Source organism: Pelmatolapia mariae, linkage group LG18 (genome assembly GCF_036321145.2).
Source record: "Pelmatolapia mariae isolate MD_Pm_ZW linkage group LG18, Pm_UMD_F_2, whole genome shotgun sequence".
In the NCBI taxonomy this organism is placed as follows: Eukaryota; Metazoa; Chordata; class Actinopteri; order Cichliformes; family Cichlidae; genus Pelmatolapia; species Pelmatolapia mariae.
The window spans coordinates 14,400,544-14,536,575 of NC_086243.1; the positions used below are offsets into that span (position 1 = coordinate 14,400,544).

The window sequence follows — 136,032 nt, forward strand, 5'->3', positions numbered from 1 at the left end:
TAGTTTCTGTTTTATTTTGATGGTCTCTTGTCTCTTGCGCTTTGTATTTCCCTTTACTTACATTGTCTCTGTTATTAGTGTCAGCCTGTAATCCCACTTGTTTCCTCTGCCCGCATTACCTGGTGTGTATTTATTGCCTGAGTCTCCCCTTATCTTTTGTCATCTCCTCCTCGATTCGCTTCTCTGCATGCCACCAACCTGCTTCCTGACTATTGTCTGGTTATTGTCTTTTTTACCCACTTGTTTAACTTCAAATTACTGACTCGTATTTGAAAAGTATGTTTGACACAGATGTTGCCATCATTAAAACATTACATTTATAACTAAATATATATTTTCTGTGTTTTCTGATAAGGAATCAGATTAGCTGGGCATCAGTCCACTCAGTGCTCTGGAAGAGTTGAAATCTATCACAGTAAAATATGGGGAACAGTCTGTGACCATGGATGGAGCACAGAAGATGCTGAGGTGGTCTGCAGACAGTTAGGCTGTGGACCAGCGCTGAATGCCACTCAGTCAGCTCACTTTGGTGAAGGAACAGGACAAATCTGGCTTGATGAAGTGTCCTGTTCAGGAAGTGAAACATCTCTAACTGAATGTCAGCACAGAGGATTTGGGACACACTCCTGTGGACATGGTGAGGATGCTGGTGTCATCTGTTCAGGTGAGACTCTTTTTAAATCACTTACTGTATTCAATTCAAAATAATCCAATCCAGCTGTAAACCAGAGAGAAATATATCTGTTTGAATGAGCTTAACAGGTTTGAAACTTCTAAACAAAAGCATCCAAAAATGTTAAAATAGCTGCTGCTGTCTGTGATCCAGTAATTTGGCATTAGGATTTGTGTAATTTGTTGTAAGTTGTGTGTCAGAGACGTTTTAATTGACATTAATTGAAGTTTGCGTGAAGGCTGCTCCAGATGTTAGCAAATCTGGCCCCAAATGTTGTTTTTTTTGCAGACTGTTTCTTGTTTGAGTGACCTGTATGGAAGAAAAAAAACAGGGTTAGAACACATTGTAGTGAAGTAAGAAGAACATTTTGTAGTCCATTTTCTGTGCGTTGTAATTTCAACATGGCAGACAAGGAAAAAAGGTTAGGAAAAAGAGATAGGAGGTACTTTTGAATGCAACCTTTGCATTCTTCAGTACCAGCCTGCATCCCATCCCCTGTGTGTGTGTGTGTGTGTGTGTGTGTGTGTGTGTGTGTGTGTGTGTGTGTGTGTGTGTGTGTGTGTGTGTGTGTGTGTGTGTGTGTGTGTGTGTGTAGTCCTGTTGTCTTTTGGATTTTTGCACCAGTTAATAAAGGTTCACTTGTTGAAAGATTTTGAAACCATTTCCTTCATTAAATAGGAGAACGCATTACAATCATAATCAAATATGTTTTCTGTGTTTTGTGTTTAGGAATCAGATTATCTGGCCCTCAGTCACGTCGTTGCTCTGGAAGAGTTGAAATCTACCATCAAAAAAGATGGGGAACAGTCTGTGATGACGGCTGGGACTTGAATGATGCTGAGGTTGTCTGTAGGCACTTAGACTGTGGCACAGCACTAGCACCTCCTAAAGAGGCTCATTTTGGTGCAGGAAGTGGACCAATCTGGCTTGATGGTGTGACCTGTTCAGGAAGTGAAAGGTCTATAATCCAGTGTCAGCACAGAGGGTCTGAGAAAAATGGCTGCACACACCATAAAGATGCTGGTGTCATCTGTTCAGGTACATCTCTCATCATCAACAGATTTATCATTAACTCACAGTAGTTTTGCTTCTCTGTCTTATTTTGTCCTAAAATTCAGGGTGATCACTGCAAATCTCATAAAGTAACCATCGTGCACATCCTGCATTTTTCAGTAATAAAATGTTTAATAATACTAATACAAATAATACTAATACTTGAAATGAGTAAAGAATATGAACAGCCTATTTATGCGAGATAATTCATAATTTTATTGGGGGGGGGGGGTGGGGGGGAGTCATAACCTCCCCGAAATGACACCCCTGAAAATGTTCTGCTATGAATGTAGCTGTAATCTACAGAGAAATATGTTTTCCATCATCTTTTTAAACTGCTAATAATAAAAAGACATAAATGTGGGTCTGTGTGTAGTTATTGCCATGTATTTGTGCACTGTGAGTCTGAGTGAACGTGAGATGATTGAAACTTATTTAATGTACAGAAATGAGTCTCACAATAATGTTCAATTAAAATATTAAATGCATGTACTCTGAGTTCAGGTGCACGCATCAGATTAACTGGGTCCACTCGTTGCTCTGGACGAGTTGAAATCTTTTACAACAACACTTGGGGAACAGTCTGTGATGATGGCTGGGAGTTAAATGATGCTGAGGTGGTTTGCAGAGAGTTAAACTGTGGAACAGCACTGAAAGCCACTAAGTCCGCTCACTTTGGTGAAGGAAGAGGATCGATCTGGCTTGATGATGTGGACTGTTCAGGAAGTGAGAGATCTCTGATTGAGTGTCAGCACAGAGGATTTGGGAAACATGACTGTACATACCGCAAGGATGCTGGTGTCATCTGTTCAGGTAAGAAACTTTACTAATCAAAGGTCAATACAATTTTTTACTATTTATTTCATTACCTCTTGGTTTTGTCTTTAATATTATGTCATTAATATTATTTACGACTCCAGCATTTATGAAAAATTATTAGCTTGACTTGTTTGTTATCATTCAATATTAATTATTCACAGCCTGACAAACAAAGTGATGAGTGAGAACTGTCAAAAGAAACCGATTTCATATGATTGAAGCGTCCTATAATAACATTCAACACTGAAATGTGAACTTATCATGAAGTATATAAATAGGACTGTAGGACTGTTCTTTTGTTTGTTTTTTATGATCATTGAGCAGCTCAGTGATGTAAAGTGAGCAAATGATTGCACTCGTGAACTAATTACACACTGAATAACATTCAGTCCATCAAAATGTTTTGTCTTATTGTTTATTATGCTCACTGTGCCTAGGTGTGTCAGTCAGATTATCTGGAAGCACTTTGTGCTCTGGAAGAGTCGAAATCTTTTACAACAACACTTGGGGAACAGTCTGTGATGATAACTGGGACATAAATGATGCTGAGGTGGTTTGTAGAGAGCTCGGCTGTGGAACGGCACAGAGTGCTGCTGTATCAGCCCGCTTTGGTGAGGGAAGTGGATCCATCTGGCTTGATGATGTGTCCTGTTCAGGAAGTGAGAGATCTCTGACTGAGTGTCAGCACAGAGGATTTGGGACACATGACTGTACACACAGTAAAGACGCTGGTGTTGTCTGCTCAGGTGAGAAATCATTTTTTTTAAAACATTTATCATTAAATATTAATAATATTTAAATACTATTATGTGGTGGGAGATTTCTTTCTTTTTGTATTGATCACATAGTTTAACCATATCACTTTAGTAATGTAGAATCACATTTTCACCAGTTGTATGCATGTGCACCGTAAATGGGCCTTATGCTCTAACACACATGTGTAACATGTAAGAGTTATATAGAGTCTTTGTCTGTGTGGGTATATAAGATGTGAGGACGGCAGCCATTGTCAGAGACTGCTTAGGTGTTTGACCAGAGTCTCTCCATATTGCAATATGTTATTAAGCTCACTTGAAATCATGCTCACCGAGATGTTTGCAGGTTTATTTGAAATTTTCATGACAATTATTAATATATAAAGTAAACTTTTTGCCATTTTTAATTGAATCCTCTCTCCATGACTGCTGTTTCCTCAGAGATCCTCCCAAAGCCCAGAATCTTCATGATTCCTGCTGGTAAAGTTGAGCGGAGAAGCGATGTCAGCATCACTTGTTCAATATTACCTCAAAGCCAACAGCTTCTACAAGGAGATTTTACTCTGAGGCAGATTTCAGGCTCATTCACTCAGACAAAATCATCAACTACCAACTCTGCTACATTCAAGATCCTCAAAGTAGATTTTGACAAGGACGGATTGTACCAGTGTGAATATTCACACGACTCCAGCATCTCCACAAGTGACTCTGTCACCGTCTCTGTTACTGGTAATAAAATGTACTATTGCTTATATTACAGTGATATTAAGTGACAGGAAAATACTGTGTTTACTTGTTACGCCCACTACAGGTTATTAGCATGAAAATATAACATCCATTAAGATAAGAAGTCTTAATTTCAGCAGTTCATCAATCAACGGCAATACTTAATAGTCACTTACTTCCCAATTATGTCTAAGATTGCAGAAACCCAACTTAATTTCATGCCAGTGTTCACTGCAGTCAATAAATTAAAATACACGCCATGTGAATAAACATTTTCATATTCATCCTGCTCTAAAAACTCCCAGAAAAGCCTTCAGTTAATGCAAAGTGCAGCTGCGAGAGACTGAGAGAAAGAGAAAGCATATTTCTCTCATGTTGCCATTTCTTCATTGACTCCCTGTTAAATCTAGAATCGAAATCCTTGGTTTGGCCAAAGGTTTCTTCCTGTTAAAAAGGAGCCTTTCTTTCCCAATGTTGCCAAGTGCTAATTCATAGGGGGTTATGTGATTGGTGTGGTTTCTCTTTAACGCTGTACAGTCTTTATCTTATAATATAAAGGCCCTTGAGGTGTTTTGAATTCTCAATATATATAAAAACTGAATTAATCTGAAATGTCTGGGCACCAAAGAATTGCTGAACTTTTGGTAGAGAAATGTTGTCCTATTCTTGAGGGATAAAGAATTATAGCAGCTCGACAATCCTGAGCTGTCTTGTTTGTTTAATGATGGATTAAATGTTTTCAGTCAGTTAAAAAGATCTGGATCATATTCAAACATGACACACACATTAAAACAGTGACAGAGTTTTTTCAGCCACCAGGTGGTGCCTTCTTTATTTGTTGTTTCTTTTGTTTTCAGTGTCGCTGCAGCAGCCCAGCATCTCTGTGACATCTCCAGATGGAGGACTGGCTAAGGTTCCTGAAGGTAGAGAAATCATGATGGGTTACAGCTTCATCTTCACCTGCTCAAACAATGAACGCTATTCAGGAGGAGTTTTCAGTCTCATCTACTCTGGCTCCAACATGAAACACACCAAAGCATCTGTCAACAGCTCAGCCTCCTTTAGTTTCCCTGTAGCTGACTTTGGACATGCGGCCAAGTACAGCTGTGTGTATGAGATAACTCTGACAGAAGGAACATTCACTTCTCCTAAGGCGGAGTGGATTTATGTCTCCGTTATATGTAAGTTAAGCAGACAACAGAACTCAATATTTCTGTTTGCTGTGAGTGTAATGGGTCAGTTTATGTAATGTTTTGAGTTTTTAACCCTCTCGAGGCAGGCGTTGCAGACTTGCAACAGTTAAAAACTAACAACCTGATTACCCCACATACATATTTTATGAGTTTTCTTTTACTCAGAAGTACCACTGCAGGACTTGGTTGTGCATTAGCAACAAAAAGCTTAATTTGAGCCTGAGAGGGTTAAACTTTCAAGTCTTGTTTTGCATTTATATATATACTTTTTTTTACTTTATTTTTTCTTCTTAGTCTATTTAGTCTTGTTTTCAGTTCCTCGATGCTTTAAAGTTTAATTCCTCGCTCAGTGTTCTGTGCTCATTCATTCATGTGTCTGTTTTCCACATTTAGTTATCGCACTTCGTGTTTTATTTTGAGAGTGTTCCTTGTGCTTTGCTTTTAGTTTTGCTTCCATTGTTTAGTTTTCTGTGATTTAATTCAGCTGTGTCTTGTTCTCCCCGGCTGTCTGCGCTTCCCTGATTGCCCGTGTGTGTCTGTACTGTATAAAGTCGTCTTCTTTTTTCCATTTGACAGAGCAGGTCTTTATCTTGCTCTAGTGTGTTTTCCATGTTAAAGGGTTTCAGTTTCTCTTTTTGACCTTTGTTTTGCTAATGCTTGTTATTAGCCAAAATAAATGGCACACTTTCAGTTCAGTCCTGTCAGTCTTTATGCATCTGCTAATGGTTCCTCCATCTACACACAGTCAATAGCATCTACTGATCACGGCAGTGATAGTTTGACTGCATCATGTTGGAAGGTTTTCGATGACACAGAAAAAGGATTTAAAAAATACTTGGAATATTTAAACATTTTTTTCAATCAAGTTTAATGATACCATATGATATGAGAAAAAGTTGAACAAAGAAATAACCCACACCTGTTAAGTGCCTGAAAATTGTGGCTATAAAATGTTAATTTCTTCACAGCACATTAAATACTTTTGTTGAATCCTTCAAAATCACTTTGAGTCTCACAGTTACATCATGTAAGTGTGGCTACACACTTAAAACAACACAAATTGTTTATCTAAAGCTTTCTAAACATAACTGTAGGTAGTTCATTAGTGGCTGTTGTACAGTCTGCAATGTTGTATTGTGGTGACCATATTTGTCAGATGCAGCCACGTCTCCTAAACCCATAACTGGGTAATATTGTGTTGAGGACACACCTCCATCTCGTGGAGAGAGTTTTTCATTCACTGGGAGCCCATTGTTTCATAATCTATTGATGTTAACATGATTTATGAGGAGACTTTTCACAAGATTTGTTTTAATGTTTTTAAAACAAAATAAATTATATGACAGTTTGTTCTGTGGTAAGTGATGGTGACTGATCTGTTTCCACAGATTCAAGAACTCCAATCCTGAGATATGTTTTCCTTCCTCTGGTTCTGCTTTTGGAGAACATTGCCCTTCATTTCTACTATAAGGTACATCAGAGTAAATAAAAGCATGTATGAAACAGAGTAGTAGCTGAGAAGTGTAGGAACAGTAACATGGATTGTGTCCCGTCTCTCCAGGTCATCAGGCAGAAATCAGCCAAAAAGGAGAACGATGAGACGGATGTTCCCAGATCTGAAGAAGTGGAGGCTGAGGAGGAAACAGTCCAAGAAATAGAATAGAATTGAAACACACAGAAACACACACAAGTTTAAAACCCACTATCTGATTTTATCTCTCTATCTCTATCTCTCTCTATATATGTATATAGATATACATTAGTCCATATATACTCCAGTCCTCTCTCTTTTTTCATCTTTCTCTGTTTCTACAAGTGAAGTTTTTACAGATTAAGTATTTTTTCCCCTCAATAACCTCTATCTTTAGCTAGCTGACAGAATGTATGTCAATCTGTGATGTCTTTGTACTCTTGAATGTTTGAAATTATTTGCCATTTTAAAAAACAAGTTCTCTTATTTATAGCCTCCTATCCTGTGGCACTAGCAACAGGAATGTATGACAGTGATGAGAAGGAGAAGTATGCAGCCGGGGCCAGAGGGGGTTAAATAAATGACATCATCCAACAGCTTTTTAGCTTGTATATCTCAGTGTGGTTTGCAGTTTGCAGGGAAGACATGACAGGAGTCAGAAACTACAGCAGATGAACAGTGTCTGAAAGTCATGTCATTAAGAAATAGCGAATATAAGGAAAACAGGGGCGACTCAAGACTCACATCCATGCCGCTTATAACTTAAAATATGACGTTTATGACGTTTGACTTTGATTTGATGATTTCTTGAACTAAGTTAAACTGTCAGCCTTTTATTGCAACAGAAAAGTGGAGTCCACAAGTTTAAAAAGACCCCAAAATATCTCTAACAATAATGTCAGCTCAGAGGAAGCTGAAAAACTCCTTCACATGTTTGATATCTAAATGTATGAAAATTTCAAACCACCTCTCACCATCAGTAACATGTCCCAAACAAAAACACTCACTGACCCACATTTACTTTGTTGGGATCTGGTCACATTAGGCTGGATTATGTCAGTAGGACCGACTAGACCCCTGCAGATTTAATCAGGCCTGTCTTTGACTCCGTCCTTGTGGCTAACAAGTTTTTGTGGGACATATGTAGTGTTTTCATTCACCCATCTATGAAGATACGAAGTCAAAGAAAATATACTGATTTCTGAGAGCATGTCAGACACCACTGATCCAACATGTGGCTGTAATGTGCTGAGTCATTCTGACACAGCATAGGATCAGTGAAATTTTTCATATCATGTTACCACCCAACAACATCTTTTGCTGTACTTGCTGTACTCCACTATTGAGCTCTCTGACCACTATAAGTCTGTGAAGGTTCTTTAAGTTGCTTGAAGACGTTTCACCTCTCATCCAAGAAGCTTCTTCTGCTCTAGGGTCAAATGGTGGAGAGTCCCAGATTTATATAAGTTTGTAAAGCTACGCCCCCTGCTGTCCAAGATCAACACAGATAGTAGGACTGCTGTCACAGAGAATCTTAATTAGCGGCTTTATTTCCTGTTAGCACATTAAATATTTGTGCTTTTATTTCTGTGTTAAATAAATTTTGTTCAGCTGCAGCAATGCTCATGATCAGAAAGTTGCAGTATTTTTAAAAGTAAAAGGCTATAGCTTTGCTTCGACTTTAGTTTCTACTACTGTGAAGATTTTTGCATCACTATTTTTCTGTCACATTTTATAATTTGTTGAAATAAAAAATTTTAAAATGTGATTGTATTAAATGTGATACCAGGGTGTTCAGTGACATGGAGCATTGTGAAAATAAAGTTTACATTTATTGCTTCAACTTGTCACAATGTACTCTATGTCTACTGTTGTCATCACTATGGGATCACATCGTGCCTCACAGCATTTATTTTGAACACATTTTGGTGAGAATACAGTTAAGATGGGTGGATAAAATGTTCTTCAGAGGCCTTGAGATCAAATCAAAACATGAAGACAATTCATATTAAAAAAATGTTGCCCATTCATGAAAAATATCAGTAACTTTAAAAATGTACTATACACGTTACTACTATAGACGATACTGTTTAAAACAAAAGAAAACAAAAACAAACGTATCACAGATCACATCTGTGAATCAGATATACTGTAATTAAAATATATTTTATAAAGGTATCAGGCAGAAAGATGAGAGTATGAACTCATCCATAGCCAGTGTCCTGGTGTTTCCTTCCACCTTGTGACTGCATGTGGTGCAGTTTCCTGTGTAGCTGAGCCTTAGCCAGATCTGCAGACAGCCTCCTGGCCATGCGGTCAGTGGTCCTCTTCATGCTGCGAGCCATCTCAATCGCCCGGTCCAGAGTCCTGTTCACGTCTTCTTCCTAGAAAACCAAAGAAACTTGTCCCTTATGCCAAGTAAGACTTGTGTATGTCACAGTAAAGACCTGATCTTTGATGATATACAGCAGATGTTCCTGTATATAAAGAAAACTGGTTTATTTGATTTGCGTTAAAGTGTGAGACATTTGACCTTGCTCCTGCTACGTCTGCTTGTCCTGCTGCCAGTCTTGAAGGGCACCGATGATGGAGACGGTGTCCGCTGAAAGTACACATCGCTGGGCAGGAGTGCTGTGTCTGACTGAGTGGAACGTTTTCTCAGATGGGACATGGACTGCAGCGGCGGCTCCCTGAATTTATAGCTGGATTTGACAACACATAGCAAAAAAGAATGATTTATCCCAAGAAAAAACTATGAAGCGTACAGCTGATAAATATCTCTATCAATGCAGTTAACGCTTGTATTTTACCTGGCCGGCAGACTGCAGGAGGAGCCGTAGCTGACCTGCAGCAGCGGCTTCTGGAGAAACGAGCTGGAGAGAAGAGACCATCTGTCCTTGGAGTATAAACTATTTGTGACGACTGTAGATCACAGAAACATGACAAACAGTGTGTTCAGTAAAAATTAGTACATATTGACAGCAGTGATTTTCCTTTTCACCTTACAGTATTACAGCCTTTACACTATTCATCCAGATAACACTAATACATGATTGTTTACTGAGGTCAGTTTCATAACTCTTTAAATCAAAATCTTGATGGACAAAACCTGACATGAAACAGTTTCTCACTCTGTGGTCTGAAGTCAGACATCATGTCGTTCTCTCCTTTTAACCTGCAGCTTTTCAACCCAGAGGTTTCCAGTGAGTGGCCTCCCTCTGTCCACGCAGCAGGAGAAACTGAATGTTCAGTTCAAAGACAATCAGACAAAAAAATCATCCCAATAAAGTGAAACAAAATTCTGCTGTGACTCTGGCTCTGACCTTTGGGCTGGATCGCCTGCTGTCGTTTAAACTGAAACTCAGGTCCTGAGGATACGCCTCTGCCACCTTTTCTGCTCCCTGCTGGTGAACTGTGTAACTGCAACATTATCTCAGTGCTTGTTTCACTGCTGTCTGTGCCTGAAGAGCAAACGAAAAAATTACATTAAAAGGAAGATGTAACATCTGCATGCACTTATATCAATGCAGGGAAGGGAACTTAGAGCCAGACAATTGGAGTTTACACGATTTTATGGCTGGTGGGGCTCTACCTTTGCTCTGGCTAGGGTCCATGTCTGATGAGATCCAGTCCTCCAGCCTTGCCTGACTGAAACTGAAGTTACTCACATCTCTGCTGCTGATATTCCCCACTCTACATGTTATGATACAAATAATCAATATGAGAAGATATTTGGACTCTGAATGGTTGTTTCTGTTTAAATGTTTATCATGAAACTGAAATTCTTACTTGTTAGTTTACTAGATAAAAACATGTCACTATCAACATGATAACACCTTACAAAATGTCCATCTTTCATTCATTGACCATGTTGATCAGAGTCCCACCTGTTACAGGCTGGACTTTGGTAAGTCCTGGTTCTGGACCGGCGCTCCTGGCGCTCTTGTCTGTATTTTGAGGTGAGATAGTCCATCTTCTGAGCTAAGTGAGGTAATTGCACTAAGCCCACCTCCAGGTCCTTCTTTAGCCTAGACACCTCCGACTGCAAGGCCAGGATAGCCTCACTGGTCACACACGAGTGACACAGAAATGTTCACAAAACGGGAAAAAAAGGTCATGATAAAGTTCCAGTAGATACGGGCAAATATTTAGCTTAAATGCTGACTGCTAGAACAAAGCCACATACTTGTGAAACCCCCAAAACAAAAGAAAGAACAATTGTTGGTCGAGGTAACGAAGGCAAAGACACAGAGAGATTGAAACCAAAAGGGTGAATCTCAGATGAGCTGTTTTTCAAGGGAGAGCTCTAAGAATTTAAAGGTTTCAAAAGTGGCCTTCAACTGTAATTATTTGCAGTAGATTTATTCCTATAAGCCTTATAACCAGTTGTCTGCTGCCACTTTAAAGGTGCAAGACCAAATTTGCGTCCTACACTGCCCTCTGGCTTTAACTTTTATTTTTTCTTAAAGAGGTTGAGCACCAACACTTCCAAAGGGTGAAAGTCCCACTCCCATAAAGTGCCACTTTATTTTGCTGCTGTTTTAATGTTAATTATACACACTCTTCATAATTTTACCCACAGTGGTTTAACATTTGAATTCACAGCAGTGCAGTGATTATTCACTAACACTGGTGTTTGTTTTCAGCATACTGACCTATTACAAGAGCAGGAGCGCAGAGGGCTGCCTCTGCCATCAGTATCCATGGAGGTGCCAACTAGAGGTTGAGATACGAGCTGAGCAGACAGGCTTTGGTCAGATCCTGTTTTGTCAGTGGTGGACACGAGGAACTTTAGCACTGACCAGAAAACATGACATAAAAAGTGAACATGCAGTGATGGAGATTACTCACCTTGCAGCATTGCTGAAGGTTTCTTAGTGGTACTGTCCACCCACAGATCCACTGCAGCTGTTGCTCCACAGTGTTGTGTTAGGACAGATGGGTGGGGACTGGCCCACTGGTAGCCAGTGATGGCAGAATGGATGGCTGTTTGCAGGTGGGAGCACGAGTCTTCACTGTCTGAGCTACTTAAACCTTCTTTCTGGGACAGCACACTGCAGAAGCAAAAGCTCAGCTTTAGGTATTCTCATGTTAGGCTCATGTGATATGATGGTGAACCAGTCATTAAAATACTTTCACTCACACCTTTCTGGAAGCAGATTTGATTGAAATGATCCCGAGCCCGAATGATTCAAGTAAGAGCTCCCAAATCCGCTGTCTGTCTCTGAACTCACCATCTTCTGTGCATCAATAACAAGGTTTTAACCAAAAGACATGCATGAAAATTTGTATTGCATTTTAATTGTGTGGAAGAGACAGCAGCAGTCAAACAGGCTAGCTTTTATTTGCAACTGACCTGTGAGGCACATGAGGTGTTGAGATCCAGCTCTGAGAGGCTGTGGCTCTCCGAGCCTCTTGGTGCATCAGAGGAACAGGAGACCTCCACTGCCAGACTAACACAATCACCCAGATCACATTCATCCTTTTGTCTGGAGACTCTATCCTTGATGCTGTGGCTGCAGAAAGAGCAAGTGTTTACTGTATAAAGTCTAAGTGTAATAAACAGCAGTGGTTTTGTTTCAAAACTTAGATTTTAACAATAGGATATGAAAAGCATTATGAGAAAAAGACAATGCCTATGTTTTCTGTATTGAGCATGATAATATATATATTAAGACTTAAATGTAAAATTAAAAAACAGCAATAAGAAGCCATAAGACTGTGACTGTGAGTCAGTCACCTCACAGTCACAACACTGACCTGCTGACTGTCCACAGCTCGTGTGAGGTGATCTTGTTTCCACACAGGTAAGCTAAGATGTCACTGTGATCTGCCACCTCTGACAAACCAGAGCTCCTCTCCTCCTCCTCAGCTTCACAGACATCAAGTCCCACCAAAGAGCCCGTTGAGTCCCTAAAACAGGCCAGAGAAGAATACCTGCACACAGACCCAAGCACTCCCTTCCCTCCGTACTGTGCAACCCAACACCAGCTGTGTACACGAAACACTACCTGCCCACAGGAAGGCTGAGAACGTGCACAAACACACACGTATGCACCGCTCACAGCATAAACAGCTAGCCAGGATAAGGTGGTTTATTACAGTATACTTATATCCATCCAAGTCATCTTTAATTTTTCAGCACAGCTGCCGCTGAGCTGTATATTAGCTGCATATCAGAAACTATAAAGATGTTATATTCACAAAAGAAAGATTTAAAATTTAAGTTTTAAGTTTAAAACCTAAACATTAGACTGCAAAGAAGAAATTTATTGGTACCGTGACTGGCAGCTGCCATGTCCAGAGTTTTTCACTAGAGGGTCAGCAGTTACGAGCTCACTACTTTGGTCTGATCCACCATTTATCTGAAGGTCACTGCCCCCCTCTGCTTCTTCTTCTTCTGTGTCCATCTTATAACTTTGCCCCTGAAACATAAAAGTTAATGCAAACATATGCACATACTTAGCATCTGTACCAGGAAAGGATTTGTCACAAATGAAGATGCAGGGCATGGATGCAAATAAGCATCCCTATCATATGAACAGGGCTGAGCGGATATATTTAAGCCTTAAAGGCAGCATGAGCACGGGAGATTATTATAATTTCTTCTCAATTTATATTTCTGACTCTAAAAGACAGAAAGCAGCCACCATGAAAATGCAGATATAAAACTGCACTCCAAGAAATAAAAATGTAGATAAGGTGACCAGTGTGAAGGCAACTATTCAAAACATGAAAGGCAAGCATTTAGCTACTTAAGAGGCTTGTAGCTGAGCTTAATTTGGAGTAGAAGAAGAAGAAGAAGAAGAAGGAGAGGAAGAGAGGAAAAAGCCTCTTAAAAAATCATGGAGATGAAACAAATGCTCTGAAAAGAAAATGAATTGTAGGCCCAAGAAGAGCCTGAGAAACTCGAGGCAATCAAGGTGACAGAGCCTTTCTGTGAAGAGGCAAAAGATGTAAAGGAATGAAAGAAGATGCTCAAATGATGCTCCACAGAAGCTCAATCCTGTGGAGAAATTCAATAAGGAAAAGGCCAATAGCAGTTTTCAGCTGAAGAGTGCAGTTTACAAGCTTTAATGTGGAGCCTCAGGTAACGAGCACCTAGAAAACACTGGAGCTCCTCCAGCATCCAACAGAGAGCATAACAGAAGTTCCACTGACAGATATGAAAATAGCAGCTACGCTGAAAACGATCCAGACTAAATCTAAGTCAGAAAAAGCTTTCCAGAACTTTCTGATCACACCTCATGTTGCAAAGACTTTTTTATTCAAAACGAGCATTTAAAATATTCACAATGTCATTTTTAGCAGATAAATAATTAACCATAACAACACAATTTTTGGAAACCTACAATTGCATTGCTACTAGTATGAATTTGGACTGTTTATATGCAGCATTGCATTTTTACTAGTCACAGCGTATTCTGACTATAAAAGGCCCCAAATCAGAGAATATGAATAGTGTGGCAAATACATTAGAACGTGAATTTTCTGTGTGTCTTTTACCTCATGCAGGGAAGGTGGAGGTGAAGGTGTGAACATGCAGACAGGAGTGGGTACAGTCGTGGACGTGGGAGTGGATGTTGAGTGAGGAGGAGAAATCTGATCACACACGTTTTTGTCTATGATCTCCTTAATGTCCTCAAGATGCATGCCTATCCTGAATATGTCTCCTTCCACTAGTCTGCACACACACACACACACACACACACACACACACACACACACACACACACACACACACATAAATGGGTGCACAAACATGATACTGACACTTACAGCTGCCACCCCAGGGTCTCTCTGACCTGTTAGCATCAAAAGTGCCAGTGTTCCTGGATAAGCCTATGTAGTTTTGCATCTCCAGAGCTCTGTGCTCCTCCTTCTTACTGATGTATTTTCTTTCCAACTGGTCTTGAGCCTCCATCATGCTCCTCAACATCTGCAGAAGGATCAGGTCTATACTAATGCACATGCAGAAAAAAAGCAGGCCCCAAATTGTGCTTGAAACGTAGTTTACCTTACATGTAGGAGGTAAAGGATCCTTACCATTTGCTTTTCTTCTGCGCTTACAGCCATGTTGCTCACAGTAAATCTAAATTCATCCACCTGAAGAGCAGAAGGTTTGTAAATGTTTAAAATATGTGTGCGTTTAATTGTACAATAGCGGTAGTCATCTTCAAACACACCTTCTGCATGAACTGGCAGATGATGTCTCTCAGCTCAGTGGTCATCCTTTCCCCGTCACTGGGATTATCCTGAAGCTCACTGGAGGAAGCTGCAGCCGCCTCCTTAATGGTGCTGACGAGAGCTGACTCAGCTTTTTCATTTAAGCTTTCTGAAAACAAGCCAACATGGGAGTCATACACACTCACACAAATTATGAGTAAAATGTTCCTGACACATCCTCTGGGATTTGTACTGCCAATATATCTTTATTTGTAGCTTTATTTACTTATTTTTATAAATAATGCTGCCAAGCACAAAATGCATGCAGGCCAAATCATTAGCTCAGCCAGAGGCGTGGCAGTGTGAGGGACGCTCTGCTGTGATTAGTTGTTAGGGTTAGGTTGGGTTGGGTCAGAGCTGATGTAATGTAGCTCAAACCACTAGGCTGGGAATAACATCACAACAGAGGCCCTCAAGGACCATGGCAACACTAACTTTAGAGTCCCTCACAAAAACATGTGAGGGAGGATAGGGGGAGGTAACAACCTCTCCCCTATCTAGTATCACCTATGGAGAAAGGCTTTTCTGCATTACTACAAAGTATTATTTAAATTATTAAACTTCAGTTGGTCAGTATAGCCCTCTCTGCTGCTGCATGCTGAGGTTTAAATCTGCACCACTGTTTACAAAGGGTGCTCGATTAACTGGTTCTGCAGCTTTATTATAACCGCCGTAGAGACAGACCGTAGCTGTGATTACTGCAGCAGAATGACATGCCACCTTAACTCTGAATTTAACATGACTGTTTTTATTTGCTGTAACATCATACACCAATTTTTATGTGCACCCAGTGATGGATTCACTGCCCGAGTCCCCGTCAGCGATGCGCCGCAGGCTCAGATGCTACTGTAGCTGTCCACGGCAGTGCAGGTTAAACCACACTGGCAGCTGGAGGACAACAGCAGTATCCGTAAACAGCTTCAATCACCACAGCCAGGCTGAACAGCTGCAGCCGTGCTCACAGCCAGCAGCTGGTTACTCTAACAGAATGGCCTTTTAAAATGAATAAAAAGTGCAAACACATCATGGCACATTTCATTTCTGTAGTATTAACTCTTAACTGTCTGCGTCTTATAGCTGGACAGGAGCCACACACCGACTGTATGGAGGGACCAGAATGAATGTGAAGCATTTCGCTCTTCTATGTATGCAAAATATTTGTGAGGCACCACAAAACTAAGGCAAAATACTCAATCTATTTTCCAGCTAAAATGACAACAAACTGGAGAGCAGCTGCCCGCCTGAGCACAACATGCCTTTAACATAGTGTTTAACTCGACTTTCTGATCATTCGGTGTTTAAATAAAGACACACAGGCCTGGTTTGTCATAAATATTCAGTTATTTTTTCAATGTCATTAAAAGGTTTCATTAAAAAATGTGTCATCTAAACTGATCACTCTCTGAGGAATCCAGTCAGACTTTATTTTCATGTAGTAGAAGGAAGTTAACCTTTCATGATATCAGATGTCGCACACGGAGCCGTACCTGATGAGGGAAGATGAGGAGCTTTGTATCCAAGATGGCTCAGCTCAGCTAACTGCCCCTGATCTTCATCATCATCCTCTAAATAAAGCATGAGTTCTGAGGAGGGCTGATTCTGTGAAAAGCAATAAATACCTTTGTATCTTACATTTGAAATGTAACTAATTTAACACAGGCCTGTGTGAATTACACCAGGAAGAAACCTTAGAACTTACACTGGTTCCTAGTCTCATCTGATCAATGAGGTTCTCTGCCTCTGCGTATTTGGTGAGTAATTTATCATATTCAGCCTAAAGAAAATAGAGAGGATGGATGTTACAGCTCTATCTAAGAAAACAGTAATGCAATGATGACAGAAAATATCAGCTAAAGAAACTGAAAGTCTAAGGTTCATTTGCAATGCAAAGATATGATCTGAATGCTTTCTACCTGCAGATGGTGCACCAGTGCAGGAGGAGTGTGCTTTTCTTCATCTTTAAAGACATTAGCTTTCCCGGCTGGCAGGACTGAGTCCTCCAAGACTCTGCTGATCACCTCTAACATGCCTGGGGAAGACTGAGCTCTGTGAATAGTGCTAGGGCACTGAGGAAGTGATCTGGCTGGGGTTTTGGGGATTTTCACTTTAGGGGCAACCTTGGAGAAGTCGGGGAGCGGGTAATGGACTTGGCCTTGGCCATACCTCATCTCGCTGAAGGATCTTGTACGCACCAGAGGAACTCTCTGAACCTGCTCTTCCTCCTCATCTGCTTTGTCCTGCTTTACTTCATCTGCACTGAAATCCCCCCTGCTCTGCTTAGAATCTGTACTTTCAGAGTTGGACATACTGTTTGCATAAGCACCAGATGTGAAAGTAGGAGTCTTCTTTTCTATCTGCTCTTCTGAACTTGTTTTTTTTGATGCAGCATTACTCTTTTCATTTGAGCTCTCTGTGTGGTTATTATTCACTGCTTTGCTGTTGTGTGTTGGAGCCCGGCTAAAAACACTGTCGTCTGCACTCTCCAACAGGGACACCTCTGGTAGGGTCTCTGCCTCGATCAGCCTACCCAACCGCAGCAATTCCTCCTGGGAGAAGTGCCGCAGCAATAACTGGTTAATGTCTGCAGCACCAGGATGCGGTCCACCAAGCTCACTTTGCTTGGAAGCATCAAAAATGTTGTCCTGCTTTGTACTCATATCTTCTTGCACCAATTCAAGCTGACCAGAAAGATCAGGACTTGTATGAACAGTGTGTCCTCCATCAGAGCTAATGTTTCCCTCAGAGGAATCTTTCTTGTTGAAGTAAGGGCTTCCAATGTTGCCATCATATGGCAAGTCCTCCTGATCCTCATCACTGGTATTTTGTCCAGTGTCCTCACTTCCCTGCTTATCTTGCATGGTGTTTGATCTTTGGGAAGACACATGTAAGAGGTTTCTCTTGGAACTGCTCTCTAGAACCCTCCTGCTCTGACTGCCCACACTGCTCTCTGAGGAGGAGTCATCCAAGCCAGACAGCTCCGCGTCCCCTGCAAATTAAAAACCCAAATACCATGAAAACCTAATTACAGGGTCATGTTGATTCCATTAAATTAGCTTGTTGTGATTTTTAAGGCTAATGATGAGAGTGAAAACAAGCTCATGACTTTGCAAAAACAATATATATGTCATTGCATTTGTTTTGTCACACCTGAAGTGAGCAAATAAACATAGCAGATGTTTAACATTCTGCATGCCAACATATTTATAATGATGTATTATTAAAAAATTTGTTTTATGTAAACTTTTCATTATATACGCACTAATCCACCGTAGTATTCAAGAAACCTGACACAATAAACAACAGTGCCTGCATGTCTTACCACTAAGATGGATGCTTGCTTCAGAGGCAGCAGACTCTGCCTGGGACAGATGCAAGGCCAAAGAACTCTCCAGATCACTTAAGTGGAGACTTTCATCCTCACTGAGATCAACAAAGAAGCTCTGCTCGATGCATTTTTCCCACAGCACTACGGGTCTGTCCTCCCCCTGAACATCCTCATCCGACTCTCCCAGGTCTCCCTCCATGGACTCTACAACAGAAAAATGGATGCACTGTTCAATATCTCCTCACCTGTGTTAAGAAAAAAGCAGGGTGAGAAAACTGAACGAAGCACCATTCATCTCTTAGCAACGCAACCTGCAAAGTGACAACACTGGATCAAAAAGCACTAAGGTGTCAATTATTCAACAATCAATACAATGTGTGCACAGAAGATTGTGTGCCACGAGGGTGTAAAGTTTTTGAGTTAATTATATGCTTGGATGAAACGCATTGTATCTGTTTTGAGTGTCTGACAGCAGCAGAAGGTTTATAAATAAATATATAGATAAATATTTTTAAAAAAGTAATTCGTCTATTTCATTCAGAAATAAATAATTTGTTTTAAATGGGTTCTTCCTTCATAAAACAGAAATAATCCTTAGTTTTAGTATCTGTGACTTTGGTAAAAATTTAGACACAATGTGGCTGATGAGGCACTGATGGACGTGAATACTGACATTTTTAGATGTGCGCAAGACTGTCAGTCAACTGCTTTCTAAAAGCTGTGTTTTCAATATAAAACCTGTACCGATTTTCCTAAATCTTACATCTGACAAATGCCTTCCATAGTATAATAATAATTTAAAAGACTAAATCTAACACTGAAACTATTAAAAGCTAAACTATATAAATACACTCTGTGAACTAAACCGAATTAAAAACAAAAAATCAAATTAAATAAAACCCTAATTAGAAAATACAATATCATAACGACTCTGCTGTGTAGCCCCTGCCCCTTTGAACCAAGAGAAAACCACTATGCTAAAACAAAAGTGTCTGTGTCATAATATAAAACTATTATCTATACAAAACAAGTTGTAAAATACATTTTACAACACACAGGAATCTGTTAATACTGCACATCATTAATATAGAGTTAAATATACCTATATAATAGCCTGATATGATATTTCAATAGCTCATAAGTTTTTGCATGTATGTTAACAAAATCTGTCATGTAATGTAATGCAATCGTATTGCATTGTAATGCAATCGTAATAACTACATTTCATAAGAGTAGTGGAGCAAAAGTGTATAAAGTACATATATCTCCTACTACAAGTTACATGTGAGTGTTACCAAACACGTCTGCATTTCAGTGACATAGTACTACTGAAATGCTTTGCTGGCGGTGGTTACTTACCTTGGTTGTGTTTAGCCGGCTGGTTCTTCTTCAGCAGTGTGGCATTACCTTTAAGTTGACCCCGGTCTTGAAACTAGCAGCGATGGTTTAATATCTCCCCCGATCTTTCTTGACATATGCCTTCCTGAACAGGTTTCGTTTTTGTGGCATCATTAATAATGGATAAAAGGCAGCGCTGAACGTCTGGACCCGCGGTGACAGCAGCGTGCATGACAACTAGCGGGGTCTCGTTGCTAGGTAACGGTGCTGAAACCTCCTCCAAAAGGATGCTAGCAAGTGACAGTTTTGGGCTATTGGCCATTACATACTTATTCTCTCTTTAAAAATAAGTATGGGAATGTGCAGACTTTCACCCTCCTAAACAATAATACACAGTGCCGAAGCCCCACAAGTGTGCACGCTGAAAGCCAAGGCGTGTCAAACTTTCAAACATAATAAAGCTCGTACTTGTCTCAGCTACATTATCACAAAAACGTCACCCTTCTCCATTCAAATCTGTTCGTCCAATGAATTTTCTGCAGGGGCGTGACTAAATTTGAATGCCGCTCTCTGATTGGCTACTTGGCGAAAACACACAAAGCTAGTGCACCCGCAAGGGGTTTCTTCGTATTTATCGAAGTTAAATCGAAGTTTTTACCGAAGTTGGAGGATAATGTAGCCGTAGGCTGAATATAGTACAGCTTATTGTTATATTACAGGCGTCCACTTTTTTTCTCCCCCGTAAACGCACCCATGTTTTTAAACTCGTGAGACACTAAAGAAAAGAAGACAAGTCACCTTTGTTCGAGCTGGATCGCCTAACGTAAGTTTAGCAGCTAACAGGCTAACGGTGCTAGTCTTTGGCTGGATGTTGGTGGAGATGTGTGAATGAATTAACTGGTTATGAATAAAGCTAAAGAGACAGCCGTAAGATTAACTCATTTGGGACACCACAGCCCTGACAGTGGTGTCCATAATGCGAAGTCATTTCTTCACTTTAAAGTAGTTATCACTGGAGCTGATATTAAAATGCTATAGATGAATTGTCACCATCAGTGTAGTGTAGGGCATAGATTTACTGTTTGGTATATAGTTTGGTATAGGCTATAGTGTATTGCTAACAAGTGTTATACTTGTGCAGATGGTTTATATAGCATGATTATGACCACTTTTATCGTACATAATTCATTTCTTACCGTTGCACTCATGTTAGTGTAGTAATGGTCATGAGAGCTTGCACTCAAACGCACAGTCTTGTATACCTCAACATCTGATTGTATTGTTATTATATATTATTATATGGTGTATACAATATATACCCAGTTGCCAGCATATTAGGTGCACTTAACTGTAACTAGTGCAACCGGCTTTTTGTTTATTTAGTCTATCCTTTAGGTAGGTGTAGCTGTGTGCATGTCATCAAGAGCATGGAATTCAATATTTAATGTAGTCTGTATTAAGCCATGTTTTAATTTTAAAAAAATTGAATAGCCAGCATTGCAACACAGGTTATTTATGGTTGTAACATTGTTTCTTCCAGGCTTCCCAGATTTCCTGTTCCTGTGTGGAAGAATTACCGGTCAGTATCCCAGTACTTAACTTTTGTTTTGGTGTGGGGTTTTTTTGCTGCCTCATGGTGTGATGCCAAGTGGTGCTTCCATATTTAGGTTTTGTTGTCAGAGGCAGTAGTCATTTTAGAGCATCAAAACACAGAAAATAGCTCACATGTGTTTTGTGTTAAGGATGAAATCATGTTCTTGTTTGTGACTCAAAAAGGAGTCGGCGATTAGCTCCCGTGAAGCTGTCATTAAAAACGGCATCTTTATTTTTCTTTCTTTGGACCTTTATGCATCAGTAACTTTTCTCTGTTTCACTTTTGTTCATGCACACTATAGTTTTATGAGCCAGACAGAGTTCTCAAAAACACACCCAGATGGCATACAGTGTTGGAAAAAGCTGCAAGGATGTTGGCACACAACAGTCGATCATTATATTAATATGCAGGAACATGTACGGCAAAGCTCCCAAAGCTCTGGGCATTAGTCACAACCATTTACAGAGCAGCAGGAATAACAGGATTGTCAAAAATTGCCTCCACCAACTATATATATATATATATATATATATGTGTGTGTGTGTGTGTGTGTGTTGTGTGTGTATATACACATACAACATACAGGTTACAGGGCAGAGTTTGAGAGAGATTTGCTGTTATTCAACTGTCATTAAAAGATGCAAAATATTGAAATCTCTCAAAAACTTCTAAAACTAAAAATTATAATGTTATTATGTTGTTATTTAGTAGACAAATAACAAACAAACAAAATTTGCAATTGTACACTCAGATTAGAGTCGGTACACTGGACTTGTCTGAGAAGTCAGAAAGTAATCCAACGTAACATTCAACCACAATAACTAATTTCCTATTCAGGATTTTAAGTAAATAACTGTAACCTGTCATCTTAATAAAGAATTATGTATAATTATTGTCCTTCACTATTTTTTTCAGGTTTTTTGCAAAATGGTAAATTTGAACATTCTTGAATAATAACAAAAATTACATTTTAGCTAGAAAAGCTAAAAAAAAAAAAGACTTTGCACATAGTAGTGGTTCCCTTTCAGTCGATTCACTCGGTACAACACATAAGTATGGGATATCACGCCCTCGCGTGTCCTGGCTGAAGAAACCTTTATTCACGCCTTTAAGGCAGATGACGTGTGATGACACGCGCATGGCCCCGCCCGCACATATAGCCGCTGTCATCACAGTCATCCCTCAGTTCTTACGCTCTTCACCTCGCTGAGAACACCTCTGCTGAGTTGGGCTAGCTAGCTGCTGCTAGTTAGCTCCGTTGTCTGCCAACTTGAACTTAGCTTAACTGCCCCTGTTGGTGTTAGCCTCCACCGCCCAGTTGGTGCGTAGGCTGCCCGCGGAGCGCTATTTTCAAGTTTTTCTTGTGCAGCGTTTCGCTTTGCGTTTTGGAATGGACTCCAAACCGAAGCGAGCAAAGCAGAAATCTTCTGTTCGCCCCTGTCCTCAGGGATGCGGTTTCTCTTTGCACGACAGCGACCAGCACGATGCCTGCCCTGTCTGCCTGGGGATCGTCCACGCTAGGAGAGCGTTGACGGAGCCCGAAGCCTGTGCGTTTTGTCGCCAGCTCCGGCGCTCGACCCTGGAAAGACGGGTGACGTTTGTGGAAAGAGTGCTGGGACGCTCGGCTGTCGCACGGCATGACCCTCTCCTTTCCGAGTCTGGAGCCCCGGCTTCGTCCGAGTCCGAAGACGAGGATTTTCCGGTCGATGTCCCCGCGATTAGCTGGGCTGACCACATGGAATATGTTGACGGGTTAGCCGATGACGAGCCGGAACCATGCAGGAGCGCTGACGGGCTTCAGCCTGGGTTGAAGCCCGCCAGCGCTCCCCAGGAAGACGATGACGTGCTGGACATCGGCCTGGACATCCATGGTTTGTCGGAGGATGAGCAGGAGAGCTCATTGTCGGCCCAATGTGCCGCCGCTGCTGCGCCGGTCGGCCACGATGACACTTCTCTTTTCTCCCTGTTTCGCCGTGCTGCTGAGAAGCTGCAGGTGGACTGGCCCTCTCCTCCACCAGCTCGGAAGCCGTCGCGGTTCGCGGGTTTTTTCCTCCCACCGGAGCCCGCAACGGCCAAAAACTGCCTTCCCATGTTCCCAGACTTTCTCTGCGAGCTAACAGCGTCATGGGACAAACCTCTGTCTACCCGCGTCACTGTGCCCGGCTATGGACAGTACATGGAATTGGACGGCGCCGAGGGGGCTGGCTTAGCTAACCCACCCCCTATGGAGCCGTCTCTGGCTGCTTATCTGGCCCCGTCCCATAACCATGGTGTCGGTGGCCCCGCAACTCTGCCGTCCAAGCACTGCAGATTCTCTGCCTCGCAGCTGGAGAAGATTTATCGGGCTCAGGCCGGCACTGCTCGCGCCATGAGCTCCGTCACCATGCTCCAGACGTACCAGGCAATGTGCCTGGCGGAGCTTGGATCGCTGGTTCCTGATGACAGCCCGCTGGCACCTCTTCTTAACGAGGTCAGAGTCACCACGGATTACATCCTCCGTGCGTCTCGCTGTGCAGCGCTCTCCCTGGGCAGAGGGATGGCTTCGACAGTAGTGGCGCAGAGACACCTGTGGCTGACCCTCTCCGACGTCCCGGATAGGGACAGAGCTGTGTATCTGGACGCACCAGTGTCTGCGGCTGGGTTATTCGGACATTCACTTGAAGCCATTCAGGCTAGATTCGATCTGAGGAAGAAGCAGACGGAAGCTCTGCGCGACATCATCCCCAGACGTCAGCCCCAGCCCAAGCCCGCAGCTAGCTCTCACAGGCCCGCCGCTCCTCTGACGACTGGCAAGAGACCGGCGCCCACTGCTGGAGTGGGTGTGCCGCCGGCGAGAGCACGTCCTCCGGCCCGAGCTCCACGCCGGTCGGCCTGGAGCAAAGGCCCACCCTCGGGCCCCCGACGGGACCCGACGCCAAGGAGGAAGAAGCCTCAGCCCTCCTAGCTGTGGTTTCGAGTCGAGAAGGGGTCCAGCAGCAGGGAGACGCTGTTTTTACCCCTCTGTTGCCGCACAAGAGGTGCCGCTTAAGTTCTGTTCAGGTTGTCAGCCCCAGAAGGCGCTGCACTTTCCTATCACCGTCTCCCAAGCACAAAACCCCTGCACACAAATTGCCTCAGGTAACTCCCTGTTCAGGTGTGTTAAATGTTCAAGTGACCACATCGAGTGTTCCCGCTGTTTTTCATTGTTGTGCCCCAGAAAAGGTGCATCCAACAAAATGTATGAATGTACATGTTTCCATGTTACAATCAATAAAGAGTGTTGTTTATTCTCAAACAATCACAAATGCTCAGCCTGCGGGCAGAATGAGGCAGGTCAGGCAGGTGATGCAGTTCCCTGCAGACGCACTGGGGGGCGACGACGCCCCGCCGACGGTGCTGCAGGTCAGCCGGCTGGCTGCTCACTTCCCTCAGTGGCGCGCTTGCGCCCCCTCTCCGTGGGTGCTGCAAACCGTTGCCATGGGTTACCGGTTGCAGTTCCGGGTCAAGCCGCCTCGTTTCCAAAGAGTCGTAAACACGACTGTCAACACCGAGGCAGCCATGATACTCAGAGAGGAAATACAGGCGCTATTGCAGAAAAGAGCAATACGAGTGGTCCCCGCTTCGGAGGCAGACAAAGGTTGGTACAGCCGTTATTTTGTCGTTCCGAAAAAAGGGGGAGGGCTTCGTCCCATCCTCGACCTGCGAGTCTTGAACACGTATCTACGAACGTACAGGTTCAAGATGCTAACACTCAGACAGCTCTTGAATGCAGTCGGCCCGAGAGATTGGTTTGCGACAATCGATCTAACAGATGCTTATTTTCATGTCGCTATACACCCGAAACACAGGCAGTTTCTGAGGTTTGCATTCGAGGGCGTAGCCTACGAATACCTAGTGCTGCCGTTCGGGCTGTCGCTCGCTCCCCGCACCTTTACGAAATGTGCCGAGGCAGCGCTAGCGCCCCTCAGAGAGAGAGGCATCCGCATCTTAGCCTACCTAGACGACTGGGCTCTCGTAGCTTGCTCCAGAGAGCAGGCGGAGACACAGCTGTCGCTGGTTCTGTCACACATTCAGACACTGGGGTTCTCTGTGAACTTTCAAAAGAGCTCGCTAATCCCGAGTCAACAGATTACTTTTCTCGGTCTGGAAATATGCTCTCTTTCCAGCCGCGCACGTTTGTCGGAGCACAGAGTGGCCGCGTTTCATCGCTGCCTCGCTCAGTTTCAGCTGGGACGCAGACTGCGTTTCCAGACGATATTGCGCTTGTTGGGCATGATGGCATCTATGATCGCCGTAGTGCCACTTGGACTGTTAAAAATGAGGGCGTTTCAACGCTGGACTCTCTCTCACCGTTTGTGTGCTTCGCGTCACCTCCGGAGGAGGCTGCCGGTAACCGCGTCTTGCATGCTAGCTCTCCGTCCTTGGAGGGAGCCCAGGCTGCTGCATCAGGGCTCTCGGATTGGGAGGGTGTTGTTTCGCAAGGTGGTGTCCACAGATGCTTCCCTAAGAGGGTGGGGAGCGCTGTGCGAGGGTGCGTCAGTGAGAGGGATCTGGTCCGCAGCTCAGCGCCAGCTGCACATCAACCACTTAGAGCTGTTAGCAGTGTTCTTAGCTCTAAAGCATTTCCGTCCAGTCCTGCAGGGCCAGCATGTCTTAGTCAGGACGGACAATTCAACAGTGGTGTCTTACATAAACAGGCAGGGAGGAACACGCTCTCTTCCCCTGTTGCAGCTGTCTCGCTCTCTGCTGTTATGGTGCAGTGTTCATTTTCTGACTCTAAGAGCCACCCATGTCCCGGGCCACCTGAACCTGGGGCCGGACCTTCTCTCCAGGGGGGGTCCTCTGGTGAGAGAATGGAGGTTACACCCTTCAATAGTGGCTCAGATTTGGGATCTATTTGGCGAGGCGCAAATAGATCTTTTTGCTTCCAGGGTAAATACTCACTGCCCCCTGTACTTCTCCATAATCGACCACGATGCACCCTTGGGCTTGGACGCGCTAGCGCACCAATGGCCAGACGTGCTCCTGTATGCATTTCCCCCAGTGGAAATGATATCTCCAGTTCTAGAGAGGGTGCGTCGGCATTCCCTCTCTCTGATCCTGGTGGCCCCTTGGTGGCCCGCGAGGTCGTGGTATGCAGAGATAATCAGCCTGCTAGCAGCGAGTCCTTGGCAGCTTCCTCTCCGCAGGGATCTCCTCTCTCAGGCGGGAGGAGAAGTGTTTCATCCGCGCCCGGATCTGTGGCGCCTTCATGCTTACCTGCTGAGAGGTTAAACTTGGTTGCTAAGGGTTTGCCACCTAGTGTGATAGCGACAATTCAGAGCGCTAGAGCCTCATCTACTAGAGGCTTGTACGCTTACAAATGGCGAGCCTTCGAGCAATGGTGCCAGGACCGCCATACTCTCCCATTTCAGTGCTCTATTGTGGATGTTTTGACATTCCTGCAGGAGCTGCTGGATAAAGGCCTTTCGTTTTCGACAATCAAGGTTTATTTAGCAGCTATATCTGCTTGTCATATTGGCTTTGACGGGGTGACACCAGGTGCTCATCCCCTCGCCATACGTTTTCTGAAAGGGGTTCGCCGGCTGAGGCCCGTGCTTAAGTCCAGTGTCCCTGCTTGGGACTTGTCTTTGGTGCTGGAGGCCCTTTGTAGCCCCCCGTTTGAACCCATTGAGTCTGTGGATATGAAATTTCTTTCATATAAGACCGCATTACTTCTCGCTTTGGCTTCAGCGAAGCGAGTGGGTGACCTTCATGCGCTGTCTGTGCATCCCGCCTGCACACAGTTTTCTCCTGATGGCCACAAGGTCGTATTGCGTCCAAATGCTGCCTATTTTCCCAAGATCATGCCTGCATCTTATAGCTCAATGGAGTTTGAGTTGCTGAGCTTTTGCTCCCCTCCTTTTGAATCTGAGGAGCAGAGGAGGATGCATTCTCTTTGTCCAGTGCGTGTGCTACGCACCTACATTGAGCGCACTCAGGATGTGCGTTTATGTGACCAGCTGTTTGTCTGCTTCGCTAATCCAAATAGAGGTAGAGCTCTGTCCAAACAGAGGCTGTCCCACTGGATTATAGAAGCTATCTCACTGGCATACGGCACCAGAGGTCTTGCGTTGCCCCACGGGGTGGGAGCTCATTCCACCAGGGGGATGGCGACCTCATGGGCTCTTTTTAGAGGGGTGCCTGTAGCTGATATTTGTGCAGCAGCTAGTTGGGCATCGCCGCACACTTTTGTGCGGTTTTATCGGTTGGACGTTACAGCCCCTTCGGTGGCTCATGCTGTCCTTTCTGCTGGGTCTACCACTCACTAAGGATGTGGTGGTCCCATTCCGGTTCGGTGGCTGCTCTGCGGGGCGTGTATATATGTCCCATACTTATGTGTTGTACCGAGTGAATCGACTGAAAGGGAACGAATAGTTATGTCTATAACTTCTGTTCCCTGAAGGAGAGGAACGAGGTACAACACAGGGTGGCCCCACTGAGCAGTTGGCTCGGTGAAGAGCGGCTATCGAACTGAGGGATGACTGTGATGACAGCGGCTATATGTGCGGGCGGGGCCATGCGCGTGTCATCACACGTCATCTGCCTTAAAGGCGTGAATAAAGGTTTCTTCAGCCAGGACACGCGAGGGCGTGATATCCCATACTTATGTGTTGTACCTCGTTCCTCTCCTTCAGGGAACAGAAGTTATAGACATAACTATTCGATTTACCATAACAGAAATATAAAAATGTTTTGGTAACTAACAATTTAATTAAGGGCAGTGTGGCATGAACCTTCCATTGGGTGGTGGTTGGATACGTTTGTTAAGCACTGTATGTGCAGCATAGATTTTTTTCAGTTTCTACTGCATTGTGCCTTAGAGATTTTTGTCTTTAATCTCAATTGAAAATTGAATTGAAGTGATGGGAAATGTTTCTTGTTATCAAAGCACCTGTTTGCGGTGCTGTGGGTCTAATGATTAACTCTAATGCTTAACAAGAGGAACAGTTTATTAATCAAAGTTCCTGATATTAGGTTTTTGTGAATATTGGCTTTCTTGTTATGTATGGATTTGTAAACTTAGTAAGCAATATTACCTAATATAATATAATGTTTCATTGACTGTAAAATAGCACTCATTAATCACGTAATCTAATTATAATCATGACCATTCTCAGTTGTTACTACCATCCTGATCACTTCTTCATTTTGGGGTTTTTAATTTGAGCCAGCTTATCTTTGATGTAGCTGAACAAATGCTCTGTTGGAAACAAATAATCACTCATTATGGCTTCAGCTGCCAATATAATAGAGATAGGCCACCTACTGCATGTCTGTCTTGTAATTTAGTTGCTATTTAACATAAAGATGTAACCCAGTTTGCAGATAACTGGCCTGCCCCATTTCCCATATTGTGGTTGTGTGTGTCTGTGTGTGTGTGTGTGTGTGTGCGTTCAGGGGCGGGGCTGACGGTTTAAACTTGGGGAGCTAATGGGTGTGGCAAGAATGACCTCATGCTGAAATTAGGTAATGGCTGGTTTAGATTTTTACTTGAAGCAGTCTCTACTTTCCATGTAGCACGCTTATTGCTGTCCTTTCCTTTGGTGGAAGTAGTGTACATGCAACAAGTCTCTCTGCTTTTTCCCAGATTTTCAGTTTAACTTGTTTTTTGGGGGAGGTTTTTTGTTTGTTTGTTTGTTTTAAACCAATCATGCAGCAGGTTTCTGGTTGCTTTTTCTTTCTTTTCAGCTACTTCCTAGGCCATGATTTCCATTCACACACACTGTAGATATTTTTTCCTCTTGCTTTGCTATACCTGTGGAGCACACAACCTCTCCAAGCCTGGGTGAAGTCCCCGTCCATCCTAGAAGATTGACAGTTTGGCTGGCCCCGTGCATTCATTTCCGCCCCACTCTCCCGCTTCTTGCTTACCCTGCTTGTTCACGCTGCTGTTTGGTTGGTGTTGCCATGGCACCGTGCAGCCAGAAAGAGGCTTCACATGCAGCATCTTGTGTTCTCTTCACAGAGGGCCGCTAACAAGCGATTGAGGGCCAGTGACGCAAAACACACATTACACGAAAGCAGCTGTGTGGACTGACGCTCAGGATTCTGCAGCTTTAACAGTCGTGGGTTTACCTTCCCCTGTCATCAGAGGGACTGCTGCAGACTCGAACACATTGGGTGACCGTTCGGTTCACCGAAGAGTTTTTTAGGGTTTTTTTTTCCTCTCAGAGTCTTGGTGCTAAACGCAACCATTTTTTCGGGAACGAAACTGGGATTGTCCCTCATATTATGCACTTCAATGGATACAGGTGGCTCAGTGGTTAGCACGCGAGCTGAGGAGCAGTCCTTTCACGTCCGCTACAGGTAGGACTTTTGTCTTTTCACTAAAGTGTAGTTAGAGTGTAGAAAGTGTGATTGCTTTCCCAGTCTCTAGTTTCAGATGGAGCGTTGGTGAAGTGTTTTGTTGATGCCTAAGAGGAGCAATGCTATTTATAGTCATTGAAATATTTGTAATGTAAGATGTTTCACGTACCCAGTAGAAGAATGACGCTATGTTTAGTATTGAAGCTTAAGTTAAATGAAAGACTGGAGGAATCATTTCACACTGTGGTCTGGGACTTTGTTGACTAAGGCAGGTAAGTTTTCTTAAAAAAAAAAAAAGGGGGAGCATCTGTCAGCTGTCCTTACATTCCCAGGTAAAGCACTCGGGCAGCAGGTGTGACCTGCCAACCACATAAAGACCTGCGCCCGCCAGCTTCAATATTTAAACAAGCCCTGAAATATTCATCATTGCTCCCTGTGTTTATGTCCACATGCGTGTCCATTTTATTTAAATAGCTTAGGCGTGTGTTTGGTAAGAGGGTGGATTATTTTTACAATACTGGCTAGATTGTTGACATCAGTAAATTTATTCCGTTTAGAGGTGCACAAATATATATCGAACAAACAGCTTTGTTGACTGCCATTGGCTAATCAGCAAATAAGACATTGTGCAGATACAGATTTTATTTGTCATAATGAATTATTTGTGTGCTTGGAACAAAAAGGGGAATAGATATCAAAAACAAAATAAACATTTTTACTTGGTAGTGGTGAAATTGTTATTTTAAACCCTGGTATCAGCGCAGAATTTCACCCGTTCATCAGTGCATCCCTAATTCCATTACACATCACTACAGACTCTGTTTGTCTGACAGATCTAATCAATCTGTACAGCACTCACCGGCTTTGTAATCTGTCAGGTGCATACTCTACAGCCGTAATCTCAGGTGACCAGGTCACCAGGAGAGCGGGGCTTGGACGAAAGACAAGCAGATTAGCTGAGAAAACGCTGATAGAGCAGTTTCCTTGCTGGCAGGCATTGGAAGTTAATGCTGTGACAACATCACACACGTCTCCTTGAAGGTTTTCCAGTGCGTGATGCTAAATTATCTCTGTGACGTCAGATGAATTATGGTTTTGATATTACCTAGGACGAATGCAGTTTAGTTTTTAGGGCATTTTTGTATTTAAAAGAGAAAAAAAAATCTTTTCAACACGAAGTTGGTCTAAGGTAATCTCTCCATGCTTTGGAGAAAGAGAAGGAGCTGCAGCCTGGAGGTTTTTCCAGTGGATACCTCAGTAGATGCCTCTCAGATGTTCCATGTGCTGCTGCTGTTGTTGTAAGACACAAAAAGCCAGCAGGTAGGCTAGCATTTGCCTCAGCTAGAGTGTTAAATGATATAGTGTTAACGTGGCAGTAAACACAAAGTAAGCTCTTTAATATAAGGCCTAAGGCCGCTGAGCTGAGCTCGATTGAACTTTATTGTTCTTACACCATGTTTGCCTTTGTTCTCAAATTATAGTCTAGCTGAATGGTGAGACAAGCTGTTTGGTGTTTTTGCGTCATTTCTGGGTCTGTTTTTGCGAGCTTTCAGATAACCATAGGGTGGTTACAGGAGGAAATCTTGTTATACAAACTGAATAGATTTTTTTGTTGAGCCAGTATGTCACTAACAGTACAGTTTCCTGAAAAATAAAGTTGGTTTATCGGACAGTTTTTACTAAGCACAAATATGCCACTAAATTTGCCTTCACAGCCACTGACTGACACTCTTTTCATCTGGCTTAAAACATTTAAACCCCATGAGTGTTTGTTACAGACATTCATGTATTTGCTGTACTTTAAAAACTAATTTATTGGGTGTTTTGATTTTATTTCTTTTGAAGAAGTATACAGATGTCCAGTGTTGTTTGCTGGGAATCAAACATTTTGCTTTCACAAGCAATATTTTAGGAAATTTAAGAAAAAATTTTTTTAAATCTTTGCCAGAACAGATCTTTTAAACGATCTGTTATAAGGTGTTTAAAGTTCTAAAGCAACAGCAGTAAACATTACAAATAATGAATATCAAAGGTTCAGTTTTGGTTCAGCTGATTGGAAAAGGAACCTGTTTTGCTTTCTGGGGTAGGTCAAAAGGATGTGAGATCTACTATAATAAACAAGCTCTATTGTTTTCTGTAGATGGAAGGAAGTGGCTAAACATTCCCACTTGCTGAAAGCCTTTGCTTCGAAGGACATTTTGTTTTTCAGTCGTGAACAGAGCCATATGGCTGTCGATTAGAGGACGAGGAGATTTTAGAGTTTAATGTTTTTGAAGAAGAGAAGTCCAGACTGTGCTCCTCTCTGCTTTAGGATGGAGGTGTCCTGCCTGGAGCTGGCGCTGGAGGGTGAGCGCCTCTGTAAGGTGGGTGACTACAAAGCAGGCGTCTCCTTTTTTGAAGCTGCCATCCAAGTGGGCACAGAGGACCTCCAGGTGCTCAGTGCCATCTACAGCCAGCTTGGAAATGCCTACTTCCACCTGCACGACTATGCCAAGGCCTTGGAGTTCCACCGGCACGATCTCACCTTGACGAGGTTGGACACATGAGAAACAGCTCTGTAAAAGGCCCTGCTGAGTGCAGCACAATGTTTATTTATTAACAGCGTGACGTATCTTGTTCAGGACAATTGGCGACCTGGTCGGAGAGGCCAAAGCCAGCGGTAACCTCGGCAACACATTGAAGGTGCTGGGTCGGTTCGATGAGGCTGTGGTTTGCTGTCAGAGGCACTTGGACATAGCCAGAGACATGAATGACAAGGTGAGGCAACGTATTCGAGAAAATAAGCAATAAAGAATAAAAGTCAGATATTTGTATTCATGTATTTGAGAGTTTCAGAAGAAAGTGATCTTCACCACTCATGTTTCCGGTTAGGTGGGGCAAGCGAGGGCACTCTATAATTTTGGGAATGTGTACCATGCCAAAGGCAAAAGTATCTGCTGGAGCGGAGCTGAGCCCGGAGATTTCCCCGAAGATGTTATGATGGCACTGAGGAAAGCAGCAGAGTACTATGAGTAAGAAGGAGAGCGTGTGATTTAATCAGAGTAATTTAACATTAGAAATAACAAGTTCTGTTACTTTGACTGTTGTGTCAAGTATCCAGTATATTACAAAGTGAGCTGCTGGGTGACCATTTGATTGCATATGCATTGTCAGGGCAAACTTGGCGATAGTGAAGGAGCTTGGAGATCGAGCTGCTCAGGGTCGAACTTATGGCAACCTTGGCAACACACACTACCTGCTGGGAAACTTTCGCAAAGCCGTAGCTTCTCATGAACAGGTGAGGGTGAACTCTGAAAAGTGTCTTTTGATAAAGAGTTCACAAGCATCCATGATGTTGTTTTCTTTTAGTAAGTTACTTATTACGGCATTTAAATACAATGTTAAAATTCAGTGTTTCTGTTTCAGCGTTTGCTCATTGCTAAGGAGTTTGGGGATCGATCAGCAGAGAGGCGGGCTTACTGCAACTTGGGGAATGCGTATATCTTTTTGGGGGAATTTGAAGTGGCAGCTGAACATTACAAGTAAGCCACACCTACATATGTGTATTAATGTTTGTTGTTGTTGGCCGCATTTTGTCTCTAGGCCTGTGTGACTGGATCCTTAATCGTTTGATCCTACATTGTCACCATGATTGTCTCATGTCCCCCCCAAAAAAAGAGGAAATTGAATTATCAAATAACTGTAACATTTTTAGACACTTTTCCTTACACAATAGTGGCAATATCTAAAATTCTGTCATTGTATTTATGCATCATATTATGTTCCTATGAGCTCCTTCTGGGAAAGCAGGCCTGTATTGTATGAAGAACGCATAAAGCCAGTGTGCATTGTTTGAAGCATCTTGTCTGATTGCTTGTTAGGAAGACACTGCAGTTGGCGAGGCAGTTAAAGGACCGAGCTGTGGAAGCTCAGGCCTGCTACAGTCTCGGCAACACCTACACACTTCTGCAGGACTATGAGAGAGCCATAGACTATCACCTCAAACATCTCATCATAGCTCAAGACCTCAATGACAGGTACAGATGCAAACACAAGGTTTTATGATGCTTCTTTTGACGTAACTATGCCACAGTTAAATAGTATTTGCTTATGTGTGGTTTCATTCTGTAGGATTGGTGAGGGCCGTGCGTGCTGGAGTCTTGGAAATGCCTACACTGCACTGGGAAACCATGACCAAGCCATGCACTTTGCTGAGAAACACCTGGAGATCTGCAGAGAGGTATGCACTGCTCATACTATCTTCACAGCAAAGCATTTCAGAAGTACTCAAAGCAAACTTGTTAAGAAAAGATACAGAAATCTTTCAGCAGTAAAATTAACAGTTGGTTTGTTCCTTCTGTTTTTTTTTTTTTGTTGTTGTTGTTGTTGTTGTTGTTGGTTTTTTTCCAGACTGGAGACAGGAGCGGGGAGCTGACAGCTCGTATGAATGTATCTGATCTCCAGACACTTTTGGGTTTGAGCTACAGCACAAATACCTCCACTGTTTCCGAAAATAAGGATATCGACTACAGCCTGCACGGTAAAAACTGTGTGACCTTCCCTATGCCCCTTGCTATAATATTTCAGATGCTTTGATTGTGTAGATTACGTAACATTGTTATTGTTTTACAGGAGCCAGGCCCAGGATGAGCAAACGACACAGCATGGAGAACCTGGAGCTGGTGAAGCTCACTCCAGACAAAGTAAATGTAAGAACTGCTCCACTGTACCGCTCTGCTCACACCTCATCTACAAGAAGTGCTTCTTGTTACAGCACCCATTGCTATTGAACTTGTGGTGATTGTGATCCGTTTCTGTGCTGAAGGGTCAAAAGTGGAACAGCGACATCTTGACCAAACAGTCCAAACCCTCGCTGGCTAAGAGCTCCTCCAAGCTCTTCTTTGTTGGCCGTCTGCGAGGGAAGAAGTACAAGTCTGGCGGCTCCAGTAAGGTCCTCCAGGACACCAGCAATACCCTGGATACCAGTCAGCCACCGGCACAGGGACCACAAAAAGTACGCAGACCTGGGGAATTGATTTGAAGATCACTCAGAGAGCACTCATGTATTCAAGATCAAACAACTTTTGCTGTTTTATTTTTTTATTTTTTTCAAGTTGTTTGTTTTTGTTTTCCAGCGACTCAGCCCCGACATGCTCGGAGATGACGGTTTCTTTGACTTGCTGAGCCGATTCCAGAGCAACCGCATGGATGACCAGCGATGTTCGATACAAGACCGAGGCAGCAGGTTATCGCTAAACAGCGGCCCAGAGTCGCCTCCCAGGACCATCAGGAAATGTAGGTCCATGCTGTCCACCCACACACAAAATATAACCCCTGTTAAAATAATTTATGATTTGCGTACTTATTTATTTTAATTTGTAGCCATGTCAGAGTCTGCCAATGTGTCAGGCGCTCAGGGCAGGCACTTAGAGGAGTCATCAGCAGCAGGGGGGAGCCTGCCAGGACTCAGGCTCAACCAAAACAGCAACCAGGCCGTGCTCAGCCACCTGATGGCCAACGCTGACAGCGCTGAGCCTGATGATGACTTCTTTGATATGCTTGTCAAGTGCCAGGTAACAGAAAGAGCATAGTTTACTGAATAGTTTCCTAATACACATTTATATAGTGCTGGGTGGGCACACTTGATATTCAAACACCGGTATAAACAGAAATATTTTAGCTCCTATTTAAAATAATTGTGTAGTTAAAGAGTCCCAGCAGTGGCATCCATTCTATACAAGAATGATTTTTTTGAAGTGAATGCTGAAGGTAACAGGAAGCCGGTGTAACATAAGTAGAGGAGTGATGTCTGTTTGTTGTAGCCAGAGGTCAGGAGGCAGGATTCTTATTACCTTGCAAGAGATCAGCTGCACAAAGGACCAAAGTATATTACAAAAAAAAAAGTTAGAAACAAGATTATAAACATCCTGTTACTCAGACATCAAAGTCATACTCTTTGCTTTCACCGTATTCCTTCCAGGGCTCCCGTTTGGATGACCAGCGGTGTGCTCCTCCCCCTCCTCCAGTCCGAGGGCCCACCGTACCAGATGAGGACTTCTTCAGCCTCATCATGCGGTCGCAGGCCAAACGAATGGACGAACAACGCGTCACCCTGCCTTCTGCTGCAAACGCTGCATCTAGGCCAAGCTCCAACTAAACAAAGCACTAAAGGGACTGTGAGGTCTTTTGTTTAATGAAGGTGTGGACAGTATCATGATGGACCAGTGATCACTTCCTTGTCCTTTAGGACAACACATAGCATTATCAGCACTGTATGCAGTTGACAGTATGGGGGGCGGGGGAACTCAGATTAACAAGGACTTTTCGCACAGCTTGTACAAAGATGAACTCAGAGTAGCATCGGGGACAAAAGTGGTTTTTTAATAATTGTTTTTAATAATTCTATACTGCTGTATACTCTCACTTCACCCTGTGTATTTTTAAATACACCACTGCAGGTATGTTTGTATTTATTGTTCTTGTCCCATGAACTGCCGTCCCACTGCTATGAAGTAGTAGAGGTATACGCATAGTGGTGTTTTAAATCACTCTTTTCATGTATTACAGCCCTTTACAGATATGGCATACATGGCATCAGTGGCTTCATCAGTTCTCAGACAGGTCACTTGGCCTCAGCTCGCAGCAGTTATGGAGAGAGCGCACAGTGTTTGCCGCAGGTGTTACACTTGTGGCAATTAGCCTTTTGTCAAGAACTGCCCCTTAAACACAGGCACTTAGAAAGAAAGTCCTTTTCAGAATTGTGAGTGTGCGTGTCTTGTGCGTGCCTGTTTGATGTGATTTCATGGAGTTTCTGAGTTGTGCCATGTTGAAAGTAAAATGTAAATGTTTGAAGGTGTGATCTGTTCTGATTTCTGTGGGAACTTTTCATGAAAAAGTGACCATGGTGCTTTATGAATCTCATTGAAAAGAGTGTGTCTGAAAAGGGTTTTTGTTTGTATGAGGTTTTTGTTTGAGTTAATTTCCTGAAGTCACACAGGAGGCACTTACAAAAGCTACTATGAGCAAACTGATAAAGTATGGATTTAACCCATGTACAGTCCGTGTCTCTTACCCTTTTGTACTAAATATTCTGAGTGAGATCAGAGGAATAAAACATGTCTGTTCATGTAGCCATCGTGACTTGTTTTAAATTGTTCAGCATCAAGTATTTAATCCAAAGAAGAAAAGCAAAACACAAAAACTTTGTGTAAAAGACACTTTATTGAACGTACCAGCAGTCAGACTTCAGTTAGCTTGAACTCATCTGTCACTTTTAAAAACAAGGCTTAATACAAGAGCCACTAGCATTTCAAAAACAAACTAACTGTACATACATAAACACAACTGAAATAAATACATCTATGTACGTATTAGTTTGGCCTTCGTTGTTAAAATAATATATACTATACATTAACATATAAACTTAAATAAGCATCTCTGCAAGTAAGTCAATATTAGAAGACGATGTTAAAAGGACAAAGTGCGCAGGTTAAAATAAAAAATAAAATAATATGCATATGCCCCAAACACTGGTTCTAAATAAATATCAAAACACCCGTGCTTCCATCCAGATTCCATTGTGCATACGGTCAGACCCTTGTTTGGGGAAAAGACTGCCATCTACTGATATTACACACACAGAGCAGTAGACAAGCCAAAGCTTTTGAGCACAGCCAAATCCAAACTGAATGCAAGGGCGCCCAACCAGTAATCACATGCTGTACTTCCCTTTGATACTAACATAGTAACGAGCAAGCCACTGCAAAGACACCGGAACAGCTTCAGCGCAAAAAAAAAATAAGAAAACAAAAGAACAAACACTGATTTTAAATTTAAACACACTAGCTCGTTTACACAATTGGAGCTGCAGTAATACAGTGCATACAGTAATGTTAGACACCCCACGGGGAAGCACAAGATAGCCTGACTTCCACAGATTCGGCCTCCCGAGAGGAAAAGCTCACTACTGAAAGACTGGAAAAACTACATTTTACATCAAATTTTTGTCTTTCTTAAACAATAGCAGCATCACACCAGCTGTAAAAATAATGATATGCAAAAAGAGGAATGTATGATTCTCAAAATGACTTAACAAAATTTGATCTTAAAAAAAGTTTTTTTGTTTTGTTTTTTGTTATGGAAACTGAGAACTCAAGGAAGGCACCATCATGAACAAAGCACTCCTGTCCTGTCTCTCCTACGCAACCCTTTAGGAAAAAGGACATGCAGCAACTGATTGGTGTGAGCAGAGAGCAAAAACGCAGGGCGAATTACAGGATGAAGAACGACGAAGAATCCTGCAGTTTTACTCCTCAGTGTGGTGATCAAGAAAGGAGAACATGCAACAAGTGTGCTTTTGATGTGTCCCAGGTGTGAGTCCCATTTGCTTTACTACAGACAGGAGGGAAAGGCTTGTTCACCAGTTTGTGTACCTACAAGTGTGTGTGTGTGTGTGTAAGGGTGGGACAGTGTTTACAATGCAGAGGAGCAGTAATATTTTAGGGGAATGTGTCAGATAGAAACAACTGGCTCTGTGTGTGTGTATGTGTGTGTGTGTGCGCATACAAGTGTGTGTGTGTTATGGATTGTGTGTCCAAAGTGTGACAGTGCGATCAGCAGAGGATGAGAGGAAGGACAGGTCTTGTGTGTGCCATCGGCACTGGATCACTTTGTCACCGTGTTCTCCCACCACGGTCAGAGGCAGCTGTTTGGTCAGGTCACCTAGAGAGACGGAGGAGGAGGCAGAAAACCATCAGACACGTATTAGGGTGTGGATTCTGGATTTTCTCTAACATGTGGCCTCAAATATATACATACACACTTAAATCTTTTAATATTTGGTGTTAAAGGATCTGCGACATCTTAACTAGCTGCCCACATGGACAAGCCAAATGCTTTATCGTCACACGAGACAAAGATTGTTATTTGGCCACAGTGACAAGAGGTGCAGTATATTTGGAGGCATAAAGGTGAGGCATTCAACCCTAAGAACACTGTACCAGCTGTCAAACATGCTGGTGGTAGCATCCTGCTCTGGGTTGTTTAATGTTGGGACATTGCACAAAGTGGATGGGATAATGACAAAGGAGTACTACCTCCAAATTCTTCAACTTCACCTCGAATAAACAGCTCAACGGTTAAAACTTGGACACACCCTTGGGACGTTACATTACAAAATACTCCAAAAACACACTAACATTAAAGTACATGACTGTCAAAACCATTTTATATGCTGCAGAATGTGGTCAGTTTATCCAGAGATATGTGTCTCTTTAACATCTCTGGGTATATTAGACTGTGGGCAAATCTGCAAATAATGGTAGCTGTACTGCTTTCTGTCAGCATATACCGTCTTTGTGAATCAATATGACCTGTTTTATTATTTTATTTTCTGCTTTAGCCTCACAGACAGCACAGATTGTCCAAATGTGATGTACCTATGATGTAACTCAGTCCCCTCTAGTGGCAGACCTGGAGCCAATCTCACAATCATCCTTTTAATTTATATATTTATTTAAAGGAGGTGGGGAAGAGGGGAGGTGAGGAAACCTTCTATAAAACAGGAATACTTACCATCATTATTATTATTAGTATTATTATTATTATTATTATTATTATTATTATTATTATTATTACTACAATTACTTATGATTATTAAGACTCAAAAGATTGTTTTTTCCCCCAGATGTTAGTGATGAAACAAGAGTGGCTTTTTAATGAAACATTCTTAAACTTTGTTTGAAGTGATTCTATTGAATTAAGTGCTGTTTCAGATGTTTTAACTATTGTAGCTATACCACTTTGGAGGATTGTATCCAGATGCAACCACTGTATGCGCTCTGAAGGTAGACATACCTTGGAGGTTGGTGACCACGACCTTTGTGTCATAGGAACCAGTGAGCAGGTAGTGCGCTCCGGGGGAAAACCTAACGGACCGAACGTCACTGGTGTGCGGCCGGTACACCTGGACGATGCGTCCTCCTCTGATGTCATACAGCATGCATGCGCTATCTTCCTGTCCTGTTGCTAGGAGACGGCCACTAGGATCAACTGCGACTGAGGCAACTGGGCTGCCTGTGTAGTAAAGAAGGGGTGTAGTTGTATGAACTGATAACTGTCATTATTTTCAAATCGAGAACAACAGAACCAATGATAACATTTACTATTTCTGGTATCTTGGCTCACAGTACCCAAACACTTGCTATATTAAGAGGTGAAACACATGATGCGAGCCAAACCTGAGCCATGGAAAGCAGTTCCCACTACCCGCACACAGCTGGGCACTCTGAGGTCCCAGAAACGCACCGTCTTATCTTGAGAGCCGGAAGCGATCATCCAGCCGCCCCACGTGTACAGAGACAGGATGTGTCCTGAAGAGATCACACATTGTCCACTTTCAGCATCATCCTTACTCTCTCTGACTTCCACTTTGATTTGTGCTGGACAGATGGAGGGATGGAGCAGTTACCTGTATGTCCACTGAGGGCGTGGAGACCCTGTCCTCTCTGGCAGTCTGTGGTGTAGATGTTACAGTCTCCGGCCCCGGCACTGATCAAGATGGCTCCTCCACTTTCAGGCCCCTCCATGAAGGCCAGGTCTCTTATGGTACCGTCATGCATGCTAAACTCCAGGTCTGGGCCTAGGATGCACAAAAATAAACAAAAATGAGAATACTGGCAATGCCAACAAACGGGACGCCCACCACACATTCACACATTCACACTGAGAACGCTTACCTGTGGCGTTGCACGTCTCTGCGCTGAAAGGCAGGACTTTGACATATTTGTCATTGGAGCCTGTAGCCAGCAGCTGCCCACAGTGGCTCCAGGCCACGCAGTAGATGGACCCTTTGTGGTGTTTGTTCCTCTTAAAGCGAACCACCGGCTGCTTTGTTGGACTTGAACCACTGAGGAGATTAAAAGGTGGTCAGCTACTGTATGCAGAGATGAAAATAAACAGTTACTGGTTTGAACTTTTCAACTATTTACACACTAACTTTAACTAATATGGAAGAGAAGTTTATAAGCTAACTGACAGATCAGTGACCACATGGCAACCACCAGTCGCTAGGGAAAAATGTGTATTGCACATCTAGTTGCTGGCTGTTATGTGGTCATAAAAATAAATAAATTTAAAAAAAGTCTACTTTTCACTCATATTTTAAAGGAACAGAAACAAAAAGATGGATTTTAACAGAGATGTGATGTAGCATACTAAACAAAAAAATGGAAGAGAACATCTGTTAACATTGCACATTTATTGTGTACCTACAGTATGTGTTTTACAGCGATCTGACCCTGAATTAGCTGTAATGTGTTCTGTTTTTTGATTTTTGTTACCTTGCGTCGAGCGTCTCTGGATAAGCGCACACGCGTAGCGTTTTGGAGTTGGAGCCCACAGCGTACAGCGCTCCAGACGGGTGAAAGGCAACGGCTCGAATAGCCTGAGTGTCTTCCAAAGAATGCACCGGTACAAACAAGCTTTTTGGCTTGTCATCCTGAAAACACGCCATATACGAAAAACACACATTAGCAATGAGATTACAGCACCGTAATCTCACCTGATCTTCTCTACCCTATGACATGCATACTGCTGTGACATCACTGACTCAGATAAAACTGTTATAATCCGCTTAGCCAAATTAGCATTACACTGGATCATTTTAAAGTACAATGTAAACAACAGAGAATGTGTTGAACTTTACAATCACACCACACAAGGTCAGAGCTAAACTAAAGGTAACACCTGAGTAACAACCTGAAACTGATTATTACCACCAGGTCTGTCATAACTGTTATTTTTAGTGACGGCTGTCATTCTGCTATCACCATGTGTGTGTGTGTGTGTGTGTGTGTGTGTATCCGTTCCTACCTCTTTAATTCGGGATAAAGAGCCTGGTGAGTCACCTTGTTGGCCTCCTTTTGGTTTTTGCCCACTGTAAAAAACAAACAAAAAACAGGGGTCAATAATTCAACAAGCAGGTTTAAAAAACAAAAACAAACAAAAGCAAACTCACACAAACCTCATTGTGACGACAGGGGACTCATTTGGAGGCGGTACTGGCCGACCCCCTACGGTGCGTTGCGGGGTGCTGCTGAGCACCCCTCCCCCTCGGGTCCGGCTCTGCTCGGGGGTTACAGAGGGAGGGTTGTTATTGTCCTCGGAGGCGGGCGTGTTCCCGTTGCCATTACACTGCTGCGTCAGAGACTTTACCTCCTCTCCCAAATTCTCCATCCCCACATTGAGCTCTTCCAGCTTCTGGATGGACCTGCAACAACCAAACACACGAGTTCTGTCTCCAAAGAGGCAACTTGTTTTCCTCTTTCTACTAAAGACTTGTACCCGCAGGCCGACAGCCTGGTTAGAACTACAAAGGGAAGATGACAAAGGAAAACTCAAATATTAATGTAATTATGCACAGCTAGCCTTGTGAATAATGTAGAGTGCTACGTAGACTGGGAGAGGGAGGATGGGGAGGATGTCTCTGAGGGCAAATCAAAGAGCTTTTGTCCCGCTAGAAGAAAAAAAACTAACTATTTTGTCACCTCATTTTTAATCACTGAGCAGAAGCTAACTGAAGTGGTTTTGTGGTTAGAGGACATACAGTAAAAATATACATATAACATAATGCTACTGCAGTTTTGAGAGGAATCTGGGTCTAATATTGTGTACAACACAAACACACATGAGGTGGTGGTCCCATGTGTTATGTTGTAGCTGATTAGAGCAGATGGTGCAGTATAGACAGGAGGGGGTGTGCCATGCAAGTGAACCCACATGGGACTCGTCATTTTTAGAGCCTTAATATGTTAACCTTTTCTGACAGCTGCAGGTCAATGTCATGCAGGCTTCACTTCAGCAAGCTGTCCCACAACTACCATGACAAGTGCGCCATACGACTGAACAGCTGTCTGTACCATATTTCCCTGAACGGTGAGATGAAGTCTCATTTTGGGGATCTGGTCCATTCTCCCCAGTTTAAGCTACTGCATTGTACTGTTGGTACAACTGAACAATTCAGACAACCACGGGGAGTTCAAAGCCTTCCAGATGCTTTGGTTATGCAGTCTACAGACAGATATCTGTATATGAATAAGAAGAATCTGTAAGCAAGCAAAATGTTTAGTATTGGAAGCTTTCTGGTTTCCATTTATCATCTGTTAGGCTCTAATGACCGATGACATTTGAAGGTTTTGGTCATGTGCAGGCATAAAGTCGAGCTAAAGGCAGACTGCATTTGCTCAAATTCAAACTTGACTAATGCTTAATGGAGAATCTGCTTTAATAACTTTTATCACTTTATCCACATTTGAAAACAATGACCGGCAGACTAAACAGGAAGTCTTGGCCTGAATATCCAAAAACCCAACAGGAAGCCCTGAAAATCAGGCCGTTACCTGCGGAGGCTGAGTCAGCAGTTTAGCTGACTCAGCTGACTTGATACAAAAAAGCAGGACGGGACTTTAGAATAAGAAAGTTAATGTGAATGAAAGGATGAGCTTCAACAAATAAAAGATCTTGTAAACAGCATGATTATAGTGCTGAAGTAGACGCTACCCGCCCATGTCTATGAGCCTGCTTTTGTTTCTTTGTGTGAACCACACCTCTGGCTGAATGTGCAAACAGAGAATGCACATTCCTCATCTTGCAAAGAGCATTTAAGTCATTTCGTTTGCTGCGTCCGTACCTGTTGAGGAACTTCTCTGTGAGGCTGTGCTGCATGTCGCTGGGCGGGGGCTCCTGCTGGACCCCTCCCTCCAGCAACATCTGCTGGTACATCTGCCTCTGCTGCTGCTTCTGCTCCAGGTGCTGCTGCACGCGGAGGCGCTGGCGATAATACTCCTCATACTTCTCTGTTGAGTCACGAAGCTGGGAATGAAGCATAAATATTTAATATTAGAAGCACATAATTTATACTTTATATCTTATACCTTTCTTTTTATTGAGCTGCATCATGTTGCACACAACTGAAGCGTTAACATGTAAAACAGGTGGCATGGTGTTGCAACTAACCATGAAATCAAAATGTGTTTCCACCAGACCTGACCTGGCCTGCCGTCGCAGAAATCATGATCTCTGACCGAAAAGGTCACTGATTCTAGGGTATGAATTTGAAAATCCTACGTCACCTCATCCTTGAGTTACTGTATTCACAAACTTGGGTGATTCTGCCCCCCGCCCAGTGAGGTGACAATAATACACCAGCAGCCTTTAACAACTGAGGGGTAAAAGAAAAAAAATTAAAAGAAAAAAAAAATGAAATCACAAAACTAGTAACCGGGTCGAAATATCAGCCAAAAACAAATTACTTTTTTTGACATGTACTTTCCATTATATTCAACATAATGCATCTCTACAGTGGACATCCAAACTCATGCAGAAACAATGCAAACTGTTCTAATGTAATGCTTTAAAAGAAAAAGCTGCACAAACCAAGCCACACCAGGCAGCTTCAACACTGCTCAAAGGCAGAAGTGCGATCATGTGACCCCTGCTCCGTGCCAGTTCAGGTATCAGCGGAGGAAGGAGGGGTCAGCCAGGGAGCTGAGGACAGATCATTTCCCCCCTCTGTCCTCTGCTTCCTGTCCTCGCAATCTGATGGGAACAGACCTACCGCGTGTCGGGGGGGAGGACAGAGACGCTGGCATCGCGCCAGCTTGGAAAAGAGACAGAGAACAGAGAGGAAGCGAGGGCAGGGACGTGACTGTGAGATCACAGAGGTCCCAAAGTCTGCTTCTGTTTCTGGCCTCTTTGTGTGTCTCCAAGGTGACGGGGAAGGCAGAGGAAAGCACCAGCTTCACACTGAGCTGCACAAGAGGCCCCAGAATAGAAACCATGTGACAGACAGACACAGATACTGTGTTCACGATGTGTTTACGGGCAACACGAGGGGACTGGTGAATCATTTTTGTGGCTGTGCTCCTAGGCTCTCGAGCCACATGTCCCCACTGACCCCGGATCATGACCTGGATCCACCAGCCTCATTGGTTACACAAAGCAATCGTTACAGAGCATATTATTAATGTTTAAATAGCTAGTGATGACTTTAGAAAGCATAATACAAATGTGTATGTACGATTTCCTTAATGCACTCTCATCCAGACTAGACAACAAAGCCTGGGCTGCCAATCAGAAGTGAAGAAAGACTAAAATACCAACTACAGACTAATCGGAACTGATACTGTAGGCAACACCCATTAACGAAAGAAAACAATTAGGGAAGCTTAATAAAACACAGCACTTGTTTGGAAATGTGTTCGCATGCAACAGGCCTAACAAGTTCAAAAAGCAAAAGTCGTTGATGTTTACCTCATTCCTGTCAGCGGAACCAGCTGACGGAGCGTCTTCGCCCGGAGCTGAGGCAGGACGCGTGTTTTGGGCTCCAGCTGAGCCCATCATCTTATCCACAGGTGTGTCTGTCCTCGACCTTCACCGAGAAAACACAAACCCCAGAAAATCAATCAAATAAATCAACATCAATAATGGATCTTGCTCCCTTTTGTATCTCTAGGAAAAGATTTAGAGACAGGAAATCTGTTTAAGCTCCAAATCCAAGCTCTTACGTTTCAGGGGATTCCTCAAAGATGCTGTGGCAGTCGGAGCTCTCCATCATGAGACTCCTGCTCAAGCTCTGCCCTCCTGCTCCGGGGTAGTGAAAGTTGGCAAACGAGTGGGACATCGGAGAGACCCCTTTACCCGGCGCTATTTCCCCGGCGCTCGCTCGCTTATCCTGGCCGGAGAGCCCGTAGGACAGCCCGTCCAGCGCTGGGTTCAAGGAGCGCGACATGTAGGTGTCAGCGGACTGCGGGCGGCGAAGGGGGGAGGAGGGGTATGGCGACAGCTTGCTGATGAGCGGGGTGAGGAGGTCAGCGTAGCCGGTCTTAGCAGGCTTGACCAAGCGGTCTACGTGGATGTTGAGCTGCTTCTGTTCGAAGGCGCAGGAGAAGACGGTCTGGGCGAGGTTCTGCATCCAGGAGAGCAGCGACAGGTCCAGGTCGTCGCAACCGTTACCGCACAGCATGTCGACACCCAGGAGGACCTCGCTCTCTGTGATCTCCTCGCCCGTCGCTTTGCTCTGCACATAAGCGTCCGAGAAAGACCGGTTAGAGGCACAAACTCACTCAGGCCGCAGTCTTTACGTTTAGTTTTAGCGTTTCACACCTGGCAGAACTCGACACAGCACTCATAGAGGACTCCCTTGAGAAGCAGCTGAAATAGTCGATCCCTGCTGGCCTTGAATCCAGCCTCGCTCAGCTTCCTGTCTGCAGGGATGAACTCGGCCACCATGGTGCAGGCCTCCTCGAAACACTGAACTCTGGCCGTGCTCGGGTTCCAGTCCTGAGGGGACGCCAACAGAGAAATGAGACACAAAAGAAAACACATACACAGTTTCCTCCTGCTGCTTGGATATTATGCAAGTCTTATTCTGTAACAGCAGACTGCGTGCCTTGAACTCAGCATGATTTGTGAGGCGAGGGAGTGTGAGGAGCAGACACAGCTTGCTGTAGTCGTCTTTAGACGGACAGAACTCCTCCAGGGCGTGGAGGCATTTGACAGCTTCCTGCATGGTGAACTCCAGCTGAAAACACATGAAATATATATTTTTATGTAACAGATGATCAAGGAGACGATTCTCTCTAAAAAAACAGAATCAAGCTTCTCTCAAAAAGCACACTATTGTTTTGGTTTTTGCCCTCTCGCACTGCCACGCGCTGAAAAATCACCACCAGCACACAATCAGGCCCGTATCACAAGTAATACACATCCCCAGCTACAATATTAACTGTGAGCATGCTCAGTAGTACACGATATGCACAGATGTCAAAGGAAGTGTGAGCTAATCCAGTTTAACAGGACATGATGTTAAACTGCTAAGCATCACAGGCAGCATCCACAACTACATCATGTTACAGCAGACTCACAGCTAGCCTAATTTAAGGGGATAGATGGAGTTTTCACGCAAGTCTGATTGTCTGATTATACAAAATAGTGTGTGTCTGACTTCAAATTATTAGCAATTAGGACTAACAGAGAAATTAGAATCATCTCTCATATGAATCTTTTATAGCCTCAGCAGGGGTTTATGACAATGTGAATATTTTATTATGTACATATTATTTCTGCAAAACATTTAAAAAGGCTCTGAAAGTTAAATATATCTGGACTCTTTTGGTCAGGTATATGTAATAACCCATCTATTACCAAGAAATCCAGCCATCTATCTTCCTTTTACCCAATCCAGGGGGAGTTTAGTCTATCCCAGCTGTCACTGGGCAAAACGTGGGGTACTCACTGGACAGGCTGCCAGTCCATCGCAGGGTTAACACATCGAGACAGACCACCATTCATTCATCCATTCCAATTAACCAAACATGATGTCGGAGGAAGCCGAGGTACCCACACAGCCATGCAAACTCCACATAGAAAGCCCCTGGCCGGCGAAGTCAAACCCTGAACATTCTTGCTGTGGGGCAACAGTGCTAACCACTCTACCACCGTAGCATTAGGCTTTAAAGTATATGTTCCTGATCCTTGTTCCTAATGCTGTCCTACTGGTGTACGCGATCCAGAACAAGGAGGGAGAAAACAGTCATAATCAGCTGTCACAGGTGGACAGATGATCTTTGTTAAGTGTTTTATCCACAACAGCAAACAACTTTATCAAAGGAGCAAATAAAGAGCTTAATCCAGATAATCTCTGACCGCAGTGTGGCCATCAGTCACTCCGTAAATGTCAGTGCTGCCACCATTAACCACAGACCCAGAAACATAACCCACCCACTTATAAGCAGGGAGCTTTTAAGCGGACTTCAACTGTTTCCTTTTCAAACAATACACATTACAAACAGTTTTTACCTGTTTTTATCTTGAGAGTGGCCCACCTTGTTTACAGCCTAACAACACGTGACTGTTATAAAGGTTGGAAATTCAGATTTTGTTTGGGACGTTTGAATGACAGTCTTTAGTTTTCTGACTTACGTGCTGTGGCTCGTCTTCTGCAGACATGGCGTTATTCACACACAGAGCCTCCAGAAACTTCTGCTTAAGGATGATGTAACGAAACCTGGTGGCAAAATTTAGACCTTTAACTATTTTTACATACACTTAGGAACACATTACATCACCTGTTTGTTTTAGTTATCAGCGACAAAGTGTCAAATAGGTAAAATGAACTGAATATGTGAAAAGCTGCAACAAAAAAATAGGCAGCCTAACCTTTTTCTGTCAAACTTGTCCATGCACTCCAGAGGCTGAATGAACTGCAGGACCTCATCCCACTGCCCGTCGAGGACCAGTTGCCTGAAACAAAATATTTATATGACCTATGAATGAGAAGACTCACAGTAACATAAGGGAGCAAGGGTTTTTTTGAATATCTTGTGTTTACTACAACAAAATGACAGTGTATAACAGAAACTTGACACTATTTGGTGAACCACTAAAATGTATTTTAATACTCAGATTCAGCAGACTGGCTTACTTCCAAAGCAGCACTCAAACATCCAGTGCGGAGGTGCAGTGTTACACTATCCTCACCGTAGAAGATGCTATCAGAAACACTAAACTTACTGGACTGACTGGAACAGTTTCCCATTGCTCCTACTTAACAGTAATTCTTACACACCTGTATCTAGTCTGTACAGAGTGACCATTGAGTTCACATACCTGAGGAAGAGCATGTCGTCTGAGTAGAGCCCGTTGATGACGCCGCTCTCTTTCTCCAGAGCGAGCATGCTGATGTGCAGCTTCCTGGAGTTGAGAAAGTCCAGGATCACCTTAATGATCTCCACCTCCTTCACATTTATGGTTTCCTCTGCTGTCATTGTGACGACGGGCTGCCAGTTACAGGATGAAAAAAGCAAAACACAAATGATTAAAAAATGTTGGGAGTGAAAACCGTGGACAAAGTTAGAGGCAAGGCTGAGATGGTTTGGACATATGCAGAAGAGGGATCGTGGCTATATCGGACAAAGGAGGAAAAGAGGAAAACTACAGGATGTAGTGTAGTCATGGATATAGTAACTGAGGACATGCAGAGTAGGCGTGATAGAGGAGGATGGTGGCGACAGGATGAGATGGAGGAAGAGGAGCTACTAAAGGGAGCAGGCAAAAGAAGAGGATTCATTCTCTTTGAAAAGAACAAATGTCACTGCTTTGAATATTATATTAACTGGATTCTGGGTAACACTGTCCACTTCCTGAGGATAAAATAGTAGGATTAGTTTTAATGCATCGCCAGGCACTGTGACTTCAGGATGAAACATGAAACAAATTTAGGGCCTTTTTTTTAGCAGGGAAAACAAATGCAGAAGCTTGTAAAAAGTAGATTTTAAGACTGAGATTACAGGTTTGCATTAAGTCTTCCAAAAAAAAAAAGAGGTCATTGTGTGCCAGTCTGTGTAAATGTGTTAAACACGCTAAAAACATACAACAAGCCAGGCAAAACAGAGGTTTGAAGTGAAAACATTAAGGTGTAGCCTCAGAGGTTGTGTTTACACTGGAGAAAACAGCACGTTATATGACTGTCGTGATATTATGTAGCCTCTGGTGTACTGATGGCTATCTGTCGTTGAGATCGGCGAGATTTCATTTATAAAACTCCAGATAATCACAGCCAGGCACACAAACACACACACGCACTGCAGTACCGCTAAGCTAGCCTGAGAGATGGCTAGCTAATAACACTGGCACTAAGCCACAAGTCAAACAGCATAAGAAGCTTAGGCTACTTGTTAGCTTTATATAGGTCCTGGATCCAGCCTCCGGATTATGGCAAAACCATCAAACAGCTAGTTAGTGACAGAGCTCATACAAAGCTGACTAATTTCACTGGCTGACTAGCTATAGCCAGGCCGAGGGGAGAGAGGCATCATCCGCTAGTTAGCTGGGCGGGCGGGGTGCTCACTGACAGCGTCCCCACCGACCACAGTAACCCTCCGCCGTGCTGCCATTACCCTCACCTGTTTCTGAACATACAGGGGATGAAAACGCTGGCCCTCAACGCCGCTCCGTGCTGCCCACAGCCGCTGTCACGACGGTACCGGTGCGGTATTGTCAGCGCCGTTTGTTTCGGTGTCTGTCGGTCCCTCCCTCCTCCTGGTCTCTGACGGTGTCCCCTCCTTGCTGGATCTTTCTCTGCGGTCTGTTTGCTGCCCAGCCTGCCTGCCTGTCTGCTTCCTGCAGGGGCACCGCCTCCACCCACCCATCCATCCACCCAAACTTCACACAATCAGCAGCATTAAACAGTGTATTAAAGAGATAACGGCATTTTGTGAAGGGAACGTGTGCATACAGTGATTGTGTACTGGATGAAATTGGAGGCTTTTTTATTGTTGCCTTCTTGAACGTAAAGACACACATTTAGAGATAAAAGAATAAATAAATCATACTGTGTGACCCCTTAAGTATACGGGACGTATTTATCTAATGCGCATCCATTAAATCAGATCAAATTCACAAAATAAATAGTTTTCATAAATGCATGAACAAACTTGGAATAATAATTTAAAAAATATAATAAATCAATCTATTCATTAAAAAAAATAAAAGAATTTCGGAATAACTGCTCTTTCTGTTCTTTAGGTAGGCTACGAGGTTTTATTTTTACTTCAGTTTAGGCGGAAATTAACAGCAGCTGCATTAAGATGATGTGTTTGAGGTCCTCTGGTGGTCTGTTTGTGCAACATGCACGACATGCAGTGCTTAAGGTTGAGATGGCTTTCAAGATCAAGACAAGCTTTATTATCCTCGAGGGGTAATTTGATTTGTAGCCAGCAGCATAAATAACACACATAACGCATAAAGCCAAAAAACCACAAATCACATAATTAAAAAATGTAATAGTGGTAGGAGCAAATGAGAATTTAAATCGATTTTTTCTGCACCGAGGGAAAAAATGCCTCCTCCCTGAAGCTGATACTCTGAAACAAAGGATGTGTGGCATCACCCCAAATCCTTTCTGCCTTAAGGGTCGCCCTCCCTCTATACAGGTCAGGATCATTTAGCTTCATATAGTACCTGCCACTTTGCTACACAATTTAACTATATGCTCCAACCTCTTCTCCATCTTATCTACGCAAAAATCAGTAACTATTTCCTTTATTTTAAACACATTAAATGTTTAGAAGGGACTGTCCACAGCATGCTTGAGATTCATCTACAACTGGGTCACGATCTGCATCATGAAGCAGAGAGATGATCACTGAGTCGTCTGCAAATTTGATTATATGTCAGTCCTGATCGAGGTTCTGACTCTCATTTGTATAAAGAACAAATAAAAGTGGAGACACACCACTGAGGGGAAGTACATCTGATATTGTTGACTTTCACTTTCTGAGGTCTATCTGTTAAAAAGCCTCACTGATTCAGATTCCAGGTAAGTTCACAAACATAAAGGTAGAAGAAGAAGACTGATTCCACGTTTTACTGTATATAATTACTATTAATTCTCTGTATTGTACCTTTAATGTATGTTGGCCTGTTTGTCCTGCAAGATTGGTTGGTCTTCTTTTTTCTTTTATTGCATGCTGTAAATACAAAGTCCATCCAAATATTGCAGGAAGGCCCTGCATCAAGACACAGATATACTTCAGAGATATCGATCTATCCAGTTAGGAAGCATAAACCATTATGAATCTGCTGTGAATTGTGAATTTCACCTGCTTTGGTGCAAATGAAAGTCATAACAAGACATCCCCCAAAAAGAGAATGGATTTGCAGGTGCTGGCCACAGACATTTCCTTTTCTCTTTATCTATGCTGAAGGATTTTTCTCTACTTTTGCTTTTTGCTAGTTTCCATGCTACTGCTGGCTAAATGAGATAATACATGCAGCTTATTCAGCTCCTCAAAGATGGAGGAGAAACCATGAGGTGGACCATTACACACAGGGAGAGTGGACAGGGCCATATAAGGGCATCAACAGTGCAGCACCACTAGAATGAGTACTTCATGCAGACTAGTCGTGCATGTTTCTGAGCAAAATGTCAGAAACATGAGCTTTGAGGGCTCAACATCTTTTAGTGATACCTGTGCTCAAAACCCAGAACAATGAAGCTGAATTGGGATTTGCCCAAGAGTACCAGAGTTAGTGGGTCCACCAGTACTACCCCATTCTTTTCACAAACTACAGCAAAAGAATTGGCTGCCAATGGATTGTTTGTTTTCAAAGCAGTGCATTCTTTTTCAAATGACCCCACACTGCGCTATACTGCCAAACATACTTCCTAGTCTGCCTTCACACACATATGAACCCACAGCACTTTCATCATTATCACACTGTGGACAAGAGCATTTTTACAGCTCTTACTTTACTTAAGTCTTCACAAAGACAAGCACAGATAGTTTATTTAAAAAAGCACATTTTATGACACAGACATGTAATGAGACACCATACGTATTATTGATAGCTGGCATTTTAATAAAGCTCAAAGGAATAGAAAAAAACAACAACGACGACGAAAAAAAGAGATCCACGAACAGTTGAGCATAGTTTGTTAATTGAACAGAAAATGAGTTCAGAGTTGGAAAAAAAATACTATGGTTTTCTCTGTATGCTTACTGGGTTTTATACAATACCACACTAAAGCCTGTGTGAGACTTTACGCACCCTCAGCTACACTTTGCATTCAGCACACTTCCTTCAACATCTGCACTGCTTCCATTAGTACACACTTCCATCAGTTAAATGTCGTTACAAAAAATACTTCTATATGCCAAAATATATCTGTACAGTGTAAACACATACTGAAGGAACGTATGATTTAAAAAAAGAAAATGTAACAGTAATGTAAAAGAAATGTAATAAGCATGTCCTGAAGAGGGAACATCGTTGATTAGACTCGACAACAGTGGACAGGGTCCTCAAGTGCTATTTACAACTGTGGACGACCTCGAGGGCGATCACGCTCTTTAACAGTTTATCCACATTAAAGTGACATTTGTAGTGTTTGTTAGATCCAAATGCAACATGGTCAACGGCGAGCATTTGAAATCACTCTTAAATTGCACAGACTGATGACACAGTGTGGGATGTCCGTCTAATCTAATACTCACAATAGTCTCGTCAGCGACGCTGCTGAGTGATCACACTTTTTGCATCTGTAGCACAACAAAAGGCCCCGAACGACAACATACCAACACGCACGTGATAAATTATAAAAGCTACTCAAAAAGCTACCACAAGCTGACTCGTTCATCTTTAATGGAACTGCCATTATATACAAACTAATTTAACTTATACAGGTACAGCATATTATGTTTCTCTGAATAAAATCTAAGACGCCTTTTTTAAAAATCATCTTCAAAGCATTGAAATCGCACTGAAATAAATTAAGAGCCTATTGCAGGTGCTTTCCAGAACAGTTTGATGGTACTGCACATGCTCGATAATCTCATCATTTTATTCGGAAAGTAAGTGCAATCACCAGCTGAGGTATTTTGAACCCTCACTCTTCATGGCACTTCACTATACACACACACGCTCATTCAAACACACACAGACACTAAATTTAACCGTCTAGAAGTTTTTCAGTCACGTGTACAAAAAACAAACAAACAAACAAAAAAAATACATGCCTCTGATCAAAGATGGGGAGGTGGAGGGGGGGTAAGCTGATCCCTCATCTGTGCCGCAACAGGCGGTGACAAAATGACGTTAACACTCACGGTGTGTTCGTATGACACAAAACAAGCATAAGGCCACACATGATCAACTCAGAGAAACCAAACGGCCTCTTTCAGAGGCGTGACATTCAGTGCTTCAGTGGTTCAACTAGATAAGGCATTGGTTCGCCTCTTAATATTTTATTCCTTCTCTCTCTCTTTTTTTTGGCACATGAGAACATTGATGCATGTGCTGACGAGTACACACTTGGGGCTCGTTTGAAGCTGTCCAAATGGTTACAGCCAGCTCTGATTTTGTGACAGTAAATCTGAGGCTCACCCGTGTTCTTACATTCCAGTTGTGATTTCTAAAAGTGGGAATGTCAATAAAGGAGCAAAATCCGCAAAGTCCTGTGTTTTTGCTCCGACGGAGCACATCCAGATGCTGCCCAACCCAATCTGGGCACTACTTGGGGTGTTTTTTGGGCGTGCCCTGCTTCTTGGTCTGCCACAGATGGCTGGCGATGGTAATGGCATCCACGCTGGCGGACATAGTTTTGGCAGGGATCTGGCTGAACTGCTTCCTATCAGAGTTGTACTTGTACAGAGCTTCAATCATCTTTGTTGTAATATTTTTCGGCCCGATGCCGGCCAGTTTGGTGATCTCCTCGGTTTCAGGGCAGTAGGTGTAAACGGACCTGAACTGGCAGCCGGCATCGCGAAACAACACCAGGAAGTTGTTCGCTTCAGATTTCTCCATTTCCTGTGGTGGCAAATTAAAACAAAAACAAAAACAAAAAAAACATCTCATTACGGTTTGTTACGCCCTTTTTAGTCAGGAAAAATATATTTATACACACAGATACAAAACATACATCAAGTATCTTGTTTTTCTGCCCTTCATTGACTTTGCCAGCCAGGCAGCAGTGAGCCAGGGCATTCTGGATGATGTGCTTGTTGGACTTGGCACTGGGCTCCTTATAAAGTTTAGGTCCTGTGGGAACAACGCACAAGCGTGAGACTGCAGACAAAAAAAAAAAAATCCTTCATTGTTCAGCAGCTATGCAAATGTAAACAAACTATCTAAACGCCTGTGTCTACCTGTGTACTCAGTGTTGGAGGGGGTGGAGGAGGTGGTGGAGTCGTTTTCCCAGTCCTTCTCTCCGTTACGGCTGCCGGCCGAAGGACAAGAAGAAAAGCCTTCTGTGGAGTCCGGCCTGGAGGTGATTGCAACACAAACCAACAAATGACACACGCAAACATAACCACCACGAAGACGAGCGTGGACACGTACACCAACAAAATGCATACACACACACAGACATGCACACACACAGATGTGGCAAAATAAGGTCAGACACCGTGACACAAATTTCCAAGCCCTGCCTGTTGTCCCGCATTACATCATCGTACTGTCATAGTCAGATGAAACGGAGCAGCGAGGGGCAGAAACGGCACGTTCATCCAAGCAAAAGCAAAGTCTCGGTGCTGTCTTTATAGGTGCTGCGAGGGATGAGCTCAAGTACTTATGAAGGAACGAGCAAATACACTGGTGAAGCAGAGAGCAGCCAGCAGAGAGGAGAGAGCAAACAACAGCCTGAGAGCAGCACTGCAAAGGACGGGAAGATGGGAAAAGAAAAAAAAGAAAGGTGGAAACAGCTCAGCCACGCGAGTCTCGGGAAACTTATTGCAGAAGCAGCTATTCAGTGTCGACACATCCATCTGCTTTTATGCGTTTGCCAATGAAATGAGGTCTATACAGTAAATTAACACAGAATCACATCTACTTCGGTTTAATGCACTCGCTCTGCTGAGGCGCTCCTCGTCACAGCGTTACTAACCTTCCCTTTCTTTCTTTGGGAGAGCTTAAATAAAACGGGATATTGGCAGAAGCTAGTTTGTGGCCTCTGAGGGAAGCATGCAAAACAGAGGGAGAAAAGGAGAGAGGGACAAGAGAGAATCAAGATGCAGACTGCAGATCCTCACAGGAAGAAAAGAAAAAAAGAAACATTTCCTTGAATTAAAATCACAGCTGGAAAATCACAATTGGGAGGACAAGAACCCACAATCCAAGTAATAAACTGCTTTTGAAATTAAGAGTTTTATTCTTTATTCCTGGGCTGGTTTCACTGACATGGACAGGTGTTGACAGATGTTTGCATTCCTTCTCCTGGATCTTTTTGGCTCTAAAATGTGATCGTCAGGCAGACAGGCTGCGCCTTACCTGTTATTCTTCCTGTTATCTGCGTCTCTGTCATTGTCGGCCAGATTGAGAGATGCCAGAGAAACGCTGGACACCGAGAAGCCTCGAGGACGCACACCTGCGGAACGACAGCAGACAGGTGCGGTTTTAACACGCGTCACAACGTTCGGGTGCGTTTGCTCGCTGGGTTTGGCGCGTTGCTCACCTGTTGCTCTCACGGGAGGAGTCGACGACTCCATGACGTCTCTGTGGATGGACTTGGGCCGCGGCTTTTTCTTGAGACTTCCAGATCGAGGCTTGATGACCTCGTCCATGTCCTCCATCAGTTTGAGCTGCTTCCTCCTCAGATACTCATTCTTGATGTATTCCCTCCTCGCCCTCTCGTCGTCCTTCTTCTGCTGTTCCTCCTCCGCTTTCAACCTAAAGAAGGAAACCAAGAGACAAGTAGATAAATGCAAACTGTAGTTGGACGGCGAACACAGGCAGAAAGTGAGAAAGACAGACGGACCGTGCAGCCTCCCTCTTCTGCTCCTGGTCCAGCTCCTGCTGTTGTTTCCTCTCCTGAGCTTCCTTCTCTCTCCGCAGCCTCTTCTCCAGCAGAGCTGCTTTCTTGGCCGCCATGTCCTCTTCCCCTTTCACATCATCCTGGTGTTTCATGGACAGAAACACACAGATGTATAACAGACCTCCAATTATAAGCACAAGAAATGAAAGCTGGCTGAAGAAAGTGTGATTTGTGTAAATCAAGTGTGAAAACGTGTTACTAACTCAGGATGAAAGGTAAGAAAACTGACTCTTTGTAACGATGGCAGCTCTGATGTTGGTACATTATCAGAGTGTACTGGACTAACGCGAGTTTGTGTTCTGGCCCATTATTCTCGGCCCACATTCGCCCGTGGTGTATTGTCTCTGATCAGCTCATGGCTCAACAGGCTCATCACCGCACATGCTGTTCCAGGCTCACACAGTGTGAAACTCTTCCTTCACCATCAGGGCATGCAGTCTGTGTTATTAATGAGAAGTTGGTGAGCCGTGCACCAATTACATTTACAGTTGAGGGAAGAGAGTGAAAAATGTGGGGTGAATACTGAACAGCCCCGTTTCATGGCAGGTACTACATACACATCTCGACTAGCGGTTATAGTAATGTTAGAAATGTTAGGCCATGTTTGAATCACCATCATTTTTTTTTGTAAAAGCTGAAAAACAAAAAAACTGGAGGTTTGTTTTGAGCTAAAAATTTTTAAAGATCTGAGGTCTGACGCTGTAACTCACCGTGAAGAAGAAGCCACAGCACATCTTTTGATCTTCTCCTGTTTCTCCCTCTCCTGCCATCTCCTGACCTTGGCTCTCTGGAGGCTTCAGGTTCGACAGAGGCACCTCCACCAGGTCTTTCCGATCCTCTGGCTCTCCTCTGACCCGGCTGTCTGTCGTCCCTTGGATCTCCGACACCGGCTGAGAGAGCACCTGTGATGTTTTCGATTGTTTGGATTCTCCCTTCAACTCCGTCTTCTTCTCCCGTCGCTCATCGTCTTTTTCTTTGGCTGCTTCTTTAGTAGGAGGAGTGTCAGCACTCGCCTTTGCCACGGCTTGCTTTTCGTTTTTAGTGTTTTCTTTGTTGTCCTTGGTGTGTGCGTGCTTGCTTTCCCCAGAACCCTCATCGTGGCCCAAGTAAGCAAAAGAACTGATCTGCGTTTGGCTGGGGGTGAAACGCCTCAGTCTGGGCAGGCTGTCCACTGAAGTGGGTGTGTTGAGCATTCGGCTAAAGGGCGTGACCTTCAAATCATTTGGACGTGGAGTCCGAGGGGTTCTGGCGTGGAAGGAGGCCGGTCGTCGTTTGATGCCGGCAGGGGAACGATTGGGTGCGTGTGGAGAACCAGAGGAGGACAGGATCGGCGATAAGGACCCCACCGAGCCTCTCCCTGATCCCCGGCCTGTTACACTGCTGCTACGCAACTCACGGAGCTGCCTGAGCGGAGCAAATACCCACAACACACATGTGACATGGTAGCAAGGTGATGGTAAGTGACCAATTCAAATAAGTGGTTTGAATTAGGTGGTACCTGTGTGGAGACGGTGCAGGAGGTGGGATGACCCAGGCTTGTTGCTGCTGCTCTCTCATGGCCATGATCTTCTCCTGCTGCTGGGCCAAACGCTGCATCTCTGTCTGCAGGAAGCTCAGCGACGTGTTCAGCCTCTCAATCGAGCGTGTGTATTCTGCAATATCGGTTTCTCCTGGCGTCACACCTGCGTCACCGCAAACATGACAATAACATGAATTATGTACCTAAATAAATCTATTCAGACAGCTTCCTAAGATCCAGGCTGAAGAGTGATGCACACAGTGAAACATTAGCAACTTACAGAACAAAATAGACATTTAATCAAAATATTTGAAAGACTCATTAAAAAAAACAAAAAAAAAAAACATCTTGTGCTGTGATTTCGTACCGCCACCATCTTCACATGGAGATTTAGGAGCTGCCCCGTCTGGCTTGCACCTCTCGGCCCGCTCCATGTTGCTCTGCCTGATGTCCTTGGATGACGTGAGCGGCTCTGGTGGAGGTGTTTCTGCTCCTCCTGAGCTGGAGCTGGGGGGTGCTGTCACTCCCTTCCTCCTCACTACGTTCAGGAAGGCCGTTCTGCCCATTCTCTGTCGATGTCGCGTGAAAGCAGCTTCCACCTAAAGAGCGAGACGTGCGATGTTTACACACTTATATGTGATGCTAAGTTGCTATGAATCTCTTTAAGTCCGTTTACCTTTTTCTTTTGGGCTTCGATCGCTCTGCGTTTCTCTTCCAGCTTCATCCTCAGCTGAATCATCTCTGAGGCGATGAGGTGTGAGGGATCTCTGGGTGAAGGAGATACTGGAGAGGGTGTGATTGGTAGAGGAGGTGTAGAGATCTAGAACCAAATGTAAACACCAGCGACACTGATTCAATGCTTTTTCAGCCTGAGGTGTAATCCAGAAAGATTTGTGCGAGTGGCTCAGAATGAATCACAAACCTGAGATGAAATGTTTTTTGGTGAGTGCGTATAGGGCACGTTGAGATCTGAACTCTCTGGCGTGGTCCCTCCACTGCTCCTTCCTTCCAGCTTCCTGATCTTCTGCTCCGCGAAGCTCGTCATCCGCACCAAGCCACCTCCGGAACCACCGGAGGATGAGACAGGGCTGACTGTGTGTGATCTGGGCAGCGTGGGTGCTGAACTGGGACAGGGGCTGTTTCTGTCACCTCCATCTCCCCGTTCACTCTCAGGGTTAGGGCCACCGACCCCTTTGCGTCCTCCTTCCCTGCTTCTTTCCCCTTCTGGCCTGTCCGGCAGAGGACACGACCGGGTCATGGCCTCACAGTCTGGGTCCATATCTGAATAGTCTCTAAGCGAGGACGAGTCCTCATCCAAGCTCTGGATGTCTTCGGTCCTCACATGGATCCCTGTGTCGACTTCATCAGTGGATACAGAGTTAGGATCGTGGTCATTGAGTCGCGCCTTTGCTGAATTCAGATCATCTCCTCTACCTTGGGCTCCTGGAAGGTCTGAAGGTTCTGCACCATGGAGAAAGAAGGCATTATCTCCATCCCCCATCCCCAAGCTAGCGTGCGGTCTTTCAGTGTCATGGATAATCTTCAAGGCCTCCTCAATGCTCGGGGGAGTTGATGGGCTGATGTGGCCAGCGTGGCTGGGGCTGTTTCTGTCTGGCAGGACACCGTTAGAATACCTGAGAACAGAGACACGTAAATTAACTGATTACAGTCACAGTGCAGGTTAGAGGAATCTTTTAACTTCCTGCTCAGTGAGAATCAGAAAGAAAGCGTTGGATACCCTTTTTATCTCAACTTTCAACCATCATCTATCCAGCTACCATCCATCAATCCATCTGATGTTGCCATGTCAAGATGCTACAAATAAATTGTTTTCTAGAAAGAGCATTTATTACATTTAATCACCACCTACATGTGTAAAACTAACTAAAAAACATTAGTTTTTGCATCCCTAACATCATTTAAAGCTGGCAGGGGCCATTACTTATGGATCAAAACAAGCCCGCTATACTGTACCTGCTTTGGCTCTTGACTGTGAATGTGTTGTTCCGTCCCAGAGGCTTGTGTGAGGTGAAGTCGTCATCCTCCTCTGGTATGTGTCTGCTCTGGCCGTTTACACTGACAGGCATCATGGAGAGGTGGCGTTTCATGCCTCCTCGGGACGCGTAGTGAACTTTGAACCCAAGGCCGTCGCTGCTGGCCGAGCGCGTCATGCCGCGCAGGGAGGGAGCCTCATCAAGCGGGAAGGTTGGGTCTCCATCCAGAGGAATCTCAAAGGAGATTCCTCGAGAGGAGGACCTAAAGAAGAGGAAAGGAGAAGAATTGTTAGTTTAATAAGGAAAAAAAGGTCCACTTAAGAAATGTAGGGCAAAGAAGGCACAGTTTAGCAGGGCTGTTGGATTTCAAGCACTTACTGTTTTTCTTTGGGCCAAGTCCCGACACAGCCATCAACATAAGACATGGAGGTAGATCTCTTCATTACACCTGTCAGAGACACAGAGTATATTTGTTTAAGAGACTTATTGGCTGTATGAAAATATTTACACACACTGTGTGCGTAGTAAGTGTTTACTTTTACAGTGCTGTTTAGATTATTACCACTGCTGCAAATCAGCCACTAGAGGGCATCTTGATTCAAAACAAAACCATGCACTGGTTAGTATTAACGCCCCTCAGTGACTTTCAGAGTACATTATTTTATTGTCTGAGCCAAATAAAGCTCTTTGTTTTTTTGTTTTTTAAGTTCTTGCCTCTTTTCCACACTCATTTGCACACTACTGAATAACAAATCTTTAAAAATACTCTAAAGCAGCGGTCCCCAACTTTTTTTGCGCCACAGACCGGTTTAATGTCAGACAATATTTTCACAGACCGGCCTTTAAGGTGTCGCGGATAAATACAACAAAATAAAATCATACAGCCAAAACAAAAACTGTGGTATTTTGTAAATATAATAATAAACGCAAATTCACTGTGTAATTGTGTAACTTTATTAGCAGCGTCTTCCTGAAATGCGCCAACAACTTTGGGAGTAACATCCTCCTATCTTGCTGCTATGGTAACGCATAAACATTTCTTTCAAAATAAGACACACAACTACAAAACAAATATAAAGTAGATGAAAATATATAGAAAATGTATCCATAACACACGGGAAAAGTCCCAGGAAAACCGAGTTAACGATAAAAACCCTGAAAACCATAAATTTCACACCCGAGCCTCAACTCTCGCGGCCCGGTACCAAACGACGCCCGGGGGTTGGGGACCGCTGCTCTAAAGCATCTGTATCACAGCATTGTTACCTTCAGCAGGAATTTTCTCTGGGCTCAAAGGTCTGTCTGCATAGCTCTGTTTGACTGGACTGGACACAGGAGCCATGTTTCTACAGGATACAGGCTCACAGGCTGCATAAAAAAAAACATACAGTTAATATTCAGCTTTTCAATAATTTACCAACAGTGTGCTAATATTGTTGTAAAGCTGTACTATACCGTTCGGGTCGAAGATTCTGGGCTGTACAAATGACGGTTTAACCACTTCAAACCACCAGAAAAGCTCAGCCATAAACACCAGGTAGTTACTCTGCAAGACCACACCAGCTTAATGGTTAATTTGGAGTTATTAGTAAATGACAATGAGCACAACACTTGACTTCTCCCTCCATGTCTCTGTAAAGGTGCTACCAATCATAACAGATAACATCTGGATGGATTAATGAGGTCACAGCAAGTCAGCAGTCTGTCTCACTCTGGGGTTTGTTTGTGTGCATGTACTTCCAAATGTTTGACTGTCTGATTTACTTAATAGCAAATCCATACACCTTTTGAAAACTGCCAAAAAACACCATCTGGAGTTTAATTTAACATGTGCACGGAGGGATGCAGAAAGCAGCACGAGTCGTGAATGTGTTCGTGTAATAACCAGATAGGCTCAGGAGGTCTGCAAAGACGATGATCCGTAGAAAACTAATTTGTCAGTTTATTTCTTCTCTAACAAGGTGAGTCTTTAGTGTAATGGTTTACACGTTCACCGAACAAGCAAAAGATCCTGAGATTGATCCCGGGAGGAGACCCAAATCCCTCCGAGGTTGTGTCAAGAAGGGCATCCTGGGTAAAAATCTGCAGAACTACCTGCTGTACTGTGGGCTGCTTTCATTTCTCCTCTAACAAGGAAAGAAAGAGTGCTGAAAGCTGTGATCTCTACTCCTCTGTGTTTACTTAAAGTAATGTACTGAAAATGAACAGACACATGCAGACAAACACTTGTTAAGATTCTGTGCGCAGTGAGTCTGTGGTGGACGGGCAGTGTGCCAGAGCCTTTAGCTGGCCTTCGTGATCCACCCCACTGTTGTAGTACTGTACCACTAAAAACTGAACATGCACACACACACTAAAATTTATGTAGTGCATGAGAAATGAAGGAAAACAGTGTGCAAATATGAAAACTTTCTGCTGTTTTTTTTTTTTTTTTTGAGGAATGGAAAGTCCCAGCGTGCTCGGATCATGGCTTGAATCTTAATGTTCCTTCCCACACTCTCTGCATACTGTTTACCCACACTGCCACTGCTGCACTGGTGTTTGGATGGAACAGGGATGCTCTTAAAGTAGGTCTACTAACCATAACCAAATGAGCATGAAAGGTGGAGCTCTGTGTCTATAAAAGCCATGTTTTTGTTTGTTAGTTTGTTTTTTCACAAGAACAAGAGAGGCATGAAGAGAGGAGAACAAGAGAGGCGGGCAAAGATGTGAATCTGTCCTCTGTTGGAGAAGGGAGTGGGATGGAGTGAAGGGAGTCTCTCAAAAGTACAGACACTGCACTCTGAAAGCACCAGCACACACAGTCTGTTGTAATCTGTCTCTCTCTAACATATACATACATAGACACACACACAGAAACATACACACAATAGCAATCCCTGTAAGAGCCAAGCCTACTCACATTCAAACTTTTCCTTGAGTGACTCATTTTTGCCCATGCGTAATTTCCCACTCTTGCTCTTCCCCCTCCAAAAATGTCTCACCATTTCTCCATCTCCTTTCACCGTGAAAGCAGAACTGTCTACATCCAGTTTGACCAACCTTTATAGAAGCATGGGCGTAGAGCAGGTCCTCCAGGGTGAAGTGGCAGCAGTGGTTGAGGTTGTTCCTGCAAAACTCCTGCACCAGTTGTAGGTTGTACAGACTGTCAGCCAGGGACATGGTCTCCTTGAGGCAGATATCTGTTCAGCAAAGGGGAGGGATCAAACACAGAGACACAAGGAAAGGGTAACGGGCCACACAGGAAGCTGAGGACATGATAAGAGTTAGTTTATGTTTAAAAAAAGACTAGAGGAGGAGGAAATGACTCTTAATTTTCCTGCATTTGTCATAAGAAGCCTCTCATTTGAATCACTTAAGCTCCTTGAAATAATTTGTGACGAAAATGTTCAAACCCTCTTCAAGTCCTTCTAGATGAATCATCAGGATTTTTATCCCCTGACGTTACTATAAGGACGGCCCGTGTATGTGTAGGAGGTCTGACAAGGCAACGGAAGACTACAGCAGCTGGTTTCTCTGCTGTGACGTCATTCTGCGCTTTACTTAAAAAAAATAAAAAATGAAAAAAAAAGTGAAGACAGTAGAGTAAATCAAGCTGCCAGCAAGAAACCTTAACGAAGCACAGCTTGTTTTCACATCTGGTTCACATGCCTGAGATCTTCCTGCGAACTACAGTCGAACACCAGAGTTGTTTGTCTTTGAAATAGCAGCCGGCTCCACCTCTCCCTCACACAGCCCTCGTGACCAATCACATTCCAACCCGGGGCATTTTCAAAAACGACAGTCTGGGCAAGCTCAGAGCAAACAAGGCTTTGTTCTCCATGAATCCTAGTACCCTTTTTCTTCCTCTATCCCTCTATTTATACCACTATCAACAAATGCAGATGGTGAAATATAAGGATTAGGTTTCGCATTTATAACACTCGCTTATGCACAATGCAAGTATTATTAATACACTCTTTGTTAATCTATTGTAAGAGACTGGCAGTGAGAACAGTGACTTTTTTGTGCTCTGACTAAAAGTCACTGTGGTTAGTTTGATGTGTGCTATTCTGTCCTTTAATATGTGTGTTTGAACTGAGTTTAGTCTTGCAGTCTTGTGTGTAGTAAAGGTAACAGACTAAAGTGTGGATAGTTAACAGAAGAGGAGGATGGTTGCAGACCTTCCAGTCTGATGGCCTGCGGGCAGTAGAAGTGCAGCAGCGCAGTCAGGGCGCAGCCATCTGTGTTGTCCTTCAGCAGGTTTTCCACCAGGGGGAGCGACGGCGCGCTCCTCTGGGCATGCTCCTTCCTGTAGCGAGCCTGAAACCATGGCAACGGCACAGAGACATCAGCTACATGTGTCATCGGGGTGGGTGTGTACAGCCGGCTCTCTGATTATCGATACAACCACATCTCCATGCTCCAGTCAGTCACACACACGGGCAAGGTAGAAGTGTTAATTTGAGGATCTTCAAACACACACACAGAAACACCTGAAATAATACAGATTAACATCTTCATGCAAACAAACATTCAGTTAAGTCACACCTCAATAGGATTTGTCTTGTTAAAACCAAAGAAGGACGCATATTCATAACCCTCACAACCCTGCTCTCTGCGACTGGTTGTGAGGCGTGGTTAGTTCCCTGCATGCATGCTAGCAAATGAACGGTTTGCACCATTTCAACATCTACTGAGAACTCAGTGGCACTGAGGCAGTCTGAGGCTCTGGTGCTGCAGCAGACAATGTGTGTGATTTAGAGTTAAATAATAATGTGTGTGAGTGCATCCTTCCTGCCTGTAGGTTTTCTCCATGTCCCTGTGGGACTATCAAAACCACAGCAACAACTTTACTACATATTATTATCATACGCATTCAGGGCTTCGGTATTCTTAGTTTGCCGATGAAGACAAAAAAATTGTCACATACAACAGAGCGATTATGTTCAATAAAATTACTCAGTAGAAGATCTCATGTTTATGTGCTCATAAGAGCTATGCATGGCCCAGTAGTATAGGTGTAGCCCCCTAATGACAGGTCATAAATGTCACTATGTTTTTTGTCTAAGATGTGAAAACGATGGCTGGGTTTGAAGGGTCGGGGGTGTCTGACCAAACCATGACGAGGGTCAGGGCCGCATGCAGTGACTGACAAGGCAAGTCGGGAGGTGAATGTGAAGGGACGGGAGGGATGGATTTTTGGGAGAGGAGGAAGTTGTTGGGTTTGTTGAAGAGGTGTTTTTCAGTATGAGTCGACTTACAGGTACTAATCTCCAGTACCATTTGCTAGGAGACTTGATGGTGGATGATGATCGGACAACAACAGGAGAGAATGTTAGGTGTTAGGTGTTTCCCCAAACAACAGCAGGGAAAAATATGCTACAGCTGCTAGGACTCGTGAACGAACGCCATCTTAATACCTCTACAAAAGCTATATAATACTTAAAATGTGTTACTTTCTTCACACATTTGAAATCAGCATCAAAATACACAGTGAGAATCACGGGATGCATCTGCTAAAGCAGAGGTTTAGTTGTGTCATACACCCATAGGTGCCCATGTTTACATATGACCCTGAACTTTATTTACACCACTTATTTTTGCTGCACTCTGTTTCTTATGATATAACTCAAGAAATGGAGCCCTCCATTACCTTGTGATTTAATACAAATAAAAAATTTAAGTATTATTTACCTGCATTATTACAACTTTAAGCTAGTTTAATTTAAGCATCTGTAACCAAACAAAATTGGTTTGAACCAGTCGGCAACCTCTGAGAAGCTACTGGCCAATAAGGTCACAGCTGTCTGGGTCTGTCTATGTTTCATAGGTGTGACAAGAGTCAGATTGCTCAACCAACCCGCTGCCAAGTATTTCTTAAACAACTGGCTTCAAGCGCCTTATGTTCCAATTTTGCATAATTCTCATTCATCCAATCAACTGTAGGGTTTTTTTTTAGCAGTGTACCTTACCAGTAAATTACAATCATCAAAATAAACAATTATTCCTCTTAGTCAAAAAAAACAACTGTGTCTTTAAGTAATGTAACTGGATTAATGTCAGTGAGGATGTTTATTTTTAATAAGTAAATGTAATAATAATGTGTACCATACATAAAGAGACCATTCTGTTTTATAAACAGGAACAATGAGCACTGGTAAGTCACAAATACTACGCAGCAACAATAAAAACAGTCAGCGAGTTAGTCTGGGGACCATGAATGAATATGACAAACTGCAGATTTCATCTTCCCAGTCCATTTGTGCCCAGGCAGGACTTGCAGTTTTATTTTACACTTAACTGTTAACTGCTGTTTAAATGTGCACAGGCCTGTTTCAAAGTCAGATCTGCATCCAAAGTCTAATCCCTCATTTCTTGGCCTCTCTTCTCAGTTTGTTCTATTAAACTTAATGCAGCCTTTTGAAAAGTATTTGACATAGGCTGCAAACTAATAAGCACTCGAAACCTAAAGCTAAAAATACTTTACAGAGCCACAAACATGACCTAATTTTTGTAACGAAGATCCTGAGTCTTGTGTAACGATCCAATATTGTGTGTTTTCTAACTTTCTGCTCAATAATATGATTAAGACCTAAAGTCTCAGTCCACACAAAGAAAGGCTGAGTGCTTGGTCATAAGACCATAGTTAACAACTTTTCACACAATCCCAGAATAAACAAGCCCCACTGAGAAGTGTCTTGTGCTCATCCTCTGGTGTGAGAGTGTGTTTGCACAGTGTGTGTGCACATGTAAAACTGTCTCTTAATAAGTGAATAGACTTCTATCTATCTGACACTGCAAAGAAGGAGCTGTGTGATGGAGCATGGAGGAAAGCAGCTGACTGACTGAGCGTCCAGCTATTTCTCAAAACCTTAAAAAGGCTGTCTTCTTCCTTTGTTCTAACTTGTTTTAACAAAGCCTTGATAGGTCACACACCCCACGTGTGTGTTACCACAGCACAATCGCAGATAGGCACTGATCTCTCTCTCACACCATATTAACACAAAACAGACAGTAAGCAATAGAAAATGTGCCAAGAAACTCCCACAGCAGATAAAAGCTCTTGTCTAACTGACTTAACCACTCGTGACGTCCTGCAGTTCTTTGAAGAGCCAGTTAATTCTGCTCCATATGAGGAAACACACTCACAGTGACACTGTGCAGGAAACTTACGACCTGTTGCCTGCGAACAGGTTCATCCACGACACTGTGTGTTTTCAGCTGTGAACTGCAGTGTTTGTGGGTGCACCGCACATTCATGCTCCCCAGAGGAGGAATCCAGCCGACTCTGGCGATGCCCTCACTTTCTGTGAGGGCAGGGTAAGGTTCATATTTGTGTTAATCGCTAAAAAATATTGGACTGATACATGTTGCACATCTAATAAGAAGATACTGTTACTGTTGGGCTGCTGAACTAACCTGTGAGCATGTTTTAGAGTTAAGGTGTCAACTCAGGAAGTGATTCACTCACTGTTGGTGGACATTCCATACTCCGGTTGCCTAGGTAACCTAACGTATTAAACATCCTGTCACTGCTGCTTACTCACTTCCTGTATGAATGCCCCTTTAATTCACTGCATGAAAGAGGTCAAATCAACATTTTGTGTCTGTTACCTGGGCTAACTATCTGTCAGTTCTGTGGATTGCTAGAAAAAGACATTCATGTTTCCCAGAGAATGTACCCCACTAGCTTTAGGAGACACTGCACTTTCTCTGCAGTCAGCATCAACTTCAATTTTTAAGTTTTGGGCTCTGACCAATATTCCTCACAGAGGCACACAGGCCTGGAGAAGATTCTAGATCCTAAACAAAGGCATGTTCCTTGAATTGCATCTCTGAAATTAGTCCTTTCACTCCATGCAATCAGTGTTTACCTCTCTGAGTTAGCACAGTATATGAGTATAGCTAATCATTTCCACCTGACACAAGTGATCCCCCTCCCCCGTTTGTACTCCATCTTGGTGAGATAAAAATCTTTTTTCCATTTTTAAACATTTGCCATCTTGTGCCTGTTTTAGAACTCGAGGCTCGACAAAGCACCGCACTGTAGCTTCACGGTTAAGTGAGCAGCAGAGGATGGTATCTGACTGCTGTGTGTTTGTGCCAGTAGACTGGCTCGAAGCGTTGCATAACTACGAGGCCTGCAGGATGACACTGCCTCTCTTCTGCTACAGCTGACAAAGTTCCTGAGTGTCTCTCACTGTTGTGTCATTTCTCCCTTTCCTCCATCTCTGATTATCCCTCCTCCCTCTTCTTCTCTCTCTTTTTTTTTCCACCCCTCTGTCTGTCACCCTTTCTCTCGTTGGCTTCCCCGCACATTTCTTTGTCTCCTTTAACAGCAGTGTGGCAACTCTTGCCAACATTTCTCTGCAGCTGGTCTGAGACTGAGCTCATCTGTTCCTCTGATTCACAGAGCCCCGTGTACTGAGCTGCATGTGACTGCATATGTGCGGGTCTTCATGTGTGTGTATCTCCACACGTTTAAAATCCAATAATATGAACGCGATTGGTGACAAAATGAGAAGTAATTGAAAGAATTCAAAAATAGATTTAATAGATTTTCTTTTTTGCAACCACTGCATACAAACCTCTCAGTTACCTTGCTGCTGGAAGTCAAATTAGAAGATTTATGCAACTCCGTGTGTAAAGTAAAAAGCTGGAACAAGGATTACAAAAAACTACAATCTGTTGTTTCACAAGACACCACAGTTAATTTCTGAGTTTTATTTAGAGGTGCTGATAAAAAGAGCTATGTTTGCAGTTCTAATAACAGGAGTTTTATAGCACAGGCATCAGCAGGACGTTGAACACCCTGTTATTTGGATCATTCGTGGCACTTTTATTTCAGTCTATGCGTGCGTTCTTACTTTGAGCGTCATGGCGTTTGACTCCTGCAGTGAAGCCTCTCTCAACTTCTGCTCCTCTACAAGGATGTCCCTCAGGTGTTCATTCACCTTCAGAGAAAGAGAAAGAACAAGAAAGGCAATGACGTCAAAAGTCACACGAGCATCTGGTGCACACTGAAAGTGAATAGCGAGTCTGTGCTGAAGACTTGAAAAACCGGGCAGTGATAGTAAGAAGGCCCACATCAAACAGAAGTTTGTTTGTCACCACCACCTCCACCCATCAACAACTGAAGCTAAATATAAATATACCATCGTACCAATATACAGAACTCAGCTAAATTCTGATGCAAGCGCAGGTTTAAAGGTTTGTTTTTATTGTTTTCAGAGGATCTGCCCAAGCACGCTGAGAACTGACCGAGGATACACATGGTCACATCAGCCATTCCCCCCCGCCATTGCGTGCCACGCCACGGGGCTACGCAGAGATACAATCATCAATGTTTTTCCAAGTGTGTGTCTGTAAATAAATCCTGCAAAGTGTGCATCTTTCCGCCTTTGGCCTTGAAGCAGACAGCACATGAGTTCTTCCAGAATGGATTATGGCTGATGATAAGAAGATCTTACATTTGATGAACTCTGTACTGAGGCTTGTTTTATTATTTCAAGGAGAAAGAAACAAATTCATCTTTGAGATGAGGCTGTTTCACTCCCAGCTTACTCCTCAAACACTCATCGAGGACAGTAAAAACCACTTCATGTGACCAAGCAATCTTTAAACCAAAGCGCTGCAATAACAGAGATCAAACTACTGTCATCTTCAAGGTAAATTTGAATGGCTTTTTAATATAAATACTCACTGCAAATACTGTGAAAGTCTAGTCCCCAAATACTTAAGAATTACCTTATTTCTTATTTCTTTTTGTTTTATATTTTTGGGGTGCTAGCCAGAAGGTTCCCTGGTGAAGGGTAAAACTGCCCTAGTTGTTTAATTTGAATTGCATCAAACTGAACTGAAATACTGTGTTGTTTGTGTTCCTGGAAACTGTAGTTTTTTGTTGAATTATGGATGTTTCTTATTATTTTGGTGCTTATTTGTCAGCCTTTTGTTGAGATGGACCGTAAAGTGTTGGCTCACTCTTTAATACACAATTTTATGTGAACAAGCTTTGTGAGTGTAATTTCCCTCCAGGAATGTGCTTAACCTTCTAATTTACAGAGTTGGCTGGAGTTAACGGGGTTCATGTTGGGTACATGTTAGTGCTTTCAGCTGGATCCAGGTGGTGGATTGACCCAGGAGCTAAGTTTTACCCTTTGCCAGAGAACCCTCTGCATGGCACCCCAAAAATATTAAATAAAAAGGGTATAAATAAGGTCATTTTTTGCAATCTGCTAACACACAGCCATGCCCCCAGCACAGCCCACTCATGCCTGTGTAATTTATTTATTCTTTTTTTGGTAATTTGAAGTTTAACACTGTAGCATCTAAAATCTCTCAGCCACATGTACAACGCTGGTTTGTGCATGGATGCAAAACCAAACAGAAGAGTTTGGCAGTCATTCGAAGAGCTGAAGAGCAGTTAGATTAAATTGACTTATGATATGTGATGTTCCACAACAATGAGAAAATCCTAAGTTTTAGTGCGTCCTGCAGCTGTAATGCTAATGTTACCATTAGCTTTGATTGTCTCTCCACAGGCCAGAGCCATCCTGAAACTGTAATGCTGAGAGAAACAGTAAGAGAGATTGCACATGGTAAATGGAGTGGTACTTATTAGTGCTTTTCTTTTCTGAGCATTCAAAGTGCTCTTACCACACGCTTCATTCACACTCATACATACAGCCCTTTATTCTATGCCTTAAGCACTTTCTAAGTATCACACACGCAATCACACTCTGATGGATCGGGAGCAATTTGGGGTTCAGTGTCTTTCCCAACAGCACTTTGGGATGTAGACTGGAAGAGCCGGGGATCCATCCACCAACCTTCTGATTAGCAGATTACATGCTCTATCTCCTGAGCCACTGCAGCTTCTAATTGTGGGAACTTTAACGCTGATTTGCAATCAATAAACAAAGACTGGCTGACGTTCTGTGTTTTCAGGTTGACCTTTGCAATCAAAGCCCAGCCTCTCTTTCTGATAGACAGCAAGAACAGCCTATGAATGAAAATTTTAAAAAATTAAGTAAAGACTGGAGAAACACCCTTCAGATGTTACGAGTGTTGTTGTTGCGTAGTTTGTACACCAGAGGGCACTACTTCTCAGCAAAGTTAGGCAGAGCGCAAACAAGTTTTAGGAAATCTGTTCATGTTTATGTCTGAAGGGAACAGTAACATCATGCAATATTTTTGAATATTAGATTTTTAAATCACCAAATCAGTATCAGTATTGGTTTAAAAAACAAAAACAAACCTGTATTGGTCGGAGTGTAGCTGAAACAGGTGAGACTACTATCAAATTGTTAAAAATACTGACTGTATGTAGACAATGGATGGAGATCTGAAAGTTGAAGTCAATGTGAAAGCTCTTTAAACCTGTATTCTTTTAGTGGTCAGCAGGTGGCGCCTCCTCTGACTGAAGGAAGAAGTTCGGTTTTTATAGAAATCCGCCCTGTGACTTCAGCAGATATTTTCCTGGTGAGCTCATAGTGACAACTGCTACTTATAAGACTCACTGAAAACAACAAAGCTTGTTTTCTAAATTATGCTCCTGATTGCAGTGAAAGAGGAGAACAAAGCAGAAAGAAATGGCTACTCTATGATCCCTCATTCGGTTATTTGCTTATCACATCCGATTTCAAAACATCAGTGAAAAATGCTCAGATTGAGGCTTCACAACTGGACTTGCTAACCACCATCACAGTGGCTCTGTCACTCTTTTATATACAGTCTACAAGGTTAGAATAGTCGTACCTCAGTGGGGTTTTAAAGCCTGTAAAGCCCCACTGAGGTATGACTATTCTTCCTAATCCTGCTTTAACAGAGACTGGGAATCTCTCTGGCATTATCACATGTGCACAGTGCCAGTTTTTCCATCTTCTCCTCTTGCAAACATATTAGATTTCTTACCAACAGTGGAGGAATTAAGAACTGACACACTTTCCAGGAGCTCGAGTGTCTACTAAATCCAGAGAACACAAAGTAAGTAGAGTGAAACGATAAAAAGCCACCTTTGTAAACGGCTTAAGGCTTCATTTAGCTCGTGGAGACAACATCTCCCTGTGTTTGTGCATATGAGTACCTTGTTGATCCAGGTGGTGATTGCATCCTCTGTGTCGTAAGGCAGCTCCTGGATGTGTCCGTCACCGTTCGATGGTTCGGCTGTTGAGTACCTGTTGATGCAGGACATCACCCTCTCCACGCTCACCATCTCTACGGTGTACGCCATCATCAGGGTGTCTATGAGCGCCAGGTGGGAACTCTGCACAGACACACAGCAGCCAGATCAAATTAAAAAGGTAAAGTCAGCTACAGATTTGAAATTTTTATTTTATCTTTTTCTTTGAAAGTTTTTCCCAAAAGCAACAGACTGACAACTGGGAATTTTTAAGTGCAAAGTTGCCAAAAAAGAGTGTGGGAAAAAAACAAACCATGACAGTAATTTATATAAATGGCACATTTGTTTTTAAAAAATCCACCTCACTTTCACACAGTCTGTCAAACCAGACCAGCTGCTCAGCTGCCTTCTGATCACCATCCGTCTTGCCTTAAGCCATGTAAAACTGCTTCACTGTTAAATGCTGGAGAAAAAAATACTTATTTTTTTATATTAGGCACATTTCGTCCAATTTTGAGTCATTCGCTTTATCTGAGCGGTTGTAAAAAAGCAACATCAACACCTACACAAAGCTTGACATTCTCCCAGCCGTCCTAGTCCCATTCCAGGCCGGTCAGACCAACAGACCTCCCCTTCCCTTTCCTGTCACACTACAGTCAAAAACATTGTATATGTGTGTGTGTGTGCGCGCGTAAGCATATTTGCCTGCTGCTTGCCTCAGCATTGCTCTGTGTGTCCAGCCTAACTAAACAAACATCTAAAATCTAGAGCTCCATGATCGAGGTGACTCAAACTGACAAAAACAAGCAGTGAGGCGCTGTGTCTAGCACAGGCCTCTATTCATAACCACAGAGCCACATGCAACAGCCAGTGTGACCAAGTCTTTTCCAAAGAAACAAACTCCCGCTTCAGTGCTATGAGTTTACACTTCCACTGGTGCTCAGAGTCATCACGGCATGTCGTCCTGCCAGTCTAAACATGCAGAGAGCGTGCAGGAGTAAAATGAGCTCTGACCTCATGGAAATAAGTGCTGAGATGCTTTGATCAGCTGTACCTGATGTGAGTAAATGCTACTCAAGTTAGCTGTACTTACGTTGCACACATTAAATACTGTTATGTAGACCAAGTGCTCATACTTATCCAGTGTAAGCTCTGTTCTTGAGTTAGTTAATTTATTATTTAAATATGAATCCCAACCAACACATCAAAACCAGAAGCTATGCAAACAAACAGAAAAACAGAAGAAGCAGCAGGTTCTCACGCTCACCATGACTTGACAAACATCAGTTATTAAGTCGTTTATATAAACAAATATGTTGTGTAAGCTGGTGCGTCTGAGGATGGTGGCTGAAATGCAGTATGTTTCACCTGCAGCGCATTACACAGGTGCCCAGGATTGTTTGGACAGCTCCAATTTATGATTCTTACCAAACTTATTGAGCTGTTTATGAAAACGTCTGCAGACAGACACCGTTTTCAATTCCTGCAGCTTCAGGATATTGCCAGATGTCTGACATTGTGTGCATTCTCCTCCAGATGTGCTGCAGGACGTCTGGCTGACGGCTGGACAGACTGACGGAGAGAGACGCCAAGCAGCTTAGAGAGAAGCTAAAGAGTCAAATACCATGATTTAAACGAAAGTCGCTGAGCTTTTTCTGTGATTGAAGCTTTTCTTAAGTCATTTACATAAAACTGCTAAATCTTTAATATTGGTAAGAGGCTTGGGTAGGTGTGTGCAGGGCTCTGAGCAGAGAAGCCACATGAATTTAAATGATTGTGACAAAACACTAATGTTCATTTTTTAAATAAGGATGTTTTTAAGCTGACATTTTTTTTAAATCAGGGGAAAAAAAGCACTGACATCGACCATTTTATTTGTCATATTTTATGGAGAATATTAGTTAAGGCACATAACTCTCTGTAACCTGTTGGGATTCATTACATGGTCAGATAATTTAGTATGTTTTGGTAGGTACTGGTAGGACAGACAACTGTTACTGTAGCTCCCTTTATTCTTTATGGTAATGTAAGACTGCCCATACTGAAGCAGCTCTATGGTCTATGCAGAGAAACAGAAGCTAATTAAGTCCCTTCCACCGTGGATGGGAAACAATTCAGTTTTCCACTGACTTTGTGGGTCAAAGTAAAACAAAAAAGAAAAAAGAAAGAAAGACAAATCGCATTTACATCATTATTCACAAAGTTACTGATAGTAACCTGTTAAATGGATCGATGGAAGTCTCGCCACGGCAAAAGTATGGTGGCCCTGAGAGGACTGTAACTTAAGAAAACACCAGAAAATAGAAAAAACTAAAATCGTAAAAGTGTAAAAAACACAAAAAAAGTTGTGTTTTTGAGGTGACAATAAGTCTCAGTGCAGTGCGTTTGACCCAACTTTTGTTTTCTATATATTTTAGCTTTGTAACAGCTAAAAAGCTTTTTAAAAAGTTAATAATATTTAGTATGTATAATATAATAAAACATATTATCAGGCAAAATGCATTTTGTTCAATGCATTTCAGTCCTCCGTTGCATAACATGGGGATGACCTTTTTCCCCTCCAGTGGTTTTCAGACTCTTTACAGTATGCATAGCAGTACCAGCATAGGTCCACACAGGCACATTCCTGGCAGATTAGATGAAGGGCAATTTCTCCTGTTTACCCTGCAGCCTGAGCGATGAAAGATAGTAGCGCGCTGCCCTGATAACTTTCCAGACTTGTAAAATCCTGAGTTGTATCCAGTAAAACCCACTGCAGTGTTTGACATTCAATTCAAATGAATGGCTCCGGTACTCAAACTGCACTAGAGAGTACCTGACACAATGTGCTCGCACCTACACAGCCACTTAACATTGTTTTAAAGCAGGGCTGGTTTTTTGTCTGAGTGCCCACTAATGCTGCAAGAATAATAGTCGAGCTATCATGTGATGCCTTTTAAAAAAAAATATATAGTCTATGTACTCAAAGCCTTTGCAGAAATTATAGTCCACGATGTCCATGTGCATGTATGTTGGAGTAATGGGGATGAACATAAAAGTGTGAGCCTGAGAGATGAGGACGAGCAGGACGGGCAGTTTTCAAAGTCCCTGCTTACATATCTACAGACTGGTCAGATATCCACAGGGAATAAAAGACGCTACTGTTGATAATACAACAAGATTTTAAGAGCCATGTGCCGTCTATTATGCCTTCACAAAGACCTTTGTGGTGCGTGTCTGTGCACAGAAAGCACTCACGGTGACAGACACGCCTTATAAGGCCGTGGAGATGGCAGACGCCTGTCATGAAAAGCGCTGCAGTACGCTCGTGCACATTTTCTAACAGGAATTCATCGGTATTCATTCCCACAGCTGTGTGCGTGCGCATGTGTGTCCTTGATCAAAGGCATTTATAGTAAAGCACAAAATACAGCCGAGCAAACAGACAATAAAAGTCATTCTCCACAAACATCACAAGTGCAGGGACATCTGAGCCCCACAAGTGTTTTTACTGCACAACTTTACACCTACACGCCTGCCTCTACCCAGATGTGGAGACTGATAGCCGTCTTTCTTTCGCAAACATCTGTAAAAATCTCCAAATTTTTCTGCGTTATTCAACAGAGAGCTGATGGAGGGACACGCCCCTCTGCAGAGAAAAATCAGTCACTGCTCAGGCTCCGTCTCTCACTCTCTCATTTGTCACTTTCTCGTTTCAGTGTTTTAACACTCTGAGTGCGACGAGTCAAAGAGGAATGAGAAAATAAAGCAGGCCTTGTACACGCCACCGGACATCTGACTCCATCTGCTCCACGGAGGTGTGAATTTGAAGACGGGCAATTAAAGGAGCTCTAATTTGTGCGCCAGAGGTTCTTTGACTCAGTGTGAGCCCCACCCTCCACAGTGCTGCAGTAGTGCACATCACGTCTTCCTCCCTCCTCTCCTCTAACCCTCCCTCTTCCCCACGTATGCCGCTCCTCTCCTCCTCCGTCATGCCCCCTTTCCCCCCTCCCCCCTCCTCTCCCGTCTTTCCAGATGGCCATATTAACACGGTGCCTTTTCCACACATACTCTGGCACACACGTGTCCTCATGACCGCCAGAAAGGCAATACCTCCTTCACATCTTTTCCAAAGCTCTTCCCACACTCGCCCTTTCCCCTCTTCTCTTGCTCTACTTTCCTGCTTTTCCTCCTGGACAGCAACCAAATGGCAGCCGCCAAACTACATCTCCCCCACTTTTTCCTCCCGCTCTCTCTATATATCCATTCGGTCTCTGACAAACTGCCACGCTCCCCTCCCTTCCTCCTCCCTCTCCTCCGCCTTCCTGACATGAGTTATTCTTCTGTAGCACAGCACTGAGAAAACCATGAGCTCATCATTTTCTCTGCAGATATACCATAACCCAAAATGAAAAGCCTCAACTCTAGTGTGACCGAAATGATCCTGCTGAGTCCATAAATACATACAGATCCTCTGCTTTGCAGAGGCAATCTAATGAAATCACAAGGGCACAGAGTAACAATAAGACCAGACAGATTAACTAATAGCCTGCCGGCGCGTCAGACAAGTGAAGGTCGATGAGTTAGAGAGTCGATGGGCTCCATTTGTTTACTTAACGACTGTCACTAAATCACCTGAAGCACACAAAGACGGAGGCGTGTGGACACACACTGGTCCTCACGTGCACTTCTACAGGTGTGCAAGGACATGGGGTCATTTAGCGCTGCGGCAACCTTCAAGACAACCTCACTCACGCGCTGAAGGAGGCAAAGAGTACAACCAAACACAGACACGAAAATTCAATTGGCTGCGTAACTTTGAATTACCTCTTGGAGCTGAAAATGAGGGCTAATAAAATTCAGCTACAGCCTGAGAAAAATGCAGCGGCACAGGCAGGCTTAATGAAAAGTGCTAACTGCACCAAAATTCAGGAGAAAATCATTTTTGGCTTCATTTCACGCATTAAGTAGAGTTAACGTGAGGCAAAGACAGAGAAAGACGAGAAACGCTGAGAGAGGCCGAGAGAGTGAAGGTGGAAGAAGGATGGAGAGGGGTGGAGAGAGAGAGGGAGGGAGGGAGGAGAAGGAAACGGTGCACTGCAATGCAGACACCTTTTGGCGTCAGCAGAAGTGCCCGGCTCCAGCCGTGCATGTGTTAGCAGTGTGTAGATCTGCAGGCATCAACTCACCATCCTATCAGAACTAAAGCAAAATACACTATTGTGAGCTCCTCTCACAGCTTTTAAAAAGGTGACAACATTATTACGGCTTTATATGAGACAATCAATTTGTAGATCAATCGGAAATTATCAATAGTTACTGTAACTGTTTAAGTTATATTTCAATCAAAGATGAAGCCTTTTTTTTATTTGAGAGAGTGAGAAATCTGGTCTGACTGTTTTATACGACAGCAAACTGATCATCTTTGTTTATTTCCACCTTTGGTTTGATTGGACCAACAACCGATAAGACGACATCGGTTAGCTAGTAAGCCAAGTTGCTTTTTCAATTTCAATTCAATTTCAGTTATATAGCATCAAATCACAACTACACTCACCTCAGGGTGTTTTATACTTTAAGATAAAGAACCTAAAACTTTTTTTAAATTTACCATTTTCTGACATTCTTTACGCAAACCTCACAATGAGCATTTATTCGATGATGTAACGCCGCTACACTATAATGTTTTCCATCCAGTCCTGAATGTAGTTTTGACAGCACACTACTATACGTGTAATATCTCTTAGTGAGGTGACCTGAGTCATGTTTGCGCTGTATTCAGTGACTGAACAGTGAGGAACGGTTTGCTATAGGAAACCCATCATTAGCCGTTGTTTTACTTGCAAGAAGACGGATCTGTGAGGATGGTTTAACAGTACGACTCATACGTATTCCACATGAGGTTGGCACACAGCAAAGCACACAGAAAAAATCTACAGTCATATTAGTCCCAGTATAATTATTTCTAACTGTGTAATCAAATAAAGCTGCTGTCTGGTTAACTGATTAAAATGATGTTTAAAGTCACAAATTTCTGCTTCCAGTTCCTCAAAGTGAGCTGTGAGGATTTGCAGGTTTCTCTGTTGTGAATAGTTTTGGAAAGTTTGTCAGATAAACCAAACAATGTGAAAATAAATTGGGGTCTGGGAAACGGTGCCACTGTTTCTGTGCTGTTTGAGCATTTTATAAAGGATTTGTGAAAATAAGTGAGTAAACAGTCACTATAAACAAAGTATGATAATACATTGACACATGTGAACACATGCGTACATTTGCAGAGATTTAATTGATGTCATCACACGTTTCACACATAACGCCTACAAGGATAAAACCATATGTGGATCTTTGGATTTTAAATGTGAATCCACACATATTTTAAAATCCAAAAGATGTCGCTGTCCACGCACATGAAAAAAATCTAACGAATAAATGCTCAGTGAGGCAGAGAAATCTTTCTGTGTCACCTACTTTTTCCACTGAATTCATTCATGCATTCTGCCAAAAACATCTCCACTCACCATGTTTATGGGTGTGCTGGTCAGATCCCTCTCTGTGACCAGTCTGTCCTTGTCTGTGACGTACAGGCCTTTCTGGGCCAGCGCCTGAATGACAGCATTGTGTCCCAGTAACGGTTTGACAGCATCGCTGCGGAGGATCAGGCTTCCCGCCCGGCAGTAGAGCTCTGCAGACTGAAGCAGGCAGGCGACCGGAGGCTTCAGGTGCTCCTGGTTGTATTGGTCCCTGTAGAAAGGCTCAGCCAGCTCCTCTGGCACTGCATCTGAGGGGAAATACAGAAACAGAAAATGAGACAGGTCAAAGTTCGCACCTGCAGTTCCTCATATGGCCACTTGAGACCATTCTACTTTTACAGCAGAAATAAACAAATCAAATTCAGTTTTGGTCTTCATGAAGCTGCACAGGACGGTTATTTCATTTTATTTCCACAGATCGTACTCATTTAAATTATATTATGCTAATATAATTAAGGCCATAGCCACCTACAGAGACAGGTGGGTGTGGAAACAGGTGACTGGAGCCACTAGCTGTCTGCTAATGACTCTCACTGAACAGGACCTCTCAGCTCTGTTTGTTCTGTGTCAGTGCCTCACAAATTATAGCATCCCATGTGGTTCATTTTACTAACAGGTCATTCAGGAAGTCTGTGCTCTGGGTTTGTTTTTTTAAATAGTGAATACCTAGTAGCTCTGCGTCTGTGCGATGCACCCATACAGGCTACGGATGTGCCTTGCTAACCCAAAAAACAAGATGATGCCAGACTCAACACTGTGGCCACAAAAACACTCACCTGCTACTTCATTAGGCACACCTGTTCAACTCCTCGTTAACACAAATATGCAATAATGGCAGCAACTCAATGCATTTAGCCATGCAGACATGGTCCGAGCACCAGAATGGGGAGGAAAGGTGATTTAACAGACCCTGAACGAGGCATGTCCCTCTTTTGACCACAGTGAACCCATCGTCTGACGACTGTTTCCAGCACGATAACAAAACTCAAATCATCTCAAACTGGCTTCTTGAACACGACAATGACCTCGCTGTACTCAAACGACCTCCACAGTCACCAGTTCTCTACCCAACAGAGTGCCTTTGGAATGTGCTGGAACTGGAGATTCACATCATGGATGTGCAGCGAACAACTGTGTGACGCTATTGTGTCAACATGGAGCAAAATCTGAGGAACGTTTGTGTCCAACTTTCACCTTTAACCTTGTTGAATCTACGCCATGAAGGACTTGAACACTCCCGAAGGCATCAATGCTAAGAAACAATCACGCAGAGAATCAAACAGATAATAAAAATGAAACCTGAATTTTACGCTCTGCTTTTCCTGTCTTTGCTACAATTCGCTACACTCTAACACACCGACACTCACAAACTTTCAGAATGTAATCAACACATATGTCAGGAGGAATACTGCATGTCCAATTCAGAGGTAAATGAATTAGTGTAAGCCAGAAAACTGTCATCTAGAGTGCTCCTCTTACTGAAGACCCGTACATGCAGAGCTAATTTGAGAGCACAAAGTCGAGGTGTTTGATTTGCCAAGAGCGCTCTAGCCTGTGTTAGTGTTGGTGGAAGTGTGTGTTACAAAGCATGAAGCACCTTCTAATCCTGTTACCTCATCCTGTAAATCTGATTTGAAGAAAATAGCCAAACAGAAACAGACACACACACAAAACAGCTTCTAGAAGTCGCTCACTCCGGATCCTTTCATCCTACTATGCTGTTGTTAACCACAGGTTGTGACTCACAGCTGAACTAGTCATTAATCTATCACTGAATGACATACATACTGCGCATATGAACTTCCATCCCACAGGCATGACTTTCAGACAAGACGCCTGTATAAGAATGTGAGTGCATGTGTGTGTGTGACACACTTTTAAAAGACTGTGTGCTTCAATACGCGTGTATTCCTGGTGTGTAGGGTCATTTCCTCTCTGCCTGCGTCTGAATCACCCTGAGGAAAACAAAGGACACTGAAGGAATCCATCTTAAAGGTACAGCTTTCCTCTTCGAAACAAGAAAAACAGTGTGGAAGAAAAAGCTTTACCAAACAACTTTTAAAAAAATCAAATATGTAAAGCTCAGTGCAGGGAAAAAAAACTCTATTAGGCTTGTGATCAAACCTCAGCAGTTTTCCAGTGGCTGTGGTTAGCACAAGCCTCCCTGTGCTTCGACAGTGGGTGATGAAAAGAGATATTTAAAGCAACAGGCAGATGTTAAACGGCTCCATAACAAGCCCTCCTGCATCCAGCCACAGCGTTCAAAAATCAGTTAAGGTTTTATAAGAAGTATAAAGCTGATTAGCAGAGAGGAGCTCACATCGCTGTGACTTTGGTGTCTGATAATTACACTTTTGTTTGAACTGTTTAGCTGCACTCCACACAAAGAGCTGTCACACCGATCTTGGATAATAATGCTTTCTGTGTCACTTTAAAGTCCTAAAGAAATCACTTGACCTTTTACACTTAAAGGTCAATAAAACAATTAAACAAGGAGCTAGAGCAGGCTAGGACAAAGAGCCCCGCTTTTGTAGAGTTCATGAAAATTTGCCTGGTCAAGTAAAAACTCTCTCCTTTGTGTTGGCCATCAAAGAGGAAACAGACAGGAAGTAGCTGCCACAGGAAGTCCACATGGAGAAGACTGCTCCCCTGGAGACTTCTGGGATTACCGGTCAGCAGCGTTTATATCTGCTGGCTTAGAGCTCTACGTTTAAATATAATACATATTAGTTTTATTGGGTCTCATTTAGTGCTCATCTTGATCATTAGTAGTCCCTTTAAACCTTTAAAGACTTCTTTGGTCATTTGTGTGAAAACAACACTGACATCTTGTTTGAAAACTGTTGTCCTATGCATAAGCTACCAGACATGGAGCACCAAGAACACTCAAGTTATGTTCCTGTCGATCTGGTGGATATAAGTCTAATAGGTGGCTGTAGCTCAGGAGGTAGAGCTGGTCAGCTACTGATCGGAAGGTTGGTGGTTCGATCCCTGGCTCCTCCAGTCTGCATGCCAAGTATCCTTGGGCAACATACTAACCCCAACTTGCTCTCCGATGCATCCATCGGAGTATGAATGTGTGTGAATGTACTTAGGAAGCACTACGTATAGATAAAGTGCTTGTGAGAATGGGTGAATGAGGCATGTTGTATAGAGTGCTTTGAGTACTCCGGGAGAGTAGAAAAGCGCTATATAAGAATCAGTCCATTTACCATTTACCATATCTATGGTCTCAACAACTCCGCTCGTTACATGTCAGATATCATCAAGTTTCTGATGTAGTAGCTGGGGAGTGCATTTACACTGGAGCACCTAAAATAAGGTCAACTAAAGGCCAGTGACAACCAAGTACACGAGCACCTAGAGAACCAAACTCGGTGCTTCTCGTTATCCAGAACATCCTTGAATACTTGATTCTATTATTAGTTAGCACTGTGGCCGTGCTGCTGAAAAACTCAGGCGACCTTTGTTGTTTTAAGTTCATCTGATGCCAACATGGAGCTCTCAAAAGTGCGCTAAGATGTATTTCACACACACACTAATCACAAACTCTGTTGCTGATCTTTTCAGCTCATGTGATATCAGTCTGAAGCTTTAAAAAGGATAGATTTTCAGGGTTGTATATATTTAGACACATATATGGCATGCAGATCCATTTCTCTGAAGTTGTGGCACAAACTTTAAACTGATGGGAACAGAGCTGTTCCCACTGAGCACCACCGGACTCAAGCAATAGCTCATGCTTCCTATCTAGGCCAAACAGGACTCTGAGGACCGGTTATGAATTGGGCCACAGTTCTCGCCGGTGCTGGGAGCTGAAACTGTGTCACCGGAGGCACGGAGGGAAAAAAAAAACCTCACCAAAGTGGCAGCAGCAGCATGCTGCAACAGCCGCAGGGTCCTGCACAACCAAGCTTGGACTTCTCACACGCTACTGTTCTGCATGTCTCTCCACCATGTCATTGCTCCTGAGGTTGAAGAAAAAGTAACGTAGTGCTCACGTCGGTAGACGCTGTAAGATCAATGAGGCCTGCCCCATTATCTGTCTCTTTCTAGGTTTGTCTGTCTGTGTAGTGTCCACGCAGATGTTAAAAGATTTCATTAACAGCTGGATGAACCTCTGGGCTCAGACGAGGCTGGAATTGCTCCGTCTTTATGAGGCCGAGATGTTTCACAGAGGACAAGAGACAGGCTAACGCTGAGGTGCACACACATGCTGTCACATATACAGACAGAGATCCACATGAAAACACCACCATGACAGAAGAAGCTAAAGCTAACAGTGGGCTGCCTGGAACCTGTGAGCTGTAAGCGGCTGTTAGACACACAGAGAATCATTTCAGGAGAGCCGCAGTGATCAGATACTGTGTTTATGCTGATGGTTTCCAGCCTTTTTCCTCTGACATGCTGCCACAGTCCTGTTCAATAAACTCAATAACCAATTCATTAGCATAATCCCACATGTTCACGTCTTCATTAGGAATTTCTACTACTTCTCCATTACTTATAGTTACACTCATATGCTCAAACTTGTTTGCATCCACTCAAATCATACCCCTGACCACTGCATAAGTCCTCTCCTTGAGCACTTGTACACTTAATTGTGAGTCACTCATTTAGCTGAGCCACTGAATATTGATTTAAATGGGCTCCTTATAACTTTTAAGAACTATATTTTTTGGCTATATCATACTATTTTAGATATGAAAAAGCTTCATCATAATCATTTAAATGTTTTTCCACTAAGTAAATGTGATGAAACTCATGTGTTTATGGTTTCTTTGCCATTTTTCTTCACTTTTGTAATGATAAACTGAAAGTTTTGGCACAACCTTTGGGTTTAATAATCATTAGTCAACATTTATCAGATGGCCTGATGCAGAGAAAAGCAAGTCTGCCATTATTAAAAAACACTGTTAGCCAAAGCAGAAGAGACGTCTGTGCATGGTTCAGCCCACTGATTACTTCAATGATCATATTTTATGCATGTGAATAAATGCACGTGTGCATTTTATTTATAATCCATTCTTCCTGGGAGTATTTTGATTTTTTTTTCTTTTAAGACCAAACTATTATTCTTTTAATATACCAACAAGTTACAGTCCTAAACTGAAGTTATGAGCCAGAAGCTGATCCGATCTGTCCAACCTGACTTCTGCTACTGGGAATAATTAGCAGCAGGTCAGCAAAAGGTTAAACCAATAATCCTGAACCAATAGTGGAGGGATACAGTGAGGCTGATATGACATATGGACTGACTTTAGAAACCCAGCCTAATGTAACCAGAAGAGAGATTATTATGGCCTCCAGCTAGTTTAAGCCGTCATATAGACTCCAGGTTAGTATATGGTTAAATATGACTTTGAACGGGAAATAATGGAAAGATTTCTTGCCCTAATAACGAGCTTTAATTGTGTTTGTCTGTCACAGTGAGAGTCTGATTACAGGATGCTGTTTACAAAACAGTCTCACTTGCACACCCTCTGGTCCGACACGACAGCAGGCCTTATTATTACACATGTTAGATAATTATCTTAACAGCGTTTTCCACTATTCTCATCCAAGAAATTCAAAAACAAAAAAAACATGGGAAAGGAGGAGCGAGGCACCACCTACCCGAGCCGAAAGCCTTGGCCACCAGCCACGTCAGGCTGCATGATATCTTGGCCCTGGTGAAGTCGTAGTGATCGAAGCTCTTGATGGCAGGGACGATGAAGGTCCGTCTCATCCCTCTGTCATCTGCCGCATCTCCCATCGTTTCACTGTGAGGGACCCGCTGCTTTACTGCTGCTGCTGGAGGCTCAGTCAGCAGGAGTTCCTCCTGACTGCGGATAACATCCCGTCCAGAGGAATTCAATGCACCAAAATTTCCTTCTCCTAAAAAAACGAAAAAAATCAAAGGGGAAAAAACCCAACAACTTTGGCCTGGTTTCTGAGAGCACGACGAGTTGGAAATGAAACGGCGCCCCTTGGTTTATATGAGCTCCATCCTCAGCGTTACGTCCTTATGTTTCCGTGATAGCCTTAAACCCTGGCAGCACGGCGCAGTTTAGTGGCAGGATTTCTGAAGATTTCCTCCATTCCCTGACGTTACTATCCTCCGGTCTCCCGACATAACGGAGCAGCTGTGTGGCACGGGAGGAGCGCTAGAGCCCGGCACCACGGGGCACTTCCCCGGTCACACCGAGTTGGCTGTTTCTGTTCATGCCGCTCTCCTTCTTCTTTTTCCCCCTTTCCTAACTGTTTTCTCACCCTCTGTATCTCGGCGGCGTCTCCCCTGCGCTTTTCCTGCCGCACTGATCGGAGGATGGAGCGCACTGCGCACGCGCGATCCACCCACCCAGTCTGCTCAGTCCTGACAGGAGTCGCCACAGTGTAATATAAACCAAGGTGGAGTTAACTAAATCCCAAATGTTGTTTCCAAGGAGAAATACACTTCCAGCTAGTTCAACATGTTCTCCTAATGCTGTGAGGCCAGTTTATAGGAAGACGATCCGCAGTTCACTGAAGTCTTGCTTCCTTTGAATGTAACTTTTCCTAAATATATGCAGATGAGGACAGAATTATTAGCCTCCCACCTCAAAAATGTGCTTAAAATATTCAATCAGTGTTGTGCACAGAGTATCCCACAGTGTGATGTTACAGTACGACCGTCTGTCACTGCAGACATAGTATCATGTTACATACTGTTGGCATCCTTACAAAATGTACACAGAAACCTGACAATGTGATGTGGAAGAAAATTTATAATCAGAAGAAGGCTCTGGGCTTCTTCTCAGTTGGCTCAGTGGGTAGATTGGGTCATCTAACTATTGAAAGGTCAGTGGATTGATCTGTTGCTTCTCCAGTCCACATACCCAAGTATTCTTCGGCAACATACAGAGCCTCAGGTCCAAACTGGGAGCTGGTTCCATAGCAGCCTGAAAGCTTAAGGCTTTGCCTCCCATTCTACTTTTAGAAACTCTAGGAACCACAAGTAAGCCCGCAGCCTGAAAGCAAAGTGCTCTATTAGACTTACGTGATAGAATGACATCTTTAAGATATGATGTGACCTTACCATTCAGGACTCTGTATGTGAGGAGAGGGACTTCAAAGCTACCTCTGGATTTTAAAAAGGCAGCTAAAGAGATCCTAATGTGAAAAGCATATGGTCTCTCTTTCTAGTTTCTGTCAGCAGTCTTACTGCAGCATTTGGAACCAGCTGGATGATTGTTAAGAGAGTTATTGGGACCTCACAGTAATAAGAAATTACAATAGTCCAGCCTGGAGGAAATAAATGTGGGTTTTTCAGCATCACTCTGAGACAGGATGCTCATAACTTTGACAATATTGTACAGAAGAAAGAAGACAGTCCCAGTTCACCACCACCAACGTCTGCTACCTCATAATAAACGCGAAGAAGAATTATCAGCTTTTCAACATTTTGTTTGAAAACTGAAAATAGAGAACATATAAATAGAATTAATAGCAGACATGCTGCATTAGATTTCAGTGCCCGGTGAATATACGTGATGCGACACAACTCACATGCTAATAACATTTTGATTTTGACTGTGTGGAAATAATGTGAGAACTACCATTATCTTTAATTTATTTAAAATAAATTTATATCACAATAAAGTGCAAAAAGCAAATGTTTCTCATAACCTTCTGAAGTATGTCAATGGTTCAAAGCTTAAGGACTAAAATTCTTACATGACAGAAGAGTCGCTGACAAGTTCAGTTCATAACAACTTGAGATGCTTTCTTAGCAATTGAGACTGAGGATCAGTCACAGAAGACAAAAGTACCATGAAATAAAGCACAGATGTGTTTGACAAAGACATCATCATCATCACCATCAGTAAACTCTTTGATATTACATCAGAAAATGCCACACAGAAGGAGAACTTAAATGAAATATCAATGACACTTACAGTAAATCTATATAAAAAAAAAAAGAAGAAGAATCAGCAGAACTAAAAAGACATCTGGAAATGTACGTTTCTTTTGGAAGGTTTTTAAAGAAGTTTTTCCTGGTAGTTTGTTTTGACATGAATAAGACCTGATCAGCAAGTTCTTTAAAATCATTTTTCCAACCAATCACCGTTTGTCAACAAGTTGCTTCTTGTTGCATTTTTTCCCCTTCATTTCAACTTAATCATCATCCAAATGTTACACATCTGTTCCAAAGTTTACACAGCAATTTCCTCCCCACCAACCAGTCCTGCAGGTGGCTGCCCTTCCCTGAGCCTGGTTCTGCTGGAGGTTTCTTCCTGTAAAAGGGAGTTTTTACTTCTAGCAGTCACCATGTGCTTGCTCAGAGGGGGTCGTCTGATTGTTGGGGTTTTCTCTCTGTTATTGTAGGGTCTTTACCTTACTGTATAAAGCACCTCGAGGCGGCTGTTGTTGTGTTTTGGCGCTATATAAGTAAAACTGAATTGAATTGAACTGATTACATTTGGCCATACTCAAATCAGCACTTGAGATGAATATGGAAATTATATTAAAATTACTTTTTGGACAGTGACTCTGTAAGATGACTGTAGTCATGGGAATGGATGAGAAGTGTGTAAGAGTGCTGCACCCTAGTGTCTACAAAGAGCTCATACAGCTGAAGAGGTTAAAAAGGAAGCCTCTCTTATTTGTCAGTAGATGGCACTCCTATGTCAATTATACCATAAAATGGCCCTGCTCTGTTCAGCATACTTGATCACTACTACACTGTTTTCATATACTTAATGGCTCTTTTGCTGCTCTATTGGGATTTCTTTCGTTGACAGGATTGATTGCACTGACGTAAACTACAGCAAATAAATTCCTCATAGTGGTCGTTACAGCTTTAACACTTTAGTGTTCAGGAAAAACATGAATATTTCTTTCATTCTCAGCATATAAACTGATGCCACACGTGCCATAAAATGTCTAGCTTCACTGCTCCCCCTTTGTTTAATTGGAATCCTCCCTGTTTGAATTTCCACCCAAATCCACACTCATTCGAGAGTCGTTACCAATCATAATGTAGTTAGCATTTTCAATATGAATGTTTGGCTGTGGGTGCCACGCAGCCGTCGGGGGCCCTGGTCGAAGGTTTGGTTCTACTGAGATTGTCAGATTGCTTATTTTATTTAAATGGTTCATTGTCTGTTTCTGAGCTTTCTCCTGTTTCCAGATCCGTCTCTGTTTTTCAATTTTTGTAGGCAACAATGACTTTTGGATCTTTTTCTCAAAGTTCTTTCTCTCTTCAAGTGGATTCACTCCCTGCAGCACCATAGGCATATCCTGTTTGGGCATGCAGTTCTCTCGTGGCAGCAGAGGGATCACAGTGTTGTACTTATGTGCCTTGTTTATAGAGTTGACGAAGGCAGCATTCGCCTTTAGATCCAGCATGCAAGTGTTGAAGTTGCAGGTAAGCAGCAGCAGGGTGAAGGCTGAGTTGTTGATGGCGTCCTCCAAGCTCTTTATAGCGGTCTTTCCGGGGATGGAAAAGTCAGAGAAAGTCGCACCTTCACATTCACCACCAATGACTGCTTCTATTTTCTCCTTTATGCTTTCAGCCATATCTGAATCTTCCGGTGCATGCAAGATAACAAATGCATAAAATATTTCTTCTTCCTCTTCTTCCACAGCTTTGCTTTCGTGTATTTCTCCAGGAAGACTCGTCTTCGGTAGTTTAGGACTTGGCGTTTTTGTTTGATTGTCTGATTTTGTGTCACTCTCATTGCTCACTAGTGATGCTGCTGCTGCTGCTGGTGTGCCATACTTACTTGAGTCTTGTTTTGGGTCAAACGGAGGAGATCCAGTGGTCTTAGGCTGAGCTTCAGATGACTGAGGTGGCTCGGTCACATTTTGTGCTCTGTTTTCTTTAACGCTGAGGATGGGAGGATTCGATTTGGAGTTTCCTGGGTTCCCTGGAGAGGTTCTGTGTGTTTGAAACAAGACTGTTGAGGGCATACTTATCTCCAGATGAGTAGGGTAAGAGGGCATTGAGGGGAGATTTGCACTGAGGGGGCTGGGAAGAGATGAAGCTGATGAAACCTGAGATTTTTCCACGCTACTGAGAAGATTGGAGTCAGGCTCTGCCCTCTGATCACTGGAGGAGGACATCCACTCTGCAAACTCGGGCCCACAGACATTTTTAGCTTCCTCCAGGAATTTATAGTTGTATTCCAGGTCATTACCATTTCTTGTTTTTACGCAGTCACTAGAAAGAGCTCGCTTGTATGCCAGATTTCTCAGCAGTGGATCACACAGCCTTTGCTCTGTCAAAACTTTAAAAACATGAGCCAGCTCTGCCAACGATTCTCCCGTTAAGGCTTCAAAAAGACCGCAATGAGATCCAAAATCTTCTAAATTGCCTCCTCTCATCTGACACTTCTCGGCCACATGCTTAGCGAGGGAGCTGTCCGTCAACATCTGGAGTTTGTCGAGAGCTTCCGCCTCCCTGTGGAGGACGATGAGACACAAGGCGTGTATGATTTTATCTTCAGGAGACTCACCCAACTGGAATGTCAGACTAAGGAGTCGTTCTGAAGGTGCCTTAACAAGAAGGTCAAAGACATCCCTCAGTCCTGTCCCATGGTTGGCTTGGCTCTCGAGACTCATTTTCAACTTCACTTGTGAGCCAGCGTGTAACAGAAGTCGATAGGATCACATGTGACTGTCGAGCATAACCATTCTCAGTTCTTCAGGGACTTGAGTTGGTGAAGAAGTGCCGTTTCCTGTATGTTCCTCTTTCTTTAGGCATAAAAAAAGAAAACGTGTCAGAAATCACAGAGCTAACACGTGGTCACAACATGATGTGCTTCAACTGTATTCAAAAAGTAACTTCAATGAATTTTAATACATCAAGCTTAGCATTTTGTCTCCCTCTTGTGATCTTTCATTATTCGTCTTTGGATTATGTTCTGTAGAGGTAAAATAAACTTTCATCTGATCATTTTGGACTAAAACAACGGAAATCAGGACCAGCATCATGTTCCAAAAGCTATGACTGAGCTATGTGTGTGTTTCTAGCTCAAAATAAGGAAGTCTCAAAGAGTGTTTTTCTGCTTCAGTTAAGTTTTCAGATAGAAACTTTTTTATCTTAAAATCCAAAAACAAGGCTCTTAGAGACCGATAATTCCTCAGAATAACCCTAGCCTCAATAAGTCTCGTCAAACTTCTACACTAAACTTTTCCAGTGAACGTACCTGCTGAAGTTGTAGGCCTCTACCAGCCTGAAGTAATTTTGGAGGACATACTGATGATGTCACAGCTTGCGAAGTACAGGAGCTCAAGAGGGACAAAAGACTGAAGCAGGAAGAAGCCTCATTCACAACTGAGATTACAGCTCTCCCGTGGGTTCTCCATATTACAGAGCTGTACCATCCTTAAGAGACTCTATTTATAATGTAAACATTTAACACTTTAACATGTATTTTCATAAAGTATGGTAACTTTTTCATACAATTTGAATCTGCCAAGAAGACAAAGAAAAAAAAATCTCTTCTTGTGGGGAAGTGTGGAAGTCTTGAGCACAATGGGCGTACAAGAGAGGAGGAATTCTGGCATTTTCCCCTCTCGGCTGAGAGGCAAGTGTATTTTTATCCTCAGAGGAAACCTCCAACCCTGTATTTACCAGGGGTGGGGTCACACCAGGCACACTGAAAACCAAGATCAAGTCCTTCAATGCAGCGCAGACACAGAGCCTCTCTGTTCTGAGTGCTGAGAGCGGTATGTGATATGTTTACTGCACGTAACCATTTCTGAAGGATTAATGTGACTCTATAGGAAGTGTGGTTTTTATGCCTTCCTTAAATATCTCAAGACTGGAATTTCAGTTTCTTTATGGAATAAGACACATAGCACATATACGCACACACACACACACACACACACACGCACACACACACACACACACACACACACACACACACACACACACACACACACACACACACACACAACCTCCTCTGTAACTGACAGCAAGCCAAGAAAACCAAGAAACCATATGAATGATACATTTAATCTACACTCACTGGCCACTTTATTAGGTACACTTTGCTAGTACTGGGTTGGGCCCTCTTTTGCCTTAAGAACAGCCTTTATTCTTCATGATACAGGTTCAACAATGTCCTAGAAATAGTCCTCAGAGATCCACCGCAGGACTGAAGTGTGGTTACTGTGGAGGCCTTTTGAGTACAGTGAACTCACTGAAACTAGTTTGAGAAGAAGCCATCGGAAAATGGGTACACTGCAGTCATAAAAGGATGGACATGGTTAGCAAGAACAGTCAGACTGTGGTGTTTAAAAGATGCTCCCACACCATTACACCATCACCACATTAATCAAGACAGGATGGATCCATGTTTTCATGTTGTTTACAGCAAGTTCAGAACCTACCATCTAAATGTTGAAGTTGAGACCCATCAGACCAGGAAATGGTTTTCCAGTTTTCTAGTGTCCAACTTTGCTGAGCCCATGTGAAGTGTGACCTCAGTTTCCTGTTCTCAGTGTGGTCTTCTGCTGCTGTGGCCCAGTCTGCTTCAAGGTTTTACATGTTGTGTGTTCATCTGCATACCTTGCATTTGTGTTCCTGCTGCATTCCCCTCAGCTTAAAATAGTCTTTCCTTTCTCCTGTGATCTTTGCCATCAACAAGACATTTTCCCACAGAGAATTTCTGCTCACTGGATATCTTCTCTTGTTTGGACCATTCTCTGCAAACCATAGAGATGGTTGTGTGGGACAGTCTCATTACATCAGTAATTTCAGAAATACTCACAGCAGCCAATCTAGTACCAATATCCATGCTACTGTCAAAGTCACTTAAATCACATCTCTGCCTCATTCTGATGCTCACTTTGAACTTTACAAGGTTGTCTTGAACATGTCTACATCAAAAAGCCCAAAGATACTAATAAATGACAAAAGAATCAGTAAGACTCAATTGTATTGATTATGTAACACAAGATGGGTTCTGTAACATTTTCCTGATTCTGATTCGTGTTTAGAATCAAAACTGAGCCATTTTAAAGTTTTAACCAGGCTACATAAACTGACAGGTCACACAGAATATAGTGTAACACCAGCAGACAGGGGAGGTGGAGCTTTATAAAGAAAATGCCCCAAAGTTCTTATTTAAACATGAAGGAGGGCAGATAAATATTTAAGCAACCTGCGTATTGTGCGTACCGTGATGCAAATGCAGCATCAGAAAGTGGTTTAGTTGACTAATGTCAATCCGTCAGACTTGTTAACAGCTTTGTTGCTTCTGTGTACATTACCAGCTTTGCCATGAAGAGACAAAAGAGACTCTGTAATAGAGTTAATAAATGAAAGATTCAGTGAGGGATTTGTTGTCCACAGAGCTCATGAATATGATGATTTTAGCTGGAAGTGCGCCCAACTGAGACTGCCTTTCAGAACCCATCTTTATACGTCAGAGACAAGTCAGTGTACACTGTACGTGCTATAAAATCATCTAGTGTATAGTTAGCAGCATACGTGACTCTTGGAGTTGTGACTTGATTTAAGGTTAACAATAATAATTAACAAATATGTGTTCTTTATGCTGAAATTTAGAAAAGCTGATATATGGAACATTTTGTGACACTTAAACAAATATTTTCCGGTTTCAGGTGCAATTCAGGTTTTAACTGAGGTATGTAATTAATAGAAAATGTAAAACCTTGAATTAAATACTGTTAATTCGCATTTTTTAGGATACTGAGGGGAAAAAGGTAGCCATAGTGTTTTTAATGTCACAGAAAGAATCCGAAGAAAGTATTAAAAAAGCTGGATGCCCTTAGGATCCTTTTCACACATATGTTATATATATATTTTCTTATAAACTCACACACACCATTAAATGCCCTTGTATAAGATTTGCACACAAGGTTTGCTACACACACACACACACACACACAATCACACACACACACGCACACACACAGCCTCGGGATCATCCTCAGTCTGTTACGTAACACACTGCCAAACGTCCATCTTTATTGAGGACAATTCTTCTAACGAGAGACACGCTCTCCCAGCAGCTGTGTTAGTCAGCCTGCCAGTAAATTTGCTTTCACCTGCAGGCAAAATCATGTAGTAAGAGGCTGTGTCAGTTCTGCGAATCCCGACATCCTACAGGAAACATGACGTGGTTCGCCACACATGCAACTCTCCCTTTATCAAAGCTGAAATGCAAACATGTGTATGTCTGCGTGTTTGTGAGCGTGTTTTCTGGCCGTGGGAGAGAGAGAGGCCCCGGGAGACACATAGAGGGGTGACATATAAGAGGCTTTAGGGCAGACAAGTGAAAAGGGGGCCCTTCCTTGGACAGAGACTAAAGATTAGGATGAAAGACATATGAGTGTGCATGGAGCGAGTTGGGGGGGTTGGTGAGGGTGCCTCTATTTTTTATGTCTCACCCACTGCTGCATCTCTCACACGGGCCATTCAAAATGAGCAGGAAGTAGAAGACAGATAAGATAGCGAGATAGGTGCCTAGCAAAAGACAAAGTGAGACCCTGACTGATCGATAGGCTCTTTAGAATTCAGTTTGCGAGAGGCCGAGGAGAGGCCGCGCAATGCACGGCTCTTTTTCCCAGCCACCTGATTCGTCACACATGCTAAGAGAATTTAACACACTTGCTCCTGGCGAGCAAATATATTCTCTGCACACATGTACATGAGAAGACGTGCGCATACAAAGCCATGCACTCATTCAAACAAGCACCCCACCACTGCAACACTGAAAGAAACACCTGCGTTACGGCCAGTGCTCCACTCTGAGGGAAAGTTTTGCATGTTTCTGCAATTTCTGTTTAAAGCAGCATACAGCTTTAAAAGCTTACGCAACAGTTTATTTTGTTCAGATTAAGATAAAGGTTATGGATGGATGGGTGCAGCTTTAGGTAGCCTACACACATTCAGGCGTGTTCTGTGTATCAAGGCAAAAATAAACTATCACATACTGAGGCTAGTTTATGCTGTTGACAAAGCGAGCCAACAGATCTGAGCTAATGTGACAGTTAACTAGCATTAATTCAGGAGCAAAAGTAAATGAAGCGGGCCTGCGGACACGACAGGGGAGTGCAGCGGGGATGGGAAGACGTGTGTACTGTACCACACTGGACCATGCTTGGATGAGCATGTAGGCCATGCCAACAACAATGCATAATACAGCCTCTGGTGATGGGGGGACGGATACGAACACACAGAGCTCCCACCTTACTTCATACACAACACGCAGACATTCACTCGTGCAAGCGCACGCGCACAAACTCACACGCATGCACAGACATTGACGGTGATGCGGCATGGAGCAGTTTATGCTCATATCAAAAGAAAGTCTTTGATCAGTGTGACAGGAAGGGCACTCGCCCCAAAGGAATTAGCTAACTCTCCTGCTTTGCACAAAAAAAAGCACATCCACAATAAATCAGGCGTGCTTGCATTTGCAACAGAGGGGAGAGAACGTTTGATATTTAGCTTCATTAATATGCTAAATGTATGAATATGATTTGTTCCAGTTCACTGTCCAGAGTAGCATGTCCATAGTGCCATGATAACCATAAAGAGCAGAATGTGCAGAAATTCAGGTTGCATGTATAATCCGCTCAGTTTAACAGCCTGTTACTCTGCACAAGCAATTTACATACAGCTTTTAAATTAGTACCACTTTTATTTCTCCTAAAAAAAACCCCGTCCTGACACGAAGAATACTTTCAAAAGAACCCCCGATTTTGTTTATTTTTGCTTGCTGGAGCGTTTCACCGATATAAGATACGGTTAAGGTGATGTAATATTTCCTCTTAGTATATAAAATTGAAGATAATTAATTAGGAACAGTTTGATACTTAGGTTTTATTGCTTAATGTTAATAAGAAGATTACAACATTCATGTTTGTCACTTAGATTTGAGGCCACGGTCTGGAGCTGTTTAGCTTTGCTTAAGTTAGCAAATAACTTAACCCTTTAAGACCTACCATAGAACCAAGTCCGCCAGAGCTTATCTTTATATTTTTACATGCCATTTTTGGGAGCATTTCAAGTTGTTATACATCAATACAACCGTTATAGCCCAAATGTTAATAATATGTATGCATTAAGTCCATAATAACTACATAAATTGCAAAAAAAAGTGCAATAAACTACAAAAAAAAGAAAATCGTTTTTGTTTTTTTTACATAAATTTCTATTTAGAGAAATTTCAGAAGTTTATCCCTCAAAACTGTAAATACAAAACAGTTGCACAAAATAGTTTCCAACAACAGGGAATGTATTTTGAGTGTCTTCATAGTTTTATTTTTGAGGAAAAACGAAAATAAATATTATAATGCAAATTTGAAAAAAAAAAAAAAAGCATGTGCATTAAAAGAAACTATTTCCAGCAGTGCAATTTGAGTTCTAAGCATCCCAGAAACTATTCAGAAAAGCATGAAGTCAAACATGACTTTTAAAAACACCAGTAAGGTAAAAAACTACATTTTCCGCGAAATGACGTCACTTCCGGTTTTGGGCAGGTAATGGCAGACATGCCATAGTTTGCGCTGACCTCTATTCCTAAATTATATAAATGAAAGAACAACCTAATAACCATAACTTTTTGGGGGGGAGGGGGGGTCAGTTCATAAGTTATATATAAAATAAACAAGCATATAATTATTTATGAATTACACACCTATGAGAATGAGCAAGTCTAAATATTTTCTCTACTCTCAGCTAAGCTAAGCTAGCTTCCGCCTGACTATAGCTTAGCTGTTTTCAATCTCTTAATCTAGTTATAGTAAACAAAGTAAATATATAATAATATTATTATATGATAATGCAGCGGTAGAATCAGTCCATATTGTAATTCTACTGCTGTTCCTCAATAATTTGTAACTTTTTATAACTTAAAATTTCAAGATAACCACTCGAGTTATGTATCTAGCTTACATAATTTCAAACAAAAAAACAAATGCAAAAAACAAAAAATAAGCATCTTGAAATTACATGTTGTTTCTAAATGAGTAAGACTTGGAGATACTAACTTGAAATTTTGATTTTTGTGGAGGGAACAAGCTTCCAAACTATACACCAAGAGGGCTGGCAGTTAGCCTTTGATTGATAAGTAGCTAACCTAGTGAAATTTAAACACTTACTTTTATATATAAATAAATAAACCAAAGCAAAAAACAAGAAAATGTTGCATTTTATTTTTTGCAATATAGTATTGTATTATACTTTTTTAATACAATTGGATTTCTAACAGGAAACATGTTAACACCTGGCTATTGTTTGGTTATGGATCTATGACAGAATGCTAACTACAGCAGATGGTAATAGCATAGTTAAAATAAAAACTTTAAATAAACTTACAGAAATTTACATCAGAAGGTTGTGGTGGTTGGCAGTGACAATTAGCTACAAAGTAGCCGCTGCTTCAAATTCTCTGCTACTTCTTATTGGTGTAGGAAGTCAACATTTTTGTTTAATTGTACCACATGATTCATTAATACTTTCATGCTTGCGTTAAAAGAAATTTAAAAAGAACTAGCTATGAGCTCTAATTGGGGGATAAAGTAAGATTTGGCAGCTAGGATAACCCTGAAGGCCTTTACACAAAAAGCATGCTGTGAAAAAGCAACATGAGATCTGAACTTCCTGTGTAATGAAATGTGAAAAAACGAACTTAACATTACGAGCTAGTTTCTAAACAAGAAAAATACAAAACAGATTCATATAATTCAAAATAGAAGGCAGTTTCGTACATATTTTAGGATGTCAGTCCAGCAGTTTGAGCTGTTGTTGGCAGAGTTGGGACCACATCTGAGGAGGCAGAGAAATAATTTCAGACAGCCGATTGACACCAAGCAGTGTCTAGCTGTATTTCAGAGGTAAGTATCATTGTATATTCAGTACCAGTGTATGTTTTGCACTAGTAGGTTACTTGCTGCCAAATACAGTGATCTGACTGGTCAGCTCTATTTATTCGGATCCGATAAATCGAGTTAAATGCCACAAAAAAATCATCCAGGGAAATCAGGCTTTATTATGAATAGGTGAGTCCAAAACATATTTTTATGCGTCAGTTGTGTAAAGGCCTTATGACAGGGTCACTTAGAAATATGTCACAATAATTTGTATATTGAGCTGCAGTGAAGTTACATTTCTATTCAAGCTGTGTGAAATTATATTACATCCTTATATGTGACCTGTGCTGCTGCAGCTGCTCTGAGAGTCACTGTTGTTTAGCCAAAGAAATTCAACACGATATAAGCAGAGGTTACATAATCATGCTGGTTTTCCAACCCTGTACAGTTTAAAGCTTGTACAAAGGACGAATTCGGTGAGTGAATCTAATCAGCATCATCATCTTAAATTTAAATTGTTGCCTGCTGCCCTTGATTTAATCTAGCATTGAGCATGAACAACACAATCTGCTCTGCACCAGTTCAACATAGTACATTACCATAAATGTAACCAGTTTAGCCTGCACTAACTGCCTCATATTTTCATGTAACCTTTGAGCAACACAAAATTAGTATGGTTCAGTTTGTTTTGCAAGATATTCACAGAATGGAAAAAAAACCCCGACCTATAGCAACAAATTCAACAGCCAATTAAAACAGTAAAGAAATATAGAATTAGACCAGAATTAGTTTACCACACGTCAGTGCTTACCTTTGGAAATCATTTGTTCTGTCCTCTTTCTTAGTGTGGCACATAGTCCATTTAGCTAGCAGACTCACTGTGCTCTGAACAGAAACAGGATGCAGTATGTGTTTGTTAAGCTGTTCGAAAAGTCGCATCTAAAAAGATTGCTCTTAAAAAAACTATAGATACTGAAGTACAGCATGTGGGAACATAATGACAGCTGTACTGTCAGAAGAAGGAAAGGGTGGAGGGATCCAGATTCATATTCAGATGACTTTATTAATCCCAAAAAAGGGAAATTTGTACCTGCTCACATAGTCAAACTCACACAACCCTGAGAGTGTGTGAGGTCGTGGGGTGTCGTTACATTCTTATTACACAACAAATATCCATGCCGTCAGCTGAAAGCATCACCAAGCTGCAGCGCACGAAAATGTGCTCACTCCACAGCATTAAGTATTAATCTGCCTATCTGCTTTAAATGCTCATTAGCCGAAGATGCCAGCACATTCGGGACTATTTTAGCCCCTAAATTTAACCCCTTCTATTCTTTTCTACTTCGCTATAACCTCTAAATGAAACAGGAAGCTCCAATGAGGGGATTCCCCCATTTATATAATCTGTGATATAGCCTATATGAGAGCTAATTTCTTCCCTCCTCTATTTCTCCTCTTTTCCCCCCTTCATTCAGCCTCTTTTTAGTGTGAGAATCCCCCCGCCCCCCAGTTTATAGTGATGGTCAAATTGATGGCTCTAATTCTATCCAATGAAAAAAGGTTGTTAAATGTTATTAAAGTCACCCATCCAAAGCAGGGGAGAAAGGAAGTGAAAGAATAAGAACATGGTGAAGAGGAGAGGAATTAAAACTTGCTTTGTATCGGCAATGAAGAAAACTAAAAGAATAAATGGACCCAATCTGGCTGCACTTGGTGCTAGAATGGCTGCCCATCCAAAAGCCCATGCCCAATCCACCATGTCACTTTTGTCCGTCTCCAAACCCTGCGGATGCTCTGCTTTTATAGCAGATGCACAGAACCAAAGGATGTGAGGCGTGAAAGCAATGGGAAATTCATTACATATTCCTACCCCCCTCCGTTCACCATAATCACCACAATTAGCAGACATCTGCAGTGACTCCAAAGCTGGGAGTGTATTCAGGCAATCAGAGCAGCTTCACCGACAGCACTGACTGCAGCCCCCTCTGTGATGGGCCTCATCCTGAAGGGAAGCATTCCATTAGAAACTCAGTGATTAATTGAGACGGCGAATTCGCTTCTGGCATCGAGCACGAATGAAACCCAACAGGAGGCATCCACGATGGCAGAGCCGCGCGCGGGATTGCGGTCCAGAGTTGGCGGGGACTTTAACATAGTGTCGATGGTGTTAGATGAGGCGCTCACGCTGTTGGTTCGCAATTATCGGTATGAGAAGAGTTACTAGAAAACAGCTATGTGAAGATTTTCTGACCCATCAAGTAAACAAAACCTGTGTGTGTCTAACAATAACCCGGATTTTATAGGTACTTACGGTTATTGGTATTATCCCCCGTGCTCTGAGAAACCTGGAATCCAGATTCCTGAAATCCACTAAAGCCTTTTATGTTGTTTAGTTGTAGATGTATCTTGTATGTAAAGGACATTTTAAAGGAGCTGTTTAACTTAAATGTGAAGCACCTGCTGTCAGACATTTGCTTAGCATAAGATAAAAGCAGGACTCTAAAATAACTTTTCCAACCCAAATGATGCTGATCTGTACTACTGTGTGTTATTTCTACCCTTCACTTGTAAATCTCTAGAGATGTTGGTACATTTAGACTCCCTGTGTTTATACTTCTTGCCCTAAGCAAAGTTAACACTCTCAGTTTACAGATATGAAGCGTCAATCTTTTCAAATCTCTGCGAGAAAACGGGCACATTCTTCAAAATGTCAAACTATTCCTTTAAGACGTCTCTGATTGGATGATTATCAAAAGTGTTGGGTGGCCCACTGTATGTTCTCCATCTGTAGTGGATGACAGCATGTTAGACAGCTCATTACTGAAGCAGTTGGAGATGTCACTCTTACTAGGCACAGTATGGAACATCCACGGCTTTAAGCCTCAGCTTGTCATGAAAATTAACAGTAACACATTGGACTCTTATCATCTTGCCTTGAGTCCGGCGCCGGCTCGTTTCCCGGATCGCGCGGCACGTAGAAGTAAGTGTAAATACGTACATCAGTCGAGCTTACGCGGGCGCAGCTGCAATTGAGCCTCATTGTCCTTGGAAAAAAGGGGAAAAAAAGCCAGCTTTTTATAAACTCAGCAGACAGGCATGTTGTCACACAGACGAAAACACATTTGGAGTTTATTAGATTCATCTGCAGGAGATGAAATCATCCAGAACAGCTGAATGATTATGTGTATCACTTTATAAATGGTTTTTAGTAACGACTGATGCATTATTTAGAGAAACACCACACTATAACAAATACTCCAAACAATCCAAAGGAATCCTTTTAATTTTCCTGTTTTATTTCTTTACAGTGAGTGTTTTTCTCCAAATGCACAGAGTACACTCTTGATATTTGCCAAACTTAGCTTTTCCTCCTCATATGCAAAGCTGACGTACTTTGTATTCTGCAGATTTTAAAATGTGCATTATTTACATCAGATGTGATTATGCGTCCGCAATGGATTTCAGTGCTTCTTGGCACATCACTACGTATCAGTAGAATAACATGAAAGCCAGCCACCGCAAAATGTATGGCAGTCGTCCCGCTGCTTGCATGTATGTGTCCTAATGAGATACAAACAAAACATAAGACCACTCATCAAAGCACCGCTCAGTGAACTCATGCTCAAAATATCCACATGGTGATGTAAAATTATAGGATTTTGTACAGCATCGAGCATTGTTTTGTTTGAGGAAGTTGGAGCTAACCTATAACACCGAGTGGTGCAGTGGTTAGCGCTGTCATCTCGCAGCAATGAGATGACAGCGCTGGGTTTGAATCCACCAGCTCGTTGGGGTCTTTCTGTGAGTTTACTTTACTCTGGCTTCCCCTCCCTCCACAGTTAGAAGACACGTTCTTAGTTATGTTGTGATTCAAAATTAGTCATCTAGATTGTCAACCTAGGCTAGCTTTTAAGAAACTTAAATGTGCTTAACTAGAAGTACAAAGCAGAATAAAATAGAAGGGCTCAATGAAAGTACAAATACCTTAAAAAATCAACTGATTTTAAAACTGCTCTTGCATTAGTGTGCACTTTCTACCAGTGTAAAAACACAAGCAAACAAAGAAGCCTTAAGTTTGGAGTTATTATGTGATGTATGTAATGAGTAAATGTGGGGTGTTTTTTCTTCTTTTAAATGAGGCTTTAAATTTGTATCTGTAGTTATAAATGTTAACACGCTAGTAAGAACATTCCAACCAAGTGGAGAGCTCTGTGATAAACGGATCGTTCTGTTCCAGGAGTGGTTCATCGAATTAAGCGCTGACAAAAAGGATTCTTTTCAGTTTGTCTTTTACAACAAGGTCGTTTTCAGCTACTATCACTGTGCAAGTTTATCATGTTAAACCTGCATTTATTAATCACCGAAAAGAGTCTTTCCTGGTGAAGTCAGCAGAACTGAAAAGGACTTTCATGCAAAAAAAACTAACCCACCCACCCCGAAACCCCGAGATTTCACACATATACTACCCCTCTCACAGAACAGGGCTGACCCTAACCAAAGCAGAAAGACAAGTGGGGGGCCCCAGTGCAAAACTAATGAAGAGGACAAGCACATCAGACGCCGCACAGGTCCTCAGGAGGAAGTTTCATTAAATAGCAGTGCTGTTGTATGATATCTTGTCTTGTTTGGTGTTGGGTTTGGTTTAGCTCTCAGAGCATAAATACTCTAGTAAGTTTCAGAGGGAACTTCCTTTTTGGGGGACATTTAAAGAAGCTGATGCTCCAGACCATCAGCTAGTCAGACTTAATCATTCTTTTTACAGCACATCGGTTTTCAGCTGTGCTAACATAACTGCATGACTGTTTTCCCCCCAAAGCTCAATTAACATGATGTGTTTGTAGAACACAGGAGTGGTGATCGCTAAAAATGGACCACTGAAACAATCGTAAACAACTAATGATGTGTAACTCTGTGAATTCAGTGTCATTTGCATTTCTGATGAATTCCATGTCATATCCGATCAAGTACAAAAGCAAGGTCAGCTAAAAGGTAACCCTGAACTTTAGATTTAACTATACAGGGACCTTGTCAAAAAGGGGCACCCAGATTCTTTAAAGTCACCGAGAACCATGTGATGCTTTGGTTAAAAAGGAAACATGAATTGCACCGACTAAGGAATTATAAGGTTTTCACACCATAGCAGCCGCACGCATAAACACCCACGTGGTTAGATTTGTGAAAGAGCTGTGATTGAAGCTGGGGCTAAATTAAGAGGAAAGACAGATTAGAAGCTTAACGGAAATCAAGCCAAGGCTGTTGCTCTCATTTGGATGTCGGAAATTAGACCGAATAGCGAATAAATCTAGGTGCTTTACTTTCGAGAGCACCGTTCCCACCAGTTATGCAAATTAGCCTTCAAAATGCACACAATAATCGAATGATGTGGCGCTTTGTTTGGAGCTTTGAGCGTGCTTATTTTATAGGTTTAACAGGGACGAGAGCGGCGCCTCCTCGTATTGCGGCTTCTTCGTGGCTGTCGTAAAATCGTAGAGCTACAATGAAACGGGGTGTGATCCTCCACTTGGTGCTTCCTTCCTTCTAGCATGGGTCTGGGCCTTATAAAGGCCTGTGTGGTGTGCCACAGACACATTTCTGCTGTGTGGAGAAATGTGTTCAATCACCATGGCTACTGGACAGACCCCTGCTGTGGTTATTAGGATTTCTCTGTCTGCTTGCACAGGTTAACCACTCACTGTCTGTGTTACGGATGCGAATGTGAGTGAGTGTGTTCAGGAGGGTTACAGGTCAAGAGGTGATTTAATATTATAATTATAGAGCCAGAGTGGTGGGGTTTTTTTAAAGCAGGATCTCACCTAAAATGGATCAGCTCGGACCGCGCTGCCTCTCAACAATATGTGAGAAGGGGGAACATGAGAAAGCTTTAAGCTGTATTGATTCAGCCGACTACTCTCGGAGTGAGTACCAGAGGATCTGAAGAGAGAATTATCCATGCACCATTTCCTCCCCTGCTCCTGTGTGGAAAATTCTGCAGTTCCAGCTTTGTCGTAGCCTACATACAGCAGAAACACACACACTCAGGGCCCCATAAACATTGTGCTTAGGGACACACACACAGCAAGAGAGAGAGACACACACACACTGCGTTGAGGTTTGATGTTGCAGAATAATAGTTGTTTGATTTATTTATAGTCATTCCCTTCCATCTGAATGGCTCTGCATATTTTTTTGTTAAATTAATCTTAAAATAGGACAAGCAGACGGATTAAAAAAAAACCCTGCAGAAGCACGCTGCTGTAATGCTGTAAAATTTAGGATTTTCTCTATAGGCTGCTACATCATTTTTCCCATATTAAGTTATGCCGTAATGTGGGTTATTATAGCGGTCTCTGAGCCTACATAAAGTGCGCTGAGGTCTTTATAAACACTAATAACACGCACTTGGGTGCTCCAGTTTCACTCTGAGTCCATATGAAGAGATTATGGGAAGCCATAAAACTGTGGTGGATAAGTCCCACCAATGAAATCTGAATTTCTGAGACACGGGGCATTGTCTGCATATGCCTCTTTGCCCTGAGTATCCTCCTCCTCTACTCCCCACCCGGTTTCTCCTGAATAATGCACGATGGACACCCCCTCCCTCGCTTCCTCCCTTCAGCCCCCTCCTCCGCGCCGGCCCTGTGTCCAATAGCCGACGCGCATTTTATCAAGCTATCTCCTCTGAGCCAATCCCAGTCCACTCAGTGATCCCTGTAAACCGGATGCCCTCCCTTCTGCCCCTCAAACAGACGTAATCTGTGGATCAGAGAGGCAGGCGCCCAGTCAGTGCGTGGACTTGGTGTCGGATGGAGAAGATGGGAGTAAAAATAAAAATAAAAAAAAGAAAAGAAAAGAAATACTCCCCGCTGCAGAATCAGAAGAAACTGCGATCAGCGCCCCCGCGACAGGAGAGTGAGTCCTGCTGCTTCACCAGCAGGGTGAAGGGAAATCTTGTGAGTATGCCATCATGTCAAATGCATAACCTAAAACGGGTATGCGGTGTTTTTTTGGTTAATCCGGTGCAGCCGGCGCAAAACCGGCGGTTTAGTTAAAAAGAGATGATGCATCTTTATTATATATGTGCGTTTTTGTAATAAAGTATGAATGAGCTGATTAATACGTGCACACGGGCTGGATGTGAAACTCTGTGGCGGTGTGTGATGTACTCCGGGTTGTCGCTCGGTACTATCGAGGCGGCTTTAGCTCTCCGTGCCACTCATTTCTTCTTCTGGGCATCCGTGTGACTAAAGGGGGAAAAGGGCGATTTCCGATTGCTTTGGCAAGTATGAATCCTTTTAAAGCGCACTTCAGTTAAAAAAAAAAACGCTCTCGCAGACGCGTCGATGGCACACGGTGGGCAGACAAACGCTGCCCTCCCTTCTCTGAAAGTTTTAACGGTGTTTTTAAAAGAGCTCAAAAGAATCACGCCGAGAGGCTTCAGGGCAGCATAACTTTGACTGCTTTCACTCAGCAGACAGTCTTTCGTTCACACTGAGGCCTGAAAGTCGGCTGATAAATGGTGTCTATTATTTTTCCCAGCCGAACAATGCGTACCGGCTTTGTTTGGACCATCTGTCATTGTATCGACATTACAGCCAGCCCTCCTGCCCCACAAAGAATCCTGAGTGGGAGACACCTGAAGCGCAGACAGCAGACAGCGATCGTTCAGAGCCGCCACCCGTCTCTCGCCAAGCCGTGACTCATGGTGTGGTCCGTCTGAGTGGATGGGTGCGTAACGCGGCCACAAAATAAACAGGCGCTGGAACAAAGTGTTGCAACTGAAACATGATTTGTTTTTGGGGAAGGGATTCCACATAATGCACGCGTGTCTGCTGATGTGTTGTTTATCCTCAGATGTACGCTGGGACTGGAATAGTGCAAGTAGATGAAAAGCGTTTGCTGTATTTGCGCATCCTGAATTCTCGGAAACAGCTTTTTGCGCATCTGACTTCCTCCCGGAATTTTTGGGCCTTCGGCACATGGCGAAAAAAACAAAAAACAAAACAGCCAGACTGCCATTTTCAGGGTGGGCACACACACACACACACACACACACACACACACACACACACACACACACACACACACACACACACACACACACAGATACAAATAAACACACTCCATCACAAGCACTGCACACTCAGTTTGGGGCATAGAGGCCTGATAAGCCGCACAGCTTTGACCCTCCAGTTAGTTGAATGCAGATGAGGCCAGGAGACTTCAGAAACTGCACTGCTTAGCTTATAGACACGTGGTGCCAAGCACTAATATGCCTTAAGGTTAATGAGGCAGTCTCCATAAATTCTTTTGCCATCTGGATATAGTAGGTCTAGACGCTTAGTGCAGCACTACATTTTACCCACTATAGATTACTCACAGAGTGATTTGATGAAAAAAAAAATCAATGGAATTGAAGAAAAAACATTTACCTACTGCCGAGAGCCATTTAACTGCTTGTACTTTAATTTCTTTTACATAAATTATTGGGAAAATCTGTCTCAGTAAGCCGTGTGGTGGAAGAACACTCCTGATAGGCACTGATGTGATCAGTTGTGATGGCCTCGCTTCCATCCCTGTCAGGACTGAGTTACATTTAATTCACTTTAGCCGTGTCCCCTGTGAAGTAGAAAAAGCTGCTCCCTCACATTACAGAGCAACCAATGTCCGGGTGCATAGCTGTTTAATTCGGTTTCAAAGAGTTATCGGGGTGGGATAAGTGAACGGAGCAAAGCCAGCGTCTTCCTGCCGCTGTAATGTGGACGCAGGGGTGGTTTGGATGTTGGCTTATCTTATCTCCTGCTTGGATCTATGATCATCATTCCTGCATAGCTCATTATCACATATGATGAGTTTCATCAGCTGCACCCTGCAATTATGTCGAGAAGCAACCTGCTATCACAGCGGAGAGGCTCTCAGCCGCAGATCACTGTTGTTCCTCCATTACACGGCATCTATTTCTCAACAGAGTCCGCAGAACAGTTCCAATTAAACATTATTGTTGCTTTAGTTTGTCTCTGTCGGTGGAAATGCAGCGATGGCACAGGGGATCATCATCAGCGACAGCAGCTGGGGTTCACCGATTCGTTCATTCTGGTTCAAATTCAACTCCTGGATGATATAAAATGTTGTGGATACCACAGCTCAGTTCAGCTGCACTCATTCAGCACAACTGCTTTTTTTTTTAAATAGCAAAAAACTAGTTACATCTTGTATATTTTTATAAATCCGTCTCTGTCTAAGGATCCAAAACAGCCAATACAATCCAATCTCACAACTCCTGTGAAGAAACCTTGCGGTATGTCCATGCATCTCAGCTAAATGGAAGTTTAGGCCTGAATGCGTTCATATCAACAGGATCCTGTGTGTGTTTGTTCTTCCCCCGTGTGTGTGTCTGATTGGGTAATTGGTAAATGGAAAGGTTAGGTAATGGAGACCCCTGCACCCTGCCTTAGGCATTGTGACATACTGCGTGTCTAGATGAGTGGATGACCTCTAACCTCTTGTCTAGCCAACGGCTCAGGTCCGCTTGGGTCAAGCCAGGTGGCTTTCAAAAGCCTACTGGTCCGTTCAGAAGAAGATGACATTTAAACTCTTTCCACGTCGGGACCAAATGCACGCTTTTGGTTAATTAGGAAACCCTCACAGCCCATGTATGTGATAGTACACTGATCAGCAGCAACATTAAAGCCACCTGCCATAACATTGTGAATGCCCACCTTGTCTTGCACCGATATTGCACCTCTTGATGGATGGGCCTCCAGGATTGTTGGACCTTTGTCGTGTTTCTCAAGCTGTTTCTGAGGAGTTTTTGCCGCATTGTGGTGGACGCCGCTGCTATCAGGGAATACCCTCGCTGTGGTAGGTACACTTGATCTACGACCATATTCGGAGGGGTTTGATATGCAGATCAATGCACATCTCAGAGGAACGAAACAGTCCAAAATAAGATCTACTTAGTTCAGCCTTTTCCTTACTTCTTAAATTCAGCTCCCGAGAAATGGCCTTTCTCTTGCATGCTCTTTTTCTTCTCTCTGCGCTGGCCGTTTGTTTATCTGAAATGACTAAGCCAAGAAAAAAGTAAGAATCAATCACACGTATATGATTGGCCTGCACAATATCAGAAATCAGTCTCAGTGATCGAAATCGAGCCTTTGAGTCTCTGTGCATTTTATCTCCTGCTTTTCTTGTGTTTCTCCTGCTATTATCCAACTGGGCAGAATAATTGGTCTTCGCTTGATTTATTATTTTGCTCTTCTTATGGTTCTGAGAGGAGACAAAGACGAGAGGAGACAAAGAAAATGGTTGTCTGGCTTTGTGTTACAGGTAAATTTATAGAGTAGTAGTCGTGGGAAATGCTGATTATGGGGCTAAGAAAACAAGTTAAACATCTCTGGAATAATCAGATTTTACCCATCCCTCTCATGCCTACATATTTTTCTTTCCCCAAACAGCCTGATTCTTCTTCTGCTTTTATCTTAAAGGGTTAAAGTGTAGTTGACCAATACAGATATGAGAAACAACAGATTTAAAAATCCAGACGCAGATCGGCTAATCTGCTCGTTTTTCCCACGTTGTGGTTGCGGTGTTTAATCTCAAACTACCATAAGACACAAACTAGCCTTGAACCTGTCGCTGCTGAGAGAAACAGCCCGTCTCCGTTCTGTCACTACATGCTCTCTATTGTATCTCTGCACAAGAAACTCCCCATTGGAAATTTTGGAATCTTTCCCATTGTTCCTAAAGGAAAAGGGGCTTTCATATGGAAGTGGGGAACGCCAGGAAATGACTGGCATTCTTTGTGGACAATTTGAAAATAAACTTGTGGGTCCTCACTTCTCTCTCAACAGCCAAGCACAAAACTAGAAATTAGAAGTGAGGGTCATGGTGTTAACAATTCCCTCTTTCTTGTGTTTCCTGCTGTAATTTGTCCCCAAACGTATATTTTCTTCTACTGGAGACGCGCCACCGCAGTTTCCGCTTTTTGTCGAGAGCTTTGCACTCTCTTCTCGACAGTTTCTTGAATGGACGCATTCTCTCTCTGTCTTTTTTTACTTTTCCTTTTCCCTCAGTATTTGTCCTTATTTTGCCTTATCTTCCCCCTGCCTGTCTTTAAACACAACCCCGCTGCTTGGGCTCTGCTTTATGAGGTGTGACAGTTGAAGTCTGGTTGCCGAGGCAGGCCGCGTGGACTGGAACGTAAAGCTTTACATTCAGCCGGCTGCAGCCGGGTTTGTGGAGGACTTAAACTCACTTCACCCCTATACAGTACCTCGTATACAGGAACTGCCTTCATTCTGCTGAGCTGGCATGAAAGTGCAGAACTGGAAGGAGGGGAGAGCGGGGAGAGGAAAAAAAAACACTTTAACCTCGGAGCTCGTAGTTGAACACATGCAGTTGCTACCTTTGAAGGAAAAAACTGAAAGAAGATTAAAAGCAGATGTTAATTGAATTAATTCGTCACTTCAGCTGCACAAAGTTTAGCCTCTTTTTTTTCTTGTGTATTTTGGCTAAAAGTGTTCATAGCTCTCTCTCACTGCTTTGATTTAATACTAAACAGGTTGTTTTTCTCAGACGATCAGCCTCTCCACCCCACAGATTGACACTCACACCTTACCCTCCTCCTCAAACTCCTCTTGTTGTTTTTCCCACCGGGCCAGGGGTAGTTCCCAGGTATTTGACCAGTCTAGCGTAGCAGGGAGGCTGGTTGTTGTGTCCTCTGTGAGACAAAGGCAGTGTGCCTCAAGTATAGGGATGAAAGGAAACGGGGCTGTGCAGCCACTCATTTTTACAATGGGAAACCTCCTTAGCGAGGCTGTAGGGCAAATAACCACCTTCTCTCTTCCTTTTCTTTAACAAGCACCGAGACTGAGAGCTTGTCTCTATCTTTTTTCTTTTTGTAGTAGGAGGAGCAGCGCCGCGTATATACCTATAGATGTGAGTTTGTGTGCGCGTGTAAAGGAGGAAGGGATATCCTTTGTCTCTGCGCAGAGTGCTTTTTCAGCTTTCGCTTCCTTACACCTGCTCAGCTGACAGATGGTGTTTCGCTGTTAAAAGATGAACCAGCAACCGAGGTTGAAATTGTTAAAAGATGGGTGGGGGAAATTAAAGGGAGATATCAGAAAAATAAATACGTATGCCATTTAAAAATGTTGCTGGAGCCTCTCTTCAGTAAAAGGGGACACGGACATTGGGTGTTTTGCTTTCTTCAAAATTGAAGGAATTACCTTCAATTACCAGTAAGAAAAAAAAGAAGAAATAAAAGCAACTTTTAAGATATTAAAATCAACAAAATCTGTTCAACCTCACAGTGTTACATTTAAGGCTCGATAAGTGCTGTAGGACATTTCGGCGTCGGTGAGTCTAAAAACCTAAAAACATACAATATTATGTGAAAATGCCTTTAATTTTATGAGCAAATGATATATTTTTTCATTAAATCTTCTATATTGGTCCTCAGTGTAGTGTTGTCATCTCGGGTGGTTGTCAGGAGGGGCGGGGGGTGGGAGCGGAAGCCGCAGGAGTCTTTTATGGCTCCAGGTCCAGAGACAACCTGTTCTCAGGCACTTCTCTCCTGGCACTTTTTTATGACATCATAAATTCCTCCATTTCCTCTGACCAGCCCTAGGTGGGTATAAAGGACGTACCTGGCCAGTAATTGTCTGTCTGGCCCTCTCATCTGTCGGATTCCTTATGCTGCTGGTGACCTCCTCCAGAGCCAGACTCTCAGACTGCCTCAGGATACAGAGATCTCTCAGATCTGCACCGTGGACCAATAAAAACTGTAGTTTGTTTGTTGAGTGATCAAAAAAAAAAAGAGTTAGAGAGAAGAAGAAAGAAAAAAGCTTGTTTCTAGTTCATTTAGATTAGCAACAAGAGTCAGCTTGGCACCCACATTATAGGGGCCTCTCTGCGTGCATGTGCTCTTCAGACCGTCAACAACAACCCACTCCCACTCTCAGACCTGTTGATACCTTTTGTTTGTTGAAATCTGAGGACGAACAGCAGAAAAGAAGGGATTAGGGGAAGAAAGACAAGGTTTTTTTTTTCTTCTTTTTTTTGGAGGGAAGGGGGGCCCAGAAACACTCAGCGTTCACATTAATCTGATGCTGAGCTCGGCTGGCCTCAGGGAGGCTCGAACAATACACACACCAGCATGACAACATTCCTGGAGGTTAAAAAGGTCAGGGGTCACCCAGTGACCCCACCCTGCCAATCAGTTCCAGGGCACTAACTCGGGGCCTTTGTTTTTGCTTTATGTCTTCGCACTTGTTGAACAGACTCTGAGCCTTATGTTACAATGTGCCCTTTGCTCTCTAATAGACTGGATTGGCACGGAGCACTTTTACGTTTGTTAAGTCAGTTTTGGCTTAGATAATAATAGTTTTTTAAAAAACAGGGAGGGGGCTGCGAAGAAGGAGAGCGTAGCAGTGTTTCATTGTTGCAGCTTCGGGGTTCAGAGGTTTAAATGCAAAACAGAACATGGAGAAAGAAAACACATTAGCCCGAGGCTGCAAAATGTGCACATTGACTTTAAAAAGCTTTGGCCAGGTTTGCTTGGCAGTATACTTTTTAATATTATGTCTGTAGCCTATGGCGCATATTATAACCCAGCCAGATGTTTGGCAAGCCCACATCTATATATGGGAGCAAAAGGAACCACGGCAAAGCAGCCAAGCTGTAATTATTGTCCATATTTTCAATTGATTTATGCCCATTTTATATAATCAGCCCACCCGGGTCACTTATTAGTCCAACATAGGCAACGTAGATGCTCAAAGTTGTATTTTTCCTTCCTCATCAAAAATCCAGCTTTGCTTTTTTTTTTCTTCTTCTTCTTCTTCTTTTTTTTTTTGCAAACAGCACAGCAGACTTCAAATAAAGTCTGCGAGCCGTCATTAAAGTGGAGCGTATGCATGTGTAGGCATGGAGTGGCATGTGAGGCCCCTGCAGGGAGACTGCAGGTCTGTTAGTCATTATGACTGAATGTACAGTATACACTGGAGTGGACACGCAGCTACATTAAAGCCTCACCCACGGCCACATTGGACCACCCCAGAGACACACCGCTGGCACTTCCTCTGCCCGCTTCCATCGCTCAGCCTCAAGGGAAGCGCGTTTAGGGATTTCCTGAGGAAACTCGGGGCAATTAATCGTGGGTTGATTAGGAAACTTTCTAGTGAAAATCCAATTAATCGTAAGAAACATTGTACTCTTTTCCTTCTTTTTTGTGTGTGTTTGTTGTTCTGTGCATTAAAATAAACACCCTCCTGTGTTTTCTTGTCTTCTAGGTTTTCCCACCCGGCTCCGTGAAGATGATTTCAGTCAGGTATACTTCACCACAGCATTCAAATACTCACTTTCTTGCAAAAATATTCACAGTGCGTCACAGAAAGATGGCTATAAACCTCTTGAATTTTATCCTGCATGCCAAATCCGCTTATACAGTGGAGGAAGGAGACACCGCTCTCTATTAGTCTGCAGTTAGAAATGAAAGCCTATCTTGGCTGCAGCTGTGGAGGAGCTCCAAAGATGGGGACGTTTATTGTCAGGAACAAATAGAGGCCTTTTTATTTTGTCTAGCAGCTGACGCCTCTCCCCACCCACTCCTCCATAACCGCTTTTGTCAGTAATGTAGAGTGGCCTGCTCGGGCAAGAGCGAGAGACCATGAGAGTTTCAGAGTGGAAAGGAAAAAAAGAAAAAGAAGTGGAGTTAGCTGTTGATAGGCTCGGGCAGGAAAGGCACGGCTGTTTGCCATATGGCGCAATTATCAGCTATTTGAAATGATTATCACTCTCCATCAATACAGTGTTTAAATGTATATATCTGAGTGTGTGTGTGTGTGTGTGTGTGTGTGATTTGATCTCTGGTTTGTGCCCCCGGTGTAATGTTGGGATTCTGTGACCTGCAGCTTGGCCCCCCATTTAAGCTGGGATAGCTATGATCTCCCCACCTCTAACCCCAATCCCTCCTCCCTCTGTCACCCCCTCCTTCCCTAACACACACACACACGCAAAGTCTACCAGCACAAAAGAAATATTCAGCTGTAGAGAGGGGGTCTCTCAGAGGGCGCGACATTGAACTGGGGGTGGGTGGGGGGGATTAAGTAGAAATGGCTGGCTGACACTGGGGTTGCCATGGCAAAGCCCCCTTTTTCTCCTCTCCCTTCGACCCTCCGCCTATTTTTCATTTGAGGTCTCATTGTGGGGGCGAGGTGTAAGTGAGTGTCTGTGTGACTGTGATGGAGTAGGGACGATCTAATTCGACATATGAATTTAGGCTCTTATCAGAAGCTGCCCTGCTTCACCCCGGGAGAAAAAGAGACCTCTGCTTCAGTCAGAAAGAAGAGAAACATCCGAACACGTGATTTTATTTATTTATTTTTCAGGCGGGCAGGTTACAGATTTGTTACAGACCTGCTATCCTCTGAGTATCATTAAATATTATGGTGCGTTATTGCATTTTATTTAGCAGTTAATGTATTCCTGTCATTTAAAAAAATAAAAATAAAAAATGACTTGAACATCTTTGCATGTACACAGAGGAAAGCATGCCACGCCAGAATGCAGAGGCAGTAATTCAAAGACGCGGCATACGCACGGGACAAAAAACCAAAAAACAAATTGTCTGTTTTATGACTGAATTACAGCAGCAGTAATATGGCGCATTACTCATCCGCTGCAGCCGGGGCGTTATCACGCTAGCCTCATGCTGGCCTCCCAGCAGCCCCAGCAGAGTAATGGATGCAGGTCGAGCTCGCGCGATGACATCAGCACCCTAAGCCGATGAAATGGGGCGATGAATGACCATAGATCAGCGTTTACCACCCTGACGTCAGCCCCTGCTCTGTGCAGCAGTGCACTGACACCGCCGGCAGTTGTTCCCCCAGATACTGGTCCGCTTCGGACAAAGGGAGCTCACAGCAGGACGTCAGTATTGTTCTCCGGACTCGGTGTCCATAAGACCTGTGCCAGGATTGAAGATGGTTAAGCAGTACTGCTCACAGGGTCTTTAAAGAGTAGAAATACAAGCATATGCTTATTATATTTTAGCAGAATTCAGCCAAATTACAGAAATCCATTTTCTCCCCAGTGCCCAGATATTTGTCTCTGAGATTTTCTTTTATGCTTCCACCACAAAAAGACTGAAGATGAATGGAAGCACTACTTTGTAGTGAAGAAATGGCTCTAATGAACACCGCTGACAGAATGATATGTGGGTTATTTATAGAAGCTGGGACTTTGTTTCTGGAAAGATGGTTTCGGTATGTAACGTTTTAAATGTTTTTTTTCTCAATGCTGTGATCAAGAAAAACAAAAAAAGAAAACGGCATAAATCAAAGAGCTCAGACAGATCTCACAAAATCTACGCAAAAGAAGCCAAATTTATCCTCATGGCTACACACCACGGGAGGAAATGGAGAAAATGTTTGTCTGCGTTTGTGTTTTTTTCTTCTTTCTTCATGTGTGTGAAATCAGTCTTTAAAGAGAAGAAGACAGTGGGATATCAGCGCTAACAACTTTTTCTTCATCTGTGTTTCAGATGCTGTTACGAGCAATTTTCATCTGAAGATGAAAGACTTCGTGTTCCTCTGATTAATGAGGTGGTAGTAAAGCTCTAAAGCAGAGCCTCTCAGCTTATGCTCGAGCTTAAGTATGCTTCGTGATGCTTTTGTGTGTGTGTGTGTGTGCGTGTGTGTGTGTGTGTGTGTGTGTGTGTGTGTGTATGTGTGTGTGTGTGTGCGTGCATGCGAGGAACATAACCAGAACTGTCATTGCCCTGAGGACAGCGGACTCATTCTGCCACTGTCTTGTGTCGTTATGTCCTCTCGTTACGCAACCTGACCTCTGTGGTTCTGAGCATCGTCCCCCTGTCCCATGCCTGTCTGACTGGCTCTCCTCCCTCCTCTTCCTCCACACCCTGCCTCCCGTGTCAGCTCGGCTCACGGTCACAGCTGCCGTCCTTCCTCGCCTTGCTTGCCTCGGTGAACATTCAACGCTGTCGGTGAGTTTGGTATGGACACAAAAAACCATCGACCGTTGACTGTGCCCCGTGGTTCGCTCCGACGACGTCAGGAACGAGCGAAGGAAGAAAAAAAAAAAAACGAACAAAGGGGCAAAGTGGCTGCATGCAAATCCGGTGACGAGAACAGACGCACACAGCCGCGCCGCACACAAAAGTGACACTCTGTTTCCACTGTACCCGAAGACCTAAGGTCACAATCAACATTCATTGCTGTCGCTGGGTTGGACTGTGTAGAAAAGCTCACTGAACAATGAGTGCAACTGTGGCCCAGATCTGCCTGACTCGCGTCTCAGCCAATCAGCCGGCCGGATGTGAGGCACTCTGATTATTTTATTTATATACTTCTTGTTTTTCACTTCTATTTTCTCCCTCCTTCCTCCCTCCCCGGCGCTGGGAGTCTTAAGGGGAAAGAGAAAGAGAGATAGAGAGACACAAATAGACTCCTGGCTGCTTGCTTGTCCTCATCCTCCTCTCCTCTCCTCTAATTGATGGTTATGTGTGCAGCAAGGGGGAAGGAAGCGGAGTGAATGTGTAATCATTTGGAGTCTCTTCTCCTTTAGATGTTTCATCCCTCTCTTTTTTGTTTGTCTAATTATACACTGAGCTGAGTTAACTCTGCGTTAACTGTGCGCCTGTGCTGGCAAGAGAGACGGGCCGATGGAGAGGGAGGACAGGGAGAACAAAAACTGCAGAAAGCTTACAGCAGTAGATAAACGATTATCTAGTTTTCACTAGATTTTGCTCGATGTTCCCCCTCATGCAAACGTGCTGGGAGAAGGAAGGAAATTCCGGCTGTATAAAGTCGATTGTTTCCACCTTTCTCACCGAGGATGTCTCATTATCTGTGTTTGAGTTTCATGAGAGGTTTCCTGCCTGCCCCTGTTTGTGTGTGTGTGCGCGCGCTGGCTAAGATAGAGGACCTGTCTGGTGATCTCACGGTGCAATATGTCATTTTCCTTCTATGCTAAAGCCTGCTGTCTCATGGGGAGGAAAAAAAAGCAGTCTATAACCTTGTCTTCCTTCACAGTCTGGGACCGGCCACACCGCTGCCATTTCTCATTGTAGCCGCCTGCAACGACTTCTGTAATTCAAGTAAGGTGAACGCAAAGCTCACACATGTGATGTATGGGTGTAGGAATATGTTTGTGTTACTGATTTGTCAATTAAACTAATAAAGTTGAATCAGTTCATTAGGCTGATGTGATTATTTACTGTTCGGATTAACTCGTGTTTCACGTAAGAACGATCTTTGTCATCTGTGTCATTTAGTCACCAAGTCCCATGTCCGTGTACCCCCACCTCCCAAGTCTCTCTGTATTATTCATAGAAAAGCACTCTGTGCAGTGGTGCAGAAGAGTGGAGGTGATGTAATAGTGGCCGTGAGCGTGGCTTCGGACTGTCATTTGGGATGGATTCATGCGACAGGAGAAAACGCTCGGTTTGTTCAGCCTTGTTGGCGTCGCCAAAAGGTGCAGCTGATGGCAAGAGAGGGGACATGACGCGCATCCACGATAAAAGTGGGGTTTAAAAAAAAAAAAAAAAGTAAATGATCACAGTTTTGTTGAAATTAAACTTGGAAAGTTATCCAAACCTTAAAATGTGTAAAGGGAATAGTGTGAAAGCCCACATCATGGTGTGAACCAGTGTGTAAGAAGCTGGGATGCTGAGAGACACGAGAAGAAACCTCGGGAACAGACTTGAACTGGAAAACAAATCCAAGTGTTATTGAAACGTTGTTTCACAGCACCTCAAAGTGACACTACCCCCATCTAGTGCTGAGCTGTACACACAGCCTCCCTCATGCATCATTTATTTAGCATAGAGTAGCTGAGGGAAACTGACCAACCACAGCCGAGTATTTTGGTTAGCTTTAATTTTTAATTGATCTTGTTTTTTTTGTTTTTTACAGAAGTGCGTTCCTTGTCATTAATCTTTAAAATGTTAAAATGCTTTGGAGCATTACAGAAAAAAACAACATTACAGTGTTACAGTTAAATCATTTCCAACCCTGGCTTTGGTTTGGTGTAATTAAAGTGCTACATAAATTGGGAATTATCAATTTGTTGAGATAAATAATTTCTACATCACATTAGTATTGAGAAATTAATAATGTGCTCAAAAGCAGACAGCATATGTGTAATTTCAGTGGGCTAAACAAGCATACTTTGGATTGATTGTCAGTTAAATATGTTGTTATTATTATTATTATTATTATTATTATTATTATTATTATAGTACTGTATAAAAGCCTTGAGCCAGCCGTCATGTCTTTACAGTTCTCTTTCATGGAGCTAGACTAAAGTGGTCTCGAACTGTAGTTTTTTTTCTTTGGACATCGGCTGCTTTTTCACTTCTGACCTTGTTCTATGAAGGATTTAAGCATAAAAAGGGCAGCGAACTCTAGGAACGAACCAGTGTTGTGTCGACACATAATGGACAACTTGTTAAAGAACAAATGTTAAAAACGATCTTTACGCACTTTGTTATAAGCTGCTTTCTTTAAAAGACTCTATGATAATGATGATAGTAAGTGGTGTTGGGAATTATGATCACTGTCAGATTTTGGCCTCCTCAGAGCCCAGACCTCATCGTGATAGAGAACAGAATAAAAGACGGCCAACATCCAAAGAAGAGCTTTGAATGTCCTTCAAGCCTGGAGAATTATTCCTGCAGACTACTTAGAGATTAAGAGAAAGCTCCATGAAGAGAGTTCAGCCTGTGTTGAAGAATAAAGCCGGTCACACCAAATACTGACATTCAAGCTCTTTAGAATTGAAATCTGTTTTTGCTTAATATACTTTTTATAGACTTTATTTCTATTTATGTCTGTACATGCTTCAATAAATCGTTGCATATATTTCTCACTTTTCTAGCTAATTGTAAAGAAATTAGGGTTGGCTCAAGACTTTTGCACAGTATTGTATTGAAAATGTGTTGCTGACAGCGCTCTCCAGCTGTACAGTCCTTTTGTAATTCTTATTTTGTCTACTTAAAAATCTTTCCATCATTGGCATATTACATTATTACCATTAAAAAAAATAAATATTTGCTCCATGTCTTACCCACTATTATCGTAGTTAGTAAAACCAAAACACTAAAACCAATCATATTTTTAAAAAAAAATCTAATTTTGATAACTCTCTGCTGCCTATAGGCTGTTTCTGAATGAGCCTCAGTTCCTTGCATGCACAGAATCCAGCAAAATATAATTAAGATAAGATGAGAAATACTTTATTTATCCCAACAGCTGGGAAATGACTGTGTTTAAGCAGCAAATTAAATGGAAAATACAAAAAAATGAAGATCTTCATAAATCAGAATATAATACAATAAGATTAAATACAAAATGAATGCAGGTAATGTGTTACGAGGTATTATACTGAGTCAAAGGTCAAACTAGCTTAACCACAGAAAAGCTACAGATAAAAATCAGGGCAGATTTCTCATCTAACTGTCAACAAAGAAAGAATACCTGCTCTGCAACGTTCTTTAAATGAGCAGTTCCCACATTGTCTTTCTGCTGATGTCACTGGAAATTCACCTATTAATGTTTAATGACTTGATAGGTTTTTTATCACGTGGCACAGAACTTCCAGAAAACTTCTCACAGTGAGAACTTTCAGAGCTGGAATCTTGCAGCGTGAGAAGATAAACAAAGAACTTAGATAAACGGAGGTATGCAGTGTCACGTGTTAATGTGGACAAATTCAAAAGCACACAAGCAGAAGTGGTTTTAGACCTGAGCAGGTACTCAATGTTTCCCTGAAACCACACAACCACTAATGGAACTGGTTACTCTTTCTCACCACAGCTTAATTCATGGACAACTCTTATATTTACAATGAATACAAACATTTAAATATTACAGAATCTCTTAAAACTGAGCTGATATCTGCAGCATATCTGTCATTTGCAGCAGGCTCCACAAGTTCACTATAAAACAATGAGGAATCATTGGCTGCTGAGCTGGTGGATCTTCTGCGCTTTATTCCTAAAATGATGATAGATGGAGTTACTTCTCTTGCTGTTTATTAGAAAATCACAACGTTTGCTCTTTATTCTGTTTCTAAAAATCTCACCTTATGCGATCGACACCGTCCATCACCCACTTCAGAGCTGGATTGGCGCATGCTTTCCCCTTCTTTGTGTAGAAACTACATTATAATAAAGCAATATGTAAATATTTTTACACCTACAGTAAACACTAATGTTGTGTCAAGTTTTTTTTTTAATCTTTAAAGCAGTTTGTTAAAATAACTAATGATGCTCACATGATGGCATTGATGGGACACATCTCTGTTTCAGTCTGGACTGAGTACCCCTTGATGGCTGAACATGGTAATCTGCCTGTAATGTACCTTCGGCAGCAGTGAGGATAAGCTGTGAAAGAAGGAAAGACAATTTGTTTATTTAAAATATGTGTCTACCACATCCAGGTAGTGGAGATGCTTATGTGTAAATGTGATTAAACAGAAAACAAATCAAAGAAAATGAGACAAGAAGCAAACAAATACAGACCTGCTGATGTGTTTGCAGTCAGACAAACAGTGGGAAAGTGCGATCACCACCACAGCTCGGATTGGCAGCATGTCTTCTTAGTTTGTGTTGGCAGCAGTGACTCTGATGATGAAACTGTCTCGCCTTTTCAGGTGGAGTCAGAGAGGTTGTGCTGGTAACCTGCTAATCACAGCAGCCTCATTTATACCTCAGCTCTAAACGCATCACGACATGTGACATCATCACAAAAATCCCAGCATTTTCCCAAGTTAAAAATAAAAAAAGAGGAACAAGTGGGAAGAGGTGGAACAGATGGAACAGGTGGGAGGGGCTATAAATACAAACTACACTGTGTTAGTGTCTGCATACCTTTGTACTGACTTTAGTAAACATGCAAATATGTGTGCACATGTTTGTTTCACAGATGATATGAAAAAAAAACCATTCATGATGACATATTTCCAAGCAGGTGAGGAAAAGATGGCGTTCTTATTCCAGCAAAATTATTAAATGTTAAAAATTTAATATCAGTGCAAAAAAGTGTTCTGTCTCACTGTTCTATATGTATGTATATCTATGATCATTTTTAGTTTTTTCATTTCTAGGCTTCAAATGTCTGTCCAGAAAAAGAAACCAAACTTTAAAATGATTAATCAATAAATAAAGCAACATATTATAAAGCTTAACACGCAGTATTTGGGAGGAGGGGACTTTCTTTTTGCATTACTGGCATTCTATAAAAATCAGCGAACCTCTGCTTGCATTCAGTTTAGCTTCACTCTTACATGAGATCAGATTAAATATATATATATATATATATATATATATATATATATATATATATATATATATATATATATATATATATATATATATATATATATATATATATATATATACATACAAATATTGGGTCACATGTTAGGTGTACAGGTTAGGTTAACACACCCTGACAAGACAAAAACTCCTGCAAAGCCTGCTCCTGCAACATGGGAAGTTTTATAAGGAGTGTCTTTGTGACTCACCAGGCAGTTAAAGCAATTAAAACATAAAAGATGCAAAAATAAAACTAATACAGTGTGAGACATTCAGAAGCACGTGGGGATAAAGTGTTTAAAGAGGATAAATGACCAACTAATGCAAAATTTACAAAATGAAAACCTGTGGATTTGGAGAGCTGGAAAAGGTCATGATGCACATATTGTAATAGTAATTGATTATGATGTCTTACATAGTTATATCAGAAGTACTTATTATACTAATATTTTCACTGAGTCCTCATTTAGCTGATGCTTCAGTGACCAGAATCAATCAAACCTAAGAGTGGGTATCAAAAGAAATTCAAATTTAGACTCATTTCAAATCAGGGAATAAATAAATGAGAATAATGGAAGAAACAGTGCCAGGTTGCTGTGACAACAAGCCATCAGGAGACAGGTAATGGAGGAAACAGGTAATGGCTAAAAGTAGACGGGATTTGAGCTGTGAGCAGAGTCTCCAGTGGATACAGGGGTCACTGTCGTCTGTGTCTATAGTAAAACACTGGGGGAAAAATATTCAAGATTTGTCTGTCTTGTGCGACTAATGTCTAGTCTTTCTTTTTTGTCGTGCCGCACCTGTTAAAGTACTAAAAGGTAGAAAGAAAATGTAGCGTATGGAAAACCACAGTTGGAATTCTAGTACTTGAGGACAGTACTAGAGTAAATATACACTGTATTTCCAGTTTTTCAAATAGATGTAGTAAACTTCCAGTTAATGGATCTGACATCATTTTATAATGTTTCCACCTCAAGCTGGAATCCTTTTTGTTTGTATTTTAAGAGCAAGTCTACACTATTTGTACTAAAACAAGCAGGACAGAGCAAATGCTGATGAAGGGAAGGGGTGTACAGGGCACAGGCCAGAGTTTTAATGTGACCACAATTTAGTGTGAATGGTACAATTTCTTGCAAGTGATTACTAAAACACATATAAACAAACAATCAAACAAATACATAAATACATAAAAGAAAAAGCTACTAGGAAAAAAAAGATAAGCATTTAAAACTATTACAAAGAAGTGCAAAGCTAGAAGGTAACAAACAAAATGCCACAAACAGTTAAAGGAATGAAGAGACATAGAACAACCAAGGAGCCAGAGATTCAGGGACCACAATGAGATTTAAAATGAAAATTAATTAAATCAATTATACACAAAATGACCAGAAAAAACAACAAACTGTCCTCAGAAACCATAAATTGGGTGATAAGAGGCCAGAAAATTGGAATAATAATGTAGAAACAATATTTCCCAATAAAGCAATTATGAAACTGTAAATAATGACCAAGCAAAATGTAAAGTGACCATAAGAGCATAAGACATGCTGAACAGCCACTGATAATGGATGTATTTCTCCATATCCATCATTTTCTTCCCACAGAAAGTTGACTTAGCAAATCTGAAGAAACTTTTTTACACTGTCATAATTTATGACTTTAAGCTGGGTGTATATAATAATGAAATCATATAAAATCACAGGGGGACCCTTCGGTGTGTAGTGCAGAGTACCAGCAGTGGGTGGCAGTGCACAGCAGCACATGAAGGACTCGCCACATGACCACTGTGTATCCATGCCATCTAAAAATCACTTCCACTCACATACTGATGTGGCCTAAAGCTACATTTGATTATTAAAGTGTTGTATAGATGCTCAGAAAGTATCTCAGATGTTTCCAGGTAACAGGCCACATAAGTAAACATTAATATTTCCACTGTTACAAATGCTGCGGATGTAAGGTAAGATTCATTTTAGCATCATAATATGGTAATACTATCCTAATATGTTAAAACATTAACCCATATTACCTTATTGTTATGAGGTTACAACCACTTTAAAGTCAATAAATAAAAATTCAAAAATTTCTACATTATTATTCCCATTTTCTGGCCTCTTATCACCCAATCAGTCTAATATTGGTTTTGTCAAACAATTGCGATTCATGATATGACCTTGATATTACTTTAGTAATTAGTAATAACGTCCTCTTTCTGTGTTATTACCGGGTTCCCTCCACCTCATTACCCCACTATTGCATCATTATTACCAGCCTGTAGTAAAAAGTGCAACTAAACACCATCATTAGAGCTGATGATATCTTGTCTGCACAGAAATACCTGTTCTGCTACATGCTTTAAATAAACAGCGCCCATGACTTCCTCCTGCTGATGTCACAGGACTTTCGTCTGCTATTGTTTAACAATTAGATTGCAGCACAGAACTTCCAAGCTGGAATTTTTCACTGTTATAAACTAGGAAACAAGATAAAAGAAGGAATGCAGCGCCACTTGTTAAATGTGAAAAAAATTCAACAGCACATAACTGGTAATAGTTTTAGACCTGCAACAGGTACTCGTTTTATTTAAATGTATGTATAAAATCACAAAACATATTCATAAATTACTCTTTTTTTTCTTTTTTCTTTCTTTTTTTTTTTTTTTACCACAAAACTAGATGCAAAAACCAAAATCTGATATTTACAAAGTATAAATAAATATTATACAAGCTCTTAGTTTGTTTTCTGTAGCTGGCGTTAGTGGTCTCTTTAAAAACCTCAGATGATCTTCTATATCTGCAGCTGTGAGCTGCGCTGGTGGATCTTCTGCGCTTTATTCCTAAAATGATGATAGATGGAGTTACTTCTCTTGCTGTTTATTAGAAAATCAGAACATTTGCTCTTTATTCTGTTTCGAAAAATCTCACCTTAGGCGATTGACAGCGTCAATCACCCACTTCAGAGCTGGATTGGCGCATGCTTTCCCCTTCTTTGTGTGGAAACTACATTAAATAAAGCAATATATTAATATTTATACACCCACAATAAACACTAATTTATTTCAAGCAGTTTGTTAAAAATAATTGTAATGATGCTCACATGATGGCATTGATGGGACACATCTCTGTATCAGTCTGGACTGAGTACCCCTTGATGGCTGAATATGGTAATCTGCCTGTAATGTACCTTTGACAGCAGTGAGGATAAGCTGTGAAAGAAGGAAAGACAATTTGTTCATATAACAGAGGACTAAAATAAATGCTTATGTGTAAATGTGATTAAACAGAAAACAAATCAAAGAAAATGAGACAAGAAGCAAACAAATACAGACCTGCTGATGTGTTTGCAGTCAGACAAACAGTAAGTGCGATCACCACCACAGCTCGGATTGGCAGCATGTCTTCTTAGTTTGTGTTGGCAGCAGTGACTCTGATGATGAAACTGTCTCGCCTTTTCAGGTGGAGTCAGAGAGGTTGTGCTGGTAATGTGCTGATCACAGCAGCCTCATTTATACCTCAGCTCTGCGCGAACTAGAAAAATCCCAGCTTTCCAAGTTAAAAATAAAAACAAAACAAAACAGGTGGAACATGTGGGAGGGACCTATAAATACACATGGATCCATGGATCTGCAGGCTTCCAAAACTGCACTGATTATGGAATGTTGTGATATTTATAGATCACTTTTCTGGTCCTCCTGCCAACTAAAACCGCAAACCAAATAGATTGCAACCAAATATGTGCAGATGCTTACTATTTCACAGATAATATTAGTTTGAAAAACCCCCAGGTATGATTAAATGTCTGTTTCAAAACTATTTAAAGATAAAGTAGGCGAGGTCAAATTTTTCTTCTTATTCCAGGAAAATGACCCCAGATCCAGCAGCAACGAGCCATACAGCACCTGATGTAAAGTACTCAATAAAAGACAAGCTTATGAAAAACTCAAGTGTACCAGGGTAAATATACACTACATTTAAAGTTTTTGAAATAAAAGTAACAAACTATATTGAACTCAATAGATCTAATTTCATTTTTTTAGTCTTGCTGAAAACTTTTTAGTTGTGTTTTTAAGAAGAACACTAAACTACTGAGTTTTTAATCAACAAAGATAGACAAAATTCTGATAAGTAAATGAGCCTAAAGGACACAGTTTCTTAATAGTAAAAGAGATACTGACCCTCCAATCATCCAACCCATCATCAAACCAATCAACCAACCAACCAACCAACCAACCATACAAACCAACCAACCAACCAACCAACTAACAATCCAACCATCCAACCAACCAACCATCCAACCCATCATCAAACCAACCAACCATACAAACCAACCAACTAACAATCCAACCAACCAAGCATGTGATAATTCATTCATAGAATGATTGGGATGCATTTCCAGTTCACTTGTTACCTGCAAAGATTATGGCTTTAACCAAACTAGTGTGGTTTACCTATTCAGAAGAAACAGTGTTTCAGCTAACCTTCTGCTGTGTCCTCTTCATTTTATTTATTCTACATTAAATAAATGTAGTTTTATCAGCTAAATGATTTGTAAAGGAAGGGTCTATGTGTTGCCACGGTGCAGTGGTTAGTACAGCAGCCAAACAGATGAAAAGTCCCAGGTCGCCAGCTGGGAGCCATACGAGCCAAGCCTCTGAGAATGGGGAAATACATACCACTGAAGCTACAAGTTTATCTTCAACCACACAGGAATATTGTAATTAGATGAACAAGAAAGTTCAGTTTGCTAGAATTCTTGACTAAATTAGGAGCTCTTTTTGAAGTCAGCAACAAAAGTCAAAAGCTGAGAATTTTCAAAAAGGCATTGTATCATGTTGTTCTGATATCTTACGGTTTATCATTGTTTTCTTTTTTTAGAGTGAAAAGCAAACCTATCTTTTAATTTTGTGCATAAAGTTGACCTAGTAAATCTTTAGAAAAATGTTTGCACTGCCACAGTTTTTTCATTACTTTATTTTTAGCTGAGTGTGTGTAATAATGAACTTATAATGCATAGAATCCCTGCAGTGTGTCCCCTCAGTGTCCCAGCAGCCCCACATGATCATATCCACGTCATTGTGTTGTGTTAAGTGAGTAATTGTTAAAATGTGAAACAGGATATCAGATGAAGCATGATTACCTTCTAAAAATGAATTTTATTCACATATTTTTTGATGTAATGTTAAATAATATTATTAAAGTGTAAAACAACAATGTTTAAGTACTTGATGCAGGAAATTTGTCCAAATTGAAACCGAGCTCCCTCTGCACACAGCTGCATCAGCTTTCCTTTCTCCAAGTTTCATGAGTACATAATGTAGCTAGTCTTTTGTTTTTAATTATAATGCAAAAGTGAAATGTACAGGAATGCAGCAAAGATGGTCACAGGAAGGTGAACCAGCCAAGCAGAGCGTGGAGGTGCAGCTCTGTTTGAGGACCTGGACTTCCCCTATTGTAGACTCCTCCCTGTTCTCTGGCAGCTCTGTGGTTCTGGCAGGGCCGCCGGAAAATTTCACCTGTCTTTGCCCGCAGGTAGGACTGTGGAAATGTCTCAGCAACTTCCTTGTTGGTTATCTGCCATTAATAAGGTGTTGTTGTCAAGGTCGTGTGAATATTTTAACATTTTCTGTTCAAAAGTACAGACAAGTTTTTTTCTGGTTTTTAATTGTAGAAAATTAAGGAGAAATTTGTGATTATGAATTTTGTAGCACAGATTTCTCCTTATTACACATAAACTGCCACAGATGTTTCCAGTGTTATAACAAAAGAGGAAAGCCACACACACGTGTGTTTAGTATTGACTGTTATTGACAGTCAATAAATCAGTGCATTCTTGAATGAGTGAGCAAAGAGTCTGTAACCATCAGCTCAATTGCTACCTGCTACCTGGCTAGACTTCCTTGGCTTCACTCCAGAATCATGTGACTGACAAAGACAAACTGAGGCGGTTAATCATCACATTACTTCAAGTTTAAAGTTGAATGGGGTATTAACACTAAAGTGGATAGAAAACAGGCAGTTATGCATTTTGCAGCTCTAATTTAAGCCTTCTAAGCCTTCCACTTCATTATAGCTGATGAAATACCTGTTCTACTACATGCTTTACATAAACAGCTCCCACAACTTCCTCCTATGAGAGGTTTCGTCAGTTATTGTTTAGCTGTTTTCTAGGTTTCATGTTATGACACAAATGTCTAGAGCTGGAACTCTGGAAAGAAGATAAAAGGAGGAGTGCAGTGTCACGTGTTTAGTGTGAAAAAATTCAACAACGCATAAGTGGTAATAGTTTTAGACCCACAACAGGTACTCATTTTATTTCAATGTATGTATAAAACCACAAAAACAATTGCATAAATTACTCTTTTTAACACAACAGTACATGCACAAAACCAAAATATTACAATTACAAAGTATAAATTAATATTATAGACCTCTTAAAACTGAGCTAATATGTCCATTGTTTAACAACATCTTTCTTATTTGCAGCAGGCTCCACATGATGGAGTTCACTGGACTATAAAACAGTTGGATGCAAAGATCACAAAAAAAGCTTTGTTTTCTATAGCTGGCATCAGTGGTCTCTTTAAAAAGCTCCAATGATCTTCTATTTCTGCAGCTGTGAGCTGCGCTGGTGGATCTTCTGTGCTTTATTCCTAAAATAAAGATAGATGGAGTTACTTCTCTTGCTGTTTATTTGAAATTCAGAACATTTTCTCTTTATTCTGTTTCGAAAAATCTCACCTTATGCGATCGATAGCGTCAATCACCCACTTCAGAGCTGGATTGGCGCATGCTTTCCCCTTCTTTGTGTGGAAACTACATTAAAATAAAGCAATATGTAAATATTTATACACCCACAATAAACACTAATTTCTTTCAAGCAGTTTGTTAAAGTAATTGTATTGATGCTCACATGATGGCACTGATGGGACACATCTCTGTGTCAGTCTGGACTGAGTACCCCTTGATGGCTGAATATGGTAATCTGCCTGTAATGTACCCTCGACAGCAGTGAGGATAAGCTGTGAAAGAACGAAAGACAATTTGTGACTAAACAAGAAACAAATCAATGAAAGGCAAGAAAGGACAAGAAAGCAACAAATACAAACCTGCTGATGTGTTTGCAGTCAGACAAACAGTAATGAGTGCGATCACCACCACAGCTCGGATTGGCAGCATGTCTTCTTAGTTTGTGTTGGCAGCAGTGACTCTGATGATGAAACTGTCTCGCCTTTTCAGGTGGAGTCAGAGAGGTTGTGCTGGTAACCTGCTAATCACAGCAGCCTCATTTATACCTCAGCTCTAAAAGCATCAGGACATGTGACATCATCACAAAAAGTCCCAGCAGAGGCACAAGTAGGAGGGGCGTATGAATCCACATGGATCCACACAATGGCAGTGTTTGGAAACATTTGTTTTGATTATGGAAATTTATGGAACAACATTTATTTAACACTTTTCCAGTCTTACAGTGTTTATGCACAAAGGTAGTGTGGTTACTCATTAAATGTGTAAAAAAGTGTAACTTTTGGGAGGAATTGATTTCATATTCAAACACAGCTCAGTAGGAAGCAAGGAATTATAATTATGGGCAATTTAAAAGAAAAACATTGCGTCATACATGTTAATTGTTGCATTAACACACCCTGACCTGACAAAGACTCCTATAGAGCCAGCAGTGCAATGTGGGAAATTTTATAAGGTGTTGCTCCTTTTTGTGACTCTCAGCATTGACAACACAAAAGCGTCATTCTTAAATTAGGGGAATGTCTATGTCACTGGTTTAAACATAGATACAACCATTGATTTTTACTGGTCATAATCCAGAAGGCAGAGACAAAAATTCCTGTCACTATTTTATTACCCAAGTGTGATATTTTATGTATGGTATTTGTATTCAAATACAAGGGCACATAAGTGTCTGTTTTAATAAAACGAACAATTTGGTGTAAGATGTATCAGTGTTTAGCGTATTTGTTCATAAAAAGAACACCTTTGTTTCTCCTTTGTGGTGTTTCCATGTTCATGTTTTGTTAGGAAAAAAGAAGAAGGAAGACGCTTGGATTGCTCAGCCTCTGCTAAATACAACTGGAGAGCAAACAGAAGTATAGCCGAACTGTTTCATTCAAAGACACTGGAAGTATAAACTATAGCCTAACAGCACTTTATAGGCTTATGTATTACACTCCCCACTGCTGCATATGTATTTTATTTATTCCCACTTAGATGGGAATGTGATTTGTGAGCCTTAACTGTGTTTAATGTTAAATTAAACAGTTACATTGTGTGGGAGTATATCCTTAAGTTTCCTTTCAGCATATTTTTGAGCATTCAGTACCTTTGAGGTTTTACTGAAGAATATTCTGGACTTGTCATTGTATTTTTCACTGTTTTGGATTGTTGCAATAAACATGTACATTGATCAAGTAAAAGGATGTAACTAATCAGTGGCAGCCATTCATTGCTGTTAACCTCACCAAACATGCTAAACTGTCCATCTGAGAGATATAATCTCCCCAGCATGTCCTGTGTCTGCCCCAAGACCTCCTCCCGGTGGGACATGCCTGGAACATCTCACCCAGGAGGCATTCAGGAGGCATCCTTGTCAGATACCCAGGCCACCTCAAGTGGCTCCTTTCAATGTGGAGGAGCAGCAGCTCTACTGCTCAAAGACAGCCAAACTCCTCACCCTATCTCTAAGGGAGAGGCCAGCTACCCTTCGGAGGAAGCTCATTTCTGCCGCTTGTACCCACGATCTTGTTTTTTCGGTCACTACCCTCATGACCATAGGTGAAGTTAGGGATGTAGATCGATATAATGAGATATAATGAGAGCTTCGCTTTTACATTGTCTCTTCACTACAACAGACATGTACAGCGTCTGCATCACTGTAGCTGCAGAACCAATCTGTCTGTCGATCACCGGCTGCCCTCTCCCTTCACTCATGAACAAGACGAGATACTTAAACTCATCAACTTGGGGCAGTAACTCACCCCCGACCCAGAGTGGTAATTCCACCCTTTTCTGGCTGAGGACTATGACCTCAGACTTGGAGGTGCTGATGAACCACATCATCTGCAAAAAGCAGATACGAGATTCTGAGAGCAAAGCGGAAGCCTTTTGCCACTTGACTACTGCTAGAAATTCTGTCCATAAAATTTATGATCAGAATCAGCCCTGGTGGAGTCCAACACCCACCAGGAACATGTCTAACTTATTGCCGGCTATGCGGACCAAGGTCTTGCAATAGAAGTATAAGGATTGATCGGCTCTTAGATGCCCCATACTCCCAGAGCAACTCCCACAGGACACTCCGTGGACACGGTCAAATCTGCTTTTGAGACTGAGATCACAACAATCACTCTAGATCTCTAATATTTATTCTATTCTTTATCATCTTATCATCGTAAATACAAAATATAATAAAAAACGAAACTGACACTAGCAAACCCACTCTGTCTGTGTGAGTGGGTTTGCTTCAGGCCTATATTTTCCTGTGTTATGACAGATTTTTCTTACCATTGTTTAATTAACTGTTATTTCATATCTGCTACAGGTAGATTTTCTGAATGAGCCTTGCTTTCAAGCAAGGAAAGATTTTTCATTGGTGGAGATTTGATGGACCAGTGTCCATAAAATTTTATGCTTTTTCCACATCAATGATGTCATCCTGGGCTATGGAAAATATGTGTTTTCTATGTGCAGCCAAAAAGAAGAAGAAGAAGAAATAACTGTGTTACAGCAGCCGATTAAACAGAAAATACAAAAAGGTTTACACCTTAGTAATTCAAAATCTGGTACAACTAGGAGATTAAATATAAAATGAATGCCGGTATTGTAACCCACACAGGAACAAAAGTATAGATACACGTCTATTAAATGTTTTGGTAGCCTACACCAGGGGTGTCCAACTCCAGGCCTCAAGAGCCGGTGTCCTGCAGGTTTTAGATGTGTCCTTGATCCAACACAATTGATTTAAATGGCTAAATTACCTCCTCAACATGTCTTGAAGTTCTCCAGAGGCCTGGTAATGAACTAATCATTTGATTCTGGTGTGTTGACCCTGGGTGATATCTAAAACCTGCAGGACACCGGCCATTGAGGCCTGGAGTTGGACACCAATGGCATACACTTTTGATAGTAATCGAAAAATTTTAGGCAGAGTCAGTGCCAAGAAATTTCCAGCCAGAATGCCCAAAGCTTGTTAACGGTGACCAAAAGTGTCTGGTTAAGCTGCAGCTTGCAACAAGACCTATGTAAAGGCTGTATTTTTGATCCTGCATTGATTAGAAAAAATCCAAAATAATTTTAAACTTGGGAACCCAAGTCTTGGTTTTTAAAGTTAACAAAAATGTGTGCTGTACAATCCTTCCAGTAGAATTCAAATTGTGACTGTAATACCTGTTAAATAGAGAATTAAGAGTAAAGGAGGAATGATACATCATTCAAACAGCACATAGCAGAAATGGTTTTAGGCCCACAGGTACTCATTTAATTTTAATGTTTAGAAACCGCAAAATAATTAATGGAACAAATTACACTTTTTGAACACAACTTCATATGCATACAAAAACATGCATTTATAAAGATTTGCTCTTACACTCGCGCTGATACTGCATTGTTTAAACCAGCAAACCAAAAGAGTCGCTGGCTGCTGGCAGCAAAGCTCACATAGAAAACAACATGACCCACAACATGATAACCAATATGTGTGCAACAGGTTGTATAAAAATGTAAGAGCACGTGTCAGCTGACTTTCTAGAAACTAAATGATCATCTACAATTATTCCAACTCTTCTTGTCTTCATGGTGGGACTGTTTAACCTTTAAGAAAACATCATATCATGTTAACTGTAAACACAGAGAAAAATCTGAAAAGTAGAAAGTAATTTACGCTGTCACAATAAATAGTGTGGTTTAAAAAACCACAACAAAACCTCCACAGCAAAAACCCAGCAAAAAAAGCATTTCCTTCTGAATTATAATAGACTAAACTGCAGTAAAATACAGGAACTTTAAATGTGTACATAAGCTTAGTATTTGGGTATTTTTTTTGAAAGAACTTTAAAAAGACACGTGTTAGCACAAGGTTTTTAAGGTGTTGTTCCTCTTTGTGAATCTCAGCATGCACTTAAAATGTAAAATACCTAAAAATAACTAATACAGTGTGTGACATTTAGAAGCATGTGGGGATAAGTGTTTGAAGAGGATCAGGTATTTCACTGAAGACCTTCGTGCTCTTGCTGAATGTGGGCGCTACACGTGGGTTGCTTTGAGGTTATACGAAGGTTTTAGGTCAAAGGGGCTTATTTTATACCGAAGACCGATGCAAGAAAGGAAAAGCTGTGCATTTGAACCACTGAAATAGGTCACGATGCACGGACTATAAATGCAATTGCTTACTATAAACTTTCCACCAAAACCACCTCATGTCTTGGTTACATATTTCTCATTTCTGGTTATTACCGCAAGTGGCAAGCGGCTCTAGCTTGATACAGAAGAGGAAGTCCACACAAGTGTATTAGGTGTTGACTGACAAAAGACAAAGACAGAAAAGTCAGTAAATCAGCGCATTTCTGCGTGAGTGAGCAAAGCATCTGTATCCATCAGGTCAGGCGTCTACCCATTATAACAGCCAAGGCTGTCGTGGTCCTCCCGTGCATCGCTGCCATTCTCTCTCTCCTTCTTTATCACTATGAGTGTGTGGATGTGTTTGTGTGTGTGTGCCTAACCATGCTTTGTCTTGCAAGGGTTTGATCCTTCCAGAATTCCCACCTTCCACTCAGGCACACCTGACACAATCAAGCTCACCTGTTTGTCATGTGCTGATCAACCTGCCACTACTTATACTGGGAGAGATCCTTTAGTCTGCGTCTGAGTGTTGAATTAACCATGTTATTGAAACCTGCTCGAGTCTGCAAGTCTGCCGCTTGTGTTCCTCTACGATTATTTACCTGTCCCTCTCTTCTGTGGAGAAGTTATCCTGCTGAGAGAAATCTGTGCGAGAGCGAGGGGTGGAGAAAATTTTGTTCCTCTTCACGTGCGATTGAAGCTCAGACCTCATTAATGGATTTTCCTCTACAAAGGACCTTGTAAATCGAGACTGTATGATTTGCGTTCATGAGCACTGCAAATAAACTCATTCGATTATGACAAAGTAATGTGATGGTTACACAAAGTAACACATTACTTGAGTTTGCTTTCATAGGTTATTAACATGGAGAGAAAACAGGGAGTTATGCATTCTGCAGCCCGGATTCCTGGTTATTGCATAGAAACTATCTCAGGTGTTTCCAGGTTTTAAAAGACAGCAATTGACAGAATATTTACACAGTTACCTTCAAACACATGCTGGGGATGTAAGTTAAGTTTAATTTCATCGTCATAATATAATAAAACTTTTCTAATATATTAAAGCATCAACCAATATTACCTTATTATTATGAGGTTACTACCACTTTAAAGTTAGTATATACAAATGTACATGCATAGATATCACTATTTTATTCCTAGCAGTTATATATTCTTATTAATATATTACACTATATATTATAGTATTTCTGATTTGCATTGCTTCACAGACATTATTGCATCCAGTTTATGACCACATATTACCCAATTAAATAAACTGCAATTTAATATTATGCAGTTCAAACCATTATTGCTGTATTACTTGATTATTACATGAATGTTACTTTAATAATTAAGTGGTAGCTAATGACACCATGTCAACAGAAATGCCGGTTCCTTCTTCAGCTCCCATGACTTCCTCCTACTCATGTCACAGGACTCTCATCTGTCATTGTTTAACTATTAGCAGCACAGAACTTCCAACGCTGGATGTTTTCACCACAGAAAACAACAGCACACAAGCAGATCTGGCACATGTGCTCATTTTATTTCAGCATTTATATGAAACTACAAAATCCTATCTTACATTTACAAAGAATATAAAATTAAAATATTACACAAGCTTTTAAAACTGAGCTGATACTGCTGTTGTTTAGCAACATATTTGTCATTTGCAGCAGGCTCCACGAGACGGACGTCAGTGGAATAAAAAGAGTGAAGTGTTTCTTTAGCTGGCATCCACCGAAAAGCTCAGATGGTCTTCTTTTTCCGCCCCTGTGAGCTGTGCTGGTGGATTTTCAGTGCTTTATTCCTAAAATGATGATAGATGAGTTACTTCTCTTGCTGTTTTTTTTTTTTTAGAAAATCAGAACATTTGCTCCTTATTCTGTTTCTAAAAATCTCACCTTATATGATCGACAGCGTCAATCACCCACTTCAGAGCTGGATTGGCGCATGCTTTCCCCTTCTTTGTGTGGAAACTACATTAAAATAAAGCAATATGTAAATATTTTTACACCCACAGTAAACACTAATTTCGTCTCAAGTATTTTTTGATCTTTAAAGCAGTTTGTTAAAATAATTTTAAAGATGCTCACATGATGGCATTGATGGGACACATCTCTGTATCAGTCTGGACTGAGTACCCCTTGATGATGGAGTCCTGTAACCTGCCTATCATGTACCTTCGACAGCAGTGATGATAAGCTGGGAAGAGTAAAATATAATATCTGTATCTGCCAGATCCCAGTAGTGGAAATGCTGATGTGTAAGCGTATGTGATTAAGAGAGAAAAGACAAAGAAACAAAAGAAACAGAGACAAGTACATACCAGCAAATGTGCTTGCAGGCAGACAAACAGTAAGTGCGATCACCACCACAGCTTTAATTGGCAGCATGTCTTCTGTGTTTGTGGTGGCAGCAATGATGATGAAGCTATCTCACTGTATCTGGTGGCTCTTCAGGTTGAGTCAGTGAGGCTGTGCTGGTAATGTGCTGATCACAGCAGCTTCATAAATACTTCAGCTCAGCCCACAGCAGAAGAAGCATTACATCATGAAAAAATCCTGCCACTTTCCCCAGTGAAACAAAGAGGAACTGCTTGGATCATTGTTGGATCAAAACAATGGTAGTGTTTGCAATCATTGGTATGATTATGGAATGACATTTATACAGCATTGTTCAAATTTTACAATAAACTTCAGAAAAACTCCTGTGTAACTGTTTTTAACTGTTTTTCTATTTCTATGTTCTGTATATCATCATATTGGTGTGTTTGTACTGTACAGCACTGATGTTATTATGTTTGAGCAATTCAGTTTAAGTGAATAGTCCATTTTTTTCAAGGCTATTTCTACTCAACGTTCATCCTATGAAGCGTTCCTCATGTTCTAAAAGATCAAATCCAGAGTACTTGTTGGTCTGACCCGAGTCAAACTTAAGTTGACATAAAAAGCATCCTCTGTTTATGGCCTCTCTCGACATAAACAGATGTGTCCAAATTTTAATTATGGCTTCAAAACATGCCATGTTTCTGTGACAACAGGCCATCAGGAGACATAAAATGATAAAAAGAATATAGGATTATAAATGTGAGCAGATTCTTCAGTGGGGAGAAAAGCAAAGAGGAGAAAATAAGAGATACCGATTTAATTGTACGGCTTCCTCTGACTGATAGGGGACTGTGGCAGGTGTTTTTGTTTTGATCTATGATACTAACGACATTAACGGTGTCTGCTTTCGACTCAGTCCGCTCTTTTACTTGTTGGATGAATGTGTAAAACGCTTGACTATGGCATCATAAGACTTTAAAAAATACAGAAATAACAGAAATAACATTGTCTGCATATCAATAAGAGAGAGTTTGGGGTTTTATTCGTTTGGGTTGGGGATTTTTTGGCACTTTGTTTCCATTTTTTGAGACTGTGTGACTGTCAGTCCATGAATTTCTTATTATATCTATCTTATTTTATCATAATAAATAGAGAGCATAATAAAATATATCATCTGTAATATGCCCTTATCTCATATCTGCTACATGTAGATTGCTTTTTTTCTGAGTGAACCTTGCTTCCAAGCAAGGAAAGTTTTTTTTTTTTTACTTGGCGGAGACGTGATGGATGAATGCCCATTGAATTCTGTGCTTTTCCACATCAAATATAACGACTTAGACTATGGGAAATTTGTGTAAATTACTTTAAAAAAGTCCATTTGTGGTGCCAAAAAAATGTGGATGCCCTGTTTGAACATTTAAATCACCGCATTTACAATAAGTTGGAATTCTGCATTCTCAGTTTGTGATAATGTAATTAGAATATGATGAGAAATACTTTCTTTATCACAAAAGTTGGGAAGTTACTGTTTTATAGCCGCTGATTAAGTAGAAAAATAAAAAAAGTGATGCAATCAAAGTCAGGTGCAATAAGGAGATTGAATAAATATATATAAATATAGTCAAAGTTAGAATTATTTCTGGTGTACACAGCCTAAAGATAAAAAAATCAACAGCACACAAGCACAAGTTGTTTTAGACTTGGAACAGGTACTCATTTTATTTGAATGATTAGATGAAACTACAAAACCATTAATAAAACAAATGACTCTTTTTATAAAATATTTTATAAACATACAAAAGCAAAAAATAAGATTTACAAAGACGATAAAGACATAATATGATACAAGCTCTTACAACTGAGCTGAGATATGCATTGCTGAACAACACATTTGCCATTTACAGCAGGTTCTTCAAGCTGGAGTTCACTGGATTTAAAAACAGTGATGCGTTGCTGGTTGCTGGTTGCAGGCTGCAAAGCTCACATAGAAAACAGTTTGCTGTAGCTGGCATCCTTAAAAAGCTCAGACGATCCTCTATTTCTGCTACAGTGAGTTGTTCTGGTGGACCTTCTGTGCTTTTGTCCTAAAATGATGATAGATGGAGTTACTTCTCTTGCTGTTTGTTTCAAATCAGAACATTTATTCTTTATTTTCTTTCTAAAAATCTCACCTTAAACGATCAACAGCGTCCATCACCCACTTCAGAGCTGGATTGGCGCATGCTTTCCCCTTCTTTGTGTGGAAACTGCATTAAAATAAAGCAATATGTAAATATTTATACACCCACGGTAATCACTGAAGCTGTCTTTAACCTTTAAAATGATTTTAATGACGCTCACATGATGGCATCGATGGAACACATCTCCTTAATAGTCTGGACTGAGTACCCCTTGATTTCAACATCTCGTAATCGCCATGTCATATATCTTTGACAGCAGTAACGATAGCCTGTGAAAAAAGGAAAGAAAATATATAATAATAAATAATAATAATAAATAAATAAAATTAAAGATGAAAAACAGAAAGGCAGCAAGTACATACCGTCAGAACTGTTTGCAGTCAGACAAATAGTGAGTGCGATCACCATCGCCATGGCTTTGATTGTCACCATGTCTTTGTTTCCGTTGACAACAGTGATTCTGATGATAAAGTTGTCTCGCCTATCTTCAAGTGGAGTGAAAGGGGGTGCACTGTTAAGCAGCTTCATTTATACCTCAGCTCTGCCCACATCAGTGGTGCTAGACTGTCACGAAAACCCCCCTAATTTTTTTTATTTATAGAACCCCAAATTCTGTCCAACCAAGAGTGGAAACTTTTAAATGGTAAAACCTTACATAAGACCAATACAAGGAAAAAAAAACCCTTTTAATAAAAAAGCTATTTAAAAATGTACGTTCTATAAAATAAGTGATCAATTAAACTTGTTACAACTTTGCTTGTATTTAGGGTAGGGCACAATAATTATGCATCATATTATATATTGTATTTATACAAAGACATTTGTAAAGTACAAAATTATTAAAACTGTCACACACAAAAAACAGTGTGGTTAAAAAGTATTGCTCGCTGAACTGAATTGAAATAAAAGCAAAATCCAGAAGCTTTTTGAAAAAGCTTTTTATATTATTCAGTGCTCATTGCGTCATATGTTGGCCAAATATAAACTAGAAGTTGTAATTATAGGAAAACTGAAAAGAGACATGCCTAACATGTGTGTGGGTCACACATGTTAGGCATGTGACCAGTGTGACCTGCATCAACACACCCTGATAAGACAGAGCCAGCCGTGCAACATGGGAAGTTTTATAAAGCGTTATTCCTCTTTGTGACTCTTGACATAAAGTTAAAAGAGACATAAAAATAATTATATATATATTTATAGATAGATATAAAGTATGTGACATTTAGATACAAATGGAGATAAGAGTTTAAAGAGGATGAAAGCTTCACTGAAGACCTCCGTGCTCTGACTTCATGTGGGCCGCTACAAGTGGGTTGCTTTGAGGTTGTACTAATGTTCTTTTCTAGGTCAGAGGAACTTATTTTATACCCAAGACCCATGCAACAAAGGAAAAGCTGTGCATCTGGAGCACTGAAATAGGTCATGATGCACTTATTGTAAGTGTAATTGCTTATCATGAAGTTTCCAACAAAACCACATCACCGAGTTCCTGCAGTTCGCAATCTCATAGTCAAACGTCATTGAAAACTATATATCTATCTTTCTAATGCTTTTACTTTACTTATAATATTCTCAACAATGATATCTTTAGATAAGATATACTTTATTCATCCCCCCAAAAATGGGAGATTACTGCGTTACTTACAGAAGCCAAAACATTAAAAATAATATTATTAAAATTCAATAAAATAAATGTGATATCACAATAGAAAATGGATGGGGAAACTGAAATAAGATCAATAAAAAAAACTCATTTAAACAAAAAATACAAAAAAGTAAATATATTTTTGATTTTTCAAGACCATCTTAATTCAACAAAATTCTGTGAGAGAGTTTGCTGTCATTGTAAATGTCCCTCCTGTTCCCCAGATAAAAGAGTCCCTGTTCAACCCTGTTCAAATAAGATAAGATGAGCTGAGATAACATGAGATAAGATGAGATAAGATGAGATGAAATAACATAAGATAAGAAGAGGTGAGACTGAGATGAGATGAGATGAGATGAGATGAGATGAGATGAGATGAGAAGAGATAACATAACAT

The 136,032-nt window shown here is 42.0% G+C and overlaps 7 protein-coding genes and 1 long non-coding RNA gene across 13 annotated transcripts; 3 read left to right on the forward strand and 5 right to left on the reverse strand.

The window, feature by feature from the left end:
* Positions 1-8,877: 8,877 nt before the first annotated feature.
* Positions 8,878-18,440, reverse strand: LOC134617284 (microtubule organization protein AKNA). Its single transcript, XM_063462492.1, has 21 exons — positions 18,236-18,440; positions 16,830-17,902; positions 16,616-16,690; positions 16,404-16,515; positions 14,877-15,025; positions 14,737-14,796; positions 14,496-14,629; positions 14,197-14,374; positions 12,970-13,115; positions 12,451-12,603; positions 12,047-12,206; positions 11,834-11,930; positions 11,542-11,724; positions 11,346-11,451; positions 10,578-10,754; positions 10,283-10,338; positions 10,014-10,151; positions 9,822-9,929; positions 9,501-9,612; positions 9,224-9,392; positions 8,878-9,074 (listed from the first exon to the last, which is right to left on the reverse strand). The coding sequence occupies exons 1-21, from the start codon at positions 18,438-18,440 to the stop codon at positions 8,895-8,897; spliced, it is 3,771 nt and encodes a 1,256-aa protein (XP_063318562.1). The 3' UTR covers positions 8,878-8,894.
* A 1,794-nt stretch (positions 18,441-20,234) lies between these two features.
* Positions 20,235-36,610, forward strand: gpsm2 (G protein signaling modulator 2). 3 transcript variants are annotated; one of them, XM_063462964.1, is made up of 16 exons: positions 20,235-20,402; positions 21,120-21,158; positions 29,161-29,501; positions 31,813-32,034; positions 32,123-32,258; positions 32,373-32,512; positions 32,655-32,778; positions 32,907-33,022; positions 33,362-33,517; positions 33,612-33,720; positions 33,891-34,020; positions 34,113-34,189; positions 34,306-34,494; positions 34,616-34,775; positions 34,863-35,053; positions 35,461-36,610. In XM_063462964.1, the coding sequence occupies exons 3-16, from the start codon at positions 29,437-29,439 to the stop codon at positions 35,635-35,637; spliced, it is 1,992 nt and encodes a 663-aa protein (XP_063319034.1). In that variant the 5' UTR covers positions 20,235-20,402; positions 21,120-21,158; positions 29,161-29,436; the 3' UTR covers positions 35,638-36,610. The 3 variants fall into 3 exon arrangements, with proteins under 3 accessions (XP_063319034.1, XP_063319037.1, XP_063319036.1); XM_063462967.1 differs by lacking the exon at positions 29,161-29,501; XM_063462966.1 differs by lacking the exons at positions 20,235-20,402; positions 21,120-21,158; positions 29,161-29,501 and adding an exon at positions 30,519-30,821.
* On the forward strand, positions 22,564-27,668 carry LOC134617286 (uncharacterized). Its single transcript, XM_065469580.1, has 3 exons — positions 22,564-22,875; positions 23,005-23,902; positions 23,968-27,668. The coding sequence occupies exons 1-3, from the start codon at positions 22,564-22,566 to the stop codon at positions 26,424-26,426; spliced, it is 3,669 nt and encodes a 1,222-aa protein (XP_065325652.1). The 3' UTR covers positions 26,427-27,668.
* Positions 36,611-37,176: 566 nt separating the features above from the next.
* wdr47a (WD repeat domain 47a) lies at positions 37,177-49,651 on the reverse strand. The gene is made up of 17 exons (XM_063462963.1): positions 49,442-49,651; positions 48,147-48,316; positions 47,697-47,780; positions 47,460-47,544; positions 45,928-46,059; positions 45,642-45,818; positions 45,044-45,555; positions 44,790-44,907; positions 43,168-43,349; positions 41,503-41,748; positions 41,352-41,415; positions 40,820-40,977; positions 40,217-40,386; positions 39,949-40,119; positions 39,719-39,850; positions 39,336-39,554; positions 37,177-38,201 (listed from the first exon to the last, which is right to left on the reverse strand). The coding sequence occupies exons 2-17, from the start codon at positions 48,302-48,304 to the stop codon at positions 38,059-38,061; spliced, it is 2,751 nt and encodes a 916-aa protein (XP_063319033.1). The 5' UTR covers positions 48,305-48,316; positions 49,442-49,651; the 3' UTR covers positions 37,177-38,058.
* A 2,157-nt stretch (positions 49,652-51,808) lies between these two features.
* camsap2b (calmodulin regulated spectrin-associated protein family, member 2b) lies at positions 51,809-84,276 on the reverse strand. 4 transcript variants are annotated; one of them, XM_063462760.1, is made up of 23 exons: positions 83,593-84,276; positions 77,965-78,224; positions 71,432-71,611; positions 68,214-68,300; positions 64,608-64,640; positions 63,528-63,666; positions 62,407-62,546; positions 60,820-60,910; positions 60,631-60,732; positions 59,743-59,812; positions 59,345-59,626; positions 58,293-59,004; positions 58,047-58,190; positions 57,738-57,969; positions 57,350-57,533; positions 56,562-57,255; positions 55,795-55,931; positions 55,492-55,706; positions 55,308-55,404; positions 54,925-54,990; positions 54,185-54,300; positions 53,959-54,077; positions 51,809-53,846 (listed from the first exon to the last, which is right to left on the reverse strand). In XM_063462760.1, the coding sequence occupies exons 1-23, from the start codon at positions 83,729-83,731 to the stop codon at positions 53,550-53,552; spliced, it is 4,536 nt and encodes a 1,511-aa protein (XP_063318830.1). In that variant the 5' UTR covers positions 83,732-84,276; the 3' UTR covers positions 51,809-53,549. The 4 variants fall into 4 exon arrangements, with proteins under 4 accessions (XP_063318830.1, XP_063318831.1, XP_063318832.1 ...); XM_063462761.1 differs by lacking the exon at positions 64,608-64,640; XM_063462762.1 differs by lacking the exon at positions 54,925-54,990.
* A 1,328-nt stretch (positions 84,277-85,604) lies between these two features.
* On the reverse strand, positions 85,605-89,235 carry ticam1 (TIR domain containing adaptor molecule 1). Its single transcript, XM_063462764.1, has 2 exons — positions 89,148-89,235; positions 85,605-88,692 (listed from the first exon to the last, which is right to left on the reverse strand). Exon 2 carries the CDS (start codon positions 88,558-88,560, stop codon positions 86,905-86,907), a length of 1,656 nt encoding a protein of 551 aa, XP_063318834.1. The 5' UTR covers positions 88,561-88,692; positions 89,148-89,235; the 3' UTR covers positions 85,605-86,904.
* A 13,343-nt stretch (positions 89,236-102,578) lies between these two features.
* LOC134617572 (uncharacterized) lies at positions 102,579-114,006 on the forward strand. Its single transcript, XR_010091544.1, has 3 exons — positions 102,579-102,743; positions 110,082-110,119; positions 112,334-114,006. It is a non-coding gene; the product is annotated as an uncharacterized LOC134617572 (long non-coding RNA).
* Positions 114,007-124,676: 10,670 nt separating this feature from the next.
* ccl20a.3 (chemokine (C-C motif) ligand 20a, duplicate 3) lies at positions 124,677-125,304 on the reverse strand. Its single transcript, XM_063462944.1, has 4 exons — positions 125,235-125,304; positions 125,039-125,147; positions 124,867-124,941; positions 124,677-124,778 (listed from the first exon to the last, which is right to left on the reverse strand). Exons 1-4 carry the CDS (start codon positions 125,302-125,304, stop codon positions 124,730-124,732), a joined length of 303 nt encoding a protein of 100 aa, XP_063319014.1. The 3' UTR covers positions 124,677-124,729.
* Between the last annotated feature and the right edge of the window lie 10,728 nt (positions 125,305-136,032).

What these genes read in the sequence shown, in the direction of transcription:
- LOC134617284 (XM_063462492.1), bottom strand. Translation starts at nt 18,440, where the DNA reads ATGGAGGGAGACCTGGGAGAGTCGGATGAGGATGTTCAGGGGGAGGAC. An exon ending in GCGCAGAAGAAAAGCAAATG is followed by an intron (nt 14,630 to 14,736) that starts GTAAGGATCCTT and finishes ATCCTTCTGCAG; the next exon opens with ATGTTGAGGAGCATGATGGA. An exon ending in GCAGGCGATCCAGCCCAAAG is followed by an intron (nt 9,930 to 10,013) that starts GTCAGAGCCAGA and finishes CTGAACATTCAG; the next exon opens with TTTCTCCTGCTGCGTGGACA.
- LOC134617286 (XM_065469580.1), top strand. Translation starts at nt 22,564, where the DNA reads ATGGACTCCAAACCGAAGCGAGCAAAGCAGAAATCTTCTGTTCGCCCC. An exon ending in CCGAAGACGAGGATTTTCCG is followed by an intron (nt 22,876 to 23,004) that starts GTCGATGTCCCC and finishes AGCGCTCCCCAG; the next exon opens with GAAGACGATGACGTGCTGGA. An exon ending in GCGCGACATCATCCCCAGAC is followed by an intron (nt 23,903 to 23,967) that starts GTCAGCCCCAGC and finishes ACGACTGGCAAG; the next exon opens with AGACCGGCGCCCACTGCTGG.
- gpsm2 (XM_063462964.1), top strand. Translation starts at nt 29,437, where the DNA reads ATGGATACAGGTGGCTCAGTGGTTAGCACGCGAGCTGAGGAGCAGTCC. An exon ending in CGGCACAGGGACCACAAAAA is followed by an intron (nt 34,495 to 34,615) that starts GTACGCAGACCT and finishes TTTGTTTTCCAG; the next exon opens with CGACTCAGCCCCGACATGCT. An exon ending in TCCCAGGACCATCAGGAAAT is followed by an intron (nt 34,776 to 34,862) that starts GTAGGTCCATGC and finishes TTTAATTTGTAG; the next exon opens with CCATGTCAGAGTCTGCCAAT.
- wdr47a (XM_063462963.1), bottom strand. Translation starts at nt 48,304, where the DNA reads ATGACAGCAGAGGAAACCATAAATGTGAAGGAGGTGGAGATCATTAAG. An exon ending in TTTGAGGAATCCCCTGAAAC is followed by an intron (nt 44,908 to 45,043) that starts GTAAGAGCTTGG and finishes TTCTCGGTGAAG; the next exon opens with GTCGAGGACAGACACACCTG. An exon ending in CCAGAGACGCTCGACGCAAG is followed by an intron (nt 40,387 to 40,819) that starts GTAACAAAAATC and finishes TAATCTCCTCAG; the next exon opens with TGGTTCAAGTCCAACAAAGC.
- camsap2b (XM_063462760.1), bottom strand. Translation starts at nt 83,731, where the DNA reads ATGGGAGATGCGGCAGATGACAGAGGGATGAGACGGACCTTCATCGTC. An exon ending in GGCCAAGGCTTTCGGCTCGG is followed by an intron (nt 78,225 to 83,592) that starts GTAGGTGGTGCC and finishes ATTTCCCCTCAG; the next exon opens with ATGCAGTGCCAGAGGAGCTG. An exon ending in CCCAAAGAAAGAAAGGGAAG is followed by an intron (nt 54,301 to 54,924) that starts GTTAGTAACGCT and finishes AATCACCTCCAG; the next exon opens with GCCGGACTCCACAGAAGGCT.
- ticam1 (XM_063462764.1), bottom strand. Translation starts at nt 88,560, where the DNA reads ATGAGTCTCGAGAGCCAAGCCAACCATGGGACAGGACTGAGGGATGTC.
- ccl20a.3 (XM_063462944.1), bottom strand. Translation starts at nt 125,304, where the DNA reads ATGCTGCCAATCCGAGCTGTGGTGGTGATCGCACTCATTACTGTTTGT. An exon ending in TGTCCCATCAGTGCCATCAT is followed by an intron (nt 124,942 to 125,038) that starts GTGAGCATCAAT and finishes ATTTTAATGTAG; the next exon opens with TTTCCACACAAAGAAGGGGA. An exon ending in GACGCTATCGATCGCATAAG is followed by an intron (nt 124,779 to 124,866) that starts GTGAGATTTTTC and finishes TCTTTATTTTAG; the next exon opens with GAATAAAGCACAGAAGATCC.